This window comes from Symsagittifera roscoffensis, chromosome 5, assembly GCF_963678635.1.
Source record: "Symsagittifera roscoffensis chromosome 5, txSymRosc1.1, whole genome shotgun sequence".
Taxonomy (NCBI): domain Eukaryota; kingdom Metazoa; phylum Xenacoelomorpha; order Acoela; family Convolutidae; genus Symsagittifera; species Symsagittifera roscoffensis.
Genome location: NC_087066.1, coordinates 324,173 through 468,351, shown reverse-complemented (window position 1 = coordinate 468,351; position 144,179 = coordinate 324,173). Strand labels below are relative to the sequence as shown.

Sequence of the window (144,179 nt, the reverse complement as noted above, 5' to 3'; positions counted from 1 at the left end):
TATTCCTGTTTGCTGCTATGAGGTTCCAGAAAATCGACCCTTTCTCCTGGTTGCTTCTCTGTTTTGTCTGCTACTGTTCTCTTTTGAGCAATAGAGTTTCTCAAGAGTGCCTCCATTTTCGATTGTATGGCTTTAGAACTTTTTGCTTGGTCCCTGCTCATTGTATTCATTCTGGTCTCTAAATTCCAGAGTTTATCGTTCAGGGTCTCATATCACCTTTTCTCTTACTTCCAAATCTTGATATGTCTCTTTTGCTCCTTTTCTGTTGTCTCCACCTTTTCAATCAACTGTTGTAGCTTTTCTTCAGTGACCCTCGCTAAGAAGAAATAGTTGTCTAGATTTTCATTTTTGTTAGGTCGTAGTTCTTCTTGAGTTCCTGGCGGTACTCCTCGCTGCACTTCAGCTTTTTTTCTATCTGTTCCAACTTTGAACTCAAGTCCCTAACTCAACCAGCGGAAACCGTACCAAAAATTTTGCTTTTTTCATCTTTCTCTCTCGGTTTGTTTCTGACCTTCGCCGCGGACTTCGTGGTGAACAATGTTCTCTTCGTTTGTGAGTCGTCTTTTATTGTTTCTGGTGTGTTGTTAGCGGTTTCGTTCTCATTGCGTATTGGTGAGAACTCTATTGTCTTTGTTACGGTCTCTTCTACATTCTGCATTGGTGTCGACGCCGTCGTTTTCCGTTCCATTCCATCTATCCTCTGCTCTGGCGTCTCAGGATCAATTTCTGCGACGGTTATAGACTTTTGATCAATTAGCTTTTCTCCAGTCTTTCGCTCTTTGCACTTTCTTGTGTTGACCATGTTAACTGGAATATTTTTTCCCTATACTCCCGGGATTGAGGGTGTTTGCTTCCGTTGTGTTGATGGTTGGTTTTGCTTATGTCCTACTCCTCTTGTCTTTGGTAATGTCATCAGTGTTCTCTTCATGAAGTTTATCTACAATTCTGATTATGTACAGGTGTTACCTAAAAATGCAATCAAGATATAACAATTCAACGCTAATATTATTCCACAATTCGATTTTCATTTTACTAGTCTTTATATCGTTCCCAATCCCCCTAGAGCTAGTTATTAATTTCCTAATGGTACTTTACCACAGTCCTAGGTGTCAGGGTACTTAATGGTTTCATTATCCCAGGACTTAAAGTACATTCGGACTTTTAGATTACGTGTTCGGACCCTTAGCTCAAGTGTTGTGACCCTTAAATCACTATGCCAGGACTCAATTGTTGGGAACCTTAGATCAAGTGTTGGAACCCTTAGATCACAATCCCAGGATTCAAGTGTTGGGACCCTTGAATCACTATCCCAACACTCAAGTGTTTGAACCCTTAAGCCTCATTCAATTCTTTCAGACGCGACGAGCTCCCGCTCACCTGACTGCCGCTCGTGGTCGAGCTCGGAGTTTACCCCGGCAGTACTATGTCCATAAATGGTTGTGTCTCCAAACCACGCAGGGAGGACGTTGATTCGGTCGGTATCCATACCTCCAGCCCCTCGTTCATGGGTAAAGCATATCCCAGCTTCCTCCCTCTCTGTATCGTGATGAGTATATCAAGAGTATTCAACAAGACACTGACGCAGAGACCGCTCTTGGTTATCGAAAAGAATCTTCCTAAAAAATCAGCACCTTGAATTTTAGGATTTGGGACTATGCATACTTGCTTGTTGTCACCTAAATCATTGTAATTTTTCATTCGCTAGCTTACAATTGCCGCATCGTTCGCCTTCAGCCTCACCCTCCTACTCAAGAATACCGGTGCTTTTTTTTCATTCGCTATTATTAGATTTACCGGTTTAATTGCGTACCTCCTATCCGGGTTCCGTATCCTGAACATCGCATTGTTTAAATCAATCGTTACGTCAAAGTTCCTGATAAAGTCTCTGCCTAAAATAAATTGGCCAGACTCATCTAGGTTTTTTACCACAAGAAAGCTCATCCACAGGTTGCGTTCCCCCAAATTTAGGGCTTTGTTGGTGTTCTGCCTAGCACCCGCAGCGCCCCTTTGTTAGCAGCTGACAGCCGTATTCTCGAGTCTATTAAGTCATTTCTGTTGAAGCGCATTCGTTCCCAAGTTTCGATTGGTATAAAACTCAATACCGCTCCTGTATCGAGTAACCCACGTAACTGAGTCTTCTTTCCACTTATGTCAAGCACATGTGCTGATACGTCTGCCTCTGTCCCGATGTGCATCGCATCTTCCTCCAGCATGACCAATCGATCTCACTTTAAGTTCTTCTTTGCCTACGTAGATCTGCCCCACTAGAGCTTCATCACAAGTTATCATGGTTTTCGTATAGATGTTTATCCCATCTATAATTAACATCACCTCATGCGGACCATAAGCTTCTGTATATCTGTTGTCCACACGGACTGACTTGCTGCCACCTCTTGTGAGTAGCGCCCTCAAAGCTCTAGAGGTCGTCTGAGGGCTTATAGCACTCAAGTAATCTGCATATACATCAATGTGCATTATTGTCTGGTCCCTGGGTTCGCTCAAGTTCCTTGTTACTTCTTGGCCACCTACAGTGATTTTTGACATTATCCTGGCTCCGATTTTTGTTATGCCGAATGGCTTTCCCGTCAACATTTTCAGAGTGTTGCAATTTCCACTCTTTGTCGACCCTGCTACAGCTTCTGGCACTGGCACCGAGCAACCTAACGTCTCATTCAACTTCTGTCTTTCGATCTCCTGTTTCAACCGCTGCTCTATTTCCTTCGTCGCTACGTCCTGTTTCGTTTTGTTAATAGCCTCTGACGCCGCTTTCTCATAATTTATCTCTAGGGCATTCCTGGCCGTGGCCTCTATCGCACTATTAACTTGCGTTACAGCCTTCACTGTCTTCGTTGGCAGTTCCTTACCTGGTGCTTCCAAGTTTTTTGCTTCAAACTCAGTTTGTCTATTTCTCTGATTCTGCACCGCCGCTAACGCCAATTTATGCTTGGGGTGACTCTGGTTCTTGACTGCCTCCCAAAACAAAGGACAGTCCATCCTGAAGTGCCCCTCCCGATTGCAGAAGAAGTATCTTGCACCTATTTTGATGATCAAGACACTATAATACTCGTGTTCCTCCATCTGGCTCATATCTTCCTCATCGGGTGCATATCCCAGACTCTTCATGCCCTGCTTGCATGTTGTGCAATCCGTCACGTGATGATCAGCTGACCCGCAGTTTGCGCATGATCTAAGTTTGTCCATGTCATCTCTAGGCTTGTACCATGCCGAAATTTGTGGTTGACTTGCCCTTGCATGTTCCTGTTATCCGAATATATGTATTTCTTGGGTTTCATTAGCATGTACTCTCTTGACTTCTGTCTCATCTCTTCTGGAGTCGGTGCATTGTCTTTCGACAACGTATAGTACGTTGCTAACATTGTTCTCAAGTCATCACTTTTTACCCCATCAATGAACTTTGAGGCGATGCTAAAGTTTCTTCTGTTTGATGACTCCTCAGGATCACTTCTTCGTCTCAGGCTCTCAAGATCATCCAGGAACCGATCAATTGATTCATCGTCCCTTTACCTTCTCTTTTCAAATCGCATCATCGCTTGGTGACCCTTCATGCCTGACCCGAATCGATTCAACAATATCTCGAAGATTTTATCCGCAGTGTCGCGTTCCTCTTCCTTCTTCGCAACTACGCATTTCAACGCCGTGCTTTCTAAGTTGCCGAGTATCGCTGTGCATGCATGTCTCTCATCGTTCAAGCTGTCTTTTTCCAAGTGTAACCTCATGAATTCTACCCAAGTATCAATGCATCCGTCTGAATCAACCTTGAATTCTTTCGGTTTTTTGAAAGTTTTCCTAGATTTGCTATCTCCTCTGTCGCTCGAGTCATTGTTCCTCGGGGCGAAGGCCTCCAGTGTCCTGTTCATCATCTCCCAGGTGCTCGCCCACGTCATGGCGTCCGGTCCCACGTTATTGTTAGTCGTGGAATCTCCTGGACCACTCGTCGGTGGACTATTTGCGGTTCCACTCTTCATAATTCTTTCCCCCCCCCCGGTACTGTGCTTGCTACATCCCGGGTTGGTGGTAATGGTGTTGACTCCCGTTTGTTTCGTTGTGGTTCCACGAAATTGACTCTGTTGCCTTCTGCTCAATTTGTTACCAGATTGTCTTGTGTTATCGAGTTTCTCAAGATGGCATCTAGTTAGGACTGTATGGCACACGAACTCTCCGCCTGATCTCTGCTCATAGAGTCCATCTTCGTTTCCAGATTCCCTAGCTTACTGTTCACGGTGTCAAACCATTGCTTCATTTCTTGCATGTCTTTTTTGATGATCTGATCTTGCTCTCCGTCAGTGGCCTCTACCTTGTCTGACATCTGCTGAAGATTTTCCTCTGTCGCCCTCGCCAGGTTGAAATAGTTGTCCAGGTACTCGTGTTTATTTTATCTTAATTCTTTCTTTATTACCTCTCTATCCTCTTCGCTGTGCTTCAGTTTCTTGTCGATCTGATTCTTTGCCATTAAATCGCCCAGGTCAAGAGGATTTGTTGTTTCATGGCTAGGAGTTACTCTATTGCTGGATGCTGCCCCTTGTTTAACCTGGTCGTCGTCTTGGTTGGCCTCTGTTGTTATCGTGGAAACTGCTCCAAATGTTTTGCCTTTCTCGGCTTTTGGTTCTTCCGCCACTACGTCTCTCGACTTGATCCCAACCATCATTGCTATCCTCTCTGTGAATGACGTTCTTCTTACTTGAGACTCATCCTTTACTGTTTCTGGCGTGTTGCCTGTCGTGTCCTCCATAGTGTCTAACGGTGAGAATTCCATCGTCTTTTGGTTTTGTTCCTCTGCATTCGGCATCGGTGTCGACTCCGTTGTCTTCTTCTCCATCTCATCAACACTATGGTCTGGTGTCTCTAGGTCAATCTCAATGGCAGGTTCCGTTTGTTTCCCTTCAGCGCCCTGTTTTGCCATGTTCTTTTTTGAACTTCTTGTGTTGCCAATGCTCGGGCCAACCGTTGTCACTTTTCGCTGCGACAAGTTATGTTTTGTCTTTGACCCCGTAGCTCTTTTTTCAGCTATCGGTACTCTACTCCGTCTCATGATTTTAATTTACAATTATCTATATTTACAATATTACTATTTACAAAACTCTATTCTAAGGATAAAATCTCTGATAAAAAATAATATAATAATAAAAAGCAACGTTCCTATTCCCTTTTAAGATCTATAAAAAGTCACCAATTAGTGATCCTAACATAATCGGATCTATCGCGATTTAACGTTCCGGCTAGTTCTATCGCTTTTAATTTAGCTATTAGTTATTTCGACCTGTCTTAGGACCTTTCAGTACTGTTACGTCACTCAGTACTGTTTTGTACCGTCCCAAGACCTCCCGGTATTGTCCCAACTCTTGTATGTACTGTCCCAAGACTGTACCGTCCCAAGACCGCACTGTCCGAAGACTACTATCCCAAGACTGTACTGTGACAAGACTGTACTGTCCAAGACCACTGTCCTAAGACCACTGTCCCAAGACCACTGTCCCAAGATCACTGTCCCAAGACTGTACTGTCCCAAGACCACTGTCCCAGGACAACTGTCCCAAGACCACTGTCCCAAGACCACTGTCCCAAGACCACTGTCCCAAGACTGCACTGTCCCAAGACCACTGTCCTAAGACCACTGTCCCAAGACCACTGTCCCAAGACCACTGTCCCAAGACTGTACTCTGCCAAGACCACTGTCCCAAGACAACTGTCCCAAGACCACTGTCCCAAGACCACTGTCCCAAGACTGTACGGTCCCAAGACCACTGTCCCAAGACCACTGTACCAAGACCGTACTGTCTACTGTCCCATGACCACCGTCCAAAGACTGCACCGTCCCAAGACTGCACTTCTCAAGACTACTATCCCAAGATTGTACCGTCCCAAGACCGTACCGTCCCAAGACCGCCGTCCCAAGACTACTGTCCCAAGACTGTACCGTCGCAAGACCACTGTCCCAAGACCACTGTCCCAAGACTGCACTGTCCAAAGACCACTGTCGCAAGACCACTGTCCCAAGAATACTGTCCCAAGACCACTGTCCCAAGACTGTACTGTCCCAAGACTGTACTGTCCCTAGACCACTGTCCCAAGACCACTGTCCCAAGACCACTGTCCCAAGACCACTGTCCCAAGACCACTGTCCCAAGACCACTGTCTCAAGACCACTGTCCCAAGACTGTACTCTGCCAAGACCACTGTCCCAAGACAACTGTCGCAAGACCACTGTCCCAAGACCACTGTCCGAAGACTGTACTGTCTCAAGACCACTGTCCCAAGACCACTGTACTAAGACCGTACTGTCCCAAGACCACTGTCCCAAGGCCACCGTCCCAAGACTGCACCGTCCCAAGACTGCACTGTCCCAAGAATACTATCCCAAGACTGTACCGTCCCAAGACCGTACCGTCCCAAGACCGCCGTCCCAAGACTACTGTCCCAAGACTGTACTGTCCCAAGACCGTCCCAGGACTGTATCGTCCCAGGACTGTACCGTCCCAAGACTGCACTGTCCCAATTGTCTGGATAGTAGGACTTCTTCTTCTTCGTTGTCGGGACTCTTGAACCGCTGTACCCGTGTACCACCACGTGAGCTCTAATAGAAAATTTTTCCAAAAACCCAATCTTAATGGCCAAAAGCTTCAAATACTGACCCCCTGTCTTTGTCTTCCTTTTTGATTTTTTGAGGCAAGTTGAAACCCAACTTGTTCGCAGGTGTCTTGTGATCACCTGTTAGTTCAATAATCAACAAAAAAGTTTTTTACCGAATTTCAAAAAATTTAAACAGGAAAAATATTGAAAACAGAAAAATGAACAACCTAAAATTCAAAGCTGACAGATGTCAACCTTTATTCGAAAAAACGTCTGGTACCTGATTGCCACGCGTTTTCCTCCACCCTGCTAGCGATCTTATGGGGTACCACAAAAACTGTCTACTTCCGTTCCCCCCACCCAATCCGACCAGGGTGCCTACCTTAAATCGATCTCATATTTGGATATCCGCATCTTATAATTGACGCGTGTAAAGTTCTCATGCAACTAAATCGACGATGTCGATCAATTAGTTACTCTAATGTGTCCTCCCTTTTTACAATTTACAACCGCCAACCTCTAACCTAACCAGCCCCCCTTCTAACCTCCCCCTCTTTAGCCCCCCTCTTAAGCCAAAAATTACCCTAAGCGCCAGGTGCTAAACCTCTAGCGAGAAAACTGTAGAACCTGTTTCCAGGCCTGCCTGTGCAAAAACGTTCCTCAAAACTGGGGATTCCGCTCATCCAATTTTACACTTATCTCCGATAATGTAATCTGGATTTTAGCAATACCCGTTTTGACCAACTTGAGAACACCCCTGCGCGTCCTCCTCTTGTTGTTCCGGTTCCATGCTGGTTGTCTCCTTGACGTGCCTTGCACTTGACACCAGCACCACCTTCCCACTTGAGTGGTCACCTGTTCCAGATAAGTCTCCTGGTGGTTCAGCTCAATCCTTGTGAACCACTTTCCCACTCGGCTGGTCAACTCTTCCAGTCAAGTCTCCTAGTTGTCCAGCTAAGTTGCAAGCTATCTGAAAACCCTTAACAACGCCCCACACTCGGGCACCTTGTTGAGGTTGCTGGATCAGATTGCTAGGTTGATCGAAACGATCGGTCTTATAAAACAGTATGGGTATACTATTTAATTTTTATAAAGGTTTGATCCAACTAATCTGGTGTCAAAGTCACTCTCATTTTTTGTTTTATGGTTTTTGTTCCGTTTTCTGTTCTTTTTTCTTGTTTTTAAGTCGCCTTTTGTCTTTTTGCTCGTGTTTTTGTCCCTCTAGTTACTCCCCTTACTCGGTTAGCTAAGCCTCGTTCGGAGAGCGTACCAAGAAGTTTTCTCTAATTTTCTTATAAAGCTATCACGGTACAACCGGAAGATTTACACGTTCCCGCTGAACCGTACCGCCAGTACTCTAGAATGGGCATGTAGCCCGGAGCTGTGTCAAGTGGGTTCGACTCCGTAGTCATGATGACCAAAAAACAACCAGGAGCGCCATAAAAACACTATGTAACAGTCGCCTCTTTCGGTCACATATGAGACTTCAGAAAAATCTCGTGTGTTTTTCTACCTCAAAATGGTCGGAGCCAATTCGGTTCACTTGCGACTTGAGACTAAAACCCGTTACAGCTTAAAGGCCACTACCAAAATACCCCTCACTCTAGAAAATAAGAACGTCCCCATACTTAGGTCTCAAAATACCCAAAATACACGAACGCCGTTAAAATCACTTTCCTACTCGGCTGGTCACCTGTTCCAGTCAAGTCTCCTAGTTGTCCAGCTAAGTTACAAGCTACCTGAAAACCCTTAACAACGCCCCACACTCGGACACCTTATTACCTCTCTATCCTCTTCGCTGTGCTTCAGTTTCTTGTCGATCTGATCTAGCTTTGCCATTAAATTGCCCAGGTCAAGAGGATTTGTTGTTTTATGGCTAGGAGTTGCTCTATTGCTGGATGCTGCCCCTTGTTTAACCTGGTCGTCGTCTTGGTTGGCCTCTGTTGTTATCGTGGAAACTGCTCCAAATGTTTTGCCTTTCTCGGCTTTTGGTTCTTCCGCCACTACGTCTCTCGACTTCATCCCAACCATCATCGCTATCCTCTCTGTGAATGACGTTCTTTTTATATGAGACTCATCCTTTACTGTTTCTGGCGTGTTGCCTGTCGTGTCCTCCATAGTGTCTAACGGCGAGAATTCCATTGTCTTTTGGTTTTGTTCCTCTGCATTCGGCATCGGTGTCAACTCCGTTGTCTTCTTCTCCATCTCATCAACACTCTGGTCTGGTGTCTCTAGGTCAATCTCAATGGCAGGTTCCGTTTGTTTCCCTTCAGCGCCCTGTTTTGCCATGTTCTTTTTTGAACTTCTTGTGTTGCCAATGCTCACTGGAAAGTTCTTCCTTGTTATGCTTGGGCCAACCGTTGTCACTTTTCGCTGCGACAAGTTATGTTTTGTCTTTGACCCCGTAGCTCTTTTTTCAGCTATCGGTACCCTACTCCGTCTCATGATTTTTATTTACAATTATCTCTATTTACAATATTACTATTTACAAAGCTCTGTTCTAAGGATAAAATCTCTGATAAAAAAATAATATAATAATAAAAAGCAACGTTCCTATTCCCTTTTAAGATCTATAAAAAGTCACCAATTAGTGATCCTAACATAATTGGATCTATCGCGATTTAACGTTCCGGCTAGTTCTATCGCTTTTAATTTAGCGATTAGTTATTTCGACCTGTCTTAGGACCTTTCAGTACTGTTACACCACTCAGTACTGTTTTGTACCGTCCCAAGACCTCCCGGTATTGTCCCAACTCTTGTATGTACTGTCCCAAGACTGTACCGTCCCAAGACCGCACTGTCCGAAGACTACTATCCCAAGACTGTACTGTGACAAGACTGTACTGTCCCAAGACCACTGTCCTAAGACCACTGTCCCAAGACCACTGTCCCAAGATCACTGTCCCAAGACTGTACTGTCCCAAGACCACTGTCCCAAGACAACTGTCCCAAGAACACTGTCCCAAGACCACTGTCCCAAGACTGCACTGTCTCAAGACCACTGTCGCAAGACCACTGTCCCAAGACTACTGTCCCAAGACCACTGTCCCAAGACTGTACTGTCCCAAGACTGTACTGTCCCTAGACCACTGTCCCAAGACCACTGTCCTAAGACCACTGTCCCAAGACCACTGTCCCAAGACCACTGTCCCAAGACTGTACTCTGCCAAGACCACTGTCCCAAGACAACTGTCCCAAGACCACTGTCCCAAGACCACTGTCCCAAGACTTTACGGTCCCAAGAACACTGTCCCAAGACCACTGTACCAAGACCGTACTGTCTACTGTCCCAGGACCACCGTCCCAAGACTGCACCGTCCCAAGACCGCCGTCCCAAGACTACTGTCCCAAGACTGTACCGTCGCAAGACCACTGTCCCAAGACCACTGTCTCAAGACTGCACTGTCCCAAGACTGTACCGTCGCAAGACAACTGTCCCAAGGTTGTACAGTCCCAAGACCGTACCGTCCCAAGACCGCCGTCCCAAGACTACTGTCCCAAGAATGTACCGTCGCAAGACCGTACCGTCCCAAGACCGCCGTCCCAAGACTACTGTCCCAAGACTGTACCGTCGCAAGACCACTGTCCCAAGACCACTGTCCCAAGACTGCACTGTCCCAAGACAACTGTCGCAAGACCACTGTCCCAAGACCACTGTCCGAAGACTGTACTGTCTCAAGACCACTGTCGCAAGACCACTGTCCCAAGACTACTGTCCCAAGACCACTGTCCCAAGACTGTACTGTCCCAAGACTGTACTGTCCCTAGACCACTGTCCCAAGACCACCAAAAACCCAATCTTAATGGCCAAAAGCTTCAAATACTGACCCCCTGTCTTTGTCTTCCTTTTTGATATTTTGAGGCAAGTTGAAACCCAACTTGTTCGCAGGTGTCTTGTGATCACCTGTTAGTTCAATAATCAATAAAAAAGTTTTTTACCAAATTTCAAAAAATTTAAACAGGAAAAATATTGAAAACAGAAAAATGAACAACCTAAAATTCAAAGGTGACAGATGTCAACCTTTATTCGAAAAAACGTCTGGTACCTGATTGCCACGCGTTTTCCTCCACCCTGCTAGCGATCTTATGGGGTACCACAAAAACTGTCTACTTCCTTTCCCCCCACCCAATCCGACCAGGGTGCCTACCTTAATTCGATCTTATATTTGGATATCCGCATCTTATAATTGACGCGTGTAAAGTTCTCATGCAACTAAATCGACGATGTCGATCAATTAGTTACTCTAATGTGTCCTCCCTTTTTACAGTTTACAACCGCCAACCTCTAACCTAACCAGCCCCCCTTCTAACCTCCCCCTCTTTAGCCCCCCTCTTAAGCAAAAAATTACCTTAAGCGCCGGGTGCTAAACCTCTAGAGAGAAAACCGTAGAACCTGTTTCCAGGCCTGCTTGTGCAAAAACGCTCCTCAAAACTGGGGATTCCGCTCATCCAATTTTACACTTATCTCCGATAATTTAATGTGGATTTTAGCAATACCCGTTTTGACCAACTTGAGAACACCCCTGCGCGTCCTCCTCTTGTTGTTCCGGTTCCATGCTGGTTGTCTCCTTGACGTGCCTTGCACTTGACACCAGTACCACCTTCCCACTTGAGTGGTCACCTGTTCCAGATAAGTCTCCTAGTGGTTCAGCTCAATCCTTGTGAACCACTTTCCCACTCGGCTGGTCAACTCTTCCACTCAAGTCTCCTAGTTGTCCAGCTAAGTTGCAAGCTATCTGAAAACCCTTAACAACGCCCCACACTCGGGCACCTTATTGAGGTTGCTGGATTAGATTGCTAGGTTGATCGAAACGATCGGTCTTATAAAACAGTATGGGTATACTATTTAATTTTTATAAAGGTTTGATCCAACTAATCTGGTGTCAAAGTCACTCTCATTTTTTGTTTTATGGTTTTTGTTCCGTTTTCTGTTCTTTTTTCTTGTTTTTAAGTCGCCTTTTGTCTTTTTGCTCGTGTTTTTGTCCCCCTAGTTACTCCCCTTACTCGGTTAGCTAAGCCTCGTTCGGAGAGCAAACCAAGAAGTTTTCTCAAATTTTCTTAAAAAGATATCACGGTACAACCGGAAGATTTACACGTTCCCGCTGAACCGTACCACCAGTACTCTAGAATGGGCATGTAGCCCGGAGCTGTGTCAAGTGGGTTCGACTCCGTAGTCATGATGACCAAAAAACAACCAGGAGCGCCACTATGTAACAGTCGTCTCTTTCGGTCACATATGAGACTTCAGAAAAATAGGCCCTATAACCATTGGCTCAAAAGTCAGGGACACTATCTCGTGTGTTTTTCTACCTCAAAATGGTCGGAGCCAATTCGGTTCACTTGCGACTTGAGACTAAAACCCGTTACAGCTTAAAGGCCACTACCAAAATATCCCCCACTCTAGAAAATAAGAACGTCCCCATACTTAGGTCTCAAAATACCCAAAATACGTGAACGCCGTTAAATACAGGGTCGGAACAGTCCGTAAGGTTACTGTTATTAGACAGTGGAACTTTGATCCATTTGAGATTGATCAACCTAAACTCGCTTATCTCAACATAACAATCATAAAACACACTCATGAAAGTTAAATTGGGTACTCACATACCAGCACACTCGAGAATTAGGGGTAATTAAACTAGTAAGTATTTCTAAAATTGGTGAGTAATTAAGTTTAACTCGAGAAGTTTGTAATAAATCAGTTTTAGCTCAAGAAACAAGTTTTGGGTCTGGACCATTGGGAGACTTCGGTTGTCCACCTTTTCACCGAAGGTTCACTCTGGTCCCCTTGAGTTTACTCTCCCTGCACTGTTGATTACTTTCTGTCTTCTGTCAAGAACAAGACAGTTCTACTCTTGTGCTTGTTAAGATGACGGAAATTGTGAATAGCAATTTCCCACTGTTTTAATTTGCCACTTTCCAGCAATTGTAATTCGGTCGTTCTCCTTTCATTTCTGATATTTTCAGTTTTCGCGAGAAAGTTGAGTATGACATGTGCAATTCGAATTTTTGAAAATTTCATTTTGACCGCAAAATCATGTTTCTCTCCACACTGCTCAAGGTCAATCTTCCAAATGTGACCGACTGGCACTTTCGTGGCACGGGAGGGTACTGCTCAATATTCCTTCCCCACTTAAGCCTCCTTTCTCACTAATTTCTTGTGCTAAGTGTCTTATCGAGCGTGATCGTCACGATAAGAGGCTTCGTGTTTTTATCGTTCTCGTGTGACTGTTTTTCACTATATTTGCTGTTGTTCTGACTTTTTCACCTTTTTCAGTCAAAATGGCCGTTTTTTGTTTTTCTGAGAAATATTCGTTCGACAATCGAAATTTTGAAAATTGAAATTTCTAGAATATTTCTACCCCCCTTCGCGGCACTTTGTGACATTTGACCAGAATGTGAAAAATGCAATCTCTGCAGAATTCGAATTTTTAGCAGCGAGCCTTCCGGATTGATGATTATTATGAATTAAGAAGGTTATTGGAACGATTGGCAAAACGGTGAGGGCTAGAATATTCTGGTATTTTAAAATTTGAAAAATTCGAATTATGACGTCATATTTCTGAGAAACGTCAGAAACGGCCATTTGGGTTAAAACGAGAAAAAAAACAGAACAACATTAGCTGCGCTAACAACAACTATGAAATTGAGATCGGAAAACGACAACGAGTTACAGACTAACAGAAGAACACTCCGAGTTGCAACTATTGTGCTGCTACAATAGTTGCAAGGCCGTTGCGAACAACGGTGAAGGGTAAAAGACGGCCTTCCAGATTAAGAGGAAATCAGGATTAACGAGCTTGATCCAGCGGATTCATCAATCCAGAAGGGTAAAGGAACTGAAACTTTTATCCTCTTACATAAACTTTTAGCTTCCTGTCATGTCCTGACTTGAATTTAATTAATATCTAGATTCATTTTGATAAGGATGAGAAGCTAGGAGTTGGGGGAAAGGGTTGATTCATCTTCGATGGAGATGATGATTTTTATCTACTGAACAAAAATAATCGTAATACGATAAATAGTAATAGCCCTGTTTTTAGGAGTGACCTCGTGGTCTGGGGATACTGAGACCCAGCCATGAGCTCACTATTTCTGCATGTAATCTAGTTAATTTGAGTGTTTTGACCAAAGCCGAAAGCAGTAACGTTTTTGTCGACCCGATGTTAGAAAAGACCACCGAAAAGTACTGGCTTGGTAGAGACGGTGAAAAGCATGCAAAGCTCTGTTTAGACGTTAGCCAGTCGTCTTAAGACTTAGTTTTATTTTCCGTCGATATGTATCTTCCGGGCGAATGTTATATGTATGTTTTTATGGCGCTCCTGGGTGTTATTCTTTTTTAACATCATGACCGGCAGAACCGTTAACGAGCACTCCGCGACGAGCGGATGCTCACATTAACGCCCTTAATAGGCCTAAACCGCCGGGGCGGAAGGGTAGTTCGGAACGACCCCCCCGTTTGTTGTTGATAGATATATTGTTGTTAAAGGCATTTATATCAGTCAGGATCGTTACGATCAGTTTTGTAGCCCGTTTGTGAGGCTTGTACTGTAGGGTTATTTGAGCATTTAAGCACGTTAATGATAAATTGCACTCAATCCGGAAGGGTCAGCTGATTTGCGCTCAATTCGGAAGGGTCTTGGGAGAAGACTGATCCGGCAAGCAGTACAAGGAGCAACAAGAAGAGGCTCAACGACAACAACAACCAACTGTTGGGTATCGTTAACAAGTTTTGTATCCATTTTGGTACAAAAATTAAGATAGTAATCTGTGGGGGGCTCGACCGGTTTTGTCCCAACTGTCCGAAGACTACTATCCCAAGACTGTACTGTGACAAGACTGTACTGTCCCAAGACCACTGTCCTAAGACCACTGTCCCAAGACCACTGTCCCAAGATCACTGTCCCAAGACTGTACTGTCCCAAGACCACTGTCCCAAGACAACTGTCCCAAGACCACTGTCCCAAGACCACTGTCCCAAGACTGCACTGTCTCAAGACCACTGTCGCAAGACCACTGTCCCAAGACTACTGTCCCAAGACCACTGTCCCAAGACTGTACTGTCCCAAGACTGTACTGTCCCTAGACCACTGTCCCAAGACCACTGTCCTAAGACCACTGTCCCAAGACCACTGTCCCAAGACCACTGTCCCAAGACTGTACTCTGCCAAGACCACTGTCCCAAGACAACTGTCCCAAGACCACTGTCCCAAGACCACTGTCCCAAGACTTTACGGTCCCAAGAACACTGTCCCAAGACCACTGTACCAAGACCATACTGTCTACTGTCCCAGTACCACCGTCCCAAGACTGCACCGTCCCAAGACCGCCGTCCCAAGACTACTGTCCCAAGACTGTACCGTCGCAAGACCACTGTCCCAAGACCACTGTCTCAAGACTGCACTGTCCCAAGACTGTACCGTCGCAAGACAACTGTCCCAAGGTTGTACAGTCCCAAGACCGTACCGTCCCAAGACCGCCGTCCCAAGACTACTGTCCCAAGACTGTACCGTCGCAAGACCGTACCGTCCCAAGACCGCCGTCCCAAGACTACTGTCCCAAGACTGTACCGTCGCAAGACCACTGTCCCAAGACCACTGACCCAAGACTGCACTGTCCCAAGACCACTGTCGCAAGACCACTGTCCCAAGACTACTGTCCCAAGACCACTGTCCCAAGACTGTACTGTCCCAAGACTGTACTGTCCCTAGACCACTGTCCCAAGACCACTGTCCCAAGACCACTGTCCCAAGACCACTGTCCCAAGACCACTGTCCCAAGACCACTGTCCCAAGACTGTACTCTGCCATACCACTGTCCCAAGACAACTGTAGCAAGACCACTGTCCCAAGACCACTGTCCGAAGACTGTACTGTCTCAAGACCACTGTCGCACGCAAGACCACTGTCCCAAGACTACTGTCCCAAGACCACTGTCCCAAGACTGTACTGTCCCAAGACTGTACTGTCCCTAGACCACTGTCCCAAGACCACCAAAAACCCAATCTTAATGGCCAAAAGCTTCAAATACTGACCCCCTGTCTTTGTCTTCCTTTTTGATATTTTGAGGCAAGTTGAAACCCAACTTGTTCGCAGGTGTCTTGTGATCACCTGTTAGTTCAATAGTCAACAAAAAAGTTTTTTACCAAATTTCAAAAAATTTAAACAGGAAAAATATTGAAAACAGAAAAATGAACAACCTAAAATTCAAAGGTGACAGATGTCAACCTTTATTCGAAAAAACGTCTGGTACCTGATTGCCACGCGTTTTCCTCCACCCTGCTAGCGATCTTATGGGGTACCACAAAAACTGTCTACTTCCTTTCCCCCCACCCAATCCGACCAGGGTGCCTACCTTAATTCGATCTTATATTTGGATATCCGCATCTTGTAATTGACGCGTGTAAAGTTCTCATGCAACTAAATCGACGATGTCGGTCAATTAGTTACTCTAATGTGTCCTCCTTTTTTACAGTTTACAACCGCCAACCTCTAACCTAACCAGCCCCCCTTCTAACCTCCCCCTCTTTAGCCCCCCTCTTAAGCAAAAAATTACCTTAAGCGCCGGGTGCTAAACCTCTAGAGAGGAAACCGTAGAACCTGTTTCCAGGCCTGCTTGTGCAAAAACGTTCCTCAAAACTGGGGATTCCGCTCATCCAATTTTACACTTATCTCCGATAATTTAATGTGGATTTTAGCAATACCCGTTTTGACCAACTTGAGAACACCCCTGCGCGTCCTCCTCTTGTTGTTCCGGTTCCATGCTGGTTGTCTCCTTGACGTGCTTTGCACTTGACACCAGTACCACCTTCCCACTTGAGTGGTCACCTGTTCCAGATAAGTCTCCTAGTGGTTCAGCTCAATCCTTGTGAACCACTTTCCCACTCGGCTGGTCAACTCTTCCAGTCAAGTCTCCTAGTTGTCCAGCTAAGTTGCAAGCTATCTGAAAACCCTTAACAACGCCCACACTCGGGCACCTTATTGAGGTTGCTGGATTAGATTGCTAGGTTGATCGAAACGATCGGTCTTATAAAACAGTATGGGTATACTATTTAATTTTTATAAAGGTTTGATCCAACTAATCTGGTGTCAAAGTCACTCTCATTTTTTGTTTTATGGTTTTTGTTCCGTTTTCTGTTCTTTTTTCTTGTTTTTAAGTCGCCTTTTGTCTTTTTGCTCGTGTTTTTGTCCCCCTAGTTACTCCCCTTACTCGGTTAGCTAAGCCTCGTTCGGAGAGCGTACCAAGAAGTTTTCTCGAATTTTCTTAAAAAGATATCACGGTACAACCGGAAGATCTACACGTTCCCGCTGAACCGTTCCACCAGTACTCTAGAATGGGCAGTAGCCCGGAGCTGTGTCAAGTGGGTTCGACTCCGTAGTCATGATGACCAAAAAACAACCAGGAGCGCCACTATGTAACAGTCGCCTCTTTCGGTCACATATGAGACTTCAGAAAAATAGGCCCTATAACCATTGGCTCAAAAGTCAGGGACACTATCTCGTGTGTTTTTCTACCTCAAAATGGTCGGAGCCAATTCGGTTCACTTGCGACTTGAGACTAAAACCCGTTACAGCTTAAAGGCCACTACCAAAATATCCCCCACTCTAGAAAATAAGAACGTCCCCATACTTAGGTCTCAAAATACCCAAAATACGTGAACGCCGTTAAATACAGGGTCGGAACAGTCCGTAAGGTTACTGTTATTAGACAGTGGAACTTTGATCCATTTCAGATTGATCAACCTAAACTCGCTTATCTCAACATCACAATCATAAAACACACTCATGAAAGTTAAATTGGGTACTCACATACCAGCACACTCGAGAATTAGGGGTAATTAAACTAGTAAGTATTTCTAAAATTAGTGAGTAATTAAGTTTAACTCGAGAAGTTTGTAATAAATCAGTTTTAGCTCAAGAAACAAGTTTTGGGTCTGGACCATTGGGAGACTTCGGTTGTCCACCTTTTCACCGAAGGTTCACTCTGGTCCCCTTGAGTTTACTCTCCCTGCACTGTTGATTACTTTCTGTCTTCTGTCAAGAACAAGACAGTTCTACTCTTGTGCTTGTTAAGATGACGGAAATTGTGAATAGCAATTTCCCACTGTTTTAATTTGCCACTTTCCAGCAATTGTAATTCGGTCGTTCTCCTTTCATTTCTGATATTTTCAGTTTTCGCGAGAAAGTTGAGTATGACATGTGCAATTCGAATTTTTGAAAATTTCATTTTGACCGCAAAAACATGTTTCTCTCCACACTGCTCAAGGTCAATCTTCCAAATGTGACCGACTGGCATTTTCGTGGCACGGGAGGGTACTGCTCAATATTCCTTCCCCACTTAAGCCTCCTTTCTCACTAATTTCTTGTACTAAGTGTCTTATCGAGCGTGATCGTCACGATAAGAGGCTTCGTGTTTTTATCGTTCTCGTGTGACTGTATTTCACTATATTTGCTGTTGTTCTGACTTTTTCACCTTTTTCAGTCAAAATGGCCGTTTTTTGTTTTTCTGAGAAATATTCGTTCGACAATCGAAATTTTGAAAATTGAAATTTCTAGAATATTTCTACCCCCCTTCGCGGCACTTTGTGACATTCGACCAGAATGTGAAAAATGCAATCTCTGCAGAATTCGAATTTTTAGCAGCGAGCCTTCCGGATTGATGATTATTATGAATTAAGAAGGTTATTGGAACGATTGGCAAAACGGTGAGGGCTAGAATATTCTGGTATTTTAAAATTTGAAAAATTCGAATTATGACGTCATATTTCTGAGAAACGTCAGAAACGGCCATTTGGGTTAAAACGAGAAAAAAAAACAGAACAAAATTAGCTGCGCTAACAACAACTACGAAATTGAGATCGGAAAACGACAACGAGTTACAGACTAACAGAAGAACACTCCGAGTTGTAAGTATTGTGCCGCTACAATAGTTGCAAGGCCGTTGCGAACAACGGTGAAGGGTAAAAAACGGCCTTCCAGATTAAGAGGAAATCAGGATTAACGAGCTTGATCCAGCGGATTCATCAATCCAGAAGGGTAAAGGAACTGAAACTTTTATCCTCTTACATAAACTTTTAGCTTCCTGTCATGTCCTGACTTGAATTTAATTAATATCTACATTCATTTTGATAAGGATGAGAAGCTAGGAGTTGGGGGAAAGGGTTGATCCATCTTCGATGGAGATGATGATTTTTATCTACTGAACAAAAATAATCGTAATACGATAAATAGTAATAGCCCTGTTTTTAGGAGTGACCTCGTGGTCTGGGGATACTGAGACCAAGCCATGAGCTCAATATTTCTGCATGTAATCTAGTTAATTTGAGTGTTTTGACCGAAGCCGAAAGCAGTAACGTTTTTGTCGACCCGATGTTAGAAAAGACCACCGAAAAGTACTGGCTTGGTAGAGACGGTGAAAAGCATGCAAAGCTCTGTTTAGACGTTAGCCAGTCGTCTTAAGACTTAGTTTTATTTTCCGTCGATATGTATCTTCCGGGCGAATGTTATATGTATGTTTTTATGGCGCTCCTGGGTGTTATTCTTTTTTAACATCATGACCGGCAGAACCGTTAACGAGCACTCCGCGCCGAGCGGATGCTCACATTAACGCCCTTAATAGGCCTAAACCGCCGGGGCGGAAGGGTAGTTCGGAACGACCCCCCCGTTTGTTGTTGATAGATATATTGTTGTTAAAGGCATTTATATCAGTCAGGATCGTTACGATCAGTTTTGTAGCCCGTTTGTGAGGCTTGTACTGTAGGGTTATTTGAGCATTTAAGCACGTTAATGATAAATTGCACTCAATCCGGAAGGGTCAGCTGATTTGCGCTCAATTCGGAAGGGTCTTGGGAGAAGACTGATCGGCAAGCAGTACAAGGAGCAACAAGAAGAGGCTCAACGACAACAACAACCAACTGTTGGGTATCGTTAACAAGTTTTGTATCCATTTTGGTACAAAAATTAAGATAGTAATCTGTAGGGGGCTCGACAGTGCTGCACTGTAGTGACCCTTCACGGAACTGCGAATATCCGAGTTAAGCACCTTAATTCGGATATTAAACGAACCCAGAGGGGTATAGTATTACTACTATTATTACTTATATAGCCTATATTAATAGTCTTATATCGTTTTTCAGTGGAAAACAACGAAAACAGACCGGTTTTTAGGGTCAAAATAGCGATATTTTGATCCTCCCGCAAGTCGCGATTTTTGAGATATCGATTTTTTTGAAACGGAAAAAAGCGCTAAATTAGTGTCTTACATCGTAACTGCACTACCGTAATAGATAGAACCGGTGAAGTTTAGTTCGAGAGTGGTTGGAACTATTTTGGTACCGAAAACCGAAATTTCGTGATTTTTGAGAAAACGAAACACTATAAATTTAGAAAATTTTTTGAAATCTTTGAGTTACGACAGTAAAAATAGTTGTTCGGACAACGTCCACTAGTGAATCTACAAGTTTTAAAACCCGCTACCCGAAAGCCTTCCGGGTTGCAGAGAAATCGAACTTAACGTGTTTGATTTGGTGGATTCATCAATCCGGAGGGGTACAGGTAGCATAGTTTTTCGCAAATTTTTTCTACAAAAGCGTTTTAGATCGGGCCTTTTGCATTGAAATAGAAGAGTATAGGCCTCCTGAGCTCGGATCAATAATTTTTAGGTCGAAAGGACCAGCTTTGCGGAAAAAGTTAGGCGGAACCTATAAGAGAGAAAATTTTTGAGTTTGGAAAAAAGACGTTTTTTGGTTAATAACTTTGGAACTATTGAGCATATCGAGTTGATCTTGGTACCAATAGATCAGAAATTAGCTGAGCTTACTGATAGGGTTAGAAATTTTTCGGAAAAGTAAGCGTGAAAATTTTTTGAGATTGTTTTTAGCAAATTCCTCAATTTGGAAGGGTACACCCTTCACGTTTTACAAATTTTTTTTTAGAAAAGCCCTTATACCCCTACCAAAAGGTAATAGCGGTTGAATAAAGTAACTTTAGGCTGTTCTAGACGAAAAGGGAAGGCTAAAGGCACAGTAAAACCTTAATCGAGCCGAAGTTAGGCCAGCGATAAGACCCTTCACCGTTAGTGTGAATTGTCAAATAAGAGGCTTAACTTCAAACCGGAAGGGTCTAGGAAAGTAGTGCATACCCTTCCTAGTTAATTGAAAGAGCAAAATTGCATCGGAGAACGTATCCGGAGGGGTATAGGTTGAAAGTAGGAAATCTCCGAAAAGCTACTTTTACAAAACCGGAGGGCTCCCAATCCGGAGGGGTCAAAAATTTTTCAAGTTAGGAGGGGTCTGAATCCGGAGGGGTCTGAATCCGAAATAGTTGCTAATTCGGAGGGGTCCAAAAACGGAGAGGTCTAGTATTGACTAACTCAGAGGGGTCCCAATCCGGAGGGGTCTAGATTCTGTTAGTCCGGAAGGGTCCAATTTGTGCCAATCCGGAGGGGTATGATTTTATTAAGGACTTAGGTAGACGAAAGAAAGACTAAAAAGTGAGAGGTATTAGGTTATTAGCACACAAGCTAGCTATCAGTGACTGCACTGGTAACTTGCCTTTCAATAAGAACCAGACTAATACAAAACAGGTCCGAACTCGGATATTCGCGACATTATTCTAAATTAAAAAGAGCGTGATTCATTTGTGTGGATTGTAACATAATACGTTTTTGGGAAAAGTGACTGCCCTGAGGTTTTTAGTAGGTCTAGCTCGGGCAGTCCGAGGGCAGATAGGTAATATAGTACTCGGTGGGTGCAATAGACGCCCACTTGAGAAAATTACTGCCTTCAAAGTTTTGTCTGTTTGGTGCAGCACCGAGCAGGGAAAGCTTTTTCTTTAAAAGACAAGTTCGACTATTGTACTGCGACCGACTAAGAGTACATTACACATACGTTTTTTATAGAGACATTCTAATGGTTTCAATATATATTTTTTTGTTTTTGATTTTAAATCAACGTAAACGGTGCTTGATTGGGTAGTGAATACACTATCTTTTAAATTGACTGATAACATCATATTGTGCTAGTTTTCGAATCTTACGACCGATAATCGGTTAGTGTGAATAAATTTTATACAAATTGTACTCTGATAACATACAGGGATTCGTGGTCACTATTTAATAGAATCTTGTGAAATTTATTGTGTTGTGTCATTATTATTGTTAATAAAACTATAAGGTCTCTAACAATCGAGTTAGGTGTATAAGCATTAGAAAGTGACAAAAAGAGAATGAGTCTAGACAAGTCAAGGATACCAAAACGAGGTAATAGCTCTAGGAAATTCATACCTGAAAAGCAGAGAAAAACGATGACCGATCCTTTTGTGGATTGGATCAAGCGATCCCGGTCTGATAAAGGGGGGACGGTTTCAGGCAGAATGGTTGAAACTAGAAGTCAGAAGACCTCAGAAGAGCGAAAAGAACTGTTAGAAGTGGAGGTCAATACGGACCATACCATGAACGACAACCAGGAAGTAAATGGACTGGAAGGGAGAGGCAGAAGGCTGGCGAGTGAATCTACCCGGGTAGAACAAGGCCATGATTTTGCCACTTCCACCGGGACATTGGATCGAGAAGAGATGTAGGAACTGTCCGACATCTCAACTGAAGTAGCGGCAACTAGAAGATCTCCGACAGACAACACTATGATGGCAGGCGGAACTGGGAAACAAACAACATCATCATCGTTCTCAGAAAGAATGAAGAACACCTTCGGAAACATCTTTCCATTTAGCATGGGAGGAGGAGCAGGAAACGACGGTGAGTCCCAGGAGGAAGAGGATGAAGAGGAGCAAGGGGACTTTGGATCTCAAGTCAGCCTCAATAGTTCGATCCAGGAGAGTGAGGCACACGTCGGAAGAGAGACTGGAACCATGGACAAATTTGGTGTAGTGACAACGATAAGCAAAGAGGCAAACACACCGGGCCAGTCAAAAGACTTCGCGATTAGGACAAGTTCGGAGCCACAACCTGGAGAGAGTAGAACCAGAGGGCTAGGCAACGCGTTAATGGATCCTGAAATAGATAATGAAAAGACGTTGAAGCAGAGAGTCAAGGCCCGGATCTCGACCAGCACGAAGCTAACTGGGACCGACAGGGTTACACCACCACTAGTGACGCCACTCGTGGATAACGGGGCAGCACTAGAGGAAGCCTTAAACAACATCGTGGACAGTTTAGGAGAACAAAACCAGCAGATGTCAATAAGGATGAGTGAACTAGAAAGAGCAGTTCACATTGAAAGAGAAAGTCTGCGGGAAGAAATAAACCGCAAGAGACAAGAAGTTGGCAGGAGCGAAAAACGCTTGAAAGAGAGAACGGACGAACATATGACAAGGAACTTGTCGCGAATGACGAGAGAGGCGGAACAGACAGAGTTACGCTTAAGAGACGACATGGAGAAGTTAAGGATTCAGCAAGAGCAGTCTCTTGGGACTCTTGACACAAAGTTAGGCGCGATGATTGAGAGGCGAACTCAGGCTATCATGGATAGGTTGGACGGGCTACTAAGCAGCAAGAGTGGACCAAAAGAAGGAGAGCCGATCTCGAGAGGTCCCAGTAGGGAACCGAGGGTGAACTTCAATGAACATCAAAAGAGGAAGGCGTATGGATCCACTAGAGGCAGGGGCAGTTCATCAGGCTATGCCACAAGGGGTAATGCAGCATGGGGCCCGAACAGTAGAGCAAGTTCAACGGGGAACAGACAAACCTCTAACGAACGACCAACGCAAGGCACACATGCGACTGGGAGAAGTGATTCCGGCAACAGGGGGCATGCAAGCCCGAGGAGGAGTCATGTGGGCCAAGTGGGAAACGCTCACGGTGATTCGGATTGCAGGGATGCACCGCACACAGAGCCTTCGACGAGGTGTGAGGACACTCAAGCGGGACACTCAAGGGATGCTACGGCAATGGCCACAGCATTTGAACCCCTAAACAGGTCTTTGGAGACATTCCTGACAAGATTATCTAGAACCAATGAACGCAGTGAGAAGTCCAGAAGAGTCTTTAAGAAACCAAGATGCTACAAAGACGAATCTGATGGCTGTATTGATACCTGGATTGCGGTAATGAAGCTGCATTTCGAGGAAGAGGACTTGTCGGAGAGACAGGAATGCAGCGCGCTCACCAGCAACTTAGAAGGGACAGCCCTGAACTGTGTCATGGCCAAGAAGCAATATCAACGTGACACTGCTGAGAAAGTCTTCGAAATCTTGTTAAACCGTTTCGGATCAGGGGTGCAGGGGCACCAGGTGATGATGCGCTTCGAGAAAGGGAGGCAACGAGAAGATGAAACCATAGACAAGTTTCTCGATGATTTGGAAATGCTGAGAAGACGCAGCCAACCGGATGAGTCAAACCGAAGGATGAACCTGGCCGTAGCCTCAAAATTCATCGATGGTGTGAAAAATGATGAACTTCGTACGATGCTAGTAACGCATTACACACCACTATCAACTAATGCGCCAACACCGGAGGAGTTGAGGCTCAAATCAAAAGAGTATCTTTTGTTGAAACCTCCTTCAAGATCTGGATATTACAAGAACAATTATGGCAATTTTAACAACGGACCAGCAAACCAAGGGAACAATTGGTACAAACCGAGGGATGATAAGGACAAGAGACGCTCTTGTGCTAATTGCAGTTCAACAGACCATCATGTGTCAGCATGCCCAGCTTACAAAAAAGGCATGAAAGCAATAGGCTTTAGCCTCGAAGACGAAGATGCGTCAGAATTGGACCATGAGGATTTCATGAGAGGAGTAATAGCAAAATTCGGCCCGAGGTATTTCTTTTGCAACTTGGAAGGTCATTTTAAATCAGATTGTCCGCAATTCTGGGATGCAGTGGCAGACATCAAGCATCCAAGACATGAAGAAGCTTTGTCAGGAGTGAAAGCCAGCAAGGCTCGACTTTTGAGTGAAGCGGAGGCACGCAGAAAGGATAAACCTCAAGAGCTGGCGGCAAAGAAAATGCAAGCTGTAACAGAGGAGACACGTGAACCGGAACCGGCAACTGCGGCTGAGGACTTCAAGATTGATTATAAGGCAGCCGCAAATGATGCTCTAAATAGAGTACAACAGGAATTGGTGACGAAAGAGATCGAACAAAAAGTGAAACTTGAACTGGAAAATAAGAAGCTTCAGGAGCAACTGAATACCTTCGAAGCAACGGAGTTCGAAGAGACGAAAACACCAAGCAGTTTAGACATGAAACTTAAAGTGATCTCCGGTAAGAGGTTCGGCATGGTGCCGCAAGGAAATAAGATACAGTCGATAATCTCAGTGGCTGGACACCAGGTAATAAGAAATCTGAGTGAACCATCCGAGTTCACTTCAATGCATTTGGACACATATGCAGATTATCTGAGGCAGGTGGAGCCACGCACCGAGTCGAGAGCTGTGCGAGCACTACTAACGACGGGTGGCCCTCGCATGAAGAAACTTCATGGACGCTACCTGGAGGTCTATGGGCCGTATCAAATAATGCTGAACGTGGATGGAATCAGTATCTACACCAGGACTTATATAACAACAGATGATGACCAAATGGGGCAGATCTATTTGGGTGAAGAGGAACTCAAAGTCCGATTGGGACAGATACCTTCCACAGGGAATGGGGGCATATAACAGCACGCAACACTCCACCACTGGAGTCAGTCCACACATGATGCTAACTGGACACGAAAAGTCTTTACCCTTAACCTTCTTCTACCCAGAATATGAGGGAAAGAAAAGGTCCCCACAGGTCTACGTGAGGGATGTGATCAGACGCCAACAGGAGTTTAACGATTTGTGTAGATGAAACACTCAGCAGGCACAGGCAAGGCAGAGGAAAAAATTCGATAAGAAAGCAGCTGGTGCAAAGGCTTACTCGGTGGGAGACTACGTATGGGTATTTCAGAACGTTATACCACCGAAAGGGACAAAGAAGCTTCTAAAAAAGTGGAGGGGACCCTTCATGATTACAGAGGTGCACCAGGAGGGACGCTTCTATAGACTGAGTACTGGCCGATAGTGAGTGTGATGCCGATAAAAACTTGGGAAAGAATGGGCTTCACGCGGGAAGATCTGATTCCTACGAATCTCCGACTGGCCGCCGCAAATTGAGGAGCTATCTACGTAGCCGGAAGAACACCGATAACGGTCCTTCACATGGGAGGACGAGATCTTTGGATGAGCTTCCTGGTGGTAGATAATCTGGACGACGCCGACCAATTCATCTTGGGCAGAGATTTTGTCAGGAATTTTGACGTGATGATTGACTTGAACAACGGTCTAATACGGATTAGAAACCTGGACCGAAAGTATGTTAAGAGACCAATTAATAGGATAATAACAGACGAAAATAATGTACCAGTTTTTTTGGACAGAAAAGTAAAATCACAACCAGGACAAGCCGTAGTAGCAATTTTTAGAATGAGAAATTTAAATTCGTTAAGTGATAGTAAACAGGTTTGCTTAGTACCGAATCCAAATAGTCAGAGTTCGGTGATTTTAGGCCGGAGCTTCTCGGTAACGCGAAACGGACTGTGTGTCAGTGTGTTGTTGAACACACTGGACACCACGGTTTCAATCCAGCGTGGAAAGAAGCTTGGCTACGCTTTGCCGACGAGGACAGACTATGAGGAAACACAAAACTTGAAGAAATATAGTGTGAAAGACTGTCCTTATCATGCCAATAAAGATAAATTTTTAAAGAGGATTAATGAATTAAAATCTATTCATAAATTGTTTTCAATGAAATCCGAAACGGACGACGGCTTATCAAGCTGCTCGAATTTTCCGGAACGCCCCTCGTCATATGAACTAGAATCTGACAAACCGGTTTTGCCAGAGATAGAACATTTAAAAGGGAAATTAGGTAAGGGAGATTTCGAAAAAGTGCGGGACCTCCTAAATCGGAACGCAGATGTATTTTCAAAACATAAGGCGGACATCGGTTGCTGTAATTTTGTCGAACACGAAATCGAACTAGAAGAGGGCGCCGTTCCCCATAGGGAAGGCGCAAGGCGAATGACGCCACATAAATCGGAAGCGTGCCGAGCGGAAATAGAAATGTTGCTTGAATACGACATGATAGAACCCTCGAAATCGCCGTGGGCTTGCGGGGTAGTAATGGCGAAAAAGAAAGGGGGCAGCTTAGATTTTGTTGCGACTTTCGTTACTTGAACGCGGTAACGATTAAAGATGCGTACCCGATACCGCGAATAGACGAGAGCCTATCTAAACTTGGTGATGCCAAGTTCTTCACCACATTGGACTTAGGTTCTGCCTTCTGGCAGGTCCCTCTGCGAAAGAAGGACAGAAAGAAAACCGGATTCGCGTGCGAATTGGGATTGTACCAGTGGAAGAGGATGCCCTTCGGCTTGTGCAATGCAACGGCCACTTTTCAAAGACTGATGGCTCAGGCTTTGACGAGAGTGACCAAGAAGTACGGGAATCTCGTGATGTGTTACGTGGATGACGTGGTCATAGCGACACCGACCCTGGAAGACCACATTGATAGGCTCGATGAGGTCTTTGGATGCATGAAAAGAGCAGGATTAAAGTGCAAACCATCGAAATGTGAAATCCTCAGGGATTCGATAAAGTACCTAGGAAGAATGGTGGATAGGCATGGTGTGAGGCCGGACCCGGAAGCAGTGGAAGCAGTGTTGACATGGAAAGCTCCCAGAACGGACACACAGCTCCTGAGCTTCCTAGGGTTTGCCAATTACTACCGAGAATTCATAAAAGGATATGCGGTCAAAGTGTATCCGATGCAGAAGCTGATGCGCAACAAAGGGAAGAAGTTCGAACGGAACGATGAGGCACAGGTTGCTTTCGAGAACATAAAGCGGGAACTGTGCGAAGCGCCAGTGCTGGGCATGCCTACAGAAAAGGGCATGTATGTTCTCGACACAGACGCATCGGTGGTGGCCATCTCAGGAATCTTGCATCAAGAGCAAGAATGGAACGGAAGAACAGTTCTCCGTCCCATTGCATACGGCAGCAAGGTCTTGAGTGACACAGAGATGAAATATGGCGCACCAAAAGCAGAAATGTTTGCAGTAGTCACCTTCGTGGAAAAGTACCGTGCATACTTGGGGAGCGCTCCCTTCAAGTTACGCGTGGACAACAGAGCGTTATCCTGGTTGAAAACCTACTCGATGGATCAGAGTTATATTGGTAGATGGATAGTAAGATTGGATGGCTACCATATGATAATCGAACATAGGATGCGTGATAAACACCAGAATGCTGACAGCCTCAGCATGAAAACTGATTTTTATGAAAGATTGGAACAGAAGCCGGCCAATCAGGCGGAAATAAAGGAGGGATTCTCGTTTCTGGACAAATAAACTTATGAAGCGCTTCCCTTAACGAGATGGTTGGATAAGTCTGGACATCCAATTCCAGGGCACCCTGAGTTACCTGTAGAGAAAGCAGCCGAGATAAAGATCCTGTCCAAGGAGAACCCGGTCCACTTGGATTTGTTGCTGCGCTCGAACCTGGTCCAGCAAGAACTCTCTCGCATGAATATAAATAGCCTCTCATTATTGGATAAAACGGTGCAAGTCACACCACAAGTGATGCGGATGCTGGGTGGATTGTTAGAAAGAGAAGTGACCAGAGATGACCCCGAGTGGACAGCAGCAGTGGCATCGCTAACAGTCAGTGAGAAGGTGAGGATCATGCCGTCCAGACGACAGCACGAAGAGAACGAGAGGGATTGTAGGACAATAGTTCAGCAACTAATATCTTCAATACCCCAAGAGATTTTAACCAGTACTTCTTACGGACAGAAAGAACAGGAGAGTAGCAAGCGAAAGAAAACCGTCACCTTTGTGGACCGGGATAAAGAGGGTGAAGTTGTAGAGCAAAATCTGCTGCAAGACTATTTGTCCGGGGAGAAGGATGAGGAGAAGAACCAGCGATTACAAGATCAACACCCGGGACCGGAACATTTGTCCGGGGAGTCTGAGATAGACGAGAAAATTCCTGATGAGAAACAGGACCTAGAGAACAAGGTTTAGTCCGGGGAGTTCAGATGGATGAGAAGAAAGCACAGACATGATCTGGAGGAGCGTGCAGTCTCCAGCACAACCTCTTCGACAGATTATAATTCAGGAAGCTCAGGAATGAACACCTATTCAGACAGGAAGTCGAGCTCGGGATCAGAACTGTCAGAACTGGCGATACACACGCTACTAGTGGATACTCGGGCAAGGGAACTGGACAGAGAGGTGTACCAGGATCCTGACAGCGATCGCTTCCTTATACCAAGCGAAAGAGTCTTTGACAACGCAGCGGATGACTTAGAGACAATAGCGGTATCGAAACGCTCGATAAGCCTATTGCCGCAGAAAGCGGTAGTCAGGACTGATCTTCTGCCGTTTGAACAAGAAACACAACCGTTGGCGAAGATTTGGTGCGTTAAGATGGAAGAAGACATACATCAACCCAACGAGCTGAATAGTCAGATGAGGGTCATGAAGACGTACTTGAAGGCGAGATACAGACTCTCGGACCTTCTAAGGGCGCAGAGAAATGATCGCATGACAAGCAACCTGAAAAAGTGGATCGAGAATGGTTCTCCGGATAAAGGCGACCTCGAGGAAGATAGTTATCGCATCCTGAGACAATACTTCATGCAGAAGGAAGGGAGGTTATATTTGAACAAGGACGGGATTGTGGCTTGCAAAAGAAGGGAGGGAGACAGAGTCATTTACAAGTACAACGCGATAGTGTTACCGCAGCTCTATCAGACAGGTCACATGATTCAGGTCACATGATCAGATGGGCCATCAGGGGATCGACAAAGTATATCAGAGGATCCTGAAGCGCTTTGAGTGGCCTGGGATGAAAAAGGCATGCGAGAAATGGGTAACAGCATGTCTGTCATGCCAACAGGTCAAGGATCCAAGGAAGTTGCGATTTTCATTACAATCGATCGAATCGTCTGAATTCAACGAGGTGGTGCAAATAGATCACCAAAAGATATGCATGACAGACAATGGTTACAATCAGGTGCTGGTCATGATAGATCATTTTACGAAGTATGCAGAGGCCGTGCCCTGCATAACTGCCTCGGCGGAAGAGACATGCGACCACCTGATCAATACATGGATAGCAAGACATGGTTGTCCGATGACGTTTCAATCGGATAATGGAACAGCTTTCGTAGGAGAGCTTACAAAAGAGCTTATGAGACGCTCACAGGTCGCTCAGGCTCACTCCACGACATACGACCCTCAAACGAATGGCTTAGTGGAAAGACAGAATAGGACGTTAGTGTCGATGCTGAGAGTATATTGTTCCAGGTACATGACCGATTGGGACAGATACCTTCCACAGGGAATGGGGGCATATAACAGCACGCAACACTCCACCACTGGGGTCAGTCCACACATGATGCTAACTGGACACGAAAAGTCTTTACCCTTAACCTTCTTCTACCCAGAATATGAGGGAAAGAAAAGGTCCCCACAGGTCTACGTGAGGGATGTGATCAGACGCCAACAGGAGTTTAACTATTTGTGTAGACGAAACACTCAGCAGGCACAGGCAAGGCAGAGGAAAAAATTCGATAAGAAAGCAGCTGGTGCAAAGGCTTACTCGGTGGGAGACTACGTATGGGTATTTCAGAACGTTATACCACCGAAAGGGACAAAGAAGCTTCTAAAAAAGTGGAGGGGACCCTTCATGATTACAGAGGTGCACCAGGAGGGACGCTTCTATAGACTGAGTACTGGCCGATAGTGAGTGTGATGCCGATAAAAACTTGGGAAAGAATGGGCTTCACGCGGGAAGATCTGATTCCTACGAATCTCCGACTGGCCGCCGCAAATTGAGGAGCTATCTACGTAGCCGGAAGAACACCGATAACGGTCCTTCACATGGGAGGACGAGATCTTTGGATGAGCTTCCTGGTGGTAGATAATCTGGACGACGCCGACCAATTCATCTTGGGCAGAGATTTTGTCAGGAATTTTGACGTGATGATTGACTTGAACAACGGTCTAATACGGATTAGAAACCTGGACCGAAAGTATGTTAAGAGACCAATTAATAGGATAATAACAGACGAAAATAATGTACCAGTTTTTTTGGACAGAAAAGTAAAATCACAACCAGGACAAGCCGTAGTAGCAATTTTTAGAATGAGAAATTTAAATTCGTTAAGTGATAGTAAACAGGTTTGCTTAGTACCGAATCCAAATAGTCAGAGTTCGGTGATTTTAGGCCGGAGCTTCTCGGTAACGCGAAACGGACTGTGTGTCAGTGTGTTGTTGAACACACTGGACACCACGGTTTCAATCCAGCGTGGAAAGAAGCTTGGCTACGCTTTGCCGACGAGGACAGACTATGAGGAAACACAAAACTTGAAGAAATATAGTGTGAAAGACTGTCCTTATCATGCCAATAAAGATAAATTTTTAAAGAGGATTAATGAATTAAAATCTATTCATAAATTGTTTTCAATGAAACCCGAAACGGACGACGGCTTATCAAGCTGCTCGAATTTTCCGGAACGCCCCTCGTCATATGAACTAGAATCTGACAAACCGGTTTTGCCAGAGATAGAACATTTAAAAGGGAAATTAGGTAAGGGAGATTTCGAAAAAGTGCGGGACCTCCTAAATCGGAACGCAGATGTATTTTCAAAACATAAGGCGGACATCGGTTGCTGTAATTTTGTCGAACACGAAATCGAACTAGAAGAGGGCGCCGTTCCCCATAGGGAAGGCGCAAGGCGAATGACGCCACATAAATCGGAAGCGTGCCGAGCGGAAATAGAAATGTTGCTTGAATACGACATGATAGAACCCTCGAAATCGCCGTGGGCTTGCGGGGTAGTAATGGCGAAAAAGAAAGGGGGCAGCTTAGATTTTGTTGCGACTTTCGTTACTTGAACGCGGTAACGATTAAAGATGCGTACCCGATACCGCGAATAGACGAGAGCCTATCTAAACTTGGTGATGCCAAGTTCTTCACCACATTGGACTTAGGTTCTGCCTTCTGGCAGGTCCCTCTGCGAAAGAAGGACAGAAAGAAAACCGGATTCGCGTGCGAATTGGGATTGTACCAGTGGAAGAGGATGCCCTTCGGCTTGTGCAATGCAACGGCCACTTTTCAAAGACTGATGGCTCAGGCTTTGACGAGAGTGACCAAGAAGTACGGGAATCTCGTGATGTGTTACGTGGATGACGTGGTCATAGCGACACCGACCCTGGAAGACCACATTGATAGGCTCGATGAGGTCTTCGGATCCATGAAAAGAGCAGGATTAAAGTGCAAACCATCGAAATGTGAAATCCTTAGGGATTCGATAAAGTACCTAGGAAGAATGGTGGATAGGCATGGTGTGAGGCCGGACCCGGAAGCAGTGGAAGCAGTGTTGACATGGAAAGCTCCCAGAACGGACACACAGCTCCTGAGCTTCCTAGGGTTTGCCAATTACTACCGAGAATTCATAAAAGGATATGCGGACAAAGTGTATCCGATGCAGAAGCTGATGCGCAACAAAGGGAAGAAGTTCGAACGGAACGATGAGGCACAGGTTGCTTTCGAGAACATAAAGCGGGAACTGTGCGAAGCGCCAGTGCTGGGCATGCCTACAGAAAAGGGCATGTATGTTCTCGACACAGACGCATCGGTGGTGGCCATCTCAGGAATCTTGCATCAAGAGCAAGAATGGAACGGAAGAACAGTTCTCCGTCCCATTGCATACGGCAGCAAGGTCTTGAGTGACACAGAGATGAAATATGGCGCACCAAAAGCAGAAATGTTTGCAGTAGTCACCTTCGTGGAAAAGTACCGTGCATACTTGGGGAGCGCTCCCTTCAAGTTACGCGTGGACAACAGAGCGTTATCCTGGTTGAAAACCTACTCGATGGATCAGAGTTATATTGGTAGATGGATAGTAAGATTGGATGGCTACCATATGATAATCGAACATAGGATGCGTGATAAACACCAGAATGCTGACAGCCTCAGCATGAAAACTGATTTTTATGAAAGATTGGAACAGAAGCCGGCCAATCAGGCGGAAATAAAGGAGGGATTCTCGTTTCTGGACAAATAAACTTATGAAGCGCTTCCCTTAACGAGATGGTTGGATAAGTCTGGACATCCAATTCCAGGGCACCCTGAGTTACCTGTAGAGAAAGCAGCCGAGATAAAGATCCTGTCCAAGGAGAACCCGGTCCACTTGGATTTGTTGCTGCGCTCGAACCTGGTCCAGCAAGAACTCTCTCGCATGAATATAAATAGCCTCTCATTATTGGATAAAACGGTGCAAGTCACACCACAAGTGATGCGGATGCTGGGTGGATTGTTAGAAAGAGAAGTGACCAGAGATGACCCCGAGTGGACAGCAGCAGTGGCATCGCTAACAGTCAGTGAGAAGGTGAGGATCATGCCGTCCAGACGACAGCACGAAGAGAACGAGAGGGATTGTAGGACAATAGTTCAGCAACTAATATCTTCAATACCCCAAGAGATTTTAACCAGTACTTCTTACGGACAGAAAGAACAGGAGAGTAGCAAGCGAAAGAAAACCGTCACCTTTGTGGACCGGGATAAAGAGGGTGAAGTTGTAGAGCAAAATCTGCTGCAAGACTATTTGTCCGGGGAGAAGGATGAGGAGAAGAACCAGCGATTACAAGATCAACACCCGGGACCGGAACATTTGTCCGGGGAGTCTGAGATAGACGAGAAAATTCCTGATGAGAAACAGGACCTAGAGAACAAGGTTTTGTCCGGGGAGTTCAGATGGATGCAAAGAAAGCACAGACATGATCTGGAGGAGCGTGCAGTCTCCAGCACAACCTCTTCGACAGATTATAATTCAGGAAGCTCAGGAATGAACACCTATTCAGACAGGAAGTCGAGCTCGGGATTAGAACTGTCAGAACTGGCGATACACACGCTACTAGTGGATACTCGGGCAAGGGAACTTGACAGAGAGGTGTACCAGGATCCTGACAGCGATCGCTACCTTATACCAAGCGAAAGAGTCTTTGACAACGCAGCGGATGACTTAGAGACAATAGCGGTATCGAAACGCTCGATAAGCCTATTGCCGCAGAAAGCGGTAGTCAGGACTGATCTTCTGCCGTTTGAACAAGAAACACAACCGTTGGCGAAGATTTGGTGCGTTAAGATGGAAGAAGACATACATCAACCCAACGAGCTGAATAGTCAGATGAGGGTCATGAAGACATACTTGAAGGCGAGATACAGACTCTCGGATCTTCTAAGGGCGCAGAGAAATGATCGCATGACAAGCAACCTGAAAAAGTGGATCGAGAATGGTTCTCCGGATAAAGGGGACCTCGAGGAAGATAGTTATCGCAACCTGAGACAATACTTCATGCAGAAGGAAGGGAGGTTATATTTGAACAAGGACGGGATTGTGGCTTGCAAAAGAAGGGAGGGAGACAGAGTCCTTTACAAGTACAACGCGATAGTGTTACCGCAGCTCTATCAGACAGGTCACATGATTCAGGTCACATGATCAGATGGGCCATCAGGGGATCGACAAAGTATATCAGAGGATCCTGAAGCGCTTTGAGTGGCCTGAGATGAAAAAGGCATGCGAGAAATGGGTAACAGCATGTCTGTCATGCCGACAGGTCAAGGATCCAAGGAAGTTGCGATTTTCTTTACAATCGATCGAATCGTCTGAATTCAACGAGGTGGTGCAAATAGATCACAAAAAGATATGCATGACAGACAATGGTTACAATCAGGTGCTGGTCATGATAGATCATTTTACGAAGTATGCAGAGGCCGTGCCCTGCATAACTGCCTCGGCGGAAGAGACATGCGACCACCTGATCAATACATGGATAGCAAGACATGGTTGTCCGATGACGTTTCAATCGGATAATGGAACAGCTTTCGTAGGAGAGCTTACGAAAGAGCTTATGAGACGCTCACAGGTCGCTCAGGCTCACTCCACGACATACGACCCTCAAACGAATGGCTTAGTGGAAAGACAGAATAGGACGTTAGTGTCGATGCTGAGAGTATATTGTTCCAGGTACATGACCGATTGGGACAGATACCTTCCACAGGGAATGGGGGCATATAACAGCACGCAACACTCCACCACTGGAGTCAGTCCACACATGATGCTAACTGGACACGAAAAGTCTTTACCCTTAACCTTCTTCTACCCAGAATATGAGGGAAAGAAAAGGTCCCCACAGGTCTACGTGAGGGATGTGATCAGACGCCAACAGGAGTTTAACGATTTGTGTAGACGAAACACTCAGCAGGCACAGGCAAGGCAGAGGAAAAAATTCGATAAGAAAGCAGCTGGTGCAAAGGCTTACTCGGTGGGAGACTACGTATGGGTATTTCAGAACGTTATACCACCGAAAGGGACAAAGAAGCTTCTAAAAAAGTGGAGGGGACCCTTCATGATTACAGAGGTGCACCAGGAGGGACGCTTCTATAGACTGAGTACTGGCCGAGCCGCCCACTACGAGAACATCAAGCCACACAATCCATCGACAGATGACTGTTGTATACCTGCAGACATGGAAGAAGGGGATTATCTAATGATGGATCCTGCTTGTGAGGTCAATGAAAAACGGAGAAGAACGATGGAAACGAAATCGTAGAGGAAGGTACGGATACACCGCTGGACCTGGATCCAAACGAACAGATCGAAGTGGACGATGAAACCTTACCCTACGCAGAAGAAGATTGGCAGGATCCCGATCAGATAGAGGTTCCCAAGAACTTGGAACCGGATCTTCCGTTCACGATACAGACTCGTCAGAAGGACGGGACGAGACCAAGAAAGAAATACAATCCTTACGGTGACGACTTTGTAGTGGATAGGATAGATCTAAAGAAAATAGTGGAGGAAGTAGTGGGTCTAGAGGAAATAACTGTGTCACAAGACATTGACATAGTCGATGATCACAACGATGAGTGGGTTGACGACTGGTCGAAACCCGAGGTAGAATTCGACGATGAGCAACAGCAGTCATATGAACAAGACCTGACAAACCTGCGTGTCTTAGAGTGGCTGAATGAAACGACCTCGGATCCAGAGGAGACCAGCGTCACGATTCAAGACGTAGATCGTGAAAGCATGAAATACATCAAGACTGAACGAGATGATCCTTCCTGGGTTGCCCAGGAAGGACGACTACTCATTCCAGCTTTTAACCTTGACTTGATACCCGGTATGCGATCGACGGGGACGTCGATGGATATTTTTGTCCGGGGAGTGGTGGTAGGACTTACCCACACTGAAAACTTGATAACAAAAAAATTAAGAATAGCAAGAGAAACAGGAGACTTAGAAGCAGAAACAGGCGAAGAACCTAAGAAACCTGACATAGGCAGTGTAGTTGAGTCATATTTTAATTTACCAAATGAATATTCTATTAACATAATACTAACAGAAAGTGATTTCATACTCACAAACAGAACATGTGCGATAGCGATCACCGCAGACATGAGTTTTAGGACAGCGCTAGCGGCAGATTTTAAGAGGGAATACAGAAACGTGGAATTCCTTTGGAAGCAAAGACAAGGGATAGGGGGCGTAGCAGCCTTACCTCCGGCGGTGTCGCAGATACCGGGAAAAAACTTATGCTTCTTGGTAACGAGGGCGACAGAGAAGCAGCACGTGGACCCAGAAAATCTAGTCTTGTCTTTGACGAGGCTGAGGGACTTCCTTGTGGAAATGGACGTGAAGGAGCTCTCCTTTCCAGTGTACGATCCAAACAGAGGAAGACTGCATCCTCGGGAATTGTACGCGCTTGTACACGTGATATTCTCTGATACGAACATACAAGTATATCTACATAAGAAAAATTACTTAAGTATAGGCTGAGTGATGTGCGAGAGGGTGTTAGGCCAAAGACTAAGTTGTATGTAATATGTGATATGTGTGTTATGTTATGTTATGTTATTTGTTAGGTTATTAAGATAATGGGTAAGTAGGGGTTAGTGACCATGAAAAACTAAATGACGATCTTGGGAATAGATCCAAAGTTTGGACTGTCCAATCTTAGGTCGAATTCCAAAATTTTAGAAACCAATTGATTTTAATAAATTTTAGGATAAAAATCTTTTATCTGAACTGTTTTAAGCAAATTTTAACGATATATGTTAGGGTGAAACTGACAAGTGTGATATTCGTTATTTCTTTTCTAGATCCTGATTGATCATTTAAATTACTCACTTGAGTCAGATATCGAATCGAATCAAATCAAACTTGAAAAGAATAGAATGGACAACTTCAACCTGGATGAATTGATGGACCTGGCAGAGGCATATGTGGGACCGATGGTAGATGCGATCTATCGTCGGCTGATCGAACGAGACTTCGCTCTGGAGGACCCAGAGGTGGTCATGTTGCTAACCGCCCTGATCAACATCTTGGGGCACGACAACCGTGGGGACCGCCCCACGGAAGTCCTGTTGATGGCAGCATATGGAGAAAGAGGAGTACTAGACCGCCCGAACATGAGAGTGATGAGGTGGAGAAACGGGGCTCTCTCAGGGAGTGACTTTGCGAATGAGCCTGGATTGGGAAGTTCTAGGACTTACCAACCAGGTGAGATGCCAATGCCCTCTAAGCCTAAACCTGGGCTGACGAGAATGCATCGGGAGTTGAACAGCGAGGCGACCTCGTCTGGTTCACCACTGAGAGCAGCTGTGCCACCAAAAAGGGCGAAAGTAGCACAGAAGGTTCAGACGAACCAAACCATACAAGATCTGGACGAGATGAACGATCAGCTGAGAAGTACGAAGAAGGAGCTGGACGAGATGACCAAAAGCATGCTCCAGATGGAGGAAGATCGGGACATGTGGAGAAAGTTGTTTGAAGACTGCAACAAAAAGCAGGGTCAAGAGATTGAGCGCTTAAGGCAGGAATACAAAGAGCGATCGGAGCAGGTGGCATTGACAACGGCCGTGGAGAAAGTGATACCTGCAAGGGATATTCCTCGTGGGCAGTCCCCGATGGAGCTCTTGACGCCTCGAGAAATGAGTCAAACAACGGAGACACAGCTCCCAGCAGAGACAAATCGAGTAACAATCCCGGATCCTAGTGACACCTTGGGTGATCCCGTTGTAGAACAGACAGCGAGGAAGCTGATAGAGATAGCTGGACGATTGGTCGCTAACAAGAATGCACCAGGTTCCGGGGTGACTGCACCCTATGGAACGATTGACGATACGGGCAGAGTACAACTCTCCCAGACCGTGATCAGACAAGGGATAAGTAACGTGACACCACTCATGGGGAGCTCGAGAAACCCAGAGAGGAAAGTACGAAAGATGCCAGCGAAGAAAGTGTCTCGTATAATAGACGTGCAGAAGAATAATCAATTGAAATATAATTTCACGGGAGTTCCGGAGACAGATCCGAGGGCCTGCTTCAATCGAGCTACCTGGAGCCCGGCTGTGAACCTGCAGCAACCACCACTCGGGACATCTCATCTGATATTGGGAGACAGCTTAGTCAGAGTGCTGTCGAATTTGAGGACCTCGTGGGTCACCACGGTGATGGCCTTTGGAGGCGCGACGATAGCCCAATTATATCGGATGGTGGAACTGATGAATCCAGGGAAGATTCCCAATGTGATGATCTTAGTTGGGACGAATGACATCTCCAGAGGTTCAGACGAGCAGGAAGCACTGTGGGAGTCAATGATGGTGTGTTTGTTTACTACTCTCTGGCAGAAATTCAGTTGCGCGGTACTGACCGTTTGCACTGTGCCAATGAACGCGAGAAGCCTGACAGCATCAGAAAGAAGGCACAACGAGGGAGTCATAAGATGGAACAACATCTTGAGGAACCTAGCAAGTCGAAATGCCGGAAGAATGATCCTCATGGACATCGAACATGAGTTGAGAGCCATGGATCAGGCCAGACTGACCACGGATGGCATCCACTTCGACAGTATTGGAGGACAAGCTTGGTTGAATCGAGTCTTCCAAGAACGGTTGGATGAGCTGGAAGCATAACTCTGTGACACAGGAGTGCTGAAGGAAGAGGGAACGGTGAGTGATGCGGTGATTACCACCTTTGTGCCTCCTAGCCTGGAAACACGCTTGGGTACGGTCCCGGCCGTCACGAATTACCGGCAACAAAGCTCCAGCGAACCAGGTCGAAGAACATTACGTACAGGATCGTTTGGGAGAAGCACCGATGAGGAGGACTAATGATCCTAGGAGAAGAATAGGACCTGTCAACCAACCAATCGAAGAGGCAGCAGGCACATCTAGATCGGACACTAGATCGGAGACGACGAGTACCAGTCGAGAGGAGAGACCGAGCAGAGGCTCATTGATGTGGTCGAGACCCATACCGTCTCCCTGGCATATATACAAAGACGAACCAATGAAGCTGGACCTACAGAGAGTAAGCTTCATCGAAGATGCAAGGAGGATACTGAATGGAGCGATGCTATCCGTCAGCAGATTGTACTCAATAACCGGCGTAGACTGGTTGATAGCCGCTAGCATAAATTTCACCTCCACGACGGCCTTAAGATTTGCTGACTTGGAGGGACTGCCCTCTAACAACACGATGGGACCAGTGAATGCGAGACCGTTGCAAGATGTAAGACTGAATCATGATGAAGGGAATCGTGAAGAGAGACCAGGAAGATTCCTGACGACGAGAGCGCCAATTGGACAACACGTGAAGATATTCAGGCAGCTGACGACACCACCTGGTCATGTGAAGGAGAGAGTGTACCCAAAACTAGTGAACCAAGATGGTGATGCCCAGAGATATGGCGGATTGACAGCAATAAAGAAAGATGAGACCATCTTCGCCGCCTATGACAAAGCAGAGATGAGGAAGGCCAAGATCATGGTAGTAGCGAATTCAGAGTTCGTGCACACCTCCAAGTCTTTGTTTTGGCCGGACGTCATAATGTTGGCCGCGGTTGACCTAGACCTATTGCAATCAGTATCTTTGGCTATAGGGGTACAAAGGCAGACAGACATGAACCCAATTACGATTGTGTTTGCTGGCATCAATGACCATCTACACAGTAAAGGTTTTCTGAGCAGGCTCAGAGATCCTACAACAGCAGAAAACGCAGTATGGCCAGCGATAAAAGACATCCTGGTGTCGATGGGTGAAGTGGTGGATGCGACGAAGGAGGGGTCATTCAATAAAGTGGCATTGAGAGTAGTATTTGCGTTGTCTCCGGGATATGCACATCTCCCGGATGGACTGAAATTTGTGTATGCAATGGTAGCCTTACTTTCAGAATGAAAATATGATGTGATCATATCAGCCCCGAATCGCATGATGGAAATGGAGAACCTGAGGCCACTTAAGGCTGAACTGCCTGCAGTATGGTCAGATATCTCAAACGCGATGAGAGGATTCAAGGATCACGCGCTACACATGTTAGTGTTGGTCGAAGTGCTGGGGTTGGAACTGTCCAATTTCAGTCGACAACTCAAACTGAAACCGGGAATAGACGACGACCATCGAGTGATCACGGCAATGTCCAACGACGTATGGTTCCGAGCAATGGAAGAGGCAAGTGAAGACACAAGAAGAAAAAATTCACTAGAGACGAGAGCTCATCTGGAGGCGATGGTTCTGAGAACCAAGCCGGAAGCCAACCAGTGGCTACACCTGAACCCTAGAGTAGCGGCATTGGGTGCAGATGCTTTTCAGCAAGGCCCCGTAATGATCACGAAGTTATATGCCTACTTGTTGAAGGAGGTGAACCTGGCGGAAAATGCCGGAGAAAAGACCGCTGAGTTTGTGAACAGAATGAGTCAGATTACTCTGGAAACCTTCTGGACCCAGGAAGTGAAAGGACAGGAGGGCTTTGAAAGGACAGAGAGCATGCTAGAAGGGTTGGGAGCCGGATGGACCGCGTCCTTCTTGGCAAAAGTTTACCCGAAAGTCTCGCACTATTTGATAAAGGAATTCCTCCAAGCAGTAGTGAGAGTATCGATAGTGGAACTAATAGCCTTGTTCGTGACATTCGGAGAGGAGAGTTTCGTGAAAGGACCGGCGATACTGCTCACCGATGGAAAACAGAACCTGCGGCTAGATGGACTTCTGACATTGATCGCAATTACCCACGGAAAATTGGGAGGACTAATGAAACTGGCACGTTGTCCAGAGCAGATGAAAGAGAGAGTGAGGAACTTGGATATGAAGAAATCCACGGACTCGTGGAACAAGATAAGAGACCTGAGACACACTCTTATCCAATATCTCTTACAGCAAAATCGCTTCGGAACGGGAGAAGACGAGACGATTGAAAGAGAGGAAGATGTTAGACGACATGTTGGAGGCATGCCGCTATTAACGGATCTGAGCTTGGCTATGAGAACCGATCCCTTGGCGCTGATCAGAGGAGTCACGGAGTTCGTGACAGTGATCTATGGACCAGCAGTCACGTTTGCGTTCCCTGACGTTAAAGTGGAAGCATATAAGAGGTCGGTGCTGCACCTGAACCTCATATCGGCAGTGGACGGTAGTACACTGAACTGGTGTGAGCAGCACACATTGCGGGAGCTCATGAGTGAAGATCTGTTATTTGCGAAAAAATCGGAGCCAGAGATGACAGTCATCAATTTTGACGATCACTTCCGTGACCGCATGGGAGAAGTAGAAAGAGGACACATCGAGGTGTTTCCAAAGCTTTGGAATCTGAGACCCTATGACAAAACGAATGGTGAAATAACCAGAGTACCTCGTCTCACTGCAGCATATCGCAAAGTGAGAGAAGAGACGAAGGACTGGGGCAATTACAAGAAGCTACCGGAGGCAATCCCTGAATTCCCTCTGATAAGGAGGATGTTGCTCGGAGCAGTCTCCGTGGTACAAACTCATAGGTTGAGAGCATTCGAAACTAATGAAAGGAGAGTAGGGAAATTCTCGGGAACGATGGAACCATACTTCGTGGGGAGAAATGCCGCCGTGTTACAGTACACACGATTTGCATACACGGATCAAGCGACGAGAAGGCGAATAAGCAACGCCGCTACTCCCAAGCCTGGAAGATTTGATGAGGAATGGAAGGGATTAGGCTTAGCTCCGATGAGAGTGAGAGGCAGGATTGAATTACCTGAAGCCTCATTAATCCTGACTAGCGTAAAACAGGAGATGAAAGTGGGAGGAATACTGCAGACGAGGACCTTCCTAGCACCCTTCGGCTGCGAAGAAATCAAAGTGGTCCATGGAGAAGAGGAAGATAAATCGGCCGGTACACTGCTCATACCGAAATTCCAGGAAGAAGCCGACAATGACGAACAAGGACCATCGAGCTCGAACAAAGATAGGTCAGAAAGAAATGACGGACAGGGTGGAAGTCGTCAAACCGAAGAACCCATGCAACAAGATCAAGCTGGTGGGGAAGACGACAGGGCATCGACAGGAGGAACATGTGATCTTGAGAACAATGCAGATACGTTGGAAACGACTGAGCCAGCGGATGAAGGCATCTCGACACTGGAGCCTCCGTCAGCCTTTATGGAAATGAAACGGAATTTGCCGGAGAGCAGCTCTCGTGGCAATTCAAGAAATAACGACCAGAGAATCCTCATGGAATCACCTCGGAGGAGAAGAATAGAGGCCTCAGCCAGAGTACCTTTCTTGGGAACGCTGCCCGAAGAAGAATGGGAAGTACATCACCGAGACCACGAGAGTAGGACGGGATGTAAGCTGGACAGAGTGGCGTTTATGGAAGAAGTATGGACCGTGGTTCAAAGCTATGGGACCCAGTCTATTCTGAAAACGGGTCTCAACCAACCCTTGGTGAGAGAGGTACTTGACAAGCTTGATGAGTGTGAAGGGAGACTGAGTGAGTTGTTGATCGACTCAGCCACTGATGAGAGTGAAGCGAATTCTCCCATCAAGATGACACCGCAGGACGATGAAGGAGAGGTGGTGTACCTGTCAATAACCAGGAGAGGGACGATGCGATCAAAAATGGTGATTGATAAAATCAATGCGATGAAAATGAAGTTAGGCAGCAGAGTGATGCCGAGGAGAATTGGAAAGACGAAAGTGGATTCAGAAATATCGATGAAAGCTGGTAACTCAGCGAAAAGGAAGCGAGTCAAGGAGGTCATGGATTTGGGGCAGGGTGATTATCAATTGTCTGGAACAGATAGAATATTAACTGATATAGCGATGGTGCCACCCATTCTCATGGCAGGGATAAAGTCAACCGGTTATAAATCCAAAAGGAGTGACCGCACTCTGACTGGAGCAACCTTAGAAATGGAAATACTCAGCCAATGTGGAGAGAGCAAAATGAGAGACTTCAAGCCATCTCCCATGAATCATGGAAAGGGAAGTGTCGCAGGACAACTAACACCAGTGGAATACAACCGACTAACAGTGTCGGAGACAGTGTCGATAGATGAACCCACCGGTGGATACATGGAGATGTTGGAATACCGAAACTCGGCTAGAGGGTATGTAATGGCCCTGGAAGACGAAAAAGCCATGGAGGGTTATCTGGAAACGATGTTGCAAGGCACCACCCTCAAGCAGAAGGCGTACGGGACTTTGGCGTCGTCTGACGTACAGGCGGAAACGATCGAGCAGTTAGTGAGTCTTCCATGGAAAGCAGTAGTATTGAGGTACTTCGAAGAAGAAATGAGGACTATGCCAAGAATACATGCTCTCGTGGCAGTACCTTACGTAAGAACAGAGTTACAACTCAGGTTCGCCTGGTGCATGATGGGACTGACTCGCGAAGAGTATGATTCAGAAGAAAGGAAGAGATCAAAAGAAGAAAAGGTTTTCCTTATGACGAGTCTGAGGGATCTGATAGTCCAGGAGGGAGCAGCAGTAGCGTGTGCGAAGCGGAGAAACGCTCTCTATTTCATTCGATTCCTGATAGAGCAAATTTCAGTACCTGCATTAAACACTTGTGTTAAAATGTTGAGGGAAGGCGATGAGCGAACGAAAGCCTTATTCTTGCTAGCACTGCTGGATATGCAGCAAAGTAAACCGATGAGGGTGAACATGAAAGAACCTGAGGAATTGGAACCCATGAAAAAGATAGTCGAAATCAGGAGATTCTCAAACAAGGAGCTGAGACTCACTAAAGAATCTATGGGAGCATTGCCGAAATCCAGTGAATACTGTGGACCGATCAAGAAAAAATCATATAGCTACGTATCTGGGATCATAGGGATAGCGTACAATCCTTTCCTGAGTGAAGACATACGCGTTTGCTTCTTTGATTATCAGCAGGCGGTGTTACTAAGATTCTGGACATCCAGAATTGTAACGATTAAGAGCGTCAACAATCTACAGGCCAAATTGGGACTGGTCTTGGAAGAAGAGGTGACTGCACCTTCAGTACCGAAATCCGACAAGAGAGTGGAGTTTGGGTTGGGATTCTCAGATGAATTACTGAGAACTAGCTTGATGGCACTGTGGGAATTGATGAGGCCATCATGGTGTCCTAGTCCCAACGCTGACTCAATATTACGGGCGACACAAGACATACAGAGGGAACTGAATGCAGACTGTAACCTGCGTTACCTCAACATCATATATAATGTGATGATAACAGCCTCTAAGAGCAACGGAGAAGATAACGTGGAGTTGCCTGGCTGGGGACCAGAAGACTGGGTCAAACCTGGTAGCTGTCTGGCGGAAGTCTGTGGACTGGAGGGTCACGTTTGTGGAGGTCTAGACTGTGTGAAAACCCTGGAGAAACAACACAAGCAATTGACAGTATTATTTGGAAACGTAGTGATGAAAGCAAGAACGGAAACGGAACTGATAGCAGATTGTCATGGAGGAACCGATGTGAATCTAGTGACTGCACTAGGATTCTACAGCATGTTTGGTTCTTTAGAGTCACTATTGAATCTAGAACAGAAACATGAGATGGTCACAGCCATCAGCGTAGAAGAATTCCCAGGAGTTCTGCAGACTGAACAGAAATACATAGGAAAATGGAGGGAAGCAATCGAGACAGAAATGAACATCAGACACAGCGAAACTTATTGTAGACCATCAGGAGCCCAATATTTGGTGGGTTCAACGTTGGCTCCAATGTGCAAGAGCAGATATCCTGTACATTTCGTAGCTGTGGACGTGAAGAGTACAAGAACGATTGTGGATCAAGCCTTCTCAGTGCCGAAGTGTGTGAGACTGGCGAGAATGTCCGAGAAGTCTTACGAGTTGCTATGTAAGATGTTCTCAGCAGTTCCAGAGAGAACCAAAGAAGGGTTGGAGTCAATACTAGGAAAGAAGTTCATGGGATATGTGAGCGGGAACTTCAGTGACTTTGAAAAACAGAAACAGAGAGGATCAACTGTCACAGATTACAATGCAGTAGATGAGAATGATGAAGTCCACCGAGTGATGATGGAAGTGGAACCATTGCTGGAAGCTTCGGGAAAACGTAATTGGAGGAGCATCATGTTGACACATGACGAGTTTCCTTGCCACTGCTTGCTGCAGACCTGGTGGTATCCCAAGCGTAGTAATCTGATGTTGATCTGGGACTCTGGAGAGCTGCTCTCCATGGGTTTACCAGACTCATCACAGCCCATAACACTAGTGATAGTGGGAGTTATGATGGCGATACGATGGCTGGAGGCTCATGTGAAAGAAAACAATAGACAGGAAGCGCCGGAGAGAACAGTTGCGGAAATTAGATTGTCTAAAAGATTTAGATCTTTTTGAGACAATATGCAAAGTTCTAAACATTCCGATGGAAGTGAAGAAGATATGGGCAAGAAAACGATTGATGCCATGGTTCAGAGCTAACATGATTGCATGGTTGTACGAGTATGCGAAAAAGCATATGTCGAGGCATGGCAGAGTGTACAGTGAATATCAGCTGGACATTGGGGCAAGAGCTTTCAAGCGAGCTCTCGTGACTCATCGGAATGCAGTGACCACCGCTGTGAAAAGAATTTCCAGGACGAGTGAGCGTAGTGGAAATGAGAAGGCAGAGATGCTGAAAGAAGATTTGGAGAGAAACGTGACGTTGTGTCTCCACAACAGCTTCTGCAGGAATAGAGAATCCAACGTGGATCCCCTACTTTGCTGCAAACAGAGGGTAGAAGAGCAGAAGTGTTGAGGACGGCTTCCAACAGCGTCAGGATAGCCAACGATGTGCTACAAGACACGCAAACCGAAAGTGCGGAGTCAGTATCACAGGAGGAAGAAATGGAACATTGACGAATGACCGAAAGACAAGATGAAAAAAGAAACGAAATTAGAAGAATTTAGAAGTTTTAGAACTTCTAAACGACGAAAAAAGAAGAAAACAAAGGAGTGATGAAGAAAAGTTAAAACTCAGAATTGTTTTATGTGTGTGAAAAACTCAAGTGAGAAACCAAGCAACCAAGTTGTAATTGAAAACTGAAACATTTAGTTGAGTTTTGAAATCGTTGCATTTATAAATTTGCATTTTGATTTTAGTTGAAGTGGCTTTAGAGACACTTATTTTTATTTAGAAAGGCTTAAGAGGAGAGTATATTTAAATATTCCAGCCTGCATGATTGTTTTTAATCACTTAGGAAGACTGATCACTTTGTGGTGACATGAGAGACTTGAGTAATCTCTTGAAGAGGGAGGTTGTTACATTGTTCTTTCTAACCACAAAGTTTCTTAGTTTTAATATTCAGGACAATAACAAGCAAGATTTCCGAAGGGAAAAGCGTAGTAGTGTAATTTTAGCTTGTTGGTTGGCAGGACTGTCCCGCAAGCCAACACCTCTTAGATCAAAGAGAAAAAGTTTTAATCGGGACATTGACACTGGAAGTCAGAAAATATGTTTTATCTTAGGTCATATCCTCAATGTGTAGATTAATGAAAGAATTTGAAGGCTATAGTGATGTAGTATGATGCCATTTGTATTCTGCAGTGAGTCGGTGTGACCTGGATAAAAGTAATTTCGTGCATTTTGTAAATTCTGTTCGATGACACTGTATTCATTTTACGAACATTGCGTGATTCAATGAGAACATTGACCGGACTGTCCGGGGAGTATGTGACATTCGACCACAATGCGAAAAATGCAATCTCTGCAGAATTCGAATTTTTAGCAGCGAGCCTTCCGGATTGATGATTATTAAGAATTAAGAAGGTTATTGGAACGATTGGCGAAACGGTGAGGGCTAGAATATTCTGGTATTTTAAAATTTCAAAAATTCGAATTATGACGTCATATTTCTGAGAAACGTCAGAAACGGCCATTTTGGTTAAAACGAGAAAGAAAAACAGAACAACATTAGCTGCGCTAACAACAACTACGAAATTGAGATCGGAAAACGACAACGAGTTACAGAGTAACAGAAGAACACTCCAAGGCCGTTGCGAACAACGGTGAAGGGTAAAAGACGGCCTTCCGGATTAAGAGGAAATCAGGATTAACGAGCTTGATCCAGCGGATTCATCAATCCGGAAGGGTAAAGGAACTGAAACTTTTATCCTGTTACAAAAACTTTTAGCTTCCTGTCATGTCCTGACTTGAATTTAATTAATATCTAGATTCATTTTGATAAGGATGAGAAGCTAGGAGTTGGGGGAAAGGGTTGATCCATCTTCGATGGAGATGATGATTTTTATCTACTGAACAAAAATAATAGTAATATGATAAATAGTAATAGCCCTGTTTTTAGGAGTGACCTCGTGGTCTGGGGATACTGAGACCCAGCCATGAGCTCACTATTTCTGCATGTAATCTAGTTAATTTGAGTGTTTTGACCGAAGCCGAAAGCAGTAACGTTTTTGTCGACCCGATGTTAGAAAAGACCACCGAAAAGTACTGGCTTGGTAGAGACGGTGAAAAGCATGCAAAGCTCTGTTTAGACGTTAGTCAGTCGTCTTAAGACTTAGTTTTGTTTTCCGTCGATATGTATCTTCCGGGCGAATGTTACACTTTTTCGTCGTTAAGGCCTTTTTTCGTGTTTCGCCGGAAGGTTGCGCTGTGCCAGTCTGGCAGAATGGCACACAACCTAGCTTTATTTTCTGTCGATATGTACTTCCGGTCGAATGTTACTTTTATTCGTCGTCTCAAATTAACCCTTTCCAATTCGTTAAATGAACGATTCACACCAATAATTCTTCTTGTGCGAAAATTTCAGATTGAAGTTTTGTTTGCTGTTTTTTTTTCTTTTTCTGTCGGCCTTTTTTTCAAGCTGTTTTTTGTATCGCAACAGGTCTAAATGAATAAAGAATTGTTTCCTAATATTGTTTTAGTTGAGTTAATGATATGCTATCAAGAACTTAGTGGTCATTTCAGTTTCAGTTAAAGTCAGTTTTTGGATTATGTCTTATAATGAAAGCTAATGTCTCCGCATTGAAGTTGATCAATAAACTTGTCAGATCTTTAGACAAGCCCAGATCGCAAAGTGACTTATCATCGGTAAGAATAATTTATAATTTTTTTCTTCTGAAAAATATTTCTTGATTTGTATATTCAATTGACCCCTTTCTTGATTTGTTTATTTGAAATCGATCAACAAAAGATGTCCTTGTTCACTCTTTTCGTCACTTTTTATTCTTTTTCTTTTTTCAAAACAATCAGAAAGTCGAAAATATCATAGTAACCGAGGTTACAGTCAGGAGTCCCTTCATCACATTATCCAGTCAAAATCCTCGGAGTTTTCTTGATATGGAAGAGTAAAGTATAATGTTGATAGAAATAATGAGAGTTTTAGTCACTTGCTTAGAAGAAATGATTCCATTATAAACTTCGCTTAGAGTTATAGTCCCGAAAAACTGCCAATGTTCACTTATAAAGACAGACAGCAAATTTTTTTTAAGGTAGTAACTAAGTTTCGCAAGTTTAATGGATTTTTTTCCTTTTGCTTCTTGAAGTACTTCAATTATATTTCAAGTGACCTGGAGGGACCAATCTTCCATACGAGCTTTTGAATGGGCTTGATAGGGTTCGGCCTTTATCATATCGGCTTGATATCCTCGTATTGTTTGACTTGACGATCATATATATGTGTGTTTTAAGGGCGAGGGGGCATTGTTAATTTTTTAGGTCTTAATTGTTGATTTTTTTCGGCTTCAAGTTATTTTTGGCTTTGTTTCTGCTTGGAGTTTTTGAAGGCGATTTTCACATTCTATTGACTGTTTCGAAATTAGACTGATTCATTTTGATAGATTGATTTTGGTTTGGTATCGCAACTTGGTGTTTTCAGGGGCATGGTTGCAGTAGCGGCCGGTGTCGTTTTCGGCTCTCCGTGTCTATGGGCTACAGATTCTTTCTTCTTGTCTTGATCGGTTTCTGTCAAAATTTAGGGTATTCCCGTTGGTCGCTTTTCGGTGGGTTCAGTCGGCGGGCGTGTTGTGCGAGTAGTTTTCTAAGGTTCTTGCTTCATTCTCTTCTCGCATATGGTATCTGAAGCAGGCTCCCTGGAGGTTTTGCTCGAACATCCTGCTACAGACGATTCTCCAGTCTGTGCGATACTGCTGGTCACCTCTGGACCTGAGGCGAGGTCTTCCTTGAGTCTTGATGAGCGGGTTGGGGTGATGATCGGGGTGGAGATTGTCTATCTTTCAGAAAATTTTGGTGCCTTCTGCCTCGGTGCCGAGCTCTAGAGAGTGAAGGTCGGCTTCTCTTCTAATTATTTTTATTATGATTATGATTATTATGATTTTTATTATTATGATTTTTATTATGGTTACTATTATTATTATTATTATTATTATTATTATTATTATTATTATTATTATTATTATTATGATTATTATTATGATTATTATAATAAGTATCAGATATTTACAACCAAAAGATTGTAGGGCGTGAGCCCCTGGGCAGGAAAGCTTATGAAATTCGTAGTCTACAAGTGCAACAAGTGCATGCGAAAGACCAGGAGCAGCTGTATAATTCGCTGTAGCTGCCTTAAAGTAGTACCAGAAGTAACCGAGAAGGTCGGCTTTCACGGTTGTGCTGTCGAGGTTGATATGGCGGCTGAGAATGAGTACAATCGAGGTGCACGATTTGACAAGTTTTGTCGCTGGAACTCTTTCTCAATGGGAGGTAAGTCGAATGTTGTTTGGTGGCTTCTCGATTGATGACGAGTACTGTAAGCCCAACTAAGTACTGTAAGTTTAAACATGGAAAAGTAGAATTGGTGCAGGTTAGCTTGATAAGCGCTAAACATCGTAAATTTGTAGGTTCAAGGATAATGGGAGAATGTTTAGGCATTCAAGACATTGGATACAGTTGCAGTCAGAGTAGTGCTTAATCCAGTGAGTGGCGCGCTCTTGTATGGTCTCTTTTGCTTTGAGGTCGGACTTTGATGCAAACCAGGCAATTGAGCCATATTTTAGTACTGGCAGAACCATGGATTTATATAAGTCCAAGCGGTGACAGGTCGTTATTTTGAGACTGACATTTCTTTTAATAAGAGATAAGATTTTAGAAGACTTGCCGCAAGCTTTGTTGACTTGTAAAGGTTCCGCCGTAGGTGCCTGTGATGGCCCGAGCGGCGGAGTTGTTGATTACTTCGAGGCTCTGCTTTGCTGAGTCGCCGAGAAAGTGGTTGAAGGCGGGGGCACGTAAGTTTTATACAGGTGACGGAGGTCCGCTGAATGAAGGTTCCAGCTCTTGCCCCTCAAGGACCGCAAGATGTTGCAGAGGTTTGTCATGCGGTTCTTCGCAAGACGGGCTTGCTCAGTGAAAGTGGCCTGAGGATCCAGCTTGATCCCCAGCGTAACTGGGAACCCTCGATGTACAGGGGAGGTCTTGCTTTTCCTGTTTCCCTGGGGTCCACGGAGATGACCAAGGCTTCTGTTTTGCCAGCATCCATGTTGATCTTCATGTAATGAAATTTGGCATAGGACCCGATGCGGTCTAGAACGGGTTGCTCGTTGTTGGCGGCTTCTCGAGGAGTGACGGCTTGGGAGAGTTTCGTGAGGTCGTCGGCGAAGACGTCGACGATAAGGTTCGGATTTGTGTGCTTGATTTTGGTAATGAGAGACGCGGCGATCACGAACAGGAGGGGAGAAAACGGACTGTATTCAGGAGTATACAATGCTGGAAGGAGCGGAAGCTATTCAAGGAGTTGGTCCAGAGGACGGCTGCTTTCCTTTCGGCCAGCCAGGCTCTGATCCAGCTGAGGAGCCTGTTCGGGATGCCGTAGCGCGCGAGGTCGCAAAGTAACCCTTCTCTCCACACTTTGTCAAAGGCCGCGGAAAAGTCTGCTCTGATAATCAAGGTCCGTTTGCGCTTCTGTAGCGGGTCGAAGGACCTCCGCGCAACACTAGCAATGACGTCTAGAGTGCTGCGCTTTTGCTGGAACCCGCCTTAAGCCTGCGTGTCACCATCGTTTCGAGAATCTTCGCGGCAACGAAGAGGAGGGACACGGGTCGGTAGCTCTTTATCTTGTCTTGAGGCTTGATCCTTTTGACAGTACTCCATGCCGTAATAATCTTACATCTACCCTTGTGTGCCCCTGCTTGTAGCACATAGGGGGCGACACATAACAGTGTACATAAGTATTCCGCCTGTAAATGAGACAATTTCCGTCGTCTTAGATAAGAAAGAATCGACATCTCTGTCAAAGAATTGTGCCTCAAAATGGTCGTGTGCAGCAAAAAGTCGTCCGACGCAAAACTTTTTAATAACAGTAGCTGTAACTCCCAATTGCCATGTCGTCATGCTGCGTTCTGAAAGATTCAGAGATGTGTAGTCTAATAATTCTTTGGACCGATCTCACGTCCAATGGTCTCCTTGGCCATCTTAAAGCATCAGCTTGTCTGATGTAGTCTTTTACACAAGCATTGGGTAATAGTTCACTTTTTTGGTCTCTCAAAAATGCTGGTCCCTAATAAAGACATTTTGGAAGAAATTGTGTTCAATATGTGGGCTAATTCTCACGGAAGTAATAAGTTTGAGAACTATAATGCATAATATGTCATTATTGTTTCAGTCAACGGTACTAGTACTACTAAGTTAGTTTTCGTAAATACATTACTCTGCTGGATGAATTGCTTTTCAAGGTTTGTTTTTTTTTCGCCAAAAAATTTGGGCTTTGAAATAAACAATGTGCGAAGTATAACGAAAAGCGATCCAGCTATTTAAATTGAACCTACCACCTTTTTGTATTATAAAAGTTGTATTATCAGATTAAGTTATGCCGAATACCGTTAAGTTCTGCTCATGTTAATATTAGTTTTTACTTCTTTAAACAGATTTTTGACTATCGAAAAAATTATATCCGCTCTTAGATGAAGGCCAACGCCATCTCCTCTTTTTTACTGCAGCAATGTTCAAATGAGTGATAACCCCTTTAATTGAGAACTCCGGAATCTGTAATTTTTTCGCCATCTAGGCCATAAATATTTTCACTCAGGCCATAAATAGTATTCAAACTTCTCTATAATACTGGGATAAGAACCATAGAAGTCCCCAGGTAATTCGTGACAGGCTTTAGTTCCGTCTGGGTTGATGTTGTTTTTGTTCTTGTAATTCCAGAAAAAGTTGACCACGTCATTCACCAGGTTTGCTCTAGCTCGTGCAGCAAAGGGGTTTCACGATTTCGAGTACCTTTCTAGTGCTCTAACCCTTGCCATTGCCATTGCCATCTTGAATCACACCCAGGTCGTCTTGTTTTTTTTTTAAATACTTGATATCCCGTCTTTGATCAGCATTTTCACGTTTGAGGGCCTCTATTTCCTCCATCATGTTCTGTTGATTAGACCTTGTTGGGTTCTCAGCATCTATGGCCGTTAAATAACAAGTATAAATAAAGCAAGAAACCTTGCTTTATTTATACTTTATCCAAAAGGCGAAATTCAGTGCAAAAATCAAGCGAAAGTTTCAGCTCAGAAGTTTTCTTTTGAAGGTCAAGCAAGCAATTGAATCTCAGCCTTCTTTCTCTCTTTTAAAAACATTGGGATTGAAAAACAAATCTTAAAGTTGTTGTTAAATTTGAGAAGAAATCAAACTAGTCAAATTGTTTGGCAGAACATGACGTAATCTATTTTAGTTTAAATACTTGTCGATAATTTGACATTAGGCATTACGCATTTTTAGCGTTTTTTGGATTACAACTTTTTTCAAGTTATATTCAAGTTCGTTTGCTGAAAGGAAGGCAAAATAAGTTCTTAAATTAATAAAGCGGAAAGTGCGTGAAAAACGTTAATCACTGTTTGTTCCGAAGGTGGGTTTTAATCCCAGCGTTTTCAAAAAAAATACCCGGAGACCTAGTTTTCTCCAACTGACTTAGTTTTGTGAAATAAGAGCCAATGATATAATAGTTATGAAATTCAAAGAGTAGTGTATTTTTTGTTGATTTGTGAATCTATAAAATTGATAACAAAATTCATCAATTATTGAACTCGAATAAATTATTGAGATCACAGAATGGCAGAAATGTATAAGAAGTTTCATACTTTTCAGCTGACTGTGAGCTGTACACTACACGAAGCACAGTACCTGGTGAAGCTATTGTTGAGTGACATTCCGATTGACTCGCAGAGTGGAGAGACAGTTGCAGCAGACACTAGCCGGGTAAGGGGAGTAATCAGGAAGCTCTCTCTCTCTCTCTCTCAATCACAATGCTCTGCAGGAGCACAAAATAGTGCAGATTCTGGCAGAAAATGTCGTCTCTTGACTGGTTGATTGACGCAAGTGAATATTGTAGAATATGGCAACTTTTGTCTGTGTTTCAGCTGAAGTTTCTGAGAGAGCACCTGGACAGATTATCCAACAGACTCTGCTTCTCCTCCCTACTCTGTCCCGCCCTAGAACACTTGTTCGCACAGGTAACGAACTACTTCACCACACCACACCAATCACCATCTTCACAAACAGTACAATCCGATACACACCACCAGTGCAAGACATAAATCACAATCTTTCTCTTTCGCTCTGTGTGGGAATTGTTGTTGTCCATTTCTCTTTTAGATTGCAACTCGAATGAAAATTCAGTGTCAACTGAATAGCGATTGTTTTATATTTGAAGTAATACAAAAAACTTGAAAAATTATTGCTTACTGTCCAAGTATCACAGAAGGTTTCATGATAAAGTTTTTGATCTGTTAAGTTTTTTCACCCTTAGCAAGCGTTCTCAAGTCGAAATGTAGACTTTTCAAGGTCAACAACTGGTCTAAAAGAGTCATTGGTTTTTTCCCGAATTTTTACTGTATTTATTTATCAAACTGGAATATAGATTTTTTTCGGGTAACAACTTCTGCAGCAATTTAAATTCGAATCATTTAACCAGCAGCTCTGAGTCTAAGCAAATGGTCCGTTGTATGTTTTTACGGAATGTTTTTCGAATATTTACCTTTTTTCGTTCATCAATTTGGAATATAGACGTTCTTTCGGGTAATAACTTCTGCAAGAAAACTACTCCGAAACAATATGCCAGTAGCTCTGAGTGTGAGCATATGGGCCGTTGTATGTTTTCACAGAATATCTCTGTTCAACTATACGAAATTTGTTTTTGTTCCGACATTTGAAAATGGGGAGGCATTTTGTATTCGGGTATTTTAGATATTTCTTTTGGTTTTTTTTTCACGCAAAATCAGGTAACACAAACATTGACTGAAATATGCTGAGTGATATTACATTTAAAAGCCATTTTAGTCTTGATTCGAACGACATTAGAAAATTTTGAAATATTTTTTAATGTCGAGAAAAACAGGTTTGAGTTTTTGTTTGATTTTTGTTCGAAATTCGAGCTAATACGACGTGAGTATATGCTTACTAAAGCTCATTTTAGCCGTGAAAACTTAATTTTAATCTAGCTAAAGTTTTTTCTGCGAAATTTTGGTAACCAAAAATTTGAGAACTCAAAAAAAATTTGAACTTTTCATAAGTTTTTCCTTCCGTTTTTCCAGTCATTTTTTTAATAACTGTCTTTCAATTTTCCTTTTTTACTATGACTATCCAGTATGCCTACATTTTATTTTGTATCTAAGTTTTTTTTATCACAACATGCAGAAAAGAAGACAACAGGTTTTTTTTTTTTTTAAAAAAACTTTTTTTTGTGTTTTCTTTTGTAATAAAAATTACTGTTTACTGTCCACAGAAGTATCACAGAAGGTTTCGTGGAAATGGTTTTGGTTTAGTATTTTTCACGCTTAGCAAGCGTGGTCAATTCGAAATTAGAATTTTTCCAGCTAAACAACTTGTCAAAAAGAGTGTTTCACTTTTTTCCTCGAAGATTTACTGTATTTATTTATCAAACTGGAATATAGACGTTTTTCGGCTAACAACTTCTGCAACAAAATAAATCCGAATCATTATACTAGCAGCTCTGAGTCTGAGCATATGGTCCGTTGTATGTTTCTACGGAATTTGTCTCTATTCAACTATACGATTTATTTTTTCCGACCATTGAAAATGGGGGATCTTTGTATTCGTGTGTTTTAGATATCTCTTTTTGTTTTTTTTTTCACGGAAAATCAGGCAGCACAAATGTGATGAAATTGGTATTAAAAACTACGGTAATCACAACACCAACTCTCTGAAGAACAAACATGACAATTATATGAAAACAAGTACAAGATAAAACTGTAACAATATCTCCATCAGTTTAAATGGTTGAAGCGGTCGTTTCAAACCTGCGGAAAGGGATGCTCGCGTGTAGCGAATCTATTTAACCTGCTCTGTCGCTGGTGTGTAATTCAATGAAAATCAAATTAATCACAACCGTGCGAAAAAATCCATCTAATTTCATACCAAATGCTGCGCGTTGAACGCGTTAAATGAATACATTATAACAGCTGCAAATAGATCTTCTTGTACAATTGACTCGCAAACTTCCTAAAAATTAACACACCATTTCTACCAGGTAAAAAAATGGTTTTAAAGGTAAAATTTACGCGTCTAACTAGTAAAAATAACAAGTTGAATAACTGCGTCAAATACATCTTGTAAAATTGAAACGCAAACTTCCTGGAAATTAACCCACCATTTCTCCCTGATAAATAAATGGTTTAAAAAGGTAAAACTAACGCAATTTCTTTCCGGTTTCCGGGAAAAACAGAAAAAACGTAATCCTTGAGTGATATTACGTTAAATCGAAGGGAAAACGACAGTTTTTCATGATTTTTAGCAGCATTTCTCAACTCTTTTGGTTGCATTTAGTCAGGCAATCGGCAAGTTGATGATTAGAGGGTACCCAGCGCAAATACTTGACTTCTCGCTCATCAATCACGGAGCGTAAAAACGTTTTATCGACACGTAATCACTTATCCTGAGCCGTTCTTGTTGAATAAACCAAGTATCAGGTACCTTCTTGCTCTAAAAACACAAGAAAACCCCCCATGTGTGCCTCCATCGTGCAAATTGCCCAGAGCAGCATCGAGAACCCAATAAGTTTCCACTTCTCGCGGTTTTGCAGTTTCATGTACCGTAGTTGTCAGTGAGACGTAGTAGCTTGTGCTCTTCGTATAACTTTGTTGAGAGTCCATTAATCATTCAAATCGGCGGTGCAAGTTTTCGCTAACAGAGCTAGTCGAAAACGACAAATCTGGACCCGTTTGATTCGCAACCCACTGCAGTTTCCCCAAAGCTAAACGCATTTGGCTTCTAATGTCATTGCCGGGACCAATACTGCTTTCTTCGATCTCTGACACATCCTTAGCGTAATGCACTTGATCGATCGTTAAGTACCGGTCGAGTCTGGCAATATCGAGTCCGAGATATCGAAATGGAAGGAAAGTCGTTGACTTGATGTCGAAAATAGATTGCAGACGCTCTGATATGTGCTTCCCGAACTCAACCGAGCCAGCCCACCAGAAGTCATCCAAATGGGTAGAAACACAGCCACGTAATTTATTGTCTTGAAAATACAGAAACACAAATCAAAACGTGACTGCTTGAAACCGGTGGATATTAATTCCTTGGACGCGTTCAAACCAGTGCCTGGCAACACCGTAGGCACATTTGTGAAGCTTCCACTGTACATTTTGATCAGAACCAGGTACTGGTATCACAAGTACACGCAAGAACAGCGGGTATCACAAGTATTACATGTAACGGGAAGAACAGCCGCATACATAGGTTTTATCTTCTCAGGCCATCAAAAATGAAAACAGAAGAGGTTTTCTCGAACTTGACGTCTTGGCCAGTCAAAAATCTGGACTGAAAACGCTCCAACCATTGAATTCAACATAGTGTCGCCGTGCAACCTGTGTGTAAAATTGCAGAACCTGGCGAGTGAGATACAGTATCCGTGTGACTGGCCGAAAACGTGATAAAACTACCTCTTCTTCATCTTCTTTGGTAGTTTCTGTAACAAGAGCGTCCTCTTTTTGTTTCGCATCTGGACAGTTTCTCACGAAGTGAAGAAAGGAACCACAGTTATGACTTGTCAGAACTTTGCCTTCTTTTCCCTTTGGATTTGTAGCTCTCATTTGTGATTGACTACTATTCTGAGAGTCGTTGTTTCGATAAGAGGCGGCAAAAACGGGCTCCCGTTTGACATCTAAAGACTCGGATTTCTCATTCAAATCGCTGTTCGAGAAAATCCTTTTAAGACTTCTTCATAGCAGCAAACTCAAGCTTCGGTTGCCGAAAGCACCAGCCTTGTATCTCGTTTGTCAATTTCAGCCGCGTACAACAACTTGCAGGCAAGCAAAGCGTCAGGTACCTCAATTCCGTGCTTCTGCAACTTGCTTATCAGCAACTCAAACTGCGCAATATACTCGTCAATAGTTCTGGAACCTCTCTTGAAGGCCTCAAACATTTCATACATTTCATATGTTTGATCAGCAGTCTCCTTGCCGAGGGCATCACACAATTTATTCAATAATCATGATTACTTTGTCTGATTTCAAATCCGCAATTGGTATAGAAAGCGCAACGTCGCGCTTAGGACCAAGCAAGAGACAGCAACACTGCCGGACCAAGTTTCCCTTTCTGCAGCTTCGTCACTGCTAACCAGAATTCTACTTCCAGTCGTCAAACCTCGTACGGCTTGTCAGTTTCCCATGTCGGTGGGGTTTTGTAATTTTCATCCAGAGGCCATAATTGTGCTACCATGTGATACAATTGGTATTAGTAAATACGTTAATTACAACCCCACCTCTCTGAAATACACAAACATTACAATTATATAAAATAAGTTCAAGATGAAACTGTAACAACAAAAAATGATTGGACTGGGTTGAGTGATATGTCATTATAAAGCCATTTCAGTCGTGATCGAATGACATTAGAAAAATTTGATTTTTTTTTCACAGGGTCGAGAATAACCGGTTTGAATTTTTTGATTTTTGGTCGAATTTCGAGCTAATGCGGCGACAGTATATGCTTACGTAATTTTAATTTTAGCCGTGAAAACTTAGTTTTTTTTCTAGTAAAGGTAGTTTCTGGAGTTTTATCGCAATTTTGGGAACCAAAAACATGAAAACTCAAAAAAAAATTTTCCAAAACAATTGAAACAATTTTTCTTTCAATTTTTCCAGTCATTTTTTTCAAAAACTGTTTTTCAATTGACCTATTTTACTATGACTATCAAACATGCCTAAATGTTATTTTTTAATTCAGATTTTTTATTTTTTTAACAGCATGCAAAAAAAAACAATTTTTCCCTTTATTTAAGACTGGTCGGAACATACTGTGCTGCGTAGTAGATGTTGGAGCTGAGGGGGGGGGGGGGGCATGTCAGGCCCCATTTCTTAAAATACGTTATAGTTTGAGGGTGTGCCATGCTATGTATTAACATTGAGTATTAAGATAGGAAATAGAATTGGTAAGGTTTCACAGTTTGTGTAATGGTAAGAGAATGGTAACAAAAATTTTAAATTTTGTCTGGAGATGTCGAGTTTTTTTTCGCAAAAATCTCGGCGCGCGCTTTCTAATTGATAAATATCATTGCTCTATTACGTTCAGATTGTGGACTGAAATAATTATTTTATATTTTTTGGTTCATGGTAAGTCAATTGTAAGAACCTGAGCATACCAACCATAGGTGAAAACTGCCTCCTACTAAATTGACAATTATGTGAACAAAATTGGTTACGGGAAATAAAGTCTAGTACCCGGTTGCAACACCCTCAAGAGTAATTATTCGACAGTCATAGTTAAGTAGGCAAACCGGGAAACGGTTTATGTTGAAAAGTTACTTGAAAAAAAAAAACTAAAACTCGATTCAAAAGTTTCAAAAATTATTTTAAATATCATTCGACACATCCCGATAATTCTTAATGGTATTTTTTTTGGTTAAAAAACAAATAAATCTGCTCGTTTACCTTCGTTCAAAGTTAGACCAAAATTCAAGAATTTCAAATAGGGTTTTTCTCGACACTCACCAATTTTTTCAGTAGCGGAGCAAGCGGTCGCAACTTTCCAATGCCGCCTTCAACTTGATTTCAGTTGCACAAAAAACGCTTTTGATTTAGATGCATAGAAACGATAGTTGCATAAAATAGAAATTAAAGAAGCCTAGCATTAAAATATGTTCTTTGAAAATGGAGTGTTTGGAAAATACGGGGTCGTTTTGGGCTGCATAACACTTTTCCAGTTTTTCGTTGGCTAAATTTGGTGGTTTTTTGTCAGAACAAGGCGGCGTGTTCAACCCAGACGCTCCTGCTGATCTTCAAGACCCTGCATCTCACCCAACTGCAGGAGATAACTGTCAGCCTTGCCCTTCTAGACCACACATCTTTCTCTTCCCTCTCTCCTCCCCATACTGCCCCTCCTCAATCAGCACCAGCAGTGACCCAGGTGCAGTTGCGCAGCTGTGCCTTCGAGATCCTCAAGTTGAAGGTGGGCGACTTTGCACGTGCATACAGTGACAGCAGCAGCTACCAATCAGGGCAGCAGCTGCACGAGCACTCGGGGGGTTTCGCCGACACTCCAGTGCGCATTCTCTACCAGCTGTTGCGTCTGGTGGCAGAGGGAAGCATCGAACTGCCAGCAGAATTGCACAAGTCTCTCTTCGACTCACTCGAAAACGGTTAGCACCACCTCCAAAAACATATTTCCTTATCAAATACTTAATGGAGCTGCTCAATTTCAGAGATCATGACACGGCATTTCAGTTTATGTGAGCAGGATCCATTAACCTGTTATTTTGGTTGAACCCTTAATCCTAGATTTAAATTTTATTTGTAGAAAAGTGAACATGTTTTAGAAACACAACCAAATTGTCATAAAATGCTTTTTTCGAAGGCCATAATTTTTACTACAAAGAATTAGGGCGTAGCTACCTATGTAAGATTAAGAGAACCTGGTCGTTTGGTTGAACCCCAATCTCAGATTTTGGAGTGTAGTCTTCGAGAAAAGTCATAAATTTTGTCAATAAAAAGTCGCCGCTTATACTTAGAAACTTATGCCTAGAAACAACCTCTTTTTTCAATCAAAGTTTTGAGCTCCAATTTGGCAGAGTAGTTTCCAAGAAAATGGAAAATTCAAAAATCTGGGTCAAAATTTTCCCATTAGAATGTGAAATAAGGTTAAAAGGCGGTAGAAAGTAAAGTAATTCAAAACAAGTAACTAGTTGAGTTTGCAGGCACGCAGATTTTCCTTGGAAGTTCTCGTGAAAAACCAATTTTTTGCGATAAGTGAAAGTTTTCCGAGATGTCTCAAAAAATCCAAGTCCCGATTATTTTAACTAGTGGCGCAGCTAAAGCCGAGGTACCTGTTTTTTTTCGAGAATATTACTGATGCGGAAGACTTCCCCAAGAAAAGTTGTGTACTGGCACCTGTCCTGTACGTCAAAGAGGGCAAACAGTCATAAAATCAAAAATTTCAGTTTTCCTCAATCAATATCATGATTGGCTCAAAACTCTTTGAAATTTTAAAAGTTGTCCCATATATCCTACCGTCATCGATAACCTTTCGTTGACAGATTTTTGAAGGCCATTCTGAAGTCAGCTGCAAGTTCTCGAATGTGACAAGGTTCGGGGTGTAACCCGTCCCAGCTTGTATGCTTCCCATAGTGAAAATACTTATAGCCGAAACAAGGTATTCTCAGTTCATGTGCTAGGTCACGGTAGTATCCATTCAAGTGGTTGATTTTGTCATACTTTTTCCTTGTGAGAAGCTTGAGGAGCAAAAATTTTTTATCTAAGTGTTTTGAAGATAACTTGAGTTTGTAAGTTGTTATAATAAAACCTTTTTTTCCGGCTCAACCTGTGTCTCCTCAAGAATTGTCGGCTTTTTACCGCTCTATAATTTTTGTTTTGATACTTATTTAATATTCATTTTTTACTAGACTTATTTTTATGAATGGAGTTTTTCTTTTTTCTTTCGAATTTCTTCTACAGTTATCACCTCGGATATTTTTGTCGGATAATTTGTCCTGCTATGCATGGGTTTTTAGCATGCAGCGCGATCCTTCGCCTTGCCTCTGTCCGTAAAATTTTCAAAGGTGTTTTTTTTTCAGCTCCAGGATTTTAGATGATTTTATAATTTTTGAGAATATTTATTTGGAAGTTTGTTGTTTATTTGTCGGTTCTTCTCCATGTAGTGAGAGTCATTAAATTTTCTGTCACATGTGGTGCGAAGCTCTGCTTCGCCTCTGTTTATAAGCATGCGAGAATGTAATTTTTTTTTTCGAAAACAATACTAAATGTAACGGTACGTTTTGTGTGCAAATCGTAAGTGGCTCTCAATTCAGACCATGTTGGTAGTTTGGCTTTGAACTGAGAAAGGATCTATGCTGGGGCTGATGAATATCGATATTAATTTTTTTTCCAATAATCCTTATTGATGAGCATTGGTGTGTAGTGCAATACATGTGTTGTGTGCTTCAGAGTTCCCCAAGAAAAGTTGTGTACTGGCACCTGCCCTGTACGTCAAAGAGGGCAAACAGTCATAAAATCAAAAATTTCAGTTTTCCTCAATCAATATCATGATTGGCTCAAAACTTTTTGAAATTTTAAAAGTTGTCCCATATATCCTACCTTCATCGATGACGTTTCTTTGACAGATTTTTGAAGGCCATTCTGAAGTCAGCTGCAAGCACTCGAATGTGACAAGGTTCGGGGTGTAACCCGTCCCAGCTTGTATGCTTCCCATAGTCAAAATACTTAAAGCCGAAACAAGGTATTCTCAGTTCATGTGCTAGGTCACGGTAGTATCCATTCAAGTGGTTGATCTTGTCATACTTTTTCCTTGAGAAGCTTGAGGAGCAAAAAATTTTTATCCAAGTGTTTTGAAGATAACTTGAGTTTGTAAGTTATAATAAAATCTTTTTTCCGGCTCAACCTGTGACTCCTCAAGAATTGTCAGCTATTTACCGCTCTATAATTTTTGTTTTGATAATTATTTAATATTCATTTTTCTACTAGACTTATTTTATGAATGGAGTTTTTCTTTTTTTTTCGAATTTTTTCTACAGTTATCACCTCGGATATTTTTGTCGGATAATTTATCCTGCTATGCATGGGTTTATAGCATGCAGCGCGATCCTTCGCCTTGCTTCTGTCCGTAAAATTTTCAAAGGTGCATTTTTTCAGCTCCAGGGTTTTATATGATTTTATAATTTTTGAGAATATTTATTTGGAAGTTTGTTGTTTATTTGTCGGTTCTTCTCCATGTAGTGAGATTCATTAAATTTTCTGTCACATGTGGTGCGAAGCTCTGCTTCGCCTCTGTTTAAAAGCATGCGAGAATGTGATTTCTAGTTTTATTTTTCGAAAACAATACTAAATGTAACGGTACGTTTTTATGCAAATCGTAAGTGGCTCTCAATTCAGACCATGTTGGTAGTTTGACTTTGAACTGAAAAAGGATCTGTGTTTGGGCTGATGAATATCGATATTAAATTCCTTTCCAATAATTCTTATCGATGAGCATCGGTGTGTAGTGCAATACATGTGTTGTGTGCTTCAGACTTCCCCAAGAAAAGTTGTGTACTGGCACCTGCCCTGTACGACAAAGAGGGCACTTCTCTGGACACTGTGTTGTCTGCCAACACAGCAACTATGGTAAGCTGGCCCCAATCGCGGGTTGCTCTATTGATGTGTGTATTGTCGTGCGTGTGTAAATCGTTGCGTCTCTCGTCTAGGCTGAGATGAGTTTGGCCAGTGTGATCGAGAACTTGGGCCCGACTTCTCTGCACAGTGGCGATGACGTCATCAAGGTGTTGCAGGAGTTCGGAGTGCACAGAGTGTCCGACTACCAGGTGGCTCTGGTCATCACACGCATGACCAACCTCTCCATGGCCATCAATGTGGCCAACGATGTCCAACTGCAGTCGCTGGCCAGCTCTGGCTGGTCCAACTCCAGTTTGGAACAGGGACTGGATGCGTCCAAGGCCACTTGTTCGGCTGCAGGCTGGAATCCACGTGTGTTTGTGGCGGCTGTGAAAGGCGTCGTGAAGACAGTGAACTGGGCTCAGGTGGTCAAACAACTGGATAACGATCAGTTCCTTGTGAGAGGGCCAGAGTCACTGGCTATTGTGATGGGCGCCATGGAGGCTATGAACATGGGCTCTGCGGCTGACAACTGGACTAACTTCCCCATCGACTTCTTGTTGTCTCAATGGTCAAATATTAGGGGACAGGTGAGTCGCAAGGAGAGATGTTCTGTTCTACTACCAGTTTAAAGGAAACATGTAGTGCTGTTAAATGCAGTAAATAATGCAGTCAATGTTCAATTCCAGCTGTCGTGGATCGAGGCCTTAATCCAGAGCTACGATCCCAGGGCCACGGACTCGTTCAGCTTCGGACTATTTCCAGCCAAACTGTTGAGCACCGCGGAGAGCAAGCTGTTCGATGAGAACCAGATTGCTAAGCCACCCATCGCCACCTGGTAATATTAATGCGTGGATTAATCCTGCCCAATTGGAACTGGTTGGTGTTGGTTAACAGGAGTGGCTGACTGAGTAAGTGCGTGTGTGTTTAGGAAGTGTGTGGATCTGCTGGCGTGTCTGTTGCGTGCTGGCTCCCCACTTGCGGCCTCAAACTCCAAACTGTTCGACTCTGTTCGCTCTCTCTTCAACTACCCTGTCAAGAACTGTCCAGACGTACTTTTCTTCACCCTCCTACATGTAAGCAGACGTCGTTCACGACTCATCTGTCCTTTCCCCGTTCACATGTCGCGCTTTTTCCACATTTATGCATGAGGATTGGTTGGAGGGCAATGGGAAATATGCGACACTTCGTAGCGTTAAGCGGTCAAATTCCTAAATGCGAGTTCCTCATCCAGAACAAGATCAGATTCTTTTTTTTCCTATTCGTGGGTTAAACATTTTACAAGCAAAGTTTGTGTGATAGTATGACCCCTCTTTTTTCCAACCTAAGTCGCAAATATTGTTGCGACAAAATGTGTTCATTTTGAGAGGGTCGAATCCCCTCAGGGATTTGGCCCTGTCGACCCAAAGGGTCAACCCTTTGTTTTATTTTGAGATATCCATTTTTGGCCGACTGACCCTAAAAATTTTTTAAAGGCGCCTTTGGCACCAATATACATTAGTTTTGATGGGGGGCGTACCGAAAAAGTCGCGATTTTCCGAAAAGTGCCTAAAAAACGCCGTCAAATTAGGGTATTTATAGTGATTTGATCAATCAGAGCTCAAAAAGTCGCGATTTTCCGAAAAGTGCCTAAAAAACGCCGTCAAATTAGGGTATTTATAGTGATTTGATCAATCAGAGCTCAAGGTCCACAAAAGTTTTTTCTTTTTGAAAATCCCCCCTTCGAGAATCTCCTAGATCCGCGCCTGACACAGACTATTATATTACAAGAAGCTGCAAATCATCGTGGATCTGTAGCGTAGAGCTAGGGAAGAAGACCCGCAACAAAATAAGAGGGTTTGAATGTGGGTAGGGTCGGATGTTTTTAATGAAATTTTTCGTATACTAGTTAAAATGTGTCTGATCTATAAATTGAGGCATGTTACTTGGTAAATTCCTTTTTTTCAAATTGGTGCTGCTAATGCGTCATAATTGGCTTGCGTCAGTTAGCACTTATATAGACTCGTAATTGGCGTACGTCTCTTAAGAAATTTTGTAGACTCAAAGTCTTACTCATTCAGTTTTACCCAGCAGAGTTACCGGTCATATTTTTGCTTGTGTATGCGAAGTGCAACTTCGCCTCTGTGTTTAATAAATGTTAACTCAATTTGGAAGTCCCGAAAAGATTAACGTAAATTGTCTCATCTCGGTTAATTTGACGTAGCGATCAAACATCTTGCATGTTGTCGCTTGCTGAGAATATTCGTCATAATTGAGTATCGGTAGTCGTTTCTTATGTCGAATGTTGATTAGGTTGACGATGCCAGTGTGGGAGTCTCGTCCTCCTCTGCTGGCTCTTCTCCGGTGAAAGACATTCTGTTTTCCACTCTGGTGACTATGTTCCTGGACAGCAGTCCCAGTGCTGGTGCTGTGCTGCACTGGGCATACCACTTCCAGGCACCGGCATTCCAGCAACCCATCCTCGCTCTCTTCTCCTCCTACTACATGGCCAGGCCTCTGGACGCCGCCCGCATCCACAAACTGCTCGAGGGCTTGCACAATCTGGGACACAAGGTAAACACAGGTGTCCAGTTATTGTGTGAGCAAAGATCACAAAATATACCCTTGTTTTTGGAGCCTAATTAAAAAAAGGTAAACGTTTCCATTTACTCGCTTTAGCTAATGAATATTTACTGAAGCCTAGATATTTTCTGGATTCTTCCAGCTTCAGTTCCCTCGGGAAGTATCCTTCGTTGAAATGATGTGCCTTTGATGTAGTTTGAGATATGAGTATTTGGTATCAAGTAACTGTGTATCTGGTCGCTTCTGTTAGGCTGTGCAGGCAGCTGCCAACACTGGTCCAGTGGCATTTGGCCTGGAAGTGGTGATGCACGGAGCTAACAGAGACTACTTCAACCTGGAGAAGTATCTGAGCGACCGCATTGCAACACACAAGGTCAGACCATACCCAAGTGAACCGCCTGTCTCACTAAACTTTTAACTTCATCGCAGATTTTAAACAACGCAGATTGTTCGCGTATTCCTATAGAGTTAGCCTCTTAAGTTACGCGTCTAATCATCTCCATTCTGCAATTGATTCTTATACTGTTCACTGAGACATTTAATTGTAATTGAACTGAAAACGGATGCTGGCGGCGATATAAACTCAGATAGACTTGCTTTGCAGTTTTCTGCCAAGTGTATTCTATGCCGCCTCAGGCACTAAAGGGTCTACTCGTCACTATCTTCCCACTCAGTTAAGCTCTCTGTGTGTGTATGTGTGTGAAAGTGTGTTTGTGCAGGAGCAGTTTGTGATGGAGTTGATTGCGTTCATTGACGAGAGAGTGTCTCTCTACGTGGCAGGGGCTGAACTGCCGAAAGCACACCTGCACAAACTCAAACACATCATCAACGCCACCCGCCTCCTGTTTGAGACTGTGTCCCACTACTCGGCACAGACGCAGAAGGCGGTGGAGGATCTGGCGAAGAGAGTGAAGCCACTGCAGCAGTGGTTCAGCACTGGCAGACTCATTGTCCCCCCTCCCCACCCTCCTCCGCATCCGCCCCTCCACCACCACCATCTCCACCAGCAGCAGCAGCCCAACTTCGCCCCTGCAACAGCCTCTGCAGTGAGCAACAACAGCAGTAACCCACTGGGAACAGGCATGGCCGTGAGGGGCACAGGGAGTCCCATATATGGACAATCCTCCTCCCAGTCCATGGGCCCTCTCCACTCCTCCAACCCCCCTCTACAACATCACACTGTGGGGGGTATGGGCAATCAGAAGGATGTGGGTGGATCAGCAGTTGCAGCACTCTCTCATTTACACAGTAAGCTCCGCTCAGATGCTGCGTGTTAGATTACGCAAAACAAAACTAAGCGAGTGCATTTATCGGCTCTTACTAGATTTTAAAAAGCTGCCAACCAATGTCACACTATGTGGAAAAAAATGACAGAGCCTAATTTATTGTTATATGCTCGAGTGTCAATCTCAACGAGCAGAGTTTCTGAATTAATTTGAGCTAAGAGTCATTTGAAAATCTTATTGGGCCAAGTTTGAAAAAGCTGCCCTTTTCTGTGGCGATAATTGTTTGTTTTGCGTGTCTTAGATTTGAGTGTAGGACCATATGGGTCATCTAAACTTTCATCATCGGCAGCAGCAGTCCATTCCATTAAACCTGGACTGAGTTCATCCGCTTCGGTGGCCTCCGGCGGAGACTTCATGGCATCCCAACAACAGCAACCACCGTTCACATCCGCACTGAGCTTGGGTACAGGCAGTGGACTCACTCTGGCAAATGCACCCTCCCCCACTACATCTGCTGCGGGCGATGTGGGTGGATCTGTGCTGAAGCAGCGCGAGTTCTCTGGGGAAATAGAGACGGAGACTAATAATTACTTCATGCGTATCTACAGCCAGTCCAATCCTCTACCCCACATAAACCAAGTGCTGGAACTACTGAAGAACTACAAGAACTCCTCACTGCCCCGAGACAAGGTGAAGGCGCGATCGAGTTGAGAGAACCAGTCCGCCAGTACTGCAATAGGGGGAGGGGTGGGGGTTACAGCAGGGTGCGGTACCGTGCGTAAACGAAAACTGCACGTACGGTTACGGTCGAAAAGTCAATTGTGGCTCCTGTAAACAATAGTTTTCCTGTAAACAACTATTCTCACAAATCTTACTTTTTTTTCTTAGTTGCTTTATTATTACAAAACCAAAGCTTGTGCGATAGTATGAACGCTCTTTTTTTCCAAACTCAGTAGCAAATATTAGTGTTCATTTTGAAATGTTTTTTATTGCAGTATGTGCATAAGATCAATAACCAGCTATTAAGTACAGCCAATGCTAAGAATATTAACACAGACTATTATTAAGAGTAATGAACGTAGTGAGTACTCTTATATAGGGCTTGCTGATTTTTTTTGTTTTTTTTTCGGGTAAAAGTTTTAATTTGTTCCCGCTCAATTTTGATTTTTCGCGGTTTGACGTGTGATTTTTTTTCAAGTTCAGTGCATTTCCTTTTTTTAAAAAGAAGGTAAACTCCACTACTCAACAGCAAAAGTGTAAAGGTTACGAAAAACGGGATCGACTTCTCATTTCGAAAATGGAAATGAATTATCAGATTTCCCAGCGAAATAATAGTTTTGCCTATTGATCCAGTTTTCTCAAATTGGGTTAGTTTTATTAAAATGTCTATGACAAATTGTTCTACAAATTCAAAGAGTTTTCAGGCAGTTTACTTTTTTCGAAATTCAATAGTTTTTGAAAAAAAAAACAAGTCAGTTTTTTTTCAGTTTCCTTGCGTTCTTTACTCTTCCAATCTTCGATTGGCTTTGTTATTACAAATAGCACTTTAGCGTCAAGGTATAATGGATCTGTAGCGTAGATGTAGGGAAGGATAGCCGCAACCAAATTAGAGGACTCGAACCTGGGCACGGTCCCATGTTTTAATGAACTTTTTGGTATACTAGTTAAAATGCGTCCGCTCTATAAATTGAGGCATATTATTTGGTAAATTTCTTTTTTCTTCAAATTGACTGGTTTTGCTAATGTGTAATGATGGCGTGCGTCACTTAGCAAGTTGTAGACTCATAATTGGCGGTCTTCATTTTTTAAATTATGTAGACTCAAAGTTTGCTCATTCAGTTTTCCCAGAAGCGTTATCGGTCATTTTTTGCTTGCATCTCCGAAGTGCAACTTTGGCTCTGTTTTGAACCTCAGAAATATCCACGTTCCTTCATAACTCGCCTAGAGGCACGTGGTCGCCATTGCAATTTGGGGTTTGAGTCCCGGCTAGACATTGTTTTTTCTTGTATGTTAGAAATTTAAGTTTGTTTCATAACGTTGGATTTCAGACAGATTATTGTCTTATTTATCATGCTTTTTTAAGACATAATTAGAAGGTACCGTATCAGTTTTTTTCAAAAAATATGAAATTTGTCTTGTCATATTTGCAGTATCCACCAGGTTATTTTTGCTGCTGGCGTTTCACTGCTGACTGGATCCCTCTGAACTCCCCGTTTTTGTTTCCGAATTAGTTGGAGTCTGGGAAGGCATCTTTTATGAGTGCTAAACTCTTGGATGTTTTTGAAATGATGAAAAACTACGATCAATAACAATTTGCTGAACGTTCTGTCCTCTAGTTTTAAGTTTTTTCTTCTAGTTAGTGAAACTCAGCTTTAGTTTTCTGGTTTGATACAACTGCAAAGAATTGATCTTAGAGAGCGGTAGGTCTTGACTTGGCTGGGCTTTCGTTGCTCCTTTTTCAACCAATCGTAAAAAGCGCTGCCTTTCTGTGAAGCTCAACGATCTTTCAAATCACTCTGCGGTAAGTGATAGGAGCAGACTGTCTGGTACTTGCCTTGAATATCTTTTACTCGTGGATACCTTTTTTCATGCGTTTTTTCTAGTTTCCTGTCTAGGAAATCTGTCAAAACTGAAGTATTCGTTCACATGGATGTATGAATATTCGCCATCCTCCCATACAATATCATGCAATTGGTAGTTTCCCAAATGGCATAAATACCATATGGCAAAAAATGAAACTTATCCCAACTGGAATAAATCAAACGTTTTCTATCAATTTCGAATTTAAAATTTTGTCAGGAACGAAAACGTGGGCAAGATTTTGATTTAATTACTTCGAAACAAATGCTAAGTGACAAAGTTGTCGGAAAAATTGACCACAAGAAGCTTATCAATAACCGCAAGCTTATGCTTTTCGCTTTTGATTTAAAATCAGAAAAGATTTTCAAGATAAAGTGTCAGTCAACGTTTGAATTGACAAGTTGAATAGTTTTTTCACATTGTTCACGAAAAAGGTTTGGGTCTTATGCACAAAACGACCCAAAAATCAATCTTTCTGCATCTTTCTTGAACTCAAAGTAATACCGTTGAATCTGATTCGCTAATCAGACACTCAAACTCAAACAAAGTTTTTCGGCGTTTCAATTAAAATTTCCAGCAGATAAAATTGTTGGCCGGAATAACCAAAATCAAAAACTTTTTTTTCTGCTGAATCTATTTAAAGAAATTTTTCTCGTCCGGGCTAAATTACCCCAAATACTTGAAGAAAAATTATTTATAGACGAAGCTTCACATATTGGTAATTTCGGCTAATATTTTTATCTGCTCGGAAGTTTTGATTGAATTGCCTGAACAAGTTGCTTGAATTTGAATGGCTAATATTAGCCAATCAGATTTGGCTGCATAAGTTGTAACTCAACATATGAAAACATTGATTTTGGGCCGTTTTGTGCATAAGACCCAAAGTTTTTCGCGATTTTTTCAATGCAACTGTTGTATGAAAACTATACCATTTGGGAAACTTTTCATTTTTATGCCATTTGGGAATTATGCCTTTTGAGACGTAATCATGCAATTGATTGGTTAACCGATTGAAAGCTTTCTGTTATAAAGGAAGCCTTCAAAAACAAGTACGAATGGTCATTCACTCAACATTCCAGTAAATGTTACATTTTCTTGCAAGTTTTGATGTAATAGCAGATCACTATTTCTGATAAATGTAAAAGCTGCTGTTTTCCAGAGTAACCAGTTTGATTATGGCCGTCCTTCGTGATAAGTTTCTAACTAAAGCAAACCCACTGCGTCGTGTAGAATTGCTCGAAGAGGCCGGATTTTTGAGAGATATTATTCAGCGATGAGTTGTCATTATCTATCAAACCGCCATAGAGTCTGAGGTTCAAAGCAATATCATAGGTAATTTCTTTTCGGTTGTAGAATAGAATACAAGCAGTGAGAAAATAATTATTACGATCAGTGTTTTCAGTGTACGATTTTTTAAAGCCAAGGTTAATTCAATTGATTATCTCCAATTCCGCTTTTGTAGCCATTGGTTTTTGAAATCGTACCATTTTTTTTAACTAAACTGATTTTCAGATACCAATTTCTATAGTAACGCAAATCACACTTTCTTCCGTGGCTAACGAAGTTTTTAAGTTTGTGTTAATTTTTATTTCATTTTTCTTCAATTTTGTTTTCACACCAAATATTCACCACCAAACACATGTTTCGTTGATTCAGATGTACCTCTATTTGACTAGGCAGTTGGAAAGCTCAAGTTTAATTCTTGTTCCAACATACTCATAGGGTTTGGTATTTCCCTACCACTTACTCTTATATAACAATTTTAAAACCACACACACACATGAATCTTTCTTTTCATATGACTAAGGATATCTTTTAAACCGAAAACCCTTTCCAAGCTTATTTCAGTGTTGTTTTTTTTTCCTGTAAAATTTTCGACGGTACCACTAGATGGTTTTGGTTTTTTTTTCATTCAGTACGGTTCCCTGCCCTGCTGTAAAACAACCCCCACCCCCAGGCGCGGATCTAGAAATTTCTCGAGGGGCGAATTTTCAAAAAAAAAATTATCAATTTTTTTTTAGGTCGACCAAATTGATTTTCTGAGCTCTCGCAGACCACTATAAAGACGCTAATTTGACCAAAATTTATGCACCGCAGGCAAATTTTCAAAAAAAGGCCAACAAATGCGTTATTAGGCACTTTTTAGAAAATTTCGACCTAAAAACCGCGTTTTTCGGCGCGTGCTCCCCCCTTTTACCTAGTATAAATTGGCGCCGAACGCGCCTTTAGAAAAAAACTTAAAGTCAGGCAGCCAAAAATGGATATCTCAAAATCGTACAAAGGGGGACTCTTTGGGTCGGCAGGGGGTCAAGTCTCTGAGATGGGGGACGTCCCCCCTAAATCCGCTACTGCCCACACTTGTTCGAGTACCGGCGGATAACTATACTACTATTAGGTAACCAAATCAGGAAAAACGAACAGCAATCAACTGATGTTATAGTGGAAATTGTTTCTTTATCAGCCATTACCCTTTTGATTGTTCAGTTTTGAGTAGGTGTGTTCACTGTGCCGTTTCTTCTACTGCCCATTCTATCTCCATTTCGCTTGCTTATGTAGGACATCTACCTGTGCATGATGCGCAATCTGCTGGAAGAGTACCAGTTCTTCGAACAGTATCCGGACAAGGAGTTGCACACCACTGCCCTGCTGTTCGGGGGAGTGATCCAGGAGGGGCTGATGGAGGGGGAGGCACTGCGGGTGGCACTGCAGTACATACTGGACACCCTGAAGGACAAAGCAGACCACAAAAACATGTTCCTGTTCGCCCTCACTTCTCTCGACCGACTCAGCCCCTCTCTTCACCTTCACCCACACTTCTGCGCCCGACTGGCTGCACTGCCCTGCTTCGACAGCTTCTCTCAGCACCTCAAAGACGTCAGTAAAACTTATTCTAACACCCATTTGTCTGTAAACTTGAAGAGAGAGGGCCTGTAATCAGGGAGTAGACGTTTTTCTTCTAACATCCTTCTTTCATTTAACAGTCTTTTCTTGATGAATTCACATGTACAGTGCTGATAAAATATAACTGAGTTTTGAGGTTGTCTAGAGTTCGTATCTTCCCCTCAATAAACAAATTTTTCAAGTACGGTCTAGAGCGTTTTTTTTTTTAACTTGAAACTGTTTTAAAAAAGTTTTCAAATGTCGGACTATCGTTTGTCTGCGTACTACATAAGACTTATTGCTGAAAACTTCCATTTTCACCTGCTTTAAGCAATTTTTTTTGAAGTGTTCTCATTTTTAAACAAGCAAAGCTTGTGTTATAGTATGAACTCTTTTTTTTTCAACCGAAGTCGCAAATATTGGTGTAGATTAAATCCTGATGCCACTTTTGGGTCACCTTCACAGCTTTTTCATAGCATGTGCTTTGACAAAGCACAATGTAATAATGTTGGATTAAACACAGCATGTTTTAAATGGCAAGATATTTCGTTTGCATATAAACTCAATTGAAAACGGATGTTAATTTTGCCATAATTTATTCATTTAATTTGCCCGCAATTTATAGGAACTAAATCATCCTTAATTCAATTTTATTACCGTACAGTCGCTTTCCAGCTATCGCAAAGTATAAATTCTGGTCCGCCCCATAACCTAAGGAAACTAAGCACACTGGCTGAGCATACTACAGAAAGTCAAACTACATCAGCTATGGAGAAGCCTAAACGAGCTCAAAGAAACTGTCTGCGAGTTTTGCAACGGCAAATTTCTCAAGTTAGCCACATTTGTGCTACCCTCAATTGTAATCACGACGAGTGGAGCGATGAAACAACCGAGTTTGAGCATTGCTCGGCTCAATCCTCAAATGTTGATCACAAGCTGCTTGACGCTATCACCGTCAATACTTGATGCAGAATACGATCAAGTATTCGATCAATGTCAGAACACACAGAAGGCTGCTTGCCAAACTCTACAAGCGTCAAAGAGAATGATAGCTGCATCAATTCAGCCTATCAACCCTGTTGCAACTATACAGATTGAACCTACAACGATCACACCAAGATTGCCGCAGATCAATCTGCCTAGCCGCAGGCGATTTCACGGCCTGTCTAAGCTTCATTGATCAATTTCGATCAACTGTCCATGACAATGACAAGTTGTCACCGGTTCAAAAATTGACGTATCTTGCTTGACGAACCATACTACTAAGCTCATCTTGAGCTTGGAGACGCCAGAAAGCAACTACGAGATAGCAACTCTGCAAATGCTAGAGCAGAGATATAAAAACGATCCAGTCATCCCTCGAAAGCTTTTGTCACGAATTCACGGATTCACTGCAGTCCGAACGGAGAATTTGTCTCAGCTTCGTCGGCTATACTCAGTCTTCAATGAGACTTCGCAGTTCATCAAGGCACTCGGAAGGTCAGTGGAAAACGATTTGTGGCATTTCCTTCTCGTCGAGAATCTCGAATCTTAGAAGGCATGGGAAACTGCAAACGATGGGACTGAAGCTCTTGATAGACCATGGCCATACCGAGAAGGTACCTGTGTCAGATCAATTTCTCCCAGTCGGGAAGTACTTCATCATGCCTCATCATGCAGTTTGGAAGTTGGACTCAGAGCTGTTTTCAACGAATCAGTTGAAAGTAGTTTGAAAGTAGTTCATGCAGTTTGAAAGTAGTTAAGACCTTTTCAACCAGCCAGACCTTTTCAACATTCTTTTCCGGTTCTTCACAATTTGTACAGGCAAATAGGACTATACCCTAAAGACAGAAATCAACATCAGCTCTACTGGAGAAGAGAAGGGAAATCAATTGAGAAGTACCTGATGACTCGTGCCATCTATGCTGTAGCTTCAAGTAGCCATACTGCCATACGATTCTTGTCAGATACCGCCGACACAACAAGATGAACAGACAAAGCTAGCAATTCGCGAGTCCATCTACGTGGACTTTTACGTTGGTGGTGAAGATACTGAGGAACAAGCCATCATAATGCACCAGTCTCACGCACACTCTGTACAAAGCCTGCCTGCACAATCGGAAGTGGGCAAGTAACAGCGAGGTTGTCATAAACGATATACCCGACAAATTGCATGAAAACAGAGTTTTTCTTAGCAGAAAATGACAACAGTGTCAAAACTCTTGGGCTCAATTGCTTCCAGTTTCTGATTGATCCAGTAGCAGTGTATGGATAAATTGGACTAAGTTAAGGCTATAGACATGTCTTGAGGTACCGCAAACCTTGTCAAGCCTGCAAACGTCTCGAGCTGATTCAAGCGAAGAGACTTCTACAAGATAGACACAAGATAAACAGCCTCCCTGGTCATGATCGAGACTTAGGTATCAATTGGACTACTATACCTGCAACAGCTCGAAGCTTCGAAGGGCTATGGGAAGCTGCTTTTAAGTCAATGAAAGTACTCTATCACGAGACAGCAGGCAATGGAGTAAAAATTAAAATTGTTATGTACACAGTGCTCTGTCAGATAGATGCTAAACTCAAATCAAGACTGATCACAACGATCTCGGATGATGCCAAAGACCTTGTGCCACTCACTCCATCAATGCTTCAAAATGGCTTCAAGTCAAGTCAGTTGCCCATTGTTGCTGATCCTACTATTGATGAGCATACTGAAGATGAAAAATGTCCGTTAAAACGATTCAACTACCTGCACAAACTGATTGCAGATATCTGGGAAATAGACTCTTGAATATTCAAGTCATAAGAACCGTGTACAAAAACAAAACTGAAAAAGGAGATCTTGTATACATAACTGATGATGATAACCCCTTTTTATCATGGCCACTTGGAATCGTGGAAAATGTATATGCAGGAAATGATAGTCCAGTGAGGGTAGTGCAAGTAAAAAAAGGGAATTGGAAGCTTGGTACACGACCGATTTTAAGATTTCAGAAATTACCGTTGAAAGACGATGAGAGATTAAAACAATACATTCTAGAAACAAACAGATCAAAAACAAAGTTCAAAAACAATGGTCAGTCATCCAACTCTTCTTCATCCTTCTTCCTAACGCATCTTTCCGAAATTTTCTATAACGATGTGCTCTACTCCTTTTCTTAACCACAGGATCAGGGTTTGCATCAACCAACTCCAGCTGCTTGAGGACCACCCGACACTCTCAATTCATCTTCGCCACCTTCTTCTCAAGTTCCATTTTCCACGCAATCAATCCCGACAACTTCACAGTAGCCTTCTATTTACTGCTTCCAAATTTCATCTCCCTCTGAAATGTGAAAAATTGATCAAAGATCAAGCAATTAAGAATCCTATTTCCTTAAGTTTGATTAGTTTCAAATCGGCGTCGCGGTCAAGTTCCTTGTTCCAAAAGAACGCCAGCGCAAGCAAGCGTGGTGCCACCTATGTGGCTGGGAAGACTTGAAATATTGCTTCAATTTTCAAGACATTTTTTTGACTTTTTTGTTTTGAGTCAACCAAATTGCTCTAACAAATCACTAAAATACCATTTTTTGACCAAATTTTCTGCGCCGACGTTAAAAAGATTCAGGATCCGTCCGCCCACATTTTAAATCTCCAAATAGTACAAAGAGGGACCCTTTTGGTCGGCAGCAGGTCGAATCCCTGAGGGGGTAGGCGCGTCCGCCCCCGTCTCCGTCTCCCTTAATCCACTGGTGATCCAGAGCTTGACTATCTTGTGCTGAAACTCCCATCCACAGACTGCCCCTAGAGTCACCCCAATTTTCAGCTATCCAACCAACCCATCTGGGCAATTCTTGTTCTCAAACACCAGCCAAAGGCTTTTAAAAGTCTTGAAATTGAATTGTGGCGAAATCTCGGGGAAAGCACGAAAGTTGCAGCTTTTTTTAACGGAAAAAGAAATCCATATGGCAGTCCTCCAGGATTTAAGGCTGTCAACGTCATACAAGTCCATGTCACTTCTTTGCCCAGTAAGTATAATGTAAGAGAGGCTCATCAACCCAATTTCCAGTGAATATCAGTTAATTGCCTAGAAAGAGTTCGCCTCATCTCTTACGCTGACGATTACCATCCATTCTTCCGAATTATTTCAAAGAATCAAGAAAATTATTTCTCAGATGCTCCAAAGAAGAAGCCGCTGTTTTTTTATCCACCGCTTGTTGAACGAAAATTCACCCGTGTTTTTCGATAACCGAGTCGAAGGGAGGATCTAGGACTTTCTCGAGGGATTGGATTTTCAAAATGTTTCGAAATTTAATCGATCTTTCTTAAGGTTGACCAAATTGATTATCCTAACTGTCACAATTCACTATAGGACCCTATCTTCGATTGAACAAAATTAATGATGACGATCCTGACCTTTACATCATTGAAATGACCCAAATCTTGATTGATGAATTTTCAAAGTATTGCTTAAAAAAATCCGAAGAAAGAATAAAAACAACCACCCATGGTTTAATCTGAAAATCAAGAAAATGATGAATAACCAAAATGTGTTACACAAAAAGTGGGTTCAGACACCATCCATTGAAAACAGAAATAATTTCACCTCATGTAGGAACAATGTTATTAAGGCTATAAGGGTGAGTAAACGCCGGTACTATGATAACTTGATAACGAGGGAGAAGAACGCGTCCGGAATTTTTGATGCTTCAAAACATTTTTGTGGTAAATAAAATTTGAATACTGCTTCGTTCGATGTTAATTTTTTCAATTAACACGCTACTATTGGAGAAAAACTAACAGAAAACTTCAAACAAAACGTGTATAGATCAAATTTTCCAGTTAAATAACAACACGTTCGTTATATATGATACCGATCGATATGAGATACTGAAGGAAATTAAAAACTTGAACAATAAAAAGTCTACTGGTCATAATGGGATATGTAGTAAAATGGTAAAATTTTCTGCTCCGGTGCTGGCTGACCATTTAGCGCATTTTTTCAATATCTGCTTCCAAAAAGAGTGTTTTCCTAATTTTTTCAAAATTGCAAAAATTTTACCGTTGTATAAAAATGGCGACAAAACTGAACCCGATAACTACCGTCCAATTAGTTTGTTGTCTTGTATAAGTAAACTTTTTGAAAAACTAATTTTCAAGCGCATATATAGTTTTGCCGCTAAAAACAACTTGATTGATAAGCGTCAGTACTCATGCCATTTTGTCCATTAATGACTTTTTTCGTGAATCAATCGATAATAAAAAATTTGGTTACTCCTGCTTTATTGATTTGAAAAAAGCATTTGATACAGTTGATCGGAAAATTTTGCTTGACAAATTTTATCAATATGGGTTCAGATGGAAAATTCACATTCAATTTATTTTACAGGGCGAAAACAATATGTCTATTCGAATCAATCCGTCTCGAATATGCTAGAATGTACAAAAGGTGTTCCTCAAGGTTCAGTTTTGGGGCCATTTCTGTTCCTTTTATACATAAATGATATGCCGTCGGCCAGCAACGTTAAGCTAACATTATTTGCAGATGATACGACGGTAGTTGATGCTCAAAAATTTGCATCCAAAACGAAGTTCCAGACAGAATCAAATAAAATACGTAATTGGTGCAATAATAACAAACTGCTCATAAATCAAATGAAGTGCAAAATAATGAAGTTTGGACGGGATAACTTGAATGAAAAGTTTTCTTTTGGTAATAATGTACTCGCCGAGGTTTCTGATTTTAGGTATTTAGGAGTTCAAATGGACAACGGACTCAAATTTGAATGTCATATTAATAATGTTTGTGGTAAATAAGCTAAATTTAACGGTTTACTATTCAAGAGTAGAAACTATTTCTCGAAAAATGTGCTGGTTAAATTTTATATCTGCTATGCAAAGCCACTCATTTCCTACGGTTTAATTGCATTTGGTGCAACATCAAAAAACCTATTAGAAAAAATATTTTTGATGCAAAAACGTCTTTTTAAAACTATTTGTTTCAAGAGAAAATTTGAGCATGCCTCATATATCTTACATTCGTTTGAGATTGACACCGTTTTTGACTTATATTTCGGACAAATATTCAAAGAAACGTTTTGTCAACTTCGTGGTAAAACTCCCCTTGAAACTTTTAATTTGGAATCTCTGAATAATCGTCGGGTTACTCGGGCCTCTGTGGCAAAAATTTTACCAAGCATGAAAACTAGAACACAAATAATGCAACGTTCATGGAAAAATGTGTCTCTTAAATGTTATAATTTTTTGAAATCAAACGAGCTGATACCAGATAACCTAAACCAATTAACTGAGCATCAACTAAATGAGTATTTCAAAAAATTGTTTTCATTGTTTCTTAAAGATAATGGAGATCTTCTTAGATTTATTTTTTTTGAATCACTAAGTCGGATACTATCTCGCAACTTCTGTCATAGGTTTTTTCAGGGTCATGCCTCGATAAGCTGCATAGCTTTTTGCATGATTCTTGGTGGGTTTGATTTGTACATGCGGTTTATTGTTTACCTGTCTGTATAATATTATTCTCCTAAATAAACTATACCAGACTAATCAAATCTTGACAAATTTTTTGTACGTCGCAGCTAATTTTTTGAACAAGCAGGCCACAAAATGCGTTTTTGGCACTACTGAAAAAGTTGCGTTTTTTTTCGGCGCGCGCTCCCCTCAAAATTTACTATACATTGGCGTCCGGGTTTGTCCGCCAACAACTTCTCCAAATAGTACAAAGGGGGACCCGCTGTGTCTTAGGGGGCCGAATCCTTGCGGGGCAGAGCGTCCCCCCACTTTTTCCGCTGGTGATCCCGAGCTTGACTATCTCAATTTGGTCCCTACCACATGCTGCCTCTCCAGTCACGCACAACTTTCAGCTGATCTTGTTGCCCCGCCAGTTACGCTGCATCCCCTGCCAATGTGCTAGAATCTGGTGACGCATCTGTACTAGGCGATACCAACGAACGCTCAAACTGATAGTACTCCAACATAGAATATAAAAGCGGTGAGATTTTCATAAATGAAATTACCTAATCCACTTTTGCGCCCTTAAATGAAAACCAAAACAGAATGTTTGTTAACGCAGAATTTCTGCGGTCCTCTGTCGACATTTCACTGGCGTCTCAATCATTGTTGCAATTGGCTTCCATCTTGGTCCCGGCTAGAATCCCCAGGATCTGATCACCCCATGTTTCTTCAACTACCCCTGAGTGAACATCTGAGTTTTTTTTTCCAGAATTGATATGCGATTTTTTCTTGTAGCTGACTGGAAAAGCGTCACTGAGGAGATTGCCTCTGGCCTCTTTGAAGCAGGCGCTTCCTCTTACTGTTGCCGCAGACGGGAGATTTCTCCAAAACGTAGTCATCTGGGCAGATTGCCGTCATAGACTCGCTCGCCGTTTCATACACCCCACACCTTCTCTCTGAGGAATCTTCCACTCTCGCGTCAGAAAAAATTTAACCCTTGTTTCAGCGAAACCGTAGATCCCGACGTAGCTCAACTAAACAGAAAATTTTTGAAACAGACAGCAAAAACAAAAGAAATGGAAACCAATCCGCCAAACATGCGTCTATTGCACTGGGGCCAGAATCTTTTGTTTAGAAAGTGATACACTCCCCAAACGGATCGAGGCCTGTCAAGTACCCATGAAAAATTGACTCAACTTTCATCTACTCCCCACCAGATATAGCCAAAACTTTCAACAAACAGTCCACCAACGCCAGGGCCCACGCTTCAGACAAACTACCTCCCACAACGAGGCGAAAAATTGCCAAACTCCCTCTTTCATAAAACCCTACTTTTTCCAACAACAGATAAAACTAGCCATCGTAGATAGCAAACTATCCAAAGTCCGCGGTCCGGATGGCTTGTGCAATTCCCACTAAACAAACATCCCTGATGGCCTATGAAAGATTAGTTCCTCTAATCTTTCACTGCTTAACTTTTCTTTTAAGTTAACTCGCTGTCTGACAATATAATCCCTCAAGAGTGGAAAGGAGTGGGAAAAGTTGAAAGTCTTAATTTTACTAAAACCAGATAAGACTTAAGGCTATCCACAGCATACAAGTTCCTATCACTTCCTGTCCAGTGATTAAAACTTAAGAGAGGCTCATCCATCCAATTTTCAGTAAATATTTACCAAATGCCAAGCATCAACATGATGTTATCTCCAGATTTTTATAAATATTTCCATGACGCCCTCCTTATCAGAACTTTTTCGCCTCGCCTTTTACGCTGACGATTAGCGATTATCCAATTTTTCTGTTGACGAAAAGCCACCCGTAGTTGTCAATAACCGAGACGAAAACTCCTGTTTTGGTTTTTGAGCACTCTAAAACTATTTTAAAACTAAACAAGACAAAGCAAGGAAAGAAGTTCCTTGCCTAATCTCGTCGCTCTAAGGTTATTCGTATCCATTCACCTCAAAGCAATACCTATCGAGAACCACACGATGTTTTATCTCAGCTGCGGTCCTGCTTTAGTTGGCTTTCAATTTACTGTCTCATGTATTACTCAATACTCCTCAAATCCGATTAGGGGTGGATCTGGGGTTTTCCCTAGGGGGATTTTCAAAAAGTTTCGAAATTTTATCGATCTTTATTTTAGGTCGACCAAATTGTTTTCCAAACTGTCACAAATCACTATTTGGACCAAATTTTCTGCGTCGCAGCCAAATTTTTTAACAAACAGGCCAAAAAAGGCCTTTTTCGGATTTTTTTGACCAAAAAATTGCGTTTTTATCGGCGCGCGATCTCCCCTCAATTAGTATATTATGGCGACCAATGCGCCGTTAGATAAAATTCAGGGTCCGTCCGCCATTAATTTTTATTTCGAAATAGTACAAAGGAGCACTCTTGGGTCGTCAGGGGGTCGAGTTTCACCTTATCCTAAAATGGCTTAATTATCTCACTTTGAGTCATGTGAGGCAAAATAGTATTTTTCTGCTTATCGAGTTTCATGAGGATTCGGGTGTATATTTTTTTACTTTTGCTCGGTTGGTTAACTTTCCCCTCGGTCAATGTTTTTGAATGCTTATTTAATGCCGGCTAGCCTGTTAATTGACATGTTCTCCTATGTATGTTTTGTATGACAAGCATTGCGAAGCCGTGCTTCGCCTGTGTATAAACGTTTTATTGGGTCACTTGAGCTCCTCAGCGCGATTTTGGTCCATGATTTAGATTTATATGCGGGAAGGGGTAAGGGTTCCCCGTATTTAAATGTTTTAGTGCAAAAAATTGTTTGGAAAAAAATTGTATCAAGCTGTTCAAATTGATTGCTGCCAGTCGAGTCACAACTTACGCCAGACAAAAGATGAAAAACTAAAAAGTTGCTGTTGCGTGTTTTTAAAAAAAGTGTTAGACTATGGCTGCTTTGGTGCGATTTATATGGTGTTTGTGTTTCAGTGTATAAGTTTTGGGCAGCAGGAAAAAAGTGTTGCAGCTCCCAGTACAACAGTACCACCCTCTCTCCATGGCTCAAGTGTTGAGGAAGTGGGGGGAGCAAGTGGAATCCAACAGGCCAGTGGGACAATGGGACAGAATCAATCCAGCAATCATGTACAGGTGAGACAGGCTGTCCTCATTCAGCGTGTAAAGTGGCTGTCCATAATACTCATCAGTCGAATGCTACGTGGCCCAAATTGGCGCAGCCTCTGCACTGAATGTCATCGGATGCTGCGTCAGCTGATGCGCTGTACTCGGGAAAAGAGTCATTAATCACTGGCCAATCGTACTCATCATGGCCGTGAAAAAGCAACATCATTTAATTAATAATTATAATTGTAGTTCCTGCGAATCGCAGAGGAGCTATCAGTAGGCCTTAGCAGTCCTGTCGACGATAGTCTATTTGTATTATCTCCCCACATTCCAGACAGTGTTATTTTTTTTGCTGAGCGAAGCTGTTTTTTTTTGCGACTCAAGGTCGTTTTTTTTGCGTCTAGAACTTTTACGTGGTACCACTATTGCAGCCAAATTTGGTCAGGTTGTGGTAGACCTGAAGCTAGACGTCAAGTGGAGCTCGTCCTCACACACTATCATTGCCATGGCATGGGATCGATTACACGACCTGACGATTTCAAAGTGAACGCCTTACCACTGTGCTAAGTGCCTCATTTAATTGTATTGTTACAGTCTAAACGAGGCTGTGCTACTTCTGTAGAATTTAGAGACAATAAGTTTAAAATGAGATGCACGAAACAAGGGGTCCTCAAGGATGAGTGCTGTTGCCTATCTTCTGTATTTATTTCATGTCCTCTAGGCATCTCAGTAAATAACATACCGACTTTGCCATTTCTATCACTATGCCTGTCCCTAATGTTTCTTATCTTCAAACGATTGTCCAACCATGCCTACACGAGGAAAATCTGAATCTTAAACTCTTATTCCACTGCCATTCTCATCTCGTCAGAAACAAAACAAATGTCATGAAGAATGAAACTGTGTTACCCACGTTTTACAAACTCACCTCAATCCTGGAGTCACTTTTGATATCCTCATCTCTTTCATTCTGGTTCAGCTGGTCTGTAACGTGCAAAACCAGATTGAATGATCTCCAAGTTCAATAGAGTAGTGCATTTATAATCGCAACTGGCTGGATAAGAACTCTTACCCTCCCTAAACACTAACTCATTCGTTATGGGCATCGAGGTTGGCACATTTGTGTTGTCCAACTCAGTCATTTTTTGCTGCAAGCTTTCCTTCGCTTACTGACAATGTTTGTCTTAAAATACGCTGCGTGCATTCGCAGTCCTACGCCAAAGCTGTTTGATCCCGTGGACTGCGATAATACGTTCCGTCGTTGAAAAAACTTGCCTGATGAGCTTAATCTGTTCAAAAGACATGCCAAATTCGGATATTGTCTTGAGAACAAGCAATCTGGTTTAAGAGTCGATGAACGTAGTTCAGACTCTTATAAAGGTCTTGGTATTTTTTAAAAACTTTTTTCAGGTTCAAATTTACTTTTTCGCGCTTTGACTTTTGATTTATTTTTAGGTTCAGTTCACTTTATTTGTAAAAGGAAGACACACTATCCTATAGAAGAGCAAAAAGTTGTAAAGGTTACGAAAAACGAGATCATCCACATCTAGTTCCAAAAATGGAATTTAATTTTCATATTTCTCAGCGGAATATAACTCTTCCTTTTAATCCAGTTTTCTTAAAATGAGTTAACTATCAAGAAAATGCGAATCATAAATTGTTCTTGAAATTCAAAGAGCTTTAAGACTCGCTATTTCAAGTTTTGCTTTCTCATATTTGCAATTTCTGAGAATGCACTTAATCGAATTTTTAATCAAGTGGTCCTGCCTGGAGGTGACGGCATAGTTCGTGTGTTCGAATATGATCGGGAACTGTTTTTTTTTCAAACTGGAAATCTAAAAAATGTCGACCTGCAGTTTTTCTGTTTCATGCTAAGTTGCCACATCTTTTTAATTCTTTCAGTAATTTTGGTTACTTCTGCAACTTTTAGCTTTACTAGCCGTGACTTCATATATTTTGCTATATTTTTAACAACTATTCGGCTTAAATGATTTCGGCTCATTTTTTATCGGGTTAGTGGTCTGAATTGTACTCGTTTAAAAGGAAGCATAATTTTATGTTTGTTCACGCATCGCCCAAAATGCTGAAGTGCTTAGAATAGAATTTATACTTCAAAGTTTTTCATGACAAAACTATCTATTTTCGGTTCTACAGGAAATTATTTGTTTCGTCGGCTCAATTTTCACTACTTGCTGTCAATTGTGTTTCTGGACGTGTTTTCCGCAAATAGAACAATTAGAGTTTTTTGTGTGTTGTCGCTTTTTGAAGTGTTTTTTTTTCTATTTAATTTTTGTGGACTAAGTGGCTTTGTTTTCCTCTGCTGGCTTGCACTGTTAGTTTTATGTTGTATAGCAAAAGTTGCGACGCTCAGATTCGCCTATGTATTCAGTTATGTCGAAGTGTATTAGTACGAACCTTTTTTTCCAACTTTCCAAGTCGCAAATAAAAATGCTGCTTTTGGTGGCACTCTTGAATGGGTTGGCTGCTACAGCAATATAATGACATTTGTGCTTTGAGGTTTGATTAGTGAAAAGTAACACAGTTGATGCTTTTTCAGTTTATCAATGAGCCGAAAATGTGATTTGTTTAATATATCATAAAAATTCGGCAAGTTGTTTTTCAAGTTTTGTGATTCTATAACAGTGAAATTTTTAGAGACTTTTCTGGTATAACAATATGATAAAATTCTAATTTATTGTGGAGTTTTAAGATAAGTTACTTGAGGACCTAATATTCTAACTCATACTAATGTTCAACTAGAAAACTAAGTGATGAATGACAAAAACATAATTAACACAATAAAGTCTCCCAAAAATTTGGGAAAGTTTGAATTCGTTCAAAGTGTAGTTGTCATAGGCAACTTGTTTCATTGCTTCATTCTTTTTTGCAGTGAAGAGTCGAGTAAGAATTTAGGGAGGTATGATCGTGACGCAAACTTGCCTTCTATTGTAAGTCGCAATGTCATACACTTTGTTGGCAAGCTCCTGATGCATAGTTGACTCAATGTCAGAAGTGAGTTCCAATATAGGGCTGAGTCCAAGGTTTTCAGCATCGTGAATAAAAGTATTTCTGATTGCTGCTTCCTTTTCACCAAGATAGACTCGCTGCCTTTTAAGGAGTTGTCCCAACTCTTTTTTCTTGAATAGTTGAAAGCAGGATTCACTTCAATGTTCCCATTGCAGGATTTTTGGGACCAAGCAAGCCAATTCTCGTATGATTTTTGAAAGTTCAAAATAATTGGGACTGGTGTCTTGTGTTGAGTACATTTTTAAAAAAGAGAACAGACTCATCAGATGAGGAGAATTGAGAGAAGTGATTTTGAAATTAAATGAAATGGAAGTAAACATTGAGTCAATCAGTCAACCATAAAAGGAAACAGAAAAGCAAATGTCTTTGTAGTTGTTAGTGCTCAAATATTAATACACAATTCTAAGCAAAAGTCTTCGTTCCAGATGGCTGCTGCTATGTGTGGAGCTCTTAACAGCTTTTATTTGAATTTTTTTTGAAAAATTGCTATTTCCGCTTCCAGTGACTTTTACAAAAAAATATTTAGTTACCCAAGTTTATTGTGTCTCTACCCACAATTCTTACTGTTCTGTGGTAATTTTAAGTTCCACATACTTCTGATTGGTTCACCTTTTGATCAATTTATACTAGAAATGGGTAAACTTCATTTCACATACAAATTATCGATTGTCTTTACACTCTGTACAAAATCAGATTTTATTCGAATGTTATTTCATCAATTGGTGAAGTTTTCAACTAACTTGATTGCGCTGTTCATCCCAATTTGGTTTAGAAAGGAGCAGAAAAGGTGCAAATTTTTGCAAAGAAAAGACTGTTACGCAAAAAGTTTAAACGTCACTGTTTATGTTCCAACCAGAAACTGGCTTCCACACGAACTATTGGTTCAGCTTTGTTTGGAAAGAGTTCCTAAAGTACAAACTTGAAATATGAACCTGATTTGTTCAAATTAATTGACTGTTTTTTTTGTTAGTTATGGATTTGTAAATAATGATCTTGTCAATTTTTCATTGAAAAATTAAAAAACATTCGATTATATGTCTGTTTTCTTGCAACTGTCTGCGAAATTATCAAAAAACAAAAAATTGGTCAGTTTTTCAGGAATTTTAAAAAAATATCTTCAAGTTTTTCAACAAGATGTCGTATTTTATTCTGATTTTCAACAAACTATTCTGATTTTATTCTGATTTTATTCTGAATAATTCACTTTTTTCTATAAAACGTGAAAATTTTTTCTATTTTTTTAAAAGCGCTAAAAGTGTTTCAATTTTCAAGATGCTAAAAGTGTTTCATATAATTGTTTCTTTTAAATGGTTTACTTGTTTGCAAATTGTCTAGTATTTTTTTCGAATGTGTGCCAAAGTTGATCGAGTTTCTTAACATACGTGCAAATATTTAGCGCTAGTTCAAGTTGTATTCCAATATTTTTTCAATCATTTCTGTTTTGCCTTGAAGTTTTCATCTATTGTCTTATTTAGAATAAAATTAAAGAAATGAATTAAATATCAAACAACAAATGTTTACAAAAACAATAAATAAACTACAGTTCTTTTTACAGAAAAGTGTAATCAAAAAGCTGTCGAGCAGCCGAAGAGTTCTGAAGTTTCTATAGTACGCAAAGCTGGTCGAGTCTTCATCGCTGGTGGTTGTGGTGTTGGGTTGTTTTGAGGCGTCATTGTTACTGAGAAGCCCTCATCTTCATCTATTGTGATGGGATTTTCGGTTGATGCCATCTCCTCCTCCCAAGGAAAAAGAGAATCATTGACTGGTTGAGCCACATATCTAGAGCCTGGAATCTGGGACTAGTTCATTCCCAAATGCTCAGACACTTGCTCCATCATTTGAATTGATCCAAGTTGATTCTCTTGTTGAAATCCTTTGACATCACTTGGAAACCTTTGAAATCCTTTAGCATCACTTCCACCATGTGCCAGACTTAGATTGGGATGTCGATTCTACAGAATACATCAGGTTGCTGTTTTGCATTGACCAGATCTTTTCCAGTTATTAGTTGAGTAAAAGATACAGTATAAAAACAAGAATTATGACTGATTTAGAGCTGAGAAAGGAGGGTGTTGACAGTAGTTAAGTTGAAAATATAAAGATTTTTTAGTTGAAAGTGAGGGTTACCTTCAACTCGAACATATAATTTTAACCAATCAAAAATTGAACTTCCTTATTTGGTTTGTTGTCGTGTCCAATTAGATTTCAGCTTCTTTTTATGGAATTTTTACTTGGTAGTCGCGTCCAATCAGAAGCAAAGTTCCATTTTAGGCATTTTTCACTTATTGTTTCGAATGACACAAATTTTTCTTTTTTGTTATGGTGGTGGATCCAATCAGAGAAAAGTTTATCTTGTAAGGATTCAAATCTTACAAATAATTAAAATTTTACACAAAAGAAATCGCAAAATTAATGACCTGATTTTTTTTTAATAAGTAAAAAGACCTAGGTAAAAAAAAGTCAAGTAAAAGAAAGTAAAAAATCTATTGGGGTTTTTTCTTTTTTCTTGTGCAGTAACTCGAGGAATTTCAGGTGTTTTTTGATACATTTTTATCTCTTGTTGAAGATTTACCTCTTGTTGAAATAATGATCGGATGTAACATCTTTCTATACGATTTTGATTTACAAGAGGGAGATTGCGTGGGAGAATCGGGTCGTCGGAGTATTGGAAATATTGACAAAACAGCCAAACTAATGCTATTCAACAATCATCTCATTTATACAAATGATATTGACAATTTGTTCAAGTGTTTTCGATGCCCTAGCTGTGATGGCCTTTTCAACAGGTCAGAAAATTTCAACAGACATCTTATGTTGTAAAGATCGAGTGCGACACTTATTCAAAGAATGTATATACACGATTTTTGAAAACTTATTTGAAGGTTTCAATATCCCAGTTTCGAAAAATTTCTCAATACTCAACAATCTAGCCATTTTTGATTTTCTTTCGATATGTTCCAACAAACGAACTGAAAGCTACCTAAAAAACAACCTGGATTAGAAAACAAGCTCCAAGTTCTGTATCAATATCCTCGAAACTGATAGATGAACCGATTTTCCTTCATAACAAAGATCCGCAAAGACTATCAATTTCTTAATCAATCTTGAAATTTTGGTTGAGAAAAGTAAGCTCGAAATGACTGCTAAATTTCAAGATGTTGAAAAAGTAGTAAATGAGTGGATGTCGAAAACTTTCTAGCAGTTGAATGAAAGATTTCGAAATCATCCAACTGAAAATTTTGAATATGAAGACGAACGTATAGAGAACACGCAGGAAACTGATTTGCCGACTCAGTTATTGAATGCAGAAAAATCAGTTGATTGATTTGAAACAAAATTTGGAGAGTTATGTTAACTTGTTACCTGTATTTGGGTTTAACAGTGGAAAATTTGATTTGAACTTGACCACGAGCTATCTGATTCCCCACTTAATCAATGATATAGAAGCTGAACCAATGTTTATAAAAAGGCTAACGGTTTCGTATCCTTCAAATTTGGAGACCTACACTTTCATTCAGGTTCTGGGCGGAGCAACAGACAACTTTCTTAAAGCCTATAGATCAAGTGAGACAAAAGAGTTTCCTTACGAGTGGTTTGACAGTGCGGAAGAGCTCGAGAATTAAGAATTACCTCCATACGTAGGTTTTTTCAGTAAACTGAGATACAATAATCCTCTTGATAAAGGCTTTAAAGATTATCTTATCAGAACTTGATCAAGCGGAGTTGACGAGCTACAAGCAGTACCAGCACATGGATGGGGTAGTTACAAATATTTACGTGAGATTTAGTAGAAAAAGAATAACTACAATTCAAGATTTTTTTGCCATGGTACAATAACAAAATTGTTAATTAAACCCTTGAAGCAATACAAAAATGGTTCAGTTTAAGCATCAGAAAGAAATGGGTAGGTTGAAACTTAAATGTACTCTTGCAATTTTGGCAATTATTTGTCAGCTCAAATCAACCAATGTAAAGTTCCACCCATTGTGTTTACGCTTAAAGCTGTTGTGGATGGAACCTTTATCAGGTATTCATCAAAGGTCTGCAAATCAATCGTTGGAAATGATGGGAGCCAGCATTTCCCATATTCAATATGTCAATATATGCCAACAGAATTGTACACAAGATGGGAGTTTGATTCCGATATGCAAAAATTCAAAGCTAGACAGCCAATCTCGCGTTTTTGAGAACATGGTCACTAGCAAAAACCAGACCGGAATGCAGAATTGAGAGCTTCCACACATCTACAAATCAATAGAAAATTGACTGTTTCATTGTAGATGGATATTGTGATCAAGCAAAAGTGTTTGAATCTACCTGCAAAACTGTTGCTACCAGGAGACTCGTCCCTCATTGAGCGATGAGGATAATGAGCGGAGAAACAAAATGCGATAGATGGATGACTTGAGACGAGATTGTATTCGCGAAAAAGGATATAAAATCGAAAAGATGTGAGGGGTGGCAAAACTGTAAAACGAACGAAAAATTTAGGAATCCCATCCGATCCAAAATTTTCCTACAAAACATATCTCTCTAGTGAATCTTTACTGGAAAAATTAGAGATGGATCCATTTATGGCTATATTCAGTGTGACTTAGTTTTTCCAGATGAACTTAGTCTGAGAACTCTATTTTGGACAACTTGGTCAACGTCTGTTTCATCAGTTAGAAAATCTATTGGGGTTTTTTCTTTTTTCTTGTGCAGTAACTCGAGGAATTTCAGGTGTTTTTTGATACATTTTTATCTCTTGTTGAAGATTTACCTCTCGTTGAAATAATGATCGGATGTAACATCTTTCTATACGATTTTGATTTACAAGAGGGAGATTGCGTGGGAGAATCGAGTCGTCGGAGTATTGGAAAACTTGACAAAACAGCCAAACTAATGCTATTCAACAATCATCTCATTTATACAAATGATATTGACAATTTGTTCAAGTGTTTTCGATGCCCTAGCTGTGATGGCCTTTTCAACAGGTCAGAAAATTTCAACAGACATCTTATGACTTGTAAAGATCGAGTGCGACACTTATTCAAAGAATGTATATACACGATTTTTGAAAACTTATTTGAAGGTTTCAATATCCCAGTTTCGAAAAATATCTCAATACTCAACAATCTAGCCATTTTTGATTTTGTTTCGATATGTTCCAACAAACGAACTGAAAGCTACCTAAAAAACAACCTGGATTGGAAAACAAGCTCCAATTTTTGTATCAATATCCTCGAAACTGATAGATGAACCGATTTTCCTTCATAACAAAGATCCGCAAAGACTATCAATTTCTTAATCAATCTTGAATTTTTGGTTGAGAAAAGTAAGCTCGAAATGACTGCTAAATTTCAAGATGTTGAAAAAGTAGTAAATGAGTGGATGTCGAAAACTTTCTAGCAGTTGAATGAAAGATTTCGAAATCATCCAACTGAAAATTTTGAATATGAAGACGAACGTATAGAGAACACACAGGAAACTGATATGCCGACTCAGTTATTGAGAATGCAGAAAAATCAGTTGATTGATTTGAAACAAAATTTGGAGAGTTATGTTCACTTGTTACCTGTATTTGGGTTTAACAGTGGAAAATTTGATTTGAACTTGACCACGAGCTATCTGATTCCCCACTTAATCAATGATATAGAAGCTGAACCAATGTTTATAAAAAGGCTAACGGTTTGGTATCCTTCAAATTTGGAGACCTACACTTTCATTCAGGTTCTGGGCGGAGCAACAGACAACTTTCTTAAAGCCTATAGATCAAGTGAGACAAAAGAGTTTCCTTACGAGTGGTTTGACAGTGCGGAAGAGCTCGAGAATTAAGAATTACCTCCATACGTAGGTTTTTTCAGTAAACTGAGATACAATAATCCTCTTGATAAAGGCTTTAAAGATTATCTTATCAGAACTTGATCAAGCGGAGTTGACGAGCAACAAGCAGTACCAGCACATGGATGGGATAGTTACAAATATTTACGTGAGATTTAGTAGAAAAAGAATGACTACAATTCAAGATTTTTTTGCCATGGTACAATAACAAAATTGTTAATTAAACCCTTGAAGCAATACAAAAATGGTTCAGTTTAAGCATCAGAAAGAAATGGGTAGGTTGAAACTTAAATGTACTCTTCCAATTTTGGCAATTATTTGTCAGCTCAAATCAACCAATGAAAAGTTCCACCCATTGTGTTTACGCTTAAAGCTGTTGTGGATGGAACCTTTATCAGGGATTCATCAAAGGTCTGCAAATCAATCGTTGGAAATGATGGGAGCCAGCTTTTCCCATATTCAATGTGTCAAGATATGCCAACAGAATTGTACACAAGATGGGAGTTTGATTCCGATATGCAAAAATTCAAAGCAAGACAGCCAGTCTCGCGTTTTTGAGAACATGGTCACTAGCAAAAACCAGACCGGAATGCAGAATTGAGAGCTTCCACACATCTAGAAATCAATAGAAAATTGACTGTTTCATTGTAGATGGATATTGTGATCAATGCAAAAGTGTTTGAATCTACCTGCAAAACTGTTGCTACCAGGAGACTCGTCCCTCATTGAGCGATTAGGATAACGAGCGGGGAAACAAAATGCGATAGATGGATGACTTGAGACGAGATTGTATTCGCGAAAAAGGATATAAAATCGAAAAGATGTGAGGGGTGGCAAAACTGTAAAACGAACGAAAAATTTAGGAATCCCATCCGATCCAAGTTTTCCTACAAAACATATCTCTCTAGTGAATCTTTACTGGAAAAATTAAGAGATGGATCCATTTATGGCTATATTCAGTGTGACTTAGTTGTTCCAGATGAACTGAAAACAAAATTTGCTAATTTTCCTTAAAAGACTGAAGTGGGACGAAATGGTATCGGGGAGTATATGCCAAATTATGCCATTGAAAATGATCTTCTTAAACATTCCCAGCGAATGCTAATATCTAGTTCTAAACTAGAAGAAGGTTATATTTTTACTCATCTCTTCATTAAATATATGGAACTCGGCTTACATTGTACAAAAGCTTACCGCTTTGTACAGTATTCCTCTCGAAAATGCGAGTTGTTGCAGAGACATGAAACTTATAGGTAATTCATCCTACGGTTACCATATAATATAAAGATCGAGACATACGATCACAAAGTATTCAAATGGTGAAAAAACACACAAAGCACTTCATGAAAAACTCTTCAAACAACAATTAGGTTTCAGTATAGCTTTAGATGATTTTTCATAGTTTCAAACATATTAAACATTAATCAAAAGATTTAAATCGTAGAAGTTGCCTAAGAAACATATGCATCGGCAAATTCGAACGCCAAAAAATGTGGGCGCCAATTTTTTTTTTGAAATTTACCATCTTACCATCGCAAACCTGGTATCTGACTACATGGCAAAACCTATCCATATACATGGAATTCTATTCCCTATCCGAATACACAAGTGGGTGACGGGATGCTCTCTTTCCTAGCTTAAAACACGGGGGTCACCCACCACCACCCCATCTCTCCTGACTATTCTAATATTTATGTAGCTGCGTTATTGGTGGCTTTTTTTAGCTTCGCCTCTGGTTAAATTTTAGGCTAGTTTGTTTCTGTCTGAATGCACACCCAATTAGAGCAATTATCGCATGCTAAAAGGCACCTAATACAACTCGCTACGCCCCCTCTTGGGTCAAGCTGGGGTGTGGTGATTATCACGTGTGCCTATTAACATGCGATAATTGCATCAGCTAGGTCAGCTTTCAGTCGAAAAACGAATAAGCCTAAAATTTCTTACTTCAATTCCGTCCTTCGCAAGTACTGCCACTTCGAATATTGCTGCCCATTTCGACCACTCCAGTGGTGGTTTGGCTGAGGTTTTCTCCCAAAATGGTCTGATGTTCAGCGTATTTTTCGAAAATCCGACTGACTGCGCCATGTCATACCTTTAGGTATGGATGTGAGTATATCGAATCCGAACGGATTGATAAACGTAATCATTGATGCGAGTTCGATAAAAACAACTGTTCATACGAAACATAAATTAGTGTCTGAGCTATTGCTCATATTCTCACATCGGCGTACAGCCTTACAACGTCAACTGACCAAACATTATATAAATATGTTAAACAAACAAATATGCATCAATGATGCTGAGTTTATCTGTCCGTACCGGTGGACACTTCATAATCAACCTTGTAAAACCACTCGTTAGACCAAAAAACTGTTTTTTGACTTTTTTTAGCAAGTAGTTTAAATTTGATTTTTATAGTCCCTATTTTTATAGTCCCATGTTTCTTCATTGTTGTTGTGGTCTTCCAGTTTCTCATGTTCCTCCTGTGTTGTTTCATTAATAATGTTGCTCGCTTCTTTTCTTCCTTTCTTTGGTTCCAATTAAAGTATTTCCATCTTGTTTCGGCTATCGTCTGGTGAGGTAAGATGTTTTCCTCCTTTTTGTTGTCTTTGTTTTTAGGGCTAATTGGCTCAAGAAATTTCATGCAGGCCAAGTTTTTGGTGTTTCATCCGTGAAACCCATTTCCTCTATTAGCGCTTTTAGGCTCGGTTTTGACGGTGATGTTTGTTGCTATGGCGGCGAGTCAATGTTAAATTTTATCGGCTTCTCGTTCTTAGGTTCATCGATTGTGTTGATCGAGATGGGGTCGCCCAAAGCTTTCGCCAATGTTGATTGACGGTGGCGAACTGATCGTCTTGTTGGTACTGTAATTGCTGGTGTCGAAGTTGTCGCTGGCGGAGTTTTCTTTCGGCTCACCCTTTTTGGTGATGGCTCGGGTGCTCCTGAAGATGTTGATGACTTTTCGCTTTCAGTATCGCTGGATGCGATTGTGTTCTTGTTCGTTGATTTAGTTGCACTGGTTTTCTTCATTGAGGTTAAACTCATTCCTCGTGGCTCATTGCATGGGCGTCCGCCCGTTCTCCGCCCAGTTGGTTTATTTCGTCGTTTGGTTGGGCTGATTTGTCCATTGTTCTGCTCATGATTCTCCGCTTGTTCTTTCCTTGTCAATTTCTTTGTCAGTCCCGTTCCCAAATCCTCCTTGAACATTTTGTTGAGGCGCCTTTGGGTCTTCGATGTCTAAAAAACGAAGACAAGGTCCTGATCTCCTTGTGGATTTGTACGCTACTTAATCGCTTTACCGTGATGGTCGACACTGTCCGCAGATTAACGGGCTAAGAACAAATGCAACAGCACTATTTCTTATCATACTAGGTTGCTTTCCGAAAGTTGTACCCATGCTGTATGTGGTGTGTACATTTAAATTTTTCCGACAATTGTGTTTTTATTCGGATCTTTCGTATATTTTTAGGATCTTTCACACTAGTAGCCATTCGGATTGTTTTTCTTGCCACTTGTTTTTCCTGCTAAGGTCTGCCGTAGTATTTGAAACGACTTTTGACGCTGGGAGTTTTGATCATGTGTCTATTGCAACTAAATTGTAAGAGTCCTTATTTAGCTCATCTGGAAGGGGTCCGGCAAAATCTAATTGTACCTCTTCATTTGGTTCTGAAACAGATTCCATTTGGATTGAGTGTTTTCCCTATTATCGGTTTGGGAATCTTACCTTGCTCTGTGCAATGCTTGCAGCTTTTGCCATCTGGACGATCGACCGATGTATGTGTGGGAACCACACATGTTGACAAGTGTGCAGCATGGCGGCCGATCCTGGATATGTCCGGTGTAAGCTATCCAGTACTGTTTGACGCAGCTGTGTCGGAATGACGATACGTTCGTCGATGAGCAGACAGTCCTCGCGCAGATGTAGTCGGTTTCGTACATTGTACCAGTACTGGTCATATGATGACTTAATTGAGTGCCAGTCCCGCGTTTTGACAAAATTGATGAGTGGTCTTAGATTTCTATGTTTTCTGGTAGCTGCGGCGATGAGTTTTATTCCCAGGACCTTCTGTAGTTTTTTACGAAACAGCGGTGTGTCTTCCTCTGCTTCTGTCATCGTTGCTTGTTACGGTGGCCACTATCCCCTCAGTTATGATATGATGGCTTGTCTCTAGTTGCGTGTTGGTCATTGTGGGCGGTTCCTCGTTTGGGGCACATTCCTCATGGCTGGCAATGTTGTGGTTGATCCTGCTCACGCATTGTTCCGATATCTCTGTCTGATGTTGTGTCCCTGTCTTATCAGTTTGTGTTTCTGCAAACGCTTTGTAGTCCTCGGTCTGCACTGCTTGTATCGTTCGTACTTTTCTATTTTTGTCGTTTCTTCGTTGAATATTATCTTTGAAAAATTCTTTACTGGTGGCTCTCTTGCGTCCTTGACAGTATCTTTTGGCGATGAAGTAGTCGTGGTGGCTGTTTGCTTTTGTTTCTTGGCGGTAGGTGGTCGTTTGTGCCACCGAGGGTCCGACAAACTCTCCTCTCTGTCAGAAGTCCCCTGCCAGCTTGACGATTTTTCCTCCTTTCTTCCACGCTGTGTAAATGTTTTGACTGTAAATGTGTAAATATTTTGTAAATGTTTGAATAAATCCGTCTTTAAAATGGTTTACGCCCTATCTCGGACTCATTTTCTGTGTTGCGTTTATGTGATTGAAAAAGTAGGTTAACTTTTCCGACGTTAAAACTTTTTTCTGAAAGTGTGTTTTTAATGCAGATTGATTTGAGCAGAACTGATTTTGTTTCAGTGTTTGCGATTGACCGCTTCCCGAATTTTTGAAATGTTGTTCTCTCAATTGAGGGTTTGAAGTACTAATTTCTATTCTTTTATTTTCCGCCTGCTTTTTGATCAGCTGACACGGTGCCATTTTCCCATTGGCTGAACTATTGAAGCTGACGTTGTCGATCATTTCTAGATTGTTTATAAATGCATTAATTGATGCTACAGCAAATTTCTCATGGTACCCGCTTGTGAGTATTGCCAATATTGTATTAGATTGTATTAGACCCATTTTGTTACCCGTCAAATGTTTGATATCAAAATGGATTGGGATTAATCGGTCAATCCACCGAGTTAGTCTGCTTTGGCTGGTTTTTGATCTTTCACTTGCGTTTAAAGCGTTGATCAAAGCTTGATGATCTGTGATGACGATGAATTGTTTCCATAAAGATAAAATTTGAAATTTAATGGCCCAAACTACCCCGAGTAATTCTAACTCATTAACTGAATGTTTTTCCTCAAGGGAATTTAGAAACCTTGATGCATAAGCTATCGCCACCCAGCCTTCTTGTGAATGTTGTTCGAGTGACGCCCCTAAATCTGAAGTGGAAGAAGCATCACATACTATACGTGTTTCTAGGCTTTGGTCAAAATTTTTGCTGTGTTATTTCAGAGACGAACTTTACGATGTTTTTAAATGTTGTATTGTGTTCTGGTTTCCCATTAATTGGTTATTTTTTTCTGTATTTTTTTAAAAGTGGACGTAATGCTGCTGCTATTTGCTAAATTCGGAGTGTACCTGGTGAGCTGGTGTATGGAGCCCATAAAGCTTTTAAATTGTTTAAAAGTTTTTGGTGGTGATAGTTTTCAATCGCACCTATTTTTCTTATTGATGTTTTAGTGCCGTCGCTGTTTGTGGTGTACCCCAACCACTCAACTTGTCTACACGCAAACCTACATTTGTCCAGTGATATGGCAAGGTTTTCTGCATCTAGTTTTCCCAGAATTGTTTGAAGTTTTTGTTTGTGTATATCGATTGATCCTTTCATTACGATCAGTATGTCATCTAAGTATGCAGAGGTGTTTGAGCAATTGGTAAAGGTTAGATCGATAGTTTTTGAAGTTCAGTAGGCCTTAAAATTCTGTTGGAAATTGGTAAGTCCCGGTGGCATTGCCACCAATTAAACTGAAATTACATTGTTCTCGTTGACTTGTCCAACGAGATTTGTGAATATGCGTATCGCAGATCTAGTGTTGAGAATAGGTTCTACTGTTTGTTGTTCGATTTCAACACTTAAGTTTTGTGTCTAACAGCAAATCAATATTGGCCATTTGATATTTTTTTTTGTGAAAAAATTTGTTTATCATTTTCTGTCTAATGCCAATTTGACCGTCTGTCCTTTTTTTTACGGTAATCACGATTGGACTGATAAATTGTCGATCCGAGCATTTGTCCGATTTTATTATGTGTTTTTGGTCGATGAGTTTGTTGAGTTCCTTCTCAACCCGTTCTTGTAGATGAACCGTGACACTGCGTCCTTTCTGCTGAATCGGGTTAATGTCTTTGCTAAATTGCGTCCGCATCACATGGTTTTTTGACTTTCCAATACGAACGAACAACTGTGAAAAGTTGTCTTTAACCCATTGTTTGATTTTAGGGTTTGATTCTTGTTCACTTATATTCAGCACATCCCCTCGTTTTCGTTTTTCTTGGACTAATTTTGTTCCAATCTGTGGTTAAATTATTCCTGCCTATGATGCTTGCTTTTTGGTCATCATCAATGATGAACGGGGCGGCTTGTATTTTCCAGCCTCCTGATTCGGTTGTTAGAATTAATCTTCCTTTGGGAATTATTGTTTCGCCGTTGTAACATGCCAAGTTCCGAGCAGTGTCTCCCGATGGGATTTATTTAAATAATGTTGACTTGTCCTTTTCCTGTAGTCGCCGAGCTGTTTTTTCGTTTAGGAACGACATTGGGCTCCCGAAGTCGGCGGTTGCGAATAGTTCTTCTGTTTTCATCCTTCGCTTAATTATGTTTCCATTCAGATAATCTTCTGAAAAACTTGCCGTGTTTTTGATCTCGAACGCTTCGAAATTGCCATCACCGAGAATTTATCGATTTGGTATTCGCCCCAACCAGCTTTGGATGTACATTCGGCGAATGCTACTGGATCGTTATCCTTTTCTTGACTCTCAGTCTCAATTACCAGTTCCTCTTCATTGTGGTACCCCATATAGTTGACAGTTTCCTGAACGGCACACTTTGGCAAAATAACCCCGCTTGACGCATTTTGAAAGAATTTTATCCTTAGCGGGACACGATTGTAAGTGGTTCTGTCCAAATTGATTACAACATTTGTAACAGTGTTGGGGTATGTACTTTTCTTTTGCTGTTGTCCTCTTTTATATTGTTGTCCTGGAGGTTATAGACGACCGCGAATTTCGCCGCGAACTCTCTGAGATGTCTGATTATTCGCATAATTACTGTCCACGTGTGTTAATATAGTGTACTGGTTCTTGTTATGTTGTTTTTTGGTTTTCGAAAGGATTTATGTTCATTGTGCCTCTATGCTCGATGCCTTTTTCCCGGTGTTTTGCGTATTCAATTGCATCTTATGGGCTTCGCGTTTGTGCGAATAATGCCTCGGCAATTTTCTCGTTCTGCAAATGTGCGGGTAACATGTCTGTCACCCACTCGTTATCTTGGTCTCCACAATCGGCTTTTGAAGCCAATTCAACTAGATCCGCGTGGAATTGTTCCAGACTTTCCGGTCTCTTTTGTTGGACTTGTCGTTGCCCCTCGGCTCCCAGACAAAGGAAAATCTAGCTCCGTACTTTTGCATCTGCCTCATCCCACCAAAAAGAATTGCATAAGACTCCTTTTTCTCTGGCTTTTACCACGTGGTTTTCCCATTTTCCCAAGCGACTCTTTTTTCTTGGTTTCTAACGTCCCAGTTTTTCTTTTGGGCTTCGGTTTTTCCAGTTATCTCGATTTCATAGATAGGTTCTGTGGGCTTGACTTACGGTGGTTTGTTTCTTAGTAGATTTCTTACTTCAATCCTGTCCTTCGCAAATACTGCCATTTCGAATATTGCTGATCATTTCGACCACTCCAGTGGTGGTTCGGCTGAGGCTTTCTCCCAAATTCGGCTGATATTGCGCGGGTTTTTTGAAAATCCTGCTGACTGCGCCATGTCATTCTTCTAGGTATGGAAGTGAGTATATCAAATCCGAATGGATTGGTAAACGTAATCTTTGATGCGAGCTCGATAAAACAATTGTTTATACGAAACATAAATTAGTGTCTTAGCTATTGCTCATTTTCCCACTTCGGCATACAGCCGTACAAGGTCAACTGACCAACCAATATATAATTACGTTAACCAAACAAATTTCCATCAGTGATGCTGAGTTTATATATATCCGTACCGGATGACCCTTCATAATCAACCTTGTAAAACCACTCGTTAGACCAAAAAACTGACCTTTGTGAGGTGTCGGGGGGGGGGGGGGGGGGGGGTTGATAAGAAGAGCCAAAACTGAACTTCAGAAATATAAGTCGGCAAAAAACGAGCACAAAAACATTCGTGTGGCATGTTCGCAGCGGAGCAAGCGGTCACGAATCGCCAATGCCGCGTTTGAAATTAGCGTACTGTCTTGCTAATTGTTCTGAGTCTGCTAAAAGATTGGCATGCTAGAAAACCGGTCTGCTAAAATTCCGGTTCCTTGTCTAGGTTAGACCCATCTCATTGCATTGTCATTCACCTTGTAAACAAATTTGTTCGCCATTCTTTACTTCGTAACATCATGCGTTTAGCTACAGGAACACGTAAAGCAACTAAGAAAGTAGGATTTTTGAAATGTGGGCGGGAGGGGTTTAGAAAAGAGCCAAATTTGCAGCTATGTGAGGGGAAGGGCAAGAGTCTAACCCCGCAATAAGTGTTGCTTTTGACGCCCATTTTTCTAGTAACTGTGTTTGTTAACTCTACTTGGAATTGGAAAAACTAATGTTCCTAGTCGGAGAGTGTAAAATAGCACGTGGTTGTGATTTTTCCACTCTCACTGTTGAAGACTTGGAAGTCACCTGACTAAGCTGAAGTCATCTGCAGAAGTGATCAACAGTCAAACTAAACAGTTGTGTATCGGACAGTTACAGTCAAGCTTGTTCAAATTCAGAGAATAGTTTTGTCAATTTCTCATTTTATTCTAATTACATCAGACTGGCTATAGCATCCAGTTACTCGCTACTCCTTATAATTTTGCCGGTACCTTGCTATTTATAATTGGGTATTGGCAGAGTTTTGAGACCGGGCTTCACTCATCTGTAATTTGGAGGTTTGGGTTTGGCGGGCAGTTTTTGTGAGGAAGTGGTTGAGATAAAAGGGGAGCAAGATAGCGCACGCTGCTTCGGGTGCGGCAGTGGGGGGCGTGAGGCGATGTGAGAAATGCAGTCTATACAAACTAGCCTGGCCCAAACTGCAGCTGTGCGTTCGCCAAGCGCTGGAACAGCAGCTCGCCCATCGTTCTCACCACCCTGTCGTAAGTCAACGCTCTCGCCAACATCCTTAGCAGCCATCCTCTTTCGCACTCATATCGAACGTGTTTTTGAAAAGTATCATCAGTTTATTTTGTGTTTGTATTAGATGGCGGCGGCGGCTGTTGCTGTACACCCGGAGGGAAGTATTGTCTCCAGTAGATCTGCATCTGGCACCGTCACTGGTTCGGTGGCTGTGTCCGGTGGGGGTTCTGCTGGGCCCTCTCTGGCGTCCTCTGCAGCGAACATTGACATTCTGGTGGCTAATGCAGACAGTGTGGAGATGGAGGAGCCGAGCAAACAGCTGCAGGAGAAGGTGGCCTTCGTCTTCAACAACATCTCACAGAGCAACGTGCCAGCTAAGGCTAGTCAAACTAACATTTATCATACATGTCTCTGTGAATAGTCGTCTAGAATACAAACACGTGTGTTGTCTCTCTCAAAGTGCGAGAGGCTCGTTTCCACTTCCTAATCGCCACAATGTTACAATTTGAAGCATTAAAATCAAATCTGTTCACAAAAATCAGTTTGTTTGCCTCCATTTCTTTTTATTAAATCATGACAACGTTAAAATAAATTACAACGCTAATTTAAATTATTCGGACAAAACGGACTTTTATTAAATTATGGCATTGTTAAACAACAGCGCTGAACTAAAATATCCGGACAAAATGAATTGAGCTTAAAATGCAGCGTTTTCTCAGTTTGAACTGACTAAAAACAAAAAATGACAGCTATTTTCTATTTTTACCCACATTTTAGTTTTTCCAAAATTTTAGTTGTCATAGTTTAATCATGGCAGAATGCTCGATTTTATGGTGTAATATATAAAGAACAACTGTATTCAAAATAGTTAGTTTGTTCACTGTGCAAATTACATAATGACAGCGTAAAATTAGTTTTTCAAAACTGAAGTTGGAATGTGGAGAGGAAAGCAATCAAAACGAGGAAGACAAAAATTGCCGGCTCTTTTTCCTTTTCCCCACCCCCACCTCACATAAGTATCGACTTCATGGTGTAACGAGTGGTTTTACAAGGTTGAGTATGAAGACCGAATATGTTTATCATAACCGAATTAATCCGTATGCCGAATTTGATAACAATCTGACAATGTGAACAGAAAAAATAATCTAAAAAATTTGCAGGTGGGGGAAAAGGAAAGAGCCAAATTGCTTACCCTTGCGATAAACAAGGGTATTACTATCGGTTACTACAATTTTTCCCGTAAACAACTCTATCCACAAAATTTTCATTTCTTGTAGAGGATCTTCACTTCTTCTTGAGGATCTTTCATCTTTCAAATTAATTTAAAAGTGCTATCATTTAAGTAGTAATTAGTTAAATCCTGTTTCAGTTGTAATTATCTTGGCAAACAATTTCTTAATTTTTTCCCGGGTTTGTGGTTTTCGTCCTAGTTTCTTTCGGTTCTTTTTCCGTTCTTTTAAACTCATTTTCCGTATGAATTTCGCAAAATTTTAAATTTACCATGTCTGATATTTGAGTTTTTTTGTTCTTTTTTAAATATTCAAACAGCTTCAGTTTAAGTTATAACGACGTGGATATTTTGCGTTTTTTGAGGGCAAAAAATATCCGTTTTGGGATTATGCTTTCAATTGGATGGGTCGCAAACACTAAATTTTTTGAATTTCTTATGACAACAGTTTTGTTTGATGTTTTTTCGTTGCGGTAAAATTTCAACTTTCATCTAGTTATTTTTTCAATTAATTTTTTCCAACAGTTTTCAGAATTCTGTTTTTACTTGTATTTTTTTCATTCGCTTTATTGTACCGCAATGTGTGATTTGCAGTACAAAGTCTGAGCAGTGTTTATGGTGCAGTTTTTTATGATGCAAAGTGTTTATGGTACAAGGAAGTATAGCAGCCCCAGTAAGTAGTTTAGATAGAACAGTAAAGCATGCGCAGTGAAATAGCATTTGCTTTGTTTATTTGTGTATAGTTTTCTCGTAAATCTATGCAGATATCAGCTCAGTACTTACAAAAAAAGGCTGCGTTTTTGTATGAACGCACTTCTGTATGAAATCACTTCGATTGTTGGGCTCTTTCTACTTCCCCCCGCCTCACATTGAGTCAATTTTATAGTGTAACGAGGGCCTTTCAGAGCTTACATATTTTGACCAAACATGCTTGTAAATGTGCTGTATTATGAACGAAACAAGGAGTGATTTTGATTTTTTTGTATTCAATCAAAGTTTCGCTAAAATTATCCAACCAAATGCTGAACAAATCTTTGCATAAATAAATGTACTTTCTTTTGATCATCAAAAACGTTTTTTTACTATATAACATTCAATTTTTTAGAGTAATGAACAAAGTGAAGACACTTATATGGTTCTTGCTGTTTTTTTTTCAGGAAAAAATCTTAAAGTGCTCTTATAATTAGATTTGCATTCATACTATTTAGTGCACTTACCCGTTTTTTGAGTTCAATTGAAATTTATCTGTTGAAAGTGACGTAAATAACACTTCCCTAATACGAACATGAAAATTGCGCGAAAAAACGAACGCTTTCTAGTTTTGAAAGTGGAATTTAATTTTTAGATTTCCAGCGGAACTCCAGTTATCTCAAGTTGGGTTGATATTATCAAAAAAAGCGCCAATCATAAATCGTTCTAGAAATTCAAAGAGCTTAAAGGGCATTTATTTTTCCTTTGAAGTTTGAAAGTTGAGATTTTTTCAAGAAAGTCAGTGATTTTTTTTACTTGCGTTCATTACTCTTTTCCAATCTTCGATTGGCTATGTTTTTTATTTAAAAACTATTTTAAATGTTTTGCTGTTTGATAAAATATTCCTTTGTTACGGTTAATTCTACTTAGTTACAAATAAGATATGTTTAAAAAGTGAATTAATCTCTAAGTTAAAACATTAAAAAGTGAGCGGTCATTCTCTCCGTCGGAGAGAATGAAGATAGCAAGGTCAAATCAAGATTAACCAGTTAAGATACTTCAAAAGTAATTAGTGAAATAAAACGAATGGTAAGAATCACAACATTCCCCTTAGTGGTAACAAAATTAAAGTACTAAGCGCCATGATACCTAACATGTTATCTAACCCTTTTTCTCCCTCTCGAGAAGTCCGACAAAATGAAAATTTAAATACTGCACGGTATAACAAATGTAATTTTAGCTCTCCGAAGGAATGACTGAATTAGAGAGGATAATAAAATTCCTAAATCCGGCGGATTGTAAATCCGTAGTTACAGCTAGGTAAGCTCTAATTGTGCTTAGAAGAAATACTAGTACAAATTATAAATGACTAAATGCGAGTTATAAAGTTTGATTGAGTTTAGCTGTCCCCTTCCATGAATTTCTCTAGCTCGGCATTGAAAATTTCACTATCTAAGTCGATGTAATTTTCAAAACAGTTCACGGCATCTCTCAGAGAATCGTCGGTAGAGGCGGTGGAGAATTGGTCAGGAGATTGGGTGTATGCTAGGTCCGGTGTACTGAAACCGCTAGATGTCCTTTTGTAAAATTTCCGCCGCATTTCATACATGTGTTATTTCTTTCGATGTTTAGGGTGGGTTCTCTTTTTACATTAAAATGATTAAAAGATTTGTTGGAAGAATATCCGCTGGATTTAAAAGTACTCGTCATCTTGATGTGGTTTGTAATTCCTTTTTCGTCAATCAGGGCTACGTTTAAGGCTTCTAGTGGCGGTAGGGTTTCCGTGAGAAGTTTCCGTTGGATATCTGAGTTCTTCATGTTATTAATAAAAATATCTCTAATCCATTCATCTTCTCCTGTGGGAATGTTACATCGTTTTGCCATTTCTGCCAGTGCCCCCCAGAATTATTCTACTGATTCTCTGTCCCTCTGTTTTCTGTTTAAGAGTTTGTGTCTTTCGAAGGTTATGTTTGTTTTTTCTCACAAAAGCTGTGGACAATTTTTCCCAAAATTCTTTGAAAGAAATTCGTAGAACTTTGACTCTCGTGAACTTTTGGCCGAATATTTTCTTTCCTTCGTTTCCGAGGGCTAAATAAAGTATGGATCTTAGTTTTTTGTCCGCCTCTTCCAGTCTCATGCCGTTGAATTTCTTGGTTTCTGACTTTATTGAGGCCATTTCTTCATCATCGAATCTCTTTTGTTCTCGAATATTCCTCTCGATGCGTGATGTTTTTTGAGCGTCGGATTCGTTTTCCGGCGGATATTGCAATGTTGGGGGAGGTGGGTGATATCGTTCCGTTGGATTAAAGAGATTTTCGATATCGATATTCTCCTTCGCGATTATTGCTAGCTGGTATAGATCGCTCCACTCTTCCCAAGGGATTGGTGGGTCCACTGTGTGGTTTTGCCAAAATGAAAGTATACCTCTCACGTTTGATTCGTTGCTGTTTGGCTGCGCCATGATAAAATATTCCTTTGTTACGGTTAATTCTACTTAGTTACACATAAGATATGTTTAAAAAGTGAATTAATCTCTAAGTTAAAACATTAAAAAGTGAGCGGTCATTCTCTCCGTCGGAGAGAATGAAGATAGCAAGGTCAAATCAAGATTAACTAGTTAAGATACTTTAAAAGTAATTAGTGAAATAAAACGAATGGTAAGAATCACAACACAGTTTTTCTTCATGAAAATGGTTTTGTAAATGACCATGTTAAAATTTTTATGATGTAACTAGGAAATAAAAACGTGAGACGTGAGACCAGGCAGGAGACGTGAGCCGGTGCCATTATTTTCGCGGATTTTAGAATTTGGAAATAGTTAATTTCTAAAATCTCCAGCTTTTTTGGGTTGCATTTGTGTCATCGGCATGCTGGTATACATGAATTATATAAAGTTTTTGGCATATAGATAACATTAATATTTCAGTTAAAGGCCCTACAACGGTGACCTGAAGAACACTTTGCTCCAGATTTAGGTTATTTTCAGGAGATCTGCAGTTGACTTAGTTTTGGTGTTCTTAGTTTTACACTCGTGAAGCAAAGTGTATTAGTACGAACCTTCTTTTGTTTTTCCTACCGAAGTCGGAAATAAAAGTTCTCATTTTTGTCACATTTTTGAATCTGATGTTAATGTAGCAGTATAATGAAATATGTGCTCTGACATTTGATTAATAAAAAGTTAAAACAGCATTTTTAATTCATAAATGAGCCGAAAAAGAGTTTTTTGTTTCAAATAGCAGTACTGGAACCTGATCTAAACTGTGTTTCATTATTTATAATTTAGACATTTAAACATTGTAAAGTATTTAATTTTAACCAATCACAATCCATCTAACTAACTACCCACTTATTTGTAAGTGCTGAAATTACTTGTAATTTCAGCACCAGAGAGATTTGAATTTAACTTAGAAAATAGTTGCCTCTCCCGAGTACTTCAGCAGCCGCAACATCCAATTGAAATCACAAAAAATCAATTGACAAATTTTTCACAAATACCAAACGCAGGAATCAGACATAGACCTATCTGAAAAAGTCACTGAAATTTTAAACATCTATGAAAAGAACCCAAATTGGAAAGGCAAACCATCTTTTAAGAAATGGTGTAATTATTGTCGACGATACGGACACAGTATCTCTGAATATAGACAAAAACAGCAAGACAACCAAAATAAACCTCAAAAACACAAAGAACCAAATAAGTCATTTTATCAATACATGAAGAAAGATCAAAATCTACCAAATAAAAATGTATATAGTAATAATAGCTCTGGAAAACCACTTCCAAGCAATCAAAACTATTCTCGAAATCAATCACCATATAACTCTAGTTATAGAGGTAGATCACCCGAACAAAGAAATTCACGAAATTTTTCACAAAATAGATATAGTCGATCAAATAGTCGAAACAACTACCCAAGATCAAACTCAAACTCAACACAATTTGTTTCAGCATCCAGTTCCCACTTAAACAGAAATAGACATTATTCAAACAATCAATCACGAAATTCATCTTATAATAGAAATAGAAACTATTCAAATAATAGAAATAGAAACTATTCAAACAATAGAAATAGAAGCTATTCCAACAATCGTAATAATAGTTATCCAAACAATAGATCACGGAATAACTCATACAACAGATCAAACTATCAAAGATCAAATGACAATCAACACAATAGATCGAGAAATAACTCGCAAAATCGAAATTCAAGTTACAACAATCGATATAGAAATTATTCCCAATCACCTCATAGGAATAATAATCGTCATCACAATTCTCAGTATCGACATAGAAGCAATACACCAAAACACCAAAGACAAATTAATCAAGTACAAACAAATGAAGAAATAACTTCAGACCCCCCAGGTATCGATAATACAGAAAATATCGAATTACAAGTAAATCACATAAATTGCGAATCAACAGACAGTGAAAGTGATACAGGTAATAATATTTTAATTAATATGATATCTGTCGAAAACGACTATGAATCAGTCACTTATGAAGAACCTTTTAATTCACACATATATGAAAATCAATTAGAACTTCTCAATAACTACTATTTAGGACCAAATAGTAATAATACACAAACCACCCAGGAAGTACACAAAATTAACACGGAAAATTCACCTGACAAAGTCAAATTAAAAAGCTTAACTACAAACCACATATATCAAAACATACAAAAAGAACAACCACGAGAAAAAATTTGGACAATTCCATTCCTCTTAGAAAGCCCAAAAAATAAAGAATTTCAACCACCAGATCTTGAAATTGATTTTTTAATTGACTCAGGCGCAGAATCAAATATCATCAATATTCCTACATGGAATGAAATCAGATTATTACATCCAAATTTAAAACCTTTAGAAACCTCTAGTAAGTTAGCAACAGCACAAGGATCGATATTAACAAACTATGGAAAAATCCAATTATTCCTTGTTCCCACTAAATAAACTATTCAAACAAACATTTCACATTACCGATATTAAGCATAATATTATAGGCATACCATTTATTACTAAGTATATACCAACCATAAATATTTTAAATAGTAAGTTACACATAAAAGATAAATATACAAAATAAAGAACACCGCTTTAACATTTTTCCAAAGACTAAACAAACAACCACCATTTGTTTGCAAACCGACTAAAGATTCAATATGCTATAACCTACCAATACATACACATGATGAAGATCATTTTCATCACCCACAAATTCTCAAACTAGCCTCCGGTACACACACCGAATGGATTTTAAACAGAGATAAAAAGCATAACGAAATCTATCAAAAAGTAACAAAGAAATTGTTACAACGACAAAATATTAATAACCAAATTAACCAGCGATTTACGCCAGCCACCGATTTAAAAATAGGAACATTCGTTTTAATACCAAATTTTCAAACACAAAAAGGAATCTCTAAAAAATTACAACCACTTAGAAAGGGACCCTACCAAATAATTGATGGACCCTACCAAATAATTGATACCAAATAATTGGCAATTGGTACCAACTGAAGTCACGTATAAAGTTATAGACACACAAAAAAAGAAATTGTTCAACACAGAAACAATTTATTACCTTATTATCCGAAAGAATACGCCTTACGCGAATTAACTCAACTATATTCTTTCACCGGTTTAAAAGTCATCCAAACAAGTACCCAAATAGAGCCAGAAATAAATGAAACTAATAAAAATCAACATACACAAATTCAAGAACAAGACACATTTCACAAAGAGACAAAAACACTAAAATCAGATAATTTAGGAAAAGAGAAAAATAGAAAGATGATAGAAAAAATCTTGCCACAAGAACAAAAAGAAAAATCTACACATAGAGAATCATCAAGACTTAAAAACCAACCATGTAAAAATTATAAAACATTCATCCCACAATCTAAAATATTACAGAAAGTTCAATCATTTTCTTCTTCACACATTTCAACCTCCATATACATCTCAGACATTTTAACTTTCATATTTTCCAAATAACATGCTGAAATAGACGCAAAGTTTCTAGTTCAAAATCAACCAATAAGATTCACTCAAATCAACCTTTTCCGAATCTCAAACTACCAAGCTCTTAGCCGATAAACATTAAACTCCAGGCATATCTGTAACTATAATTTTACAACCTCCAGGTCAAAAATAAGCAACTTGCTAAATTTTGACAACTAAAATAAATATCACGGTAATGTTACAACCCTCCCCTATCTAATAACCCAAAGATCAACAATATTTTCCCAAATTTACTCTCAAAAACCCCCAACCGAAAATGGCAAATTAGCCTAAAGAAAAAATGAACCATGATCATTTGGCCTAAAGTACAATTTTTATTCAAAAGTATCCCAGATTACCCACCAAATAAAAATAAAGTAAAGAAGACCTCCCGAGCAACATAAAATAAGCCCCCAACAATTTTTCAAAAGGCAAATTTATAAAAAAAGGCAATAGTAACATTCGCATTAGCCACGATTCTTTTAATTCTTTTCATCGAAGAATACTACACCAAACATAAATCCTCTCACTAAGTTCTCAAATCTATACAAACACATTTCCAAAATTGCTAACCAAACACCCCCAAATTAGTCTTCACCGACAACTTCCCAAGAAAACCCAAGAGTACCAACAACTACCCAGAACCCCCAAACATCCACACGAATTTTCTTTCAAGAAAACCCATATACTTTTGAACGACACGCCCGCTTATCTGAACCTCTAGAACCAGTTCAAAGACAAGCATCACTAAGTGAACCAACATATAATTTATACCCTACACTGCAACAAGACTTAAACCGAATCCGACACATTAGCCAAAATCAAAATACAATCGAAGTAAATAGACAAATGATACATCCAAGAAGAAACAGAAATTTTCAAACTCTAAAATCACCTTTAGCATACCTCAATCTCCAACTCCATCAATTTCAGAAAATTCTAGTATAACACTACCAGATACACCAATACTAACTCCCAACATTCAATCAGAACACCTAGGATCAACACCAACCTCAGCACAAATACGTGAAAACCCTTTTAATCCACCTAACCCAAACGAACGTCTACCTCATTGGACAACTCAATCCTATTCACAACGAGAACCAAACTTAGTCAACGACCCAATAGATACTTCATCAGATACAACATTATCATCTTAACCAGAAACACTATCACTTCCATCAACACCATCCCTAAGTCAAATTTCACCATTTTTTCCTTTAAATATCTCACACGATATTGAAACTCGATATAGTGAACAACCTACAAATATACCTCTCAGATTAGATTGGAATACATTTGTAGCACCACCACCATTGTTAGGACAACATAACGAAAGTCACCGACTTCACAGTTGGGCACCTAATAGACTACAATATAGACATGATATCCACGAAGATATCCGAGAACATAACGTTAAAATATTAAATCAAAACAGCCATCAACTAAAGTTTGAAATTACAGTTAACCTTAATAACATCGTTCAACATCCTTATCCACTAAGCCCCTCAAACATCACAGCTCAAACACTACCACCACCATTTATTACAACAGAAGTAATATATAAATACGATAGATATACAAAAACCACAATCGGATATATAACATTTTATAACCCATATTCAGGACTATCGTACACATGTATATTTTAAGGATATTAACATTTCAACACATCTTTTTTCTTATATTTTCCGAACAAAATACAAATCCATCTCCTCGTACAGGACCTCAAGACTTACTAGTAACACACTATGATTGTGAAGAAAATGAACAAAAAACATTAAAAAAATATGCAATAAATCAAGTAACGCAATGCGAAACAGAACCACAAGCTATAGAAACTACAAACATAATAGCAACACTATATTCAAAAGCCCGAGCAACGACAGTAACCGGATATAAATTTACAGCAACGTTTTCCGAAAAGAAAGTACATTGCTCACAAGTTTCGAATGGAAATAAAAACAGACTTGATCACGAATCATTTTACCAAAGCAATATAGAAAGACTTTTACATCTCAATCCCGATGATTGTAAAGTCGAGTTACACAGGTTAAACCTCACAAAAAACAAACACTCAGATAGACAAATAGTACATTTCCATGTCTTCAGCGATTCTGTTCACCAAGCAGAACTTGAACGCTATCAAGGACATATAAAATTAGACGAAAAATACCCCTTTAATGGCGCACACGGACGTTTAACTTATGATCCCGACGATAAACATTGGATACCACACATTGGAATAAACAACCCCTCAAATTGTAAAGCAGATACAAAAAAATAGAGGATATCAAGAAATAATGTTTTTTGATTGGAAAATACAACTTGAAAAAATACAACTCACACGAGATTTAGAAGATAACACAATGATCTATCAAGGAATTCGATTACCTTGTAAAAATGATCAAGGATATTGTGATCCTACAACAAGAACCCAAGAAAAAATATTTCATTGAATCCATCCCATACGAACAAGTGAACACACATCACAAACGAAGTAATGATTTCAAAAATTTAAACAATATTGAAAACAAACTAACACGTTTTCAAATCTATCAAGAAACAGAATTTGCTTGTAAATATGTAAACCCACTTTACAAGACACAATACTCCGAAATACTTGTCGAATACGAACAAGGTTTCGACATGACCACTGGAAAATTAAAGTTAATCCACACGCAACAGCAAAATATAAATACGACGGAAAACCCTACACCCCAGTTAATTTCCAACAATCTAATGGTCAACCAGGTGGAAAACTAACACCAATTGACAGACAAAGTACACGATTACAATAACTATCACTTATGAACACAACATACTTTGGAAACATACATTATGACATTCATTTAGACATGAAATTAGACTACACAATTAGTAGAATTTTTCAAGAAATGTCACTTTCTGACTTAGAAACACTACACCAACTATGCGAATTAGAAAGAACACAAATATTACAATAACTCGCATTAGCAGTATTAAAAATACCCTACGCAGGATATTTATTATCAGGAAATGGATCAATTTTTCTTGATTACGAAGGAAGCATTTTAAGGTTTTATACTTGCACCAAAAAAGTATCACCGTTATACGTTTATGAAGATAAACGTTGTTACAAAAGAAAACCCATATTCTACAAAAACAAAGTACATTTTGTTGACACACTCTCAAGAAGAACATATTTTTGGGATACCGCAGTCCCATGTGGATCAGAAAATAGCCACAATGTAGTACAGCTAAACCCTGACGAAGATAAGTACTACCTATTAACACCATACCCTACATTAATGCAACCATTAAAAATGTTTTCCCCAGAAAGCATAAGAGCCATTGCTCGAAACCCAAATATAGATCTACAATCCATTGGAATTTATTCTAAATCTGATATACAACACCATTTTAGAACACAACAATTCCAAGAACTACTCACACAAATGGATACTATACAAAGACAATCAATCGATCAAAATTTAAGAAAACTTGCAGAAACCGCAGGATTTGCAGACATATACACTCAAGATTTCAGCGGACATTTTAAAGACATTAAAGAGTATATATATATTTAAACGGCGAAAAATACAGACCACAGGATATTTCACCCATAAATATTTTCAGTTTAACCTTAAAAAACGAAATACTCGCTTTTTTAGGATGGCCCTACTACATCTTAGAAAGATTGACTAATTTATACGCTATGTTTAATTTTATAGGATTTCTTTTCTCACTACTGACAGGAATCTATAATACATGCGCTATACACACACAAGTTAACCGCCAAGCAAGTGTAGCACGCATATTATTTGCAGGATTTTTTGGAATATTTTCATCATCGATAAACAAAATACTTTTAGACGCACAAATCAAAGAATATAATACAAAACTAGCCACAAGACCAAATACATACAACAAAGAACACAATAATGTAGACACAGTCCCCACAGCACCACAAGTACCAGCCCTACCACAAAATCATCCATTATCTTTAGTTCCCAGAAATTTTCGAAATTTAGCAATCACAAATAACCCCAATTTTCGACCACATTCAATACACAGCCCTATTCAACATATAACGACAAATCATTCACAAAATGATAGTACATACGAACAAATTATAGAACAACCCCACACCACCACTTTTCAATCTCAAAATAATCATTTTTTAGCCCACGATGAGCAGACAACTTGGATCCCTCCACCGCTCAAATTCCCACCCGGCAAATCTCCAAAACCCAGTCCCAATTATACCACTTTTCGCTTTCCCCCCACCTGATTTTGTAATTAACATACCATCTAGCACGAGTTCAGACACTAACTCAGACGCTTCAGTTTTTCACACAAATTCACAATTTAACAATTCAGACCTTGAAACTCCCGACGAATTTGCCGACTCCGAACCCTCTCCTTCCACCTACTCCCAAAACAACCCCTCAAACTTTTCACAACCCCCTTTTAGACCCATCAACGCCAGTCAACCACTACCATCCCTTTCCACTCCCTCTCATGCATCCCAAGTTACCCCAACCTATAGTTCATCCCTTTCTGACCGATCAGCCAACAATTCCCCAGATATCCCACAAATCTCCCCCGAATTGGAAAATTATATTACTCTCCAACAACAAATTATCCATCCCCATACTCTTACCATAAATCACCTATCATCCATGACAACATCATCCGGCCCACCAACACCAACACCACTATCATACTATACCCAATCATTAGCCCAATCATCCACCTCCACAGAAACATCCACTAGCACTAACAGAGCTTATCGCACTTTCAAACGAAAATTTCCAAATCATGCATTCACAACCAGACCAGGCACAGCTAAAGATAATATTGATCACCCAAAACATAAAAATACTAAACAATTTCTCCAAACTAATCTACCATCATTCCCTCAATACACATTGAATACACCTACTACTAATGACGACACCAAAAATTTTGTTGACGAATACGTCTTAATGCCAACACTTCATTGGGCATCATACTATCACTATACTAACCCTCTTTACCTACCACTTTATAACAACATAACTGATAATGATCAATGTAAAGATATGCTATACAGATTAACAACAGCACTAACGCTACGACAATTCACATATATAGGATTCAAAAAACTACTAAAAGAATTCACCGCACCTCGCGCTAACGACTTCACTATTGACTATTAAGATCACAACATCATACGCCCTAACTAAGACCAATTTTTAGATGATGACCGCTTTGCTAACCCACAACTAACAGAGAAATTTTTCATCTCAACACCATATTTATTTACACTTAATATTTTTGACAAAAAACACGATCACATCATTTCCGAAGCCCTCATTGACACACAAGCCTATCAAAGCTTCCAAGATAAATTTAATTTATTTACACTAACCTTCCACTTTCTTACACCACAGGAACGAGATCTGCACTGCTCCCACGATATTATGTTACGCACTAAACAAACACATACTTACACATATTATCGTTTTTTACAAAATCATTTTCACCTACATAACACCCTCACGACAACCCCACCATCGTTTTCAATTCATCAACTCAAAGTACACATCACCGTTTTTTCTTAATTTCACTTATTGTATAAAAAATACTAACCTTCACGGCATCCTCCGTAATTACGACCCAGTCCACCAAATGTATATATTTTGCCCCATCATCAACGCTTTTCAGGACAAAGAATCCCGACCCTTGCTCATCCCGCACGAATTCCTACAACCCATTGAAATCCCCATTCTCGAATTCATACATAACACTAAATATAATCATAAACTTTATAACCTAATCCAAAACACACCTCATGAGATTGCAGTAGGCACCGAAGAACTAAATATCATCAAAGAACTTCAATTGCTTTGGCCACTGCTAGAAACTAAAAATATCATTCGTATATTAGCTAAATTATTAACATCATCTGAACTAATCCAAAACCTCTTCCCCCATGGCTTTTCCCCCGAAGATTAGATAAGTATATTTCAATTACATTCACTAATAAATATAAAGTTACTAACCATTTTCTATAGTGTTCTATTTCATTTTTCTAGCCTTCTCATCACCATCATCTGCAAAATGAAAAAATACAAAAAAATAAATCTTTTAGAAACTACAATTCATTAAACTTATTTGCTAAAACAATTCAAATAATCTAAACCCTTTGCACTATACGATGACTTAAAATTCATACAAATGTAATAAATTAATCTATAAATTCTTCCCCACTAAGCAGTAAACTTTTATACGATGAAAATATATAGTTTCAAATTTCCCCAAATGTAGTAAAATTAAAATTCAAGCAGTAAATTTATAAATTGTGAAAGCAGTACTAACCTTTTCATTCATTCGCTCAAGAATTCTATCCATACTCGCACAGCTCGCCCACGAAGAATTGTTTAAAATAATGATTTTATGTTCCAAGTTTTCAATAACAACAACACTAACTAATGATAACAAGTTTCCAATTTTCCTTTAACCCGGTTGGAATGGAGTTATACACTATACTAAACTAACCAACGCAAATGACTAAACACCACAAATCATAAAATAACAGCATGAATAAGAAAAGAACACCAACGGTACCCAAACCGGATTAACCCAGCTTAAAACTGGATAATTTATTCTTTTGAAGACTATTATAAAGTCAACGAAAGAAATAATAAAACACAAAACAGTCGAAAGACAAACCCATACCAAAAACAATTTGATTTTTGAAAAAAGGACCCCTCAAAGAAACAGCACGAAATCATACTCCCACTCCTGGCCTAACCCACCAGAGAGGACGTCCTGAGCATGCTCTATAGCCGGCCTAACCCACCGCGCTACACCACGCTTTGTGACCACACTTTTATTTTTAATAAGAGGTACTCAAGGGTGAGTAACTCTTCAAAATAACTAAACTAAAATAAAAAGCTTTTGTGAAAACAATTAACCAAAATAATAACTAAAAAACAATTAACAAACAATTATAAGATGTAAATCATAGTATGCAGTATATAGATCACACACAACAGCAAAGACGAACATCCAAAGACTAGACGATCCCATCACAACCTGAACAAGAATGGCTACCAACCACAACCGACATGCCACACACAATCACAACTCAAAGGATTTAGAGTACGACTTGACTTCGCAGCAAAGGACTTCATTGAACCAGACCAATGACCACCTCGATGTTCAAGTATACGTACAGATCCGAGTAACAAGGCATCCCTTCCAAACACGAACTTCACGCCATTCCCAGACGAGGTTGATCACAAACAACCCTCCACAAATGCAAGCAGAAATGACATAGCAAAGCATTTTGGATTCTGGAATCTAAAACGATTTCATTCATTGGGGATCACATTCGTTGTTGAACGACAAAGAAGATTAACTTCAGCGTCCTGGACCTTCTTTAAGACATTGGTTCTAGTCAAGGACCTCTCTTCTCCAGGAAACAGGGAAAAAAGAAAATGATGTTCGCCACATACCAACGTTCATCATCCATCCTTCAATTGCAGAAGAAAAGAGATAAAACTCAAAAATTCTGTAAACCCCGGATGGGTGGAACCTGATCTAAACTATGTTTCTTTATTTATAATTTAGACATTTAACCATTGTAAAGTATTTAATATTAACCAATCACAATCCATCTAACTAACTACCCACTTATTTGTAAAAGCTGAAATTTCTTGTAATTTCAGCACCAGAGAGATTTGAATTTAACTTAGAAAATAGTTGCCTCTCCCGAGTACTTCAGCAGCCCCAACAATACCAGTATACTCTAGATCTATTGAGCCTAGCAGAGACTAGTTAAACACCCTGAGACTAGTAGTAGTAAGAGTAAGATTAGGATCGGTACTAGACTAAGAAGTTGCACGAATCTATCCGGCCGAAAATAAGATAGCGTGACGAGCAGACGGTGTACCCTGTTCGAAATTACTCTATGAGATAAGCAACCCAAACTTAACTCAGTACAATGATAAAAAGCTTGATTTCGGAAATTTTACAAATCGATGTATCAAGTAATGTATGCTTCCATAGCTGAGTGGTTAGTGCGTGATACTCGAATTTGCTTGGTCGCAGATTCGAATCCTACACAGCCGAGTTTTTGCTAATTCGATACTTATTTCTAATTTTTAATATTTCACTTGATAGAGCTGCTTTTTGGTAGTTTTCTCGCAAGTGTTTGCGAAGCTCAGCTTCACCTCTGTGTTTAAATTAGCGTTAAAGGTTTCAACACCAAAATTCAAGTCTGGGAGAGTTAAAAAGCTGTGTAAGAGCACGATTGTAAGTGTCCATGTCAGTAATGGAGTGATGTGTATTAGGTTGAGGAGCTGCGTGGAGTTGTGACGAATGACAAATTCTACCCGTGGCTGTCGCGCTACCTCGTGGTCAGCAGGATCACGATGGAGACCAACTTCCACGCCCTCTACGCCTCCTTCCTTGACTGCTTCGATGTCAAATCTTTCTCCCAAATGGTCCTCACAGAGACCATCCGAAACATCAAGGTACAATTAACCTGTCCGTCAATTCACCTTATTCTCCTCTGAATTTCTACTGAAGGTAATTATTGGCCCACGCACCAGAGAGAGTTTCAGAGCAAGTGAACACAGTGAGCAAATGTTAAACTAGAAAAGAGGAGACGATTGACTGTCGTTGAGGTTTCTTTAGGTGCTACTGACTTCGGAAAAGGTGGTCATGCACAATTTCTCTGACCGGGCGCTACTAAAGAACTTGGGCAAGTGGCTCGGAATTATCACCCTCGCTAAGGACAAACCCATTCTGCAGAGGAGTCTGGACCTGCGCAGTCTACTGCTGGAAGCGTTTGTCAGGGCCGGCAACGAGATGACGATTGTGATTCCATTTGTGGCTAAGGTGATGGAGAGTGCAGCCAAGAGTGTAGTGTTCCAGCCACCCAACCCATGGACCATGGCTATACTCAGCATCCTCTGTGAGATCCACAAGGACCCCTCTCTCAAACTTAACCTCAAATTCGAAGTCGAAATGCTCGGCAAGCTGCTCAACATCGATATAGCTGTAAGTTCTTTTTAAATTTAACTCATTTCTTTACCATGCAGTGTGCAAATTTTTTCTGGCTAAGCGAACTACTATATTGATTCTACGATGATACCTGTAAGTGTCGGTTTTAAGAGTAACGAACATAGTGAATACTCTTATATAGGTCTTGGCGATTTTTTTTCAGGAAAAATTACTAAGATTTGTTTACGCTCAATTTTGATGTTTCGCGGTTTGACTTGTGATTTCTTTTCAAGGACAGTGCATTTGTATTCTTAAAGGAGGGCAAACTCCACTATCGAACAGCAAATTTGTAAAAGTCACGAAAAACGTGATCGACTTCTAGTTTCGAAATTTAAAATTTTTATCTATTGATCGAGTTTTCTCAATTTGGGTTGATTTTATCAGAAAAACAAAAGTGTTTATCATAAATCTTATTGTAAATCAAAGGGATTTAGAGGCATATATTTTTTCTTTGAAATTCGAAACTATATTAAAAAAAAACTAGTCTGTTTTTTTTCTATTTCCTTGTGTTCCTTGGCAATGTTTGGTCTCAAATCGACTTAAACTGCACTCCTCATCGATCTTGTTTCTGCGTCTTGAGTTCTTGAAACCTTTCGGGCTGCCGTTTGGGTATGGTTTGTTGTTTTCTGTTATTTTTTAAAGAGTAATGAACGCAGTGAAGACTCTTGTATAGGTCTTGGTGATTTTGTTGTTTTTTTTTTCAGGAAAAAGTCTAAAAATTGTTCTCGCTTAGTTTTGATTTTTTTGCGGCTTGATTTCTGATTTGATTTTAAGCTCAGTGCTTTTCCATTGTTAAAGTTAAGTCAAACTCCACTATCGAACAGCTGAAGTGTAAAGGTCACGAAAAACGAGATCGACTTTCAGTTTCGAAAGTGGAATTTAATTATCAGATTTCCCAGTGAAATAAAATGTCTACGTTTTGATGCAGTTTGAAATTGGGTTAATTTCATGAAAAAAAATGTCAATAAATTATTCTAGAAATTCAATGAAGTTTAAAGTCGTCTATTTTATTCTTCAAATTTCGATGCTTTTTTTCACCTTATAGATCTGCCTGTTTGTGTTCTCGCTAGAGTTTGCTTCGCTTCTGTGACGATTTTTGTGAAGTTAACAGCAATCCTTCCAAGTATATATTTACTAAGTATTGCTGTTAACTAACTATTCAGGCAAAGGGCACTAGTTTTCGTTGGCGTTTTTCAAAATAGAGGTCGTGATTATTCTTTTCAAGTCTTACATTTTTTTTGCTCAAAATTGATTTTCGCGGTTTGACTTTAAAAAATGTCAACCATAAATTGTTCTTGAAGAGCTTTAAGGCCAAATATTTCTTAGTAAGATTCTCGAAAAAATTTGTTCTGTTTCAATGCGCTTTTTGACTCCTTTCCAACTGCCCGTCGGTGATATTGTTAATGCTTTTTTTTCACGAAAAAGAAGGTAAACAAATAAATATCAGTATGACCGATTGGCATTTAGTTTTTGTCACAGCTCAAAAGTACTTTTTTTGTCATCAAACTGCTGAAATGTTAAGATCATGGATTTTTTATTTCAGACTTTCCAGCAGAATAATTACCTATCGGTCCTGTTTTCCTAAAGCGTATTAGTTTTATCAAAAAATTTTCAATCATGAATTTTTCTTCAAGAGCTTTAACCTCCAAATATTTCGTACTATGATTTTCGAAAAAGAAGTTTTTTTCAGAAACAGCCACTTTTTTCTTCTGTTTCTTTTTACTGATTAAGTCCTTACCAAATGCGCATCGGCTATAATAATTATTTTCTTTTCAAAAATTATCGGGTAACACAAAAATATCAGAATGGTTGATTGGTGTATCAAATGAAAATCTTTTCCTTCCTAGATCGGTCGGCATTATAATTCTTGTGAAAAATTTGTTCTGTGTTGAATAAATCGGGTTTGAATTCAATGCTTCTAGTCTAATTTTTAAGCCGTAAATACGTCTTTTGAAGCTGCATTTTGCTTTTCTTTGACAATAGAATTTTTTTTCAACATCGATTTTTTTGAGCTTTTTTCATTTCTCGAAGAAAATCATAGTAGAATATGACTTATTTAACTATAATGAATGCTTCTCTTTTGTTCCTTTCATCACACCACTCACAAATAAGACAACCGCTAAGATAAAAAAATCACAGTAGTTTTTATTTTATGTGGTTGGAATTTTCTGTGGTACTTGCACAGCAAACATCCACTCTTAGCATATCAATTTTGTCCGTTTGGCGCAGATTCATCTGCTTGGACGAAAGAGGTCCGTGGCGTTTTTGATAGTTTAGTTGAACTCCAGTTTGCTAAGAACAGGTATAATGAAAATGTTTTGGATTCGGTTTCTTGATTTTTATATTCGACGATTTGCACAAAAAGTTATGGCCCTCGGAAATATCAATTTTTTTTTACTTTGGTCTTTTATCGAAAATCACACTGTCAATTTCAGATTTTGAATCCAATCGAAAGAACAGGTTGAAGTTGAAGGAGGATTCTATGCATTAGCGGCTACGCCTAAATTTTCTTTGAGCATAAAGTTATGGCCCCCCTTAATTTCATTTTTTTTTTGTTTTCTGGGATTTTTTACACCTGCTAGCGTAGTGTTTTAGTACGAATTTTCTTTTCTCCAAACCAGTTGCAAATAAAAATGATTCTTTTGGTGGCCTTTTTGAATCAGTAGGCTGCTGTAGCAAAACACAAAACATTTTTTGTTATTTTGTCAGTTTTTGTAACTTTTTTGACTTGTCTTAAAAACTTATCTCCAAAACTGAGATTTTGGATTAAATACAAGTCCAGCTGTGGGAAGCTCCTCTGCATTAGCAATTTTATCAAGTTTTTCTCCACAAAAGTTATGGCCCTCATTCGAAAAAGTCTTGATTTCGATTTTTTCGAAAACTATTCTCCCAAATCTGAGAAATCATATTCATTCGAAAGAACGGGTTGTGGAAAGCTCTCCTGCTTGAGCGTCTACGTCCAAAAAATTTTACACAAAATAAAGGCCTTCGGAAAAGTCATTTTAAAAATTATTTGACCGTATTTTGAAAATGACTTTTCTCGAAAACTATCCTCCCAAATCAGATTTTGAGTTCAATCGTTTGAAGGGGTTGAGGGAATTTATCTTTCAAAAGCGGTTCAACTCAATTGTTTTAAACAAAATCTTATTGCTCTCGGAAAAGTTCGCTTACAATTTTTTGACCGCTATTTGATTCTTTTTGATTATCGAGGATGATGGGTTCAATCGAAGAAACGGGTTGCGAAATGTTCTCCAACATAAGCGGCTACCCACTGAGTTTTTGACATAAAAGTTATGGCCTGGAGAAAAGTTACATTTTGAACTGATCGTTTTCTGGAAAGTTTTGACAATTCTCTAAACTTACCATGCCAGTTCTCAAATTAATGGTTCAATCGAAAAAAAAAACAGATTATGGGAATCTTTGCGGCAAAAGTGGATTCGCGGTCATGGGTTAGATCACTTGAGATCTTTTTGGGAAATGTCCACTGTCTACTACACTGCCAAGTTTCATATTGAAGTCTATTGTAAGAACGGGTGATTGATATCTCACCTTCATAAGCGGCTAAACTGAAATTTTAGTTGAGAAACAACAATGTTTTGGGAAGAGTCCAATTTTTGAAAATTTGAAAGTTACGTTTTTCATCCCGCTTCGATAAGAATTATTCTAATAATAAGAAACGACTGATTCTGTTTATTTGGTACAATAGCGATATCCAAGGTTGGGCTGAAAATGATCAGATCATTTGCACTTCAGATCTGTACACCGTTTGTGAAATTTAAAGATTTTAAAGGGCAGATGTTTTTTTTCTTTAAAACTCGGCTATTTCTAAAAACTGATAATGAATATGATGAATATGAAATAATAAGAATTTTTGCGGAGCTTTAAAAGGTTTCTTTTAATTTTTTTTTGTTCGATGATTCTTATTGGATCGCAACGAAATGAGTTTTAAACTTTTAGTTATCCAATTGTATCAATTTCTAAGGCTGCAAATTACTGGATTGTGTGCTTCAAAAACAGGAAGTGCAGAAAAACCGGCCATGTCATCTGAACAAGACAGAGACGATGGTCAAGATTGTTCCGCAGCTGGCACCCCGAATGCCATGTGGTGCTCTGTCGGCCGAGTCGGCGGGGGTTTCTGGCTCATCAGAGGTGGTGCAGTTGGGTGGCAGCAGTGAATTGCAGCTGAACTCCAGAGCCATCGCACACTTCACTGCTCTGCAGCAGCAGCAACAACAGCAGCAACATAGACATCATCAACAGCAACACAGTGCCGCACTAGCAGCAGCCGCCGCAGTCCAGAGTGCCTCCGGGTCTGCAGCACAACTGGGTGCACAACAACAACAACATCAGCAGCAGCAACAGGTGTTGGTGATGAAGCAGCCACAGTACGCGTACCAGGAGATCAACCACCAGAGTGTCCAGTCTGGGCTGACTGGGAAGATCCGGGACAACTACTCCAACTCCCTCTTCCACCAACACCCCACCCTCAGACACCTCATCAAGCCCAACATAGAGAAGACGGTGCAGGAGCTACTCACCCCACTCATCGACAGGTGCACTAACACCCACCTCACCCTCTCCCTCAGTTTTTTTTTCAGGAATTTGATTTTTCGCGGTTTGATTTGTAAGTTCAGTTCATTTCATTTTTTCAAAAGAAGGCAAACTCCACTATCGGACAGCTAAAGTTTAAAGGTCACAAAAAACGTAATCTACTTCTAATTTCGAAAGCCCTTAGAAGTCATGAAAAACAGGTATAATGGAAACGTACGGAATTGGATTTTATTGTCCAGACTTGACGGTGGAATTTAAAGTTTACCTTTTGATCCAGTTTCCTCAAATTTGGTTATTTTTTATCACCAATCATAAGTTGTTCTTGAATGTCAAAGAGCTTTAAGGGCATTTAATTTTCAATGTAATTTTCGAAGTTGAAGTTTTTCAACTAACAACAGTTTTTTTTCTGAATCTTTGCGTTCATTAATCTTTTCCAACCGTGTGTTGACAAAAACAATCGTGGTCATTACACGAGCGTAGCATAGTGTGATAGCACGATGCAACTTAATTTTTTTTACCCGAAGTCGCAAATAATAGTGCAACTTTTGGTGGCACTTTTGAATCGGTAGACCGTGTTAGCAGTTTATTTCTCAGAAGTGCTTTGACTTCTGATTAGTAATAAGCTAACTCAGTTAATGCTTTTTTAATTCATCAATTGAACCGAAAAAAAGCTGTTTGTTTCTTACAACAGTACAATAGTTCAAATCCCATTTCAGAAAGTTTTCAACGTTAATGTGGTTGCCTTTATTTTATTACATTCCAAATTATTAAATGCAAAATTTGAGTTTTGTGGGTTTTAAAGCTCCTTAATTTTGACGCTTTCTCGCATGTGTCTGCAAAACTGCAGCTTCACCTCTGTGTTAATTTTTGTTTCGCAAGTGATGCGAACCTTAGTTTCAAGCAACCATCCAGCACCAGGGCTTTTGTTTCGAATCCGGCCGGGACTTGATTTTAGCCAGCTTGAAACTTTATACTTTCCGGACTATCGTTCGTCTGTTCATTTTTTTCTGCCCAGTTCCCGTTGCTCGGAATTTTTGCGAATTTTTAGTTTCCTTTTTTCTGTTGTGTTTTAATGCAAACTTCAGTTTCAATGATCTTCTTTGGGCTGCATTTTTTTTTAAATAAGAGCTTTATTCAAGACAAAGTGACACCAAGCTATGAAAATTTTGATAGCTTTAGGAAAGCAAGCTCTATTAAAATTTTCAGGTTGTTTAAAACTTAGTAGCTTCCTTCTCAATTTCGGGCTGTCAATTTCGGAATGCTATGTTTGTGTTGTATCATATGTCTAGTCTTTTTGTACAAATTCCCTTGACGTTTTTTCCGCTGGCTTACATACTCTGCTCATCGAATGGATTATACTTTGATCGGTATATAGACACCCAAATATTTCAAGTGGAACAAATTTATCATAAGCCCTGTTGTCAGCCATGTTCCTATCAAATCAGATTCAAAGCGAGCAGAGTGATATGTCAGATTGGGGTTGTAATTGAGTGTATGGTTGTGTTGATGTAGGAGTGTGCGGATTGCGGTGATCACGTGTGAGCAGATGATTAAGAAGGACTTCGCTCTGGACCCGGAGGAGATGCGGATGAAGACGAGTGCATTCAATATCACCCGACACCTCACAGCCACCATGACCCTGATCACGTGCAAAGAGCCCCTGCTGATCGCATGCACGAACAGCCTCAAGAACGCATTCCTCCAACAGCTCAGGGTAGGCTACGCCACACATTCATCCAAACAGTTGAGCCAGTTGATATGTAATTTTTAATTATGTCTTTGTTTCCTCTTGGTAGAATGCGAGCATTGCAGCGGAGTTGGTGCAGAGCATTGCACATGGGATAGCGAATGACAATCTGGAGTTGTGTGTAGCTTTCACGCAGAAGAGTGCGATTGAGAAGGCACTGGTGGAGATAGAGAAGAAGCTGTCCACTGAGTTCGATCTGCGCAGACACGCGAGGAACGAGAACAGACGCTACTGTGACCCCAAAGTGCTCACCTACCAGGCAGAGCGCATGCCAGAGCAGCTGAGGATGAAGGTGGGCACAGTCACGCCCAAGCAGCTGGTCGTGTACGAGGAGTTTGGAAGAGAGATTCCCGGATTCGCCAACAGACCACCAGTCCACACTGGAACAGCACCCACTGAAGACCCACGGGCATCCCAGGTAGAAAATATTAGACAGGCACATCAGTCACATGCGAGTGTTACGCAAGCGACCTTGCAACCACTGTGTTATACTGTTAGTCCAGTTTTTTGAAAACAACTCGCTAAAAATAGTGCACATTTCGGTTTCCTTTTTGCAGCCAGTATTTTCAGTTTAGTAGCCTGCCTTCTCCGATTTATCAGTCACTAGTGTATGGGTCCCTTAATATTCAGCAGCACTGCTGTGTAGGGCAGTCGAATTGGTTGCTCCAGCCCCCCTTTTTTGGTTCGATTCCCCCTTTTTTTCAAGACTCATTAATATTTTTATTTTCATGCCCTTTCTCTCTTTTTTAACATCTTAAAGGCTACTTCTTTGTGTTTTGACGCTAGTATTTGCTAAGTACAGCTTCGCGTCTGTGTTAGAAATAGTACTGAGCAAATAATTTTCAAGGCAGATAGTATTTACTCTTAAGTTTCTGCTTAGCTGGGTGCAATTAGTCACCACGCGACAGCTGCCTTGAGTGCAGTTGGAGGCGCAGGAGCAGGAGGGGGAGCAGCCTCAAGCGATGATTTGGGCTACATGTATAGCAAAATGGTGAGCGAACTGGAGCAGCATTTGAAGGCGTGCCAGCAACACTCTGCATCCAGACTGTTTGGCGCCATGCAGACTCTACTGGAAAACGTGGCAGTGGCCAGAAACTCGCGTGAAATATTGGCCGCCATCTCTCTTCTTTCGAAGGCTAGACACCATCTTCATGCAGATCACTATGTACACACCATCAACATGTTCATGTTTTATAAGTGTTGAGTGTTTTGTGTTTAGACTGTGGACAGTCTGCTGCAAGGACTGTTGAACCCGCCCGACCCCCAGGAGATGGTGATGCGGTTCCGAGACTGTCATCTGCTCGTGTTGAAGGCACTACAGGACCCCAGGGCGTACGGGGCCATGTGGACTAACAAGAATGTGACAAAGGCTCTGATTGAGAGCAGGGAGCCAAACAAGTACTGTGTGGACGGCATCGACTGTTTGATCAAGACCAGACTGGTCAACATGCAGCAGTTCGACATGTACCTCACGGCCGCCATGGAGAACGGCTTCAACTACACCGTGGTCTCATTTGCCATGAAACTAGTGTACAAATATCTGTTCGATGAGGCCACCACGAACGCACTCCTCGAGGCCAAATATGTAAGAGAGGGAAAAGACGCCCTTTAGTATTTTTTCAATGGTTGGACTTATGTGTGTTCTAGGCTGACCTTTACGGCACGATAGAGATGTTGATCCGGATCGGAAAGGGATCCCGCAGTCCCCCCGAAGAGCTGAGTCGGTTGATCGAGATGATTGGGGCAAGTGTGGACAACAGTGTGATCGACAGACAGCCCGGAGGACCCATCGGGATGATGCACTCTGGCATCTCTCAGGCCAGGGAGTTCGACGACCCACCTGGGCTGAAGGAGAAGACTGATCAGTTGCTGAGGGAATGGGTGACCATGTACCACTCGCAGAACAGTGGCAAGGACAGCACGAAAGCATTCTCCACATTTGTGACTCAGATGCACACGCAGGGCATCCTGAAGACAGACGACCTCATCACTCGCTTCTTCCGCATCTGCACCGAAGTGTGTGTGGATGTGTGCTACCGGGCTCTGAATGACTCCACCAACAGTCCCAACCACTCTCTCACCAGGGCCAGATGCTACCACACGCTGGACGCATTCGTCCGCCTCATCGCCCTCCTCGTCAGACACTCTGGCGACGCCGCAAACACACTCACCAAAATAAACCTGCTCAACAAGGCAAGTTCATATTACAATCAACCCACACACACACACAAACACACCCACACCAACCCACTGGAAAGATTCAGCACATGTCGTGTTTTTTTCTAGTGTTGTCTTGTGTTCAGGTGCTGGGTCTGTTGACTGGCGTTCTGCTGCAGGATCATGAGTTGAAGAACACTAGCTTCCAGCAGCTGCCCTACCACCGAATTTTTATCATGCTCTTCATGGAGCTTTGTGCGCCGGATGAAGTTCTCGACGGAATTAGCTTCCAGGTAATCATGATTCAGTGTTGATGAACGTAGTTCAGACTCTTATATGGGTCGTGAATTTTCCAACCCAATTTATATGCCATTTTTTTGGATATGCATCACTTACTTATAATTTGTACTCATGCTTTCCAATTTATACATTCTAAGTTAATGTGGATTCCTTTAGTTTATTATATTCCAATTTATTACACTAGCTAGCTTTACACTAGCTAGCTAGCACATCTCTTGATTGCAGTAGGTCCCAGTCTTGAATCCTAGACGTGGCCGAGTTTCTACTATTTCGAGGCGTATTTCTACTTTGTCTTATTTCATTTGATAGAGCTGCTTTTTGGTCGTGTTCTCGCATGTGTTTGCAAATCCCAGCTTCGCCTCTGTTATTTCATGAAATGAACCGAAAAAAGCTATTTGTTTCAAACAAGAGTACAATAATAAAACTCGATTTCAGAATTTTTCCAACTCAATTTATCTCGCAATTATTTAAGAGTTATAGGCTCTTAATCCTTCCTGCAAATTTTTACAAGTAAATTGTTTGCTAACATTATCCGATTATTATGAAAATTGACATAAATACTAATTAGGCCATCGCAGGCATATTTGAACAACATGCTGAATCTTGTAAAACCACTTGTTACACCATAAACATTACGCTCTTGTGAAGTGGGTGGGAAGGAAAAAAAATGAGTAACGAACGTAGTGGTGCTCTATTACGTCTTGATGATTTTTTTTGTTTTTTTTTCAGGATAGTCTTTAAGTTTAGTATGCTTAATTTCGACTTTTCGCGGTTTGACTTCTGATTTTTTTTTGAGTTCTGTGTGTCTCCATTGTTACAAGGAACGAGAATTCCTCTGTCGAATAGCAAAAGTGTAAAGCACAGGAAAAACGTGATCGACGTCTAATTTTGATTTTTGAGTTTTCCCAGCGAATGTTATAAAAAAAGCAGTAGGAATTTCTTCTAATAAATTGCAAATTCCTGATTTGAGTAGATAAATCTCATGGTTTTCGGTAAAGACGGCTTCAAGATTTTGAAAATTATGCGTTTCGTTCCTTATCAGTAAGAATTTTTCTAAAGTTTCAACAGTTATCTCCCGTTTCAGCTGTGCCACTATTGTTGGACTATCTGCAAGAGCACATGGCGCAGCTTGGAGGAAGTAAATTTCGCAATTTCTATAACTGTGTTTCGAATACGGTGCATAAAAGTTTTTGTAGTATTTCAAGAGTTCTGTTTACTCTCCATTTTTTCTTTGCCTGTTTTGAGTCGCTTTTGCCGTATTTTTGCTTGTGTACTCGAATTGATTGAAGCTTCTTCTCTGTTTTTTTTTCAATAAAATGAAGGTAAACTCAGCTATTGAACAGCAAAAGTGTTGATGTCCAGAAAAACGTTATTGTAAACTCCGCTATTGAATAGAATGTATTTTTGCTTGTGTACGCGAATTGAAGCTTCGGCTATTGAAGAGCAACAGTGTTGAGGTCCCGAAAAACGTTATGGACTTTTAAAAACTATATCCACTTTCGAAATAAGATTTCCCAGCAAAATAAAAAATTACCTTTTATTCCAGTCTTCTCAAAATGGCTTAATTTAATCAAAAAAAAAAGTTTCTGGCATTAAAAGTTATAGAATTTCAAAGAGATTTAAGGCCTATTTTTTTCTTTAAAATTCATTTCCTGTTTATTTGCGTTCAATTTGAGTTAAGTATGTAGTCCTTATCTCATAGAGTAATTTCGGATAGGGTACACCGTCTGCTCGTCACGCTATCTTATTTTCGGCCGGATAGATTCGTGCAACTTCTTAGTCTAATACCGATCCTAATCTTACTCTTATTACTACTAGTCTCAGGGTGTTTAACTAGTCTCTGCTAGGCTCAATAGATCTAGAGTATACTGGTATTGTTGCGGCTGCTGAAGTACTCGGGAGAGTCAACTATTTTCTAAGTTAGATTCAAATCTCTCTGGTGCTGAAATTACAAGTATTTTCAGCACTTACAAATAAATGGGTAGTTAGTTAGATGGATTGTGATTGGTTAATATTAAATACTTTACAGTGATTAAATGTCTAAATGATAAATAATAAAATGTAGTTTGGATTAGGTTCCAAATTGAATCTTTTCTAACTATCTGTTGGCTATTTTTTAACTTTACCAAGTGACATTTTGATCCAAATGAGTTACTCTCATCAAAAAAGTGTCAATGATAATGAACGTATTGAGTATTCTTAAATGGGTCTGGGAGTTTTTTTTTTTGGAAAGTCTTTAAAATTTGTAGCAATTGGACTTTCGTTTTTTTTTCAAGCTCCCTTCATTTCCCTTGTTAAAATGGAGGTAAACTCCTCTACCGAACAGAAAAATGTAAAGGTCACGAAAAACGTGATCGACTTCTAAAGATCATGTAGTGTACATTAAGCAGCTCAAGCTTGTTTTTCAAATGCGTGGACCTTCTTTGCGTAGAATGCGTAGAAATGTTGTTTCGTGATCCAAAACTGAAAAGGGAAAAATGGGCTGCGTAGACTACTGATATTTTGGATTTCAAACTTTTCTGAAAAAAATGGTGAACTCGGAATATTCTTTATATGGTTTGATATATTATCAAGAGCATGTGTTTAGCCTTGAAGTTTTAACAGGTGTTTTTAGAGTTATTGGTTTGTTTTGTAGGTGCTGACTGCGTTCAGCTATGCCCTGCATGTGTTGCGACCCAGTAAGGCGCCTGGCTTTGCCTATGCTTGGCTGGAACTGATCAGCAACAGAATCTTCATCGCCAGGATGTTGCACCTCACTCCCCAGCAGAAGGCGTGGGCCATGTATGCTCAGCTGCTCATAGACCAGTTCCGCTTCCTCGCTCCCTTTCTGCGCAATGCTGAGCTAACTAAGCCAGTGCAGCTGCTCTACAAGGTATTCGTAACCAGATTTCTTTCTTCTGTTAAACTGAAGATCTCAGGACATGCTTTAGTCGGACAAGAAAGGCCGATAGTGTGTGTTGTTTTTTTACTCCAATAGGAGTCAAACGAGTGAAAGTCTCCAATGAGTGTTCCTATGTTTGGCCTTGTTGCACAACAGGGGACACTTCGGGTGCTGCTGGTGCTGCTGCATGACTTCCCAGAGTTCCTCTGTGACCATCACTACGTCTTTGCTGACGTCATCCCACCCAACTGCATCCAGATGCGCAACCTCATCCTGTCCGCATTCCCCAGACACATGCGGCTCCCCGACCCATTCACGCCAGACCTCAAGGCTAGTCAACACTTCACTACTCTGTAAAAGTACAAACTGAACACTCGACACTTGATGTATCATTTTTAGTTATCTGTTAGCACAGTTGAAACAAATTTGAGCCTTAAAAGGTTGACCTTTGTGTAATCTACCGATGCAAACATAGACCTAGTATAAAGTATCTATATTTTGTATTGATGGTTGATTAACTGACTGCCTTGTGTTGTCGTGTTTTGCAGGTGGATCAACTGTCGGACATCAAATATGCGCCGCGCATCCTGCACAACTTTGCCGCCGGCATCCCCAGTGCACTGCGGAAAGACCTTGACCTCTACCTGAAGAGTCGTTCTCCCGTAGAGTTCCTGAGCAAACTGAGGAATGACCTGCAGGTGTCCTCTGAACCAGGCATGCGGTATGTCAAGAGACAGAAAACTGATGTCATTGATAAATTGCTCTAATTTCGTAAATTGATCGAGAGTCGATGAACGTAGTGAAGACTCTTTATTTGAGTCGTGATGATTTTTTCAGGAAATGTTTTAAAATGTGTTCACGCTCTATTTTTTTGCTGTTCGATTTAGATTTTTTTTAAAATATCAATTGATTATTTTGTTAAACGGAAGGCAAACTCCTTTGTTGAATATTAAAAGTGTAAAGATCACGCAAGACGTGATGGTCTTCTGGTTTCGAAAGTGTAATATAATTTTCAGATTTCCCAGCGAAATCAAAAAAATTACTTGTATTAGTATGACTCTACTTTTTTCCAATCTAACCTCCCAAATAAAAGCTTTCATTTAGTGACACTTTTGCTATAATCAGAATCGGTAGCATTGGAAGTTCCTCTACTTTATTCGTGGCTAGTATTTGACTCCTAATCTACTGGTCGGAGGTTCAACACCGGAGGTAGCAGTAGTTTTTTTTTCATATTTCGTGGCATTTTTGCTGCTTAGCATCGGCAATTTATTATCTATAGCTGAATCATTGGCGGCTTGTGTTAGCAATATTTTAAGGGCACGTTGAGTAGAGGCGAGAACGTGAGACTCTAAGTTGCTCAGAAAAAAGCGTTGAATGCTTTAATAACTTCAGATATGCATTTATACATATTAAAGCATTTTTAATGCTTTAGTATATCTGCTCTTTTTGAGTTCAATTCAAATTCATCTGCTGAAAGTTACGAAAGTAGCATAAGCGAACTTGTAACTAGCTAGAGATAAAATGAATGATTTGGTCGGGTAAAGAGTTAAAAATAATTTAGAGTTTGAATTCATTTGTGTTGTGTATTGATGTGTGATGTTGCAATGTGCTGTGTTGTGCAGGTACAATGTGCAGCTGATGAATGCAGTGGTGTTGTACGTGGGCGTGTCTGCCATCACTGTGATCCAGTCTGCGGGCAAGATGCCACAGATCAACGCCATCCAGTACTCCCCACACATGGATGTGTACCAACACCTGGCAGTATCTCTGGACACCGAAGGTACTCTCTCATCTCTCTTTCTTTCTTGGGTATGAGTGACTGAGAGTATGAGAGTAACTCAGTTGTGTGTGTGTTTTAAGGTCGCTACCTGTTTCTCAATGCGATTGCCAACCATCTGCGCTACCCGAACAACCACACCCACTACTTCAGCTGTGTGCTGCTCTACCTTTTCGCAGAGGCCCACTCGGAACACATTCAGGAGCAGATCACGCGTGTTCTGCTGGAGAGAGTGATCGTGAACAGACCACACCCCTGGGGTCTCCTCATCACATTCATAGAACTCATCAACAACCCCAACTTCAAGTTCTGGCAGCACGAGTTCGTTCGCTGCGCCCCCGAAATTGAAAAGTGAGTTAGCACTGGATTGAAATAAGATGAATAAATCAAGTGCTCAGGAAGTTGAAGAGTCTTAAATGATTAATTGTAAACTAACGAAGTGATTTTATTTTCACTTATAGGTCGTGATGATTGTTTTTTTTTTCACAAAGTCTCCAAATGCTCTTATAACTACAGAAGGCAGTATTAAAACATTTATTTACCATTGCGATTAAGGGTGTTGCAACCGGGTACTGGACATTTGTCCCGTTAACAACTTTTTCCCAACTTGCTTCATGATAATTTCAATCAACCATACAACACATCTGCGGTAGAGGTAACTGTTACTTGAGACGATGAATCCGAGTTCTGGTTTGAATCCGGCCAGGACCTGTTTTTTGTGGAACTACATTTACTGTTTTTTAGGAGTCAATAAAAGCAGTTCTTACTCTTATATATGTCGCGATGCATTTTTCTTTGTTTTTCAGGCTCAAATTTACTTTTCCGCGGTTTGACTTCTGATTTCTTTGTAAGTTCAGTTCATTTTTTTGTTATAAGGAAGGCAAATTCCGCTATCGAAAAGCATAAGTGTCAAGGTCACGAAAAACGATGTGATCGACTTCCAGTTTCGAAAGTGGAATTTGATTGCCAGATTTCCCAGTGATATAAGATAGTTACCTATTGATCCAGTTTGCTCAAATTGATTTATTTTTATGAAAAATTGTTAATTGTTCTAAGAAATTCGAAGAGGTTTAGGGACGTCTATTTTTTTCTCCGATATTCGAAGCTAGGGATTTTTTCAAAAAAAAATCAGTTGTTTTTGAGTTCATCACTCTTTTCCAACGTTATCACTCTGGATTATATATTTTTTCCTGTAATTAACTTGTCCAACTGAATCATATTCTCGAAGTAGCACTTTCGTCAACCAATAAATATATTTTTACAAGCAAGCCTATTTACCTAAGTCGCGAATATTGTTGCGACAAAATGTGATCATTTCGTAAGTACAGCCAATGCTAAAGATAATAACACAGACTATTATATTACTTATAGCACTTCAGCTTCAAGGCATGATGGATCTGTAGCGTAGAGGTAGATAAGGAGACCAGCAGCAAAACAAGAGGGTTCGAACCTGGTCAGGGTCGGATGTTTCATTGAACTTTTTCGTATTCTAGTTAAAATGCGTCTGATCTATAAATTGAGGCATGTTACTCGGTAAATTTTTTTTTTTTTCAAATTTACTGGTACTGCTAATGCGTCATAATTTGCTTGCGTCACTTAGCAATTATGTTGACTCATAATTAGCATGCGTCTCTCAAGAAATTTTGTAATCTCAAAGTCTTACTCATTCAGTTTTCCCCAGTAGAGTTACTGGTCATATTTTTGCTTGTGTATGCGAAGTACAACTTCGCCTCTGTGTTTAACCATGTCTGCTTATCAGATACTCGTCAAATTTACACTATAGAACTTGCGGGAATAGTGTAACAGTACGAAAATTGTTCTTTCCACCCAACTCGCAAATTAAAACGCTCGTTTGGTGGCAATTTTGCTATAGTCACGATCTGTAGCGTTGGATATTTGATAGCATCTGTTTTTTGTGGCTAGTGTATGCGATTTGTTAATCTTCCAGTGTCTGAGTGGCTAGTGCTTGCAACTCATAATCTCTAGGTCGCAGGATCGAATGCGAGACGTAGCGGAGCTCTTGCTTTTTTTTGTTAATTGGTTTTAAAAGTTTTCAACGAAAGTCGATGAACGTAGTTCAAACTCTTAATATAGGTCGTGATGATTTTTTTTCAGGAAAAAGCCGCGAAGCTTGTTCATGCTGAAATCAGCTTTTTCGGATTTGACTTTTGATTTAATCTCAAGTTCAGCTCATTTCCTCTGTTAAAATGAAGGCAAACTCGGCTATCGTACAGCAAAAGTAAAAAGGTCACGAAAAACCTGATCGACTTCTAGTTTCTTTTCGAAAGTGGAAATAGATTTTCAGATTTCCCAGCGGAGTAAAAAGTTTATCCATAAATCCAGTGTTATCAAGTTGGGTTATTTTTTAAAAAAGTGTGAATAATTAATTATTCTAGAAATTCAAAGAGCTTTAAGGACAGTCAATGTTTTCTTTGAATTTCAAAAGTTAATGTTTTTTGGAAAACAAGTCAGTATTTTTTTTTACTTGCATTCAATGACTCTTTTCCGACTGTCTGTTGGCTATCGTTTAATTGCGTATTTTTCGTTTGCTTTCAGACTGTTTGACTCGGTGGCCAAGAGTTGCATGCAGAGGAAGGAGGGGGGTGGTGGGGGACCAGCAGTCGTCCCGTCTCAGGGGGGATCTGGGATTCCCTCCGGCGGTACCCTTAGTCTCCCGCACTCTGCAGCTGCTGCGTCTGCTGTGAACGTCAGTAGTAGCACAGCGAGTGCCAGTGGTGTGGGTCCGGCCGGCAGCACTGGTGGAGGATCGGGGACAAATGCAGCTGGGGGAGCAGTGCAGTCTACTAATGTGACTCTGGCCTGTCCCCCCGCCGCCGCCTCCTCCACACAACAGGTGCGCAATGACCAAGTGGTGTCGCCCTCATCAGCCAACATCATACAGGCTGTTACAGTGAACAACAGTGAAGGCCACTCAAACAGTGGCTAGGAAATCACGAAATTGGCTGAACATAAAATATAGACTGAACTGAAATTGAACTTTTCAAAAATGAAGCTGAAACTCATGAAACTTCGTTCGATTGAAAAGGATGCGGCCATGTTGCAGTGTAGTGTTTTAAGTCTCCGTGTTTTTACTGTTGATGAGTGTTGGAGTAATTCCTTTTAAATTCGTTTCGAGAGGAAAATTGTTAATTCCTATCTACACTCTAGTTTCTCAATATATTTTGCGCTATCTCTAGACAATCCTTGTCTGGACAATTTTGCCTTTGTGTGTGAGTAGAAGTTTTAATCTAACATTCAACTATGTGATGTTGTCAATATCTCACGCGCAATGACGCTTCATTTCAGTGAGAACAAACTTAATTTGACCTCTTAACGAACTTACGTCAATTTGTAAGTTCAATATTTCGCACATGTTCATGAACTACATAAAGTTTTTACAGGGGGGCCATGGTATCGGTGCGGTCAGTGCCACATCAGTGCCAGCAATTTATTATCAGTGCCAAAAATTCTTTGTCGCATTTGTTCACAAAATTATCAAAAGCTTCGAACGATATAAATTTGAATCTAAGTTATGCTGATATGATTTGTAAAACATTCTTCTGAGAATTTTATTTCTGAAACGTTCTCACAAAATAATTTTCGACATGTTAACTGGTTTTATTTGTGCTTCAAGTTGTGTCAAAAAGAGGGAAAAAGCGAAAAATATTTGTGCCAGGGGTTCATTTTTATCAGTGCCAGCGATTTTTGGATACCGTGGCCACCCTGATTTATGAATAATCTTGTCCCTGCCAATTTCTTTGCTCTCATAATTTAAGTGTTTTCAAACAACCTACTTGTGCTTATTTTTGTGGGCAATTATATGGAAAATGGCAGTTGGAAATGCAGACGATGTTGCTAATTTAATTTGATCAAACTCCTTATTTTTGAAGAAATACTGTTGATTTGTTATAATAACTGAGTCTACGCTTTAGTTATATGTTGTTCATTTATTTCTTTAAGTGCGATTGATGCAAGAGAACACGTTCTTTTTACTGCTTTTTTGTCAAGCTATTTGAGCTGGATTTTGAATATAACGAGTAGTCTACTGCAAAACTGTTCTTAACGACCAACAAACATTTAACCAAAATTCAAACGAAAAGCTGTTTCAAAGTTATTTACGCACAGTATTTTTTGAAGCTTTTGCATATATTAGCGTTAATTTTTATTTAAACATGGGCGAGCGCAGTTCGGCAGAGTATTCGAAGACTCTGCGGAAGAACATCGACAACTTCTCTCTTGAGGATTCGCTGAAGAGAGTGGAGAGGGATAGTCAGTCGACTGCTCAGCTGCAGAACACTTCTAACACTCTCTCTCAGGAGGAGCAGGAGCTGTACCAGCAGACAGTGCAGGACAGGTTCAAGAGCTACCCCATGTACGAGAAGGGACAGCACAGACCCCCCGGCAGTCCCCCCGAGAGACTGAATCTGCACCCGAACTACTCGCGCACAGAGAGAAACTGGCGCGACACACAGGACAGACGCTCTCTGGAGACAGAGGCCAACAGACCCTTTTACCCCACCTTTGGAACCTCGGGTGGGGGCGCTCCTCTGAGGGACGAGGAAGGAAACAAGATCACGAACCTCAAGTCGGACCCAGAGACCAGATTCCAGCCACACAAGGACGGAAGCATCATTAACGAGAAGGCATTCAGGTACATAGCAGACATTTCACACACAAACGAGTACATCAAAGAACTGGACGAGGCGGTAAAGGAGAAGCAGCGTCAAAAACAGTTGGAAAAGGAGCGTGAGGAGGTGATGAATGCAATGCACAAGAGGGTGGACTACTTCGGACAGACTGGGGCCGGAGCTCCTCCCACGATGCGAGGACTGGACACGTACACTGGTGTGGACCTGCACCAGGGATACCGGAAGACAGAACCAGTGTACACGGACAGATCAGTGGTGAGACACTATGACTTGCAGTCCTACACGAGACCAGGGGACAAGTGGCGTATTCCGGAGGGCACAGAGCAGCACCGCCAGTATGGCACCGAAGATCCCCGACTGGGGTTGCTGCCGATCGGGGCAGAAGTTAAGGACGAAATGAGAGACAGGAAAGAAGAACACCTGTTTCTACAGGACACTAAACGAACTCCGCGACAGCGTCAGACCAGTGAAGTGTTCAGTCCATGGGGAAGGCCTGGAGCAGGAGCGCCTCTGTACCAGGGAACAGGGGAAGTGAATGCCAAAGTAGCCGGCAAATTCAAGACTGATTTCTACAATCTGGACTGGGAGAAGAACAGAGACAGTCGACTTGAGGCGAACAAGAGAAACTACTTGCAAGATTTAAAAGCTAATATGGTAGCTCACGAGAGACAGAAGCAGCAGATACAGCTGCAACAGAAACGAGAGTCAGCTCTGGACTTAGCCGAGAAAATAAGACAGCTGGACGCATCCGGCTACCCGAAGAGAAGCGCCAGCGGAGAAGTTGTTGCGGATCCTAGGAATCTGTCGGACATTTCACGACACAAGCTAGATGTGCGACACCCGAACCCATTGGAGGCTAAAAAGTACCATGACTATTTGACCAGTCAGGTGGAGGAGAAAGACTCGATCGATTACCGGCAGAGAGAGCGAGACATGCAAGAGAAGAGACAGCACTCGATCACCATGGACTCCTACTTCTGGAAGCCAGAGGGCCACGGGGCACCCTACCCAGAGAGGCCATATGGTCACAGACGGGCAAAACTGGGCAGTCAGTTGCTACAGGGCTTCCAGCAGGAGAAGCCGCCTCTCGTTTCTCAGTTACCCAGCGCTACTTCTATATCTCAGCCACAAATACATTCACGAGAAACACAATCATCAAATGTGTCTATGTCAACACAAACTGAGCGACAATATGCTCTAAGGGCTCCATTTGCAACATCTGTTTTTTGACAAATATTTAAATTGTCTTTAAATTTGTATAAAACATACTTCTTATAACAATGATAAAAAATAATAAAAAGAAGAAGCAGAACAACAAAGATTTATAAAGTCATGAACGTCAAAAACAATTTAGTATTAAGCGAGGGCAAGCCAGGGTTAAATGGACCCACTGAATGCCTACCATACATTTCGAATCTTAAAAAAACGTGAGAGGAAGATTTCTCACCTTAAATCATCAGAGTTTTTTTTTCGAGAGTCGCTGAAAATAACTCAGATTCTTTTATATGCTTTAAAGTCTTTTTTTGTTTTCATTTTTTTTCTGGAAAAGTCATAGCATTTCTTCAGTCTTTAATTGTTCGCGATTTCACTCACGATTTTTTCTAAATTTAATTTCTTTGTTAATACAAGCGAATCTTATTTGATGAAGAGAATTATCTTTTTTCTAACCTAGCTCGCAAGTGATAGTGTTCACTTTGATCAATAACCAGATATTAAGTACTGAGGCATGTTAATTGGTTTTTTTTTACTTCAGCCCGAACTGCTAAGGCGTTATACATGGCTTGCGTCACTTAAAAAATTCAGTAGAATCAACGCTGAACTCAATCAGTTTATCCCAGTAGCGCTGTTGGTCATTATTTTGTTTGCGTATGCGAAAAGCTACTTCTCTGTATTGAAGTAAGGCAAGTTACATTGTCAAACAGCTAAAGTGTCAAGAGCACGAACGATAAACATAAGCATCTTCTACTTTTGATAAGAATTTCATTTTGCAGAATCCCAGAAAAATAAATTTGTTAAATATTGAACCAGTCTTCTCAAAGTATGTTAGTTATATCAAAACTCAAAACATTGTCATAAACCGTTCTAGAATTTTATGGCCATCTATTTGTTTTGTCAAATTCAATAGTTGAGTGTTTTTAGGTCATTGTTACTGTCGGTTTTGCTTGCGTTTATTGGCTTCTTCCAACTACCTTTTGGTTATGTTCTTGGAATGTCGACACCTCGTCTGAAATTACCAGTTCACAACTAAGATTATCAGTTTTCTTAAATTGGGTTTGTGTAGTCAAGAAAAAGTAAATCAAAAAATGAAATTCAAAGAGCATGAAGGGCCCTGAGTTATTGCTACGTTCGAAAGAAAGTTGAATCAAAGCAATATTCCAGTAATTTTTTCTGGTTTACTTGGGTTCATTGGTTTTTTTTCCAAATTTGTTTTGGCTACGTATCTGAAAGGTCAAACCACGACTGAGATTATCAGTTCAATCGAAAAAATCAGATTAAGAAGATAGTGCCTACATGCGCAGCTACAAAGTGTTTGTGCCCTGCATTGGAAATAGTTTACTTTTTCTGAAAAAAACCCTTGCCTAATTTGAGTGTCAGTTTAACTCGAAGAAGCAACTTTGTGGGGATTTATCATGTATTAAGCCCAGAAGATGCGTTTGTTAGCAAAAACAAATGCATTTGTTAGCTCTTTGGACTTGAAAACACCATATTTGTGAAATTTTGACCAGGTTTAAACAATAAATTTCATAAGTAATGAGCAATAATTTGTGTTTTGATTTTTAATTCTGGAAATTCTGTTGTACATTGACTCATTCCTCTTTCGAAAAATTTTGCGATTAAATTTCGACAAAATAGTGTTTGTCCTCTATCATCAGTGAGTGAGTTGATAAGAATTGGAAGAACGGAGTTTTTGTCTTGACTTTCTTCACATTGGTTCATTTTTGTGTTTTTTGACTGTTGATACGTAATGTTCAATGTGTTTTATTGGTTGATTCCAATTGTATAGACGTTTTGGTTTGTTTTTGTATGTCTTTTTTAATCTTCGTTCGCCTTGTATTGATGCTTGGATGTTCATTCTGAGTAAAAAAAAAAACATAATTGATCATTAACTTGGTAATTTTTTTACGGAGTCTTTTAGCTTGTAAAGTTCTTTTAAAATACTGGTTTCTTCGCTTTGAAAATCTTTTTTTTGTGTGTAATTTGTCTTTGTTTGCTTTATATTTTCCTCTTATTTGTTTGTCGTTTTGTTCGAATACATATCCTATTGTTTGTTTGTGTGGAGTGATTATGAGATCATATTTTTCGTTGTTTATTTCACAATTGTGTAATACGATTGTTTGTTCATTTCCCAAATTGTCTAGTGACATACGATTTAGGATGACAGATGCAAAATTGTGATTAAGGATTTTTAATGTCCTAAACTGTTAGTCCTTACGATTTTTTGTGGTTAGCCTAACTTGGGTCGTGTATTCGGGGTTGGAGAGAAAAGCATATATCGATTCCGGGGAATGATTTTTACCTTCTCGTGACTTATTTATTCTTACTTAGAGGAAGTGATTGTGTTCAAGTTTTGTAGAATAGTAGATCATTCTACAAGGTTCAGGTATAATTAGAACAAAAGTAATTCGTTAGATACTACTTTAAACTTATTAAGTGAGGTAAGAGGGGGGATCAAATGAAGGATGAATAACCGAAGTTCTTCACTGTCTATCATAATTAGAATGGTTAACTCGATTGAAAAATTTCTAATAGTCCTGGGTCTTGAGGAAGGTTTGGGTAGTGAGTCTACGTTTGAGGTCGTTAGACACATTATTAATTGTGGAGGGGGGAGAACAAAATTGTTCTATTTGATCCAAGGATAAGCCTTGATGATCATGATATAAATTAACGAAATGAAATTTAATTGAGATGAAAGTGAATTAAAGATCCAAGGAAAACCTTGATGGTCTATTTAATTCAATTAAGTTTAGTTTAGTTTAAAATAAGAATTAGGATAGGCCTTTATATGTAATATAATGTTTAATTGATAGAAAATTTTATTTTTGATGATGTTAGTGGGTTTATGATTCGCTGTTATTTTTAAGTGATGAAGCTGCGGATGAAGAGATGATTTATAAATACTGACAATTTGTATTCATGCTTACTATTTTTTATAATTTTATTCAATAATTATTTTTTTCAGATATCTTTAAAATTTACTGCAGTTTTGGAGAGAACGACACGAGATGTTTTTATCAGTCGTTTTTGTATAATAATAAATTTAGCGCCTGTAATGATCGTTGAAGACTTTTCTTCAAAGATACTATGTTCGTAAATGAAAATCTAAATCTAATGCTAAATCTAATTCTGAACATAAAAGTTTGTGTTGGCTTTTGCCGTACTATCATGAAACTTAAGGGTAAGTTTCTTTGTAGTCGTATGTCGTCTCTTGTTTGAGGTCTTCTTCCAATACCGGGTAGTTCTCGTATTGTTCGGAATAGTGGCTCCGATCTATTGAGCCGTAGAGACTATTCAATTAAATTATTGTCGTGTAAAATTTTGAAAATGTTTTTGTCTAATTCTAATTTATTTTGTTAGTTCTACGATAGTTGTTTTTTAAAGTCTTGTTTGAGACTTTTGGTCGCACCAGTTGAGTTACGGTGTTTGTTAGATTAAATTATAGAGTAATTTCAGATAGGTTACACCGTCTGCTCGCCACGCTATCTTATTTTCGGCCGGATAGATTCGTGCAACTTCTTAGTCTATTACCGATCTCAATCATACTCTTATATCTCTTAGTCTCATTAGATCTAAAGTATACTGGTTTTTTTACGAGTCGGTTTCTTGGAGAAAGCAACTAAGTTGTAAGTTAAAATCAAATCTTTCTGGTGCTGAAATTACAAGTAATTTAAGCACTTACAAATAAGTGGGTTGTTACGTTGATAGAGTATGATTGGTTAGTCTTTAAAATTTTATTGGGATAAAATATCTAAATTATAACCAATAGCAAATTATACTTATACTTTGGATCTTGTTCCACCCAGCCAGGGTTTCTAGAGTTTTTGTTCTTTAACTTCTATCTGTAATGGACGATGGATGATGATCGTTTGTTTTTTGCGAGCATCAGTTCTATTCCGTCCTTGGAGAAGCAAGCTCCAGAAAGCTGGAAAGGTGGATATCATTTTGTCATTCAACAATGACTTTAACCTCCAATAAAATCAATCTGATTTCCAAATTGTTTGTTATGATTGTTTGTTTTTGCTCCGCGGAGAACTGACTGTGTTTCGATTTTGTTTGGGAATGGCGTGAAGATTGAGTTTAGAGGGAATGCCTTGTAACTCAGATGTGTACGTATACTTGAACATCGAGGTGGTCATTGGTCTCATTCAATGAAGTCATTTACTGCGAAGTAAAGTCTTACTTCAGATCCTTTGAGTTGTGATTGTGGGCGGCAGATCGGTTTTGTTCAGCCTCTCTGTAGATTGAGTGTGAAGGGGTCGTCTAGTTTCGTGATGCTCGTCTTCATGATTGTGTGTGATCTATATACTGCAATATATAACTTACATTCATGAAATTTTGTTAGTTTTGTTTTCAGTTATGATTTTTATTAATTGCACAAAAGCTTTTAATTTAGTTCTGTTATTTTTAAAGAGTTACTCACCCTTGAGTAGTTTTTGTCAAAAATAGGGAGTGGGTCACAAAGCGTGTTCTTTAACTTAGACAAGCCACTAGAAAGTGGAAATCATTCTCCGGAATCGATATATGATTTTCTCTGCAGCCCTGAATACATGACACAAGTTGGGCTAACCACAAAAAATTGTAAGGACTAACAGTTTAGGACATTAAAAATCATTAATCACAATATTGCATCCGTCATCCTTAACCTTATGTCACTAGACAATTTAGGAAACAAACAAACATTCGTATAACACAATTGTAAAATAAACAACGAAAAATTTGATCTCGTAATCACTCCACACAAACAAACAATCGGATAAATTCGAACAAAACGACAAACGATTAAGAGGAAAGTTCTACGCAAACAAGGACAAGTTACACGAAAAAGATTTTCAAAGCGAGAAACGCAGTCTCGGAATCAGAAACCAGTAATTTAAAAGAACTTCACAAGCTAAAAGTCTCTATAAAAAATTACAGAGTTAATGATCAATTATATTTTTCTGACTCAGAAACACATCACAACCATCAATACAAGGAAAACGAAGAAAAAAAAAGACATACAAAACAAACCAGTACGTCTATACAATCAGAATCAACCAATAAAACACATCGAAACTTACGCATTTTTAGTCAAAAAGCACAAATTGAATCAAAGTGAAGAAAGTCAAGACGAAAACTCCGTTCTTCCAATTCTTATCAACTCACTCACTGATGATAGAGGACAAACACTATTTGTTCAAAATTTAATCGCAAATTTATTCGAAACAGGAATTAGTCCATGTACAACAGAATTTACAGAAGTAAAAGTCGAAAGACAAATTTGAAAGGAATATGTAGTATAACCCAACAGTATGGAATCTATACTATAGAAATTACTTCACCAAGTACTTTCATGGTAAATATCTACTTCAAACAGACGACATAGATATAAAATTTTCAAAACTTTTCACATATTACATGAAAAATATACAACATCAAAACTCACAAAGAGTGAATTCAATATTCACAAACGGTGTATTTTTAATAACAAATAGTTATCTATCTATACTAAAAAAACAGAACCTCAAGCAACGTCACCAATTCAAACATCTAGACATGCGACTGTAGGCAATGAAATTGCAGTATTTTCCGATCTTTTAAATACAATCCGTGAAAAGTTATCAAGCTACGAAATTTCGCAAAATGTTAAAGACGATTTACAAAAACTTTTAGCATGGTTTAATATTGATTCTTTAACACATAAAGTTGATTTAATTCCACAAGCAAAGATAACTTTAGACCTCAAAATACAACCGATCAAACTGTCTTAGAAGAAAAATCAGATTATGTTTGGGACCTTGAATGATCTCGTCCACTATTTCTGAACATACCAATAGGCATTCCAAGTCAAGCAATTAGGACAATTTCTATTCAAAAAGATTTTGTTAAAGTATATCCACTCACAATAGACGCATCACCTTGAAACTATAATTCATTTCTACCCGATAGAATAGGAAATATTAGTTTCAACTCAACCTTCATACAACAAGAAAACCTAAATGGAACTAGAAATCTTACCCAACAAGATAGATATTCAAACACCATCATATTTCGTAAAAGAAGAAATAGTTGAAACAATAGTAACAACAACACAACAAAGTATTTCACCATTACATCCAAATCTTACAACTCCAAGACCTAAAAATTCAACAATACCACAGTTAACCTTACAATCTACGGTTAAACCCTCCGTTGTTCCAAAAAATTCTAAAATGAATTGTCAAACAAATAGACCAACAACGAAACCATAACAAAAACGAAGAACATTCACCAGAAGTAATTTTGCAGAACATAATTATAACTACGTAAATAGATCACAAACAACTAGAGCCTCTCGTGTAAACACGCAAAATCATCTATTTCCACAAAGACAAATTTTTCAACAACCATCATCAAATTCAGTAAATGTTAATAACTACCGCTAAATTTCACAAGACAAAGTGAAAATTATCCACGTTTTCTACAAAACAAAAATAATATACAACAAAACAGAAATATACATCAAACACCTTACTAAACACCTAATAATTTATCATCATCAGATAATGAAAATTTAACCAAAATCATCAACAATTTGATTAAAACCAATGACTCCATTCTTGCCTCGTAAACCAATCAGATATTATTATATGCGACAACCTAGATCAAATCTAGCATCTCAAAATAATATTTCTCATTCACAAAACCTTCTAGTACAAATTCTTATCAACCAATGCAAATGCAAAATGAAATCCCGCTACCATATTACTTACAACAACATGAAACAACAAAGAGTCAACTTACAAACTTTTCACAAATGCCAAAGGCCGCAGAAACACTCCAAATGACTATGAATCCATACCTAATGGGTGGATCATCAATAACATCAAACATTCATTAATGTTATTAACAGGCACAGATCCTGAATATTCTGTAGAAGATTATTTAAATGCAGTCACAGCAAATCTTATCTTAAATATAGGAACTGAACCAATAAACACACAAATTCACCAAAACTGGATACATAGAAGCACAGCGTTAATACAGACCACACTTGATGGCGCAGCTCAAAACTGGTTTTCAGTTTCACCCTATAGATATAAAATCAGATTGGAATTTATTCACACAAGAATTTTCAAAAATGTTTGATTCTGAAAGGAACAAACAACATTAAAGAGTTTTATGCATAAAATTTCATAGACTACCGAACGAAACGATCAAACAATTAGAAGTAAGGATTGAAACACTAATCCAAAAAGAATATTCACTCAACACTCATGATCATAAAAACACAAAAATGACTCTAACTCTGAGATTTTAATGATGACTCAAACACCTCAATTGCAAAAAATAGCAATCAAAAAGAGAGCATCACATCCTTCCTCAGTTTGAGAACCAGGTTTGGGTTTTAGAAAACTAGTTGATAAACTAGAACAAGCTGAAATCACTATGAAACTGGAAGAAACAGAAAACCTCAAACTACAATACGCTAATAATATCCAAACCACTACTACACAAATAAATAATATACACGATTCATATAAAGATTTATCCAAACAAAGCAGTGAAATTTTAAATAAATACGAGAAAAACTCAAATTTTAAAGCTAAACCATCATTCAAAAAATGGTTTCACTATTGTCGAAGATTGCTGAATGCCGACAAAAACAACAAAACAACCAGAGTAAACCACAAAAGTACAAAGACCAAACAAATCATTTTATCAGTACATGAAGAAAGACCAAATTTACCAAATAAGAGCAATCACAGTAATAATAGTTCTGGAAAACCAAACAGTTCCAACTATTCAAGAAACCAATCATCTTAAAACTCTAACTACAGAGGAAGGTCACCAGACAAAAGAAAATCAGGTAATTTCTCACAAAAAAGATATATAAGATCAAATAGTCGAATTAATCAGTATCGAAACAACAATTCACGATCAAATTCGAACAGACCAGAATATTTGTTTGATACTAGTTCCCATTCACACTCTAGGAATAGACACGATTCCAACAATAGATCAGGAAACTCATCGTACAATAGATATAAACTATTCGAACAAAAGGAACAAAAACTACTCAAACAGTCGAAATCAACCATATCAAAACAACCCTTGCAATCACATATCTATGAAAAACGATTAAAACTTCTTTTAGATTATTACACTAGACCTAGAAGTAATAACATACCAACAGAACAAAAAGTAAAAGAATTAACGACGTTAAACGAACCTGAAAAAGAACAAGTACAATGTTCAAGTACAAATAACTTTTACCAGAACGTACCAAAAGAACCACCAAGAGAAAAAATATGGACAATTCCGTTTCTCTAAGAAAATTCAAAGAAAAATTTCAACCACCAGACCTTGAAATTGATTTTTTAATCGACTCAGGAGCAGAATCAAATATCATCATTATCCCCACTTGGAATGAAATCAATACACTACACCAAAACCTAATACCTATGAAAACAGTCAGTAAATTAGCAACAGCACAAGGCTCAACATTAATTAATTATGGAAAAAACCAACTTTTCCTTGTTTCCACTAGAACAATGGAACAAAACAAAATCTTAAACAAACCATTTAAACAAACATTCCACATAACAGATATAAAACACAATATCATTGGCATACCGTTTATAACTAAATATATTCCCACAATAATTTTTTAAATAGTAA

The 144,179-nt window shown here is 40.4% G+C and overlaps 1 protein-coding gene across 1 annotated transcript; it reads left to right on the top strand.

The window, feature by feature from the left end:
* Positions 1 to 47,775: 47,775 nt before the first annotated feature.
* On the top strand, positions 47,776 to 133,667 carry LOC134846474 (CCR4-NOT transcription complex subunit 1-like). Its single transcript, XM_063863845.1, has 30 exons — positions 47,776 to 47,938; positions 52,934 to 53,044; positions 53,206 to 53,298; positions 59,048 to 59,447; positions 62,330 to 62,424; positions 62,505 to 63,002; positions 63,102 to 63,250; positions 63,344 to 63,488; positions 64,705 to 64,965; positions 65,225 to 65,347; positions 65,694 to 66,222; positions 66,502 to 66,890; positions 71,337 to 71,654; positions 81,030 to 81,188; positions 99,424 to 99,678; positions 115,548 to 115,730; positions 115,894 to 116,259; positions 120,280 to 120,815; positions 122,326 to 122,527; positions 122,610 to 122,978; positions 123,441 to 123,695; positions 123,780 to 124,145; positions 124,208 to 124,753; positions 124,864 to 125,010; positions 127,653 to 127,889; positions 128,055 to 128,228; positions 128,447 to 128,619; positions 129,521 to 129,678; positions 129,759 to 130,026; positions 132,232 to 133,667. Exons 1-30 carry the CDS (start codon positions 47,852 to 47,854, stop codon positions 132,620 to 132,622), a joined length of 7,983 nt encoding a protein of 2,660 aa, XP_063719915.1. The 5' UTR covers positions 47,776 to 47,851; the 3' UTR covers positions 132,623 to 133,667.
* Positions 133,668 to 144,179: the final 10,512 nt, after the last annotated feature.

Bases quoted from the DNA above. Each gene is read 5' to 3' on its own strand.
- LOC134846474 (XM_063863845.1), top strand. From the start codon at position 47,852: ATGAAAGCTAATGTCTCCGCATTGAAGTTGATCAATAAACTTGTCAGA. The intron at 66,223-66,501 runs GTAAGCTCCGCT...TGCGTGTCTTAG, and splicing joins AGCACTCTCTCATTTACACA to ATTTGAGTGTAGGACCATAT. The intron at 71,655-81,029 runs GTCAGTAAAACT...TTTGTGTTTCAG, and splicing joins TCTCTCAGCACCTCAAAGAC to TGTATAAGTTTTGGGCAGCA.